The sequence below is a fragment of the Panthera pardus genome, unplaced genomic scaffold (genome assembly GCF_024362965.1).
Source record: "Panthera pardus isolate Hobbes unplaced genomic scaffold, ASM2436296v1 HiC_scaffold_25, whole genome shotgun sequence".
Classification (NCBI taxonomy): Eukaryota; Metazoa; Chordata; class Mammalia; order Carnivora; family Felidae; genus Panthera; species Panthera pardus.
In genome coordinates, this window is record NW_026526821.1 from 8,790,674 (window position 1) to 8,933,507 (window position 142,834).

Genomic DNA, 142,834 nt, shown 5'->3' on the forward strand with positions numbered 1-142,834 from the left:
CAGCCGGGGATTTCAGCTGTCCCTGCCCCGAAGTCCTAGGAGACAAGAACTAAATGCGTTTGGCAATCCTCCTTGCTAATTCAGAGCCAAGAGCCCTCCCACGGAAGTGGCTTTGCTCAAAAATGAAAACACAGTTTCCTTTCTACTCTGCCCACCTTTACCTTCACCAGGCTCCTGGGTCCACAAGGAGAAGTCTGGGTGCTCCCCTTGGGAGCGTGGGGTGGTCCAGCCCCAGGAGGTGCACTTGAAGTGATCTCCAGGCAGCTGGCCGGTTTCAGTTCAAGAGTCTTTCATGGAAAGACAGGGTATTTGGAAAGTGACTTTTCAAAACGGTCTTCCCCACCCCCCCACCCCCCCCCCCCGTTTGTCCCCCCTTTCCAAGTCCCTTTAAGAAAGGATGTGCTGGAGGAAGACTTCAAAGTCGTTCTTTCAAAAGGGAAATCACATCTAGAAAGCTTTTTTCAGAATGAGAAACAAATTATTTGATTTGAAAGAAAAGTAAATCTTCAGAGCAATGAGGGAGGATCAAAGAGTCAGTTCGTGTGAACTTAAGAAGTGACCCTTTCCAGTGGAACGTGACTTTACTCTTTCCATGCACTCAACGCATTTTGGAGATAGTGAGTTTGCTAGAGAATCAAAATAAAGAAGCTAATCTGCGTTCCAGAAAATCACGTGATCTCTCCCTCCCTCCCCCTCTCTCTCTCTCTCTCTCCCTCCCTCCCTCCTCCCCCTCCCTCCAGCCAGGCTGTGCGCCCCAACTTTTACACAGTCACCGTGGCCCCTGCAGCGTGTTGTGAGGTGCAGGTCTTTGCACACTTGGGGGAAATTCGTGGGTGGGGGAGACAGAAAACGGCTGAGAATCAGGCCAACCGAGCGAGCAGCTGAGTCCCCAGAGTCCCCACCCCACCCCCCACCGCCACCCAGCCCACGCCCTCCGCCCCCGTCCTCGCCCTGCGCTGCAGTCCAGCCCTCTCCCCGCCTCCTGCTCTCCCGACCCAACAGGTGAGCCCACCCCACAGCAGATGGTTCAGGAATCTTGGCGTGTTTTCTTTGTATTTTTAATTATTCAAGCCATACCTAAATACTTCCTTCTGGTAAAAAAAAAAAAAAAAAAAAAGTAAAATCTCAAAGCCAACCACCCCCCTTCCCATCCCACCCCTCTGTGAGGGCTGAAATCATCTGCTAAGTGTATTTTCCTTTCCTAAGTTCTGGCTTCCTGGTTTCCCCTCCGTACCCAGTGCGATTCTCAATATACCTTAAGGCGATATAAATGTAGATATTATCTATCAATATAAATGGAAGAAGGAATGAGCACACTTAAAAGCAGAAAATTTTGACATAAATAAGAAACAACCAAAAAAAAAAAAAAAAAAAAACCAAAACCCAGTATCAATTCCTGGTTCTAAAAAGTCCAATAAAATTATGACACATATTTGGCTGGAATGGGTAAGAAAGACGAGAAAGTACTCACGACAACATCAAGAATAGAAAAACAAATGTAATTACACGCCAAGAGCAGACTTTTTACATTTGTAGATATTCCTATGTTCCACTTGGCTTGAAAACCTACCTTTGTCTAAGGGGGGGGGGGGGGGAAATGAATGACCAAATTAGCCCAGTAAGGTGTCCTGTTTACATCTGGAAGCTGTTACTTTTCCTTACCTGCCTGTTGGATGCAGGTACCTGTTAAATGCTCACTGTAGGAAATTGGGGGGCGGGGGGCAGGGGAAGCACTTACTTTTCTCATGAACTTGGACATTAGGAGACAAGATGGGACCAAGAGTCTAGAATTTCATATATAAAAATAATACCAAGCTTTTAGAAGTTTCTGTGGTAGGTAAGTCACGATATGGGTGAGATAAGTTTTCTCAAGAATCACTGGTTTTTAACACATTTTGAGACTCTTACTATTTAATCCGGTTCCAGACTGAAGAAAGTCGGTACGTTAGCTTTCCTGGCAGTTTCTGAACAGATAACCTGAAAGGGAATGGAAACACAATGGTCAGGTTTTATCGAGGGCTTGTTCTGTGCCAGACATCATACCATACGAGAATCCAACGATGTTTTTCCCCCTTATCATATTTTAACTGGAAACCTCATAATTTCACCCCCAGGGTTCTGTACCTGTTTCACATAGATGGCGCTTAGGAAGAGTGGGTGTTTAAGGTAGGAAAAACATCAAATGCCCTCAGGAAAGATGACTACGGGATTTTAGGAAACTCAGGGAGTGTCAGCGAGGGGAGGTTTACCTAACCGGAAGTTTAGGGAATAAGAATAGAAAGCCCTTACTCAGCCCAGAACTGGCACTTGGGAAAGGTCCCTATAAGTCACCCGTCCATTATGGTGATGATTACTCCATCTTCCGTCCGCTCCATTAGAAGAATTTTCTTTTCCTTTTTCTTTCTTTTCTCCCTCCCCTCCTCCCCCAACCAAAACTGGACTGACTACTGGTTAATCCACTCAGAAGACCTGATTGGCTGTGAATGCCACATTTGCATCCCAAAGGAGAAGAATTCTCCTCGCTGCAGCTATTCAGGGTAGGTGTGGAGAAAGGTTCTGGAGGCTCTGGATCCTTCCAAACTCATCCCACCCGCCCCACCCCCCATCCCTCTCCACTCGCCCACCTCAGGAAGCCGTTTGCACTCTCACCACTGCCCTCCTATCCCCATCCAGAGACACCAGGCAGAAGTCTGTGGGGTCCTGGGCCCAGAATCACTGAGATTCACTTGAGCGAATATTCTAGAAGGGCAGAATTCTAGTTCTCCGAGCGTTCTGTGTGGTTGTAAACCACCCCCAAGCTGGAATCCAGGCCTTTCTTTCTTTCTCTCTTTCTTTCTTTCTTTCTCTCTTTTTTTCTCTCTTTCTCTTTCTTAATTCTTCTCTTCTCTTCCTTCTCTTCTGTTTCTTTTCCATTTTGCTCCTGCCTGGTTCTAGGTGTGTGTGTTACCTGTTTCCACACCAACTGCCATTTGCTACAGGGAGACTCATTCTTTGAAAGGCCCCTAATTGCTTTCTGTTAAAGGGCGTGTATGTCCCTTTTGATGTGATAAGAACAACACGAACCATTTTCCTTTCTTGAAACCATAACTCCCTTGCCTTTTTAAAACAAACTTTTCTGTGAGCAGGGAGAAAAAACAACCCACCTGCATTTATTTCCTAAGTTCTGTAAAGCCTGAGAGCCAGCCGTGTTGTCCTAACTCAGATAAGTTTTCTCTTTATTTTGTTGCTTTGAGTGAATTTGGTGCTACTTCAGAAATCCTTCTATGGGTGGTAAGATGCTTCTGGCTGACCTTTCCAAATCCTTTCTAATAATGTGAGCCTTGTTGTAAATGTGAAATCAATCAAGAAGCAGGAATACATTAGCTTACCGCCCGTGTTTTATAGTTTCCCCTTCTCAGGCTTGTTATTTTCAGAGAACACACATTGAGCAACTTGTTTCTGAATTAAAGTATTGCTCAATCTGCTTGCTTTCTTAAGAATTACATTAAACCACTAAACTAGGTACGTATGGGATCCTGGTTTTGAACAAGGCAGCCGTGAACTTTTAAAGTTTAGTCTGCCAAGATGAGTCAGTGTGATGGATTCATTAATTAGTAAAAGCCATCCTCTGAAATTACCTTACATTAATCACAATTCATGAAAAATATATTCAATTAGTTTGAAGATATAGATTTGACAAACTATCCCTTCTTCAGAGACCACAGTCAATTTTATTAACTCTTGCTGGATAAATCATTTATGTTCAGCCCGAAATGACGGGTGGTTGAGGGAATTCCCAAAAGGACAACGGACTCCTTCTGGCAAAGCTAAAAGCCGAGGCAGAGACAGGGAGGCTGGGGGAAGCAGGAAATGAGATCCTGACGGTTCTGGATATGCTGGTATCTGTTGCCACTTGTACCAAAGGCATCCACTTGAATTGGGTTTTTCTGAGTCAAAGGCTGGTGGAAACATAGAAACCCACATAGGCAGGAAAACCCCAGCTGCCAGAACTCAACCTTTTACTTAAGGGTGGCTAATGCCTGTCCAGGGCCAAAATAAACAGATCCACTGGAGAAAAGATGGACTGAGGGGTCACCTGGCGTCCGGGACATCCACCTTTGCGTGATCCACATCCTATGCCTGCAAAATCGTACACGTTATAGATCTTAAAATCTCACCTCCCGGTGGACCCACTTTACAGATGAGGAAACTAAAGGTCCTAGAGGATCAGTGCAAAATTACATGGCGAAGTCAGGACCAGAACCCAAGGACCCTGAGGCAAGCGAAAGAGCTTTCCTCAGCCTAAATTTCCCTTCGTATAATGACAGAGCTGGGATAAACAAAATTGTATGATTTCCAATTCTCAAGGGCTGTGGTTTTAGTACTTTGACTTCAGGTCGACTTTCTCAAGAATGTCACTGAGCCTGAGTATTTATATGCGTATATACATGTATAAATATACATATATATTTATATGTACATACATATATATATACATATATGTATATATATGTATATACACATGAAAATATGATACTTCAATTTAAAGTTCTATAGAAACAAAGCTTAAATGATTTGCATATGACAATTTTTAAAACCTATTTCTCATGCGTCCACTTCCTATTACTACATTTTTTGACCTACTGACTATAGAAGAAAAAAAGGGAAGCCGGATGTTTCTGCAGATTTTTAATTCTCCATTTTTGAGATAGTACGAAAATGATTAGAGAAGTAAGGGAAAAGAGTGAGTCTCCTAAAAACACACCTCATCCTTGTACTGCAAAGATTGAAATATCTAGACCTTCTTAGACAAGAAAATGCTGCCGGATGGATCAGTCCAAGTAGCAGGACAGTGAATTGTATGAATTCATCTCCTAAAGATAGTTCACTGTCAGTGGAGTGTGGTTCCTGAGTTCACTTGTGAGCCGAGAGATTAATCAGAAATGTAGTTAGGAGTAGGATTTGGAGAGATTTTTAAAAAGAGGCAGAAAATGCACATAGATAATGTGATTGGAGGAACTCTTTCCCTTTCTTGACATGCTAGACATTTTGTAAAGTAAAGTGCCAAACCCTCTCGAGTATTAATGCGTTCTCAAGTACTCTGGATTATTAAGAGACGGGAAGAGAGAGAGAGAGAGAGAGAGAGAGAGAGAGAGAGCACCGTGCCACAGACTGGAAAATGGTACATGCAGAGCCACTGAAACACAAAGGAAGCTTCCATATTTAGAAGCAGGAGTAGTTTGGAAAGACCACCGTTGGAAATGAATCTAGTGTTTCCTTAACTCGGAAACTCTGAGCTCTGGATCACTCTCCCCCGTACCAGGCTTCAGTTCTGCACCTGAGGAAGTTAAATCTGAGGCTGAGCCATCCCTGGGCTGAGCCTGTCCTCCGCCCAAACTTCCCCTGCATCAAGGATCCTCACCCCGGTTCAAAAAAGGAAAGTGTGTTTTGCGGTCGTTCAAATGCCGCCTTGTGAGCAAATACGTAGCAAGGAATGGTACCTTTTAGGATGAATTTACAGAGCAACTGAACTTAGCTGAACTTTTTCCTTTTCTTTCTTTCGTTCTGAAGGCCTCTGGGGAAGTTGATAAAGTTATGATTTATCGTTTGGCAAGGGACATTCCAAAACAGCAGTTTGTTTAATTTTACTTTTTTTTTTTTTTTAAAGACAAGCAAAGGTCATAGAGACCAACTCAACTTTTAATCTAACTTCAGGAGGATTGTTTGGAAAAAGAGGGGTATTTAGGGGTGCCTGGCTGGCTCAGCCGGGAGAGCATATGACTCTTGATCTTGGGGTGGCGTGGGGCCTCGAGGTTACTAAAAAAAAAAATAGAAGAAAGAAAGAAAGAAAGAAAGAAAGAAAGAGAGAGAGAGAGAGAGAGAGAAAGAAAGAAAGAAAGAAAGAAAGAAAGAAAGAAAGAAAGAGAAAAGAAAGAAAGGAAGGAAGAAAGAAAGAAAAGAAGGCAGGGTATTTAGAGAAATCTGGAGCCTTTTATTTGTGAAGAATAATTTCAAAAAATAATTTAAACTCTAGGATAATATCTCAATGCATTCTAAATGTTTAAAAAAGTCACTGTGTACACAAGGTCTAAGAAAAAAATGGATTTCATAAAAGACATCCAAAACTAATCAGTGGGCATCATCATCAAACATATTTAAAGGCAGATTGAGGAAACAGGGTGATAAGTTTCCAAGTAGAAACACCGGAATCCTAAAACCAAATTCTCACAGCTTCCTACACGCCTGAGCTACATTTTTTTTTTTTTTTAATTGAATTTTTAGCAACCAGCTGAGGCCCTCTGCTTCCTTCAAGTATGGGACAATCCTAGTTACTTCCTCCTACTCCTTCCCTTCCGTGGGCCCAGAGAGCAAAAAAAATTCCCCCATAAACACTGATACCGTGTGAGAGCCACGGCTGTTTCCCTGAGCTTGGGTAGGCCTTTTCTCAATTTTAATATGTGTCGGTTCCCCCATCCCCCACTGCTACTAAAGCAAGTCTTAGTTCCTAACCATGGCTTTGCAAACCCTTGCTTGGCTGGAAAGATCTACCTTCTGCAAAACAGAAATGGCATTTTAAGAATTTTAGTTTGCAGATAAACACATCTAAAGGCAGCGATAGCTCTTGAGATTCTCATTCCCAGCTTAATCTTAAATTGCAAGTTCCCGAAGTGCAGTAAACCTGAAATGCTCTTAAAAAAAAAAAAAAAAATGAAACCCTAAAAGCTTTAAGGATCCATGTCCAAATTACCCTATAAAGAGTCCTTTCAAAATAAAACAAACAAAACACCACAGTCAGAGATCCATGACAGGGGATCTATTGAGAACTATATCATGTTGGTCTGAAGCGATCCTGACAACAGAAGTGAATTTGCCTCCATTGCAGAACTCACAGTTCAAGGAGCAAACAGGAAAAAAAAGAAAAAAAAAGAAAATCTGCGTGAAAAGTGTTTAAACATCGGCTGCTCTGAAAAGAGGTATAAAAATGGAGGAACTGTTTTCTGCATGCAGTGGGAAAGTTTACCCAAATGACAAGCTGTCATGGGGGATGCTCCAGTGGCACTCTGAGGTCCATTTCCTTAGATCAAAAAGGACAGACAGAAGCCCAACACTTGTATCTATGCTGGTTGGTCATGCTCCCCTTTTCCTAGAGTAATTATATGCTACATCCATGAAGCAACGTGGCTAATACCTTAATGCTCTGAGTACAAAGACGAGTGGGGTCATATGACACTGCTAAATTTAGAAAAGGGCTCTGTTTTCTGTTTTGCTCAACCCTCACAATTTTCTGCTCTGAAGAAAGAGGAGTTTCAAATGCACACTGATCTGTCTCATATCGTGAATGAACCCAACGAGCACCTGTTTTCAACTGCCAAAATACGTTCTTTTTTTACAAAAGGGAAAGAGAAGCCTGTGTACTCTTAATTCATCATAGGAGGTAGAATTTTCCCCCCTGCTTTCTTCAAAAGAACATAACCAGAAAGGTACAGTAATAATATTTACAAAATGTTATAAACGCAAAGGCATAGGTTTAACGAAACAAAACAACAGTGGGGCTGGTGATGATATTCCAAGGCAGTTCAGGTGAAATTCTTCCCCCAAAATACACAGAAAAAACTCATGAATCTTGGGAACGGCTAGCTCATGTCACTATGCAAAGTGACTGTAAAAAAAATCAACGGGGGGAAATAGTTTATTAGTTACAGAAACGGTCGAGTCTCCTTTTTCATAAAATGTCTAGAAATGCTGGTTTCAAAAATGGGCAGTTTTTCTTTTAAATTGAATGTCAAAAACCTCAATCGAGTACAATGAGCCCAATCTCTTTGAAAGGATGCTTCTGACTATGAATATTCTCTCTGTGGGAGTAGTCCAACTATTTTCCTCAAGTCGAAACTTGGACTGATTACATCGGTGGACTGTATCGTGTTTGGTCTGAAAATTAGGTCCAGTCTCCCATATGCACAGAATTCTTTCATTTATTTATTCAACGTTCAGTAACATCCACCTCCTAAAAATGGTAACTGCCAACTTACATATCCAGAATAGAGACAGGACAGGTGCTCAGGATTTAGGTGGATTTTAACATAGAATCATTGTAACAAAATGATGTGGAGTTAAAAAAATAACAATGACACGCCGGTTAACCGTGGCATTGCTAATTTAATTAATAAAATGCCTGTGCCGGTTAACCGTGGCATTGCTAATTTAATTAATAAAATGCCTGTGCAAGTCCCCCTCGTGTTTGTATGATGACAGACTTCCATCTACTTTCTTAGAGCATTTGTTGCTGTTTTATGGAATTTGTTAAAGTTTTCTTTCTTTCCTTTTTTTTTTTTAATTAAGTAATCTCTACACCTCATGTGGGGCTCAAACGCACGATGCCGAGATCAGGAGTCACATGCTCTTCCCGCTGAGCCAGCTATGTGCCCCCATTTTATAGAATTTCTACTGCTGTTTATGAGCGGAGACTCTTTATAATTGTAGCTTTAACGAATTATTTCATTTAGTCATCTTTTGTTCGGTAGTTATTATTAAATGGTACCAGTCTAGATGCCCAGGGATCCTAGAATTTCGATGATATGAACTAGCCACACTTTCCAAAACAAATACTTATTGAAACACCCAATCTTTTGGAAATAGATAATACTTAAGACACGCCTTTCTGCTTCATGGCCATGGAATTGGGGTGACGGTACCACAGTTGATCAATTCTAAGGTTCACGATAATTTTTACATTTTAACATAACCGAAATTGGTGTGTGCGTTTTGCGATCGATGGCGTCTTGCGATGGGAAGCGGAAGCAACTCTTTCTTCCTCAAGAGTTCATACGATAACAGAGCGTCTTACAACGTGATGTTTTCGGTTCGACAAAATGCGGCACCTAGCCCCTTTAGTTTTCTGGACTCTTCTGACGTTATTGCTGAAGTATTTCTTCAAGCGTGACGGGTTTCCATAGGCTTAATAACACTGATGGAAATAATACAATAATCATTACTGCCATTTACTGAGCTCCTCCTGTGTGTCAGCAGATGTGCAAATTCCCTGACATTTAATCCTCACAAAGGCCTAAAAGGGTGATGCTGTCTTCACCCCGCTTTGTAGAGATGGCGACCTAAGAATCTCAACGCTGCCCACGCTTGCCTCGCCTGTGCCCCGGCCCTGGGTCGGGAACCAAAATTCAGATCCAGGTAGTCTGGCATTCAGATCCATTAGTCTGGCAAGGGGACACACCCTGTTGCCTTCGTGGCGTTTGGTGCAATCAATAAAAATGGACTTGTTCCCTCATTGCTCGTTGATGAATGTCAGCCTCTCCCTGGGATGTAAGCCCCAGGAGGGCAGGGAAAACATTTCTCTTGCTCACCACCGTATGGCCACGACCTGGAACAGAACCAGCCCACACTCCCTTTCAGCGGAGAGCCCCGAAGACCCGCTACCTGTCAGATGCTGTTTTGGAGGCTGGTGATACAGCCGTGAGCTGTGGGGTCTGTCTTCGCGGGCTACAGTCTTTGCATAAACAAGTAAAAAACGAAAGAGAGCGAGGCCACCTTGGTGGAATGAGCGCTGCTGAACACTGTTTCTTGGCACTAACTGGAGAAAAAGTGGCTAATGCAAAACTGGCTGGTTCCCAAGTGACTTCACGTTTGGCTTTCAACGTACTTCGTTGGGGCTAAGAGCCTTGGTTTTCTTTGTTTCCTTTTGTCTTACAGCAGTAGTAAAAATAAGCTGTAAAGACCCACCAATGGGCAGCAAGACGGGGCAGCCCACGACCGTACGTGGACTGCACTGGGGACGCCAGCCCGCCATTCCCCGTGTGTTGTGGGGAAGCCTGGAGTGTTGCCTCTGGTTAGGTTCTGCTTGGAGGTTAACATGCCTCCCTTTAAAACAAGATGCGCCCGCTGAGCATACTTAGAAATGCCCGTACTGGATCCTGGTGCGGGACTGCATCCTACTGATCTGCCCCCGGGTTGGTGATCTGATGACACGTGCTCCCATTCTTTTCCTGACGTCTCTCCCGTTCCGTCTCCCCCCTGTCGTCACTGCATCAACCACTGGCCAGTACCCTATTTCTATGTTGTGTCTACTCTAAAAGCTGACTTCCGTGGGGTGGAAGGCACCAAAACACACAATCTGATGGGCGCCTGGGTGGCCCAGCCAGTTAAGCGCCCGACTCCTGGTTTCAGTTCAGGTCACCATCTCACGGTTTGTGAGTTTGAGCCCTGCATCAGGCTCTGCACTGACAGCTCAGAGCCTGCTTGGGATTCTCTCTCTCCCTCTCTCTGCCCCTCCCCCGATTGCGCTCGCTTGAGCTCTCTCTCTCTCTCTCAAAATAAACAAACAACAACAACAAAAGAATGATTTAAAACCCACAATTTGAAGTTTGCAGAATACATTTATGCTTCATCTTATGATCGTTACGACCTGAAAAATAATAAAAGATAGCAAAGTTGGTCCCCTACATCAACCAACCCCCCTCCGTGTGAGTGTAAGACAGCTGAGTGGCATTCCAATGTTACACGATTATTTGCATTCTAACTGAAATTACAGAATACTGAAAAAGTAAACGGGTCATTTCAAGTTAGAAATGTGCCTGAAGTTTTATTATTAACTAGTTTCAGGGGCTTCCGGGTGGCTCAGTTGGTTAAGCGTCCGACTTCGGCTCAGGTCATGATCTCACAGCTCGTGGGTTTGAGCCCCGCGTCGGGCTCTGTGCTGACAGCTCGGAGCCTGGAGCTGCTTCAGATTCTGTGTCTCCCTCTCCCTCTGCCTCTAACCCACTCGCATTCTGTCTCTGTCTCTCTCAAAAATAAATATTAAAAAAAAAAAAATTTAAAAAAACAACTAATTTCATCTGAATGCTGTGCTATAACTATTACATTTCATTATCACTAATTACTCTAACTTTACTTTGTATAATGCACCTAATATGTGTAAGGACTTTGCTGGACCCAGGGAAAGAGTGATAAACGGAACCTGATGTCTGCTCTTGACTTTACATTAAATATAAGTATCAGGTATCTTCCAGGTGCAAAAGACTGTCCCGAATGCTTTAGCTCAGGAGTCAGTGAACTTATTCTTAAAGGCCATATAGCACATGTTTTAGTCTTTGAGAGCCATTCAGTCTGTCTCAGCCACCTTCACCAAGTCATGTGAAAGCAGCCATAGATAATCCACAAATGAATGGGCATGACTGTGTTCCAATAAAACTTTATTTGTAAAAACAGGCACTTGCCCAGATTTGCCTCTGGGGGTGGATGGCCGAGACCTGCCTTAGATGTACTTGGTCATTCAGTGGTCACAGCCCACCCTCGAGGGGGAGCAGCAGCATCCCATTTTATTAATGTATTTATTTAGCAGGATTATTGTATTTTTATTGCATTTATCACATATACTGTAACAAAGCTTTGGACATAATTAATGAATATTCTATGACCTTCATGTAGATGACTTCTTGGCGTCTTTTAATTTATCAATGTTGTCAGATTGTGGCAAGAGGATAGTTTAAAGGGACTCAAAGTTCTTTCACAGGAGACTGATTAAATACAGTCAGATCTTAAAATGAAACATTTTGAAAGCTGTTACCAGGCTGTGATACATCTATGTGAAAAGATCTCCAGTAAGTTTTTTTTAATTTTATTTTTTTAATTTACATCCAAATTAGTTAGCATAGAGTGCAACAATGATTTCAGGAGTAGATTCCTTAACGCCCTTTACCTATTTCGCCCATCCCCCCTCCCACAACCCCTCCAGCAACCCTCAGTTTGTTCTCCATATTTAAGAGTCTCTTAGGTTTTGTCCCCCGCCCTGTTTTTATATTCTTTTTGCTTCCCTTCCCTTATGTTCATCTGTTCTGTGTTTTCATGTCCTCATATGAGTGAAGTCATATGATATTCGTCTTTCTCTGACTAATTTCGCATAATACCCTCTAGTTCCATCCACGTAGTTGCAAATGGCAAGATTTCATTCTTTTTGATTGCCCAGTAATACTCCATTGTGTGTGTGTGTGTGTGTGTGTGTGTGTGTGTGTGTGTGTGTATACACCACATCTTCTTTATCCATTCATCCATCGATGGACATTTGGGCTCTTTCCATACTTTGGCTCTTGTCGACAGAGCGTCATCCCATTTTAGAAGGGGAAGCTTAAACTGGATGGAAGCTAAGTCACTTAGCCAGTGACTACCGACACTGGCGTCTGAATGCCCATTTTCCCTGTTACAGAAACAAGCATCACGCTAACTCTAACATCAGTGGTGCAGACTCTGGAGCCAGAGTGGTGGGGTTCAGGTCCCGACTTCTTCACTCACTACTTGCGAGAGCTTGCGCCAAGGACACGAATCCCCCCGCCTCCTCTCTTCGTCTGTAAGACGGGATCAGCATGGTGTCTCATCTTAGTAAGGCGTAAAGGAGGCAGTGGAGAGGAGCCTGGTGCAAAGTCATTGAACAACTGCTCCCTCTTATGATCACAAGGCAAATGTGGACGAATTATGGGGAGTGGGAGCGGGTGAGAGAAGGGTCGACAGAGAGGCATCCCGCCCAGAGGCAAGTCAGAAGAGAACTGGGAAAGGACGGTGGGGATTGATGCCATAGGCAGGGCAATGCTTCCCCAGCCCTGATGTTTCCTTCCCTGCAGGAGGAGTGCCACTAGCGTGACCCCCTGGCCTCTCGCCACTCTCGCCTCTGACCCCAGGCGGGTTGGTCCGTGGTTTAATCCGATGCTGAGTTTGGATGGAGAACTGGTTGGATTAGCTCCGCCCCCTTTGCTCACGTGGGAGCCAGCCAAGAGCACGTGCTGCCAAAGCTTTTTATTGACAAGCTTCAAGTCAATGTCCTGCCCTTGCGCCGACGTCCTCTGGGGGGCCTGGGCCGCCTGTCTCTCTGGGATGAGCCTGGCCAGCCTGGAGTTCGGTACCAAGAACCTCACCGCTTCATTAGGGCTGGTTTGCTTGGTCTCCATTTGTCTCATCCTTTTTTCCCCCCTCCTTATTTGTCATTTGGGTCAAGCCAGTCCTGCTGAGTCCCTTAGCACTTTGGAGCTCTATGACGATTGTAGGCATTTACCCAACTGAGCCCCCCAGACGCCCCCCCAAAAAGTATCTTTTGCAGCTGGTTTACCCAAACCAAGATGCAATCCAGGCCCCGGGCACGGAATTGGGTTGTTATGTCATTCTGGTCTTTTCTAGGCTAGCTCAGTCCCTTCTTCCTTTCTCCGTGCCTTGTTAAACAGGCCAGGCCAGTTGTCCCATAGGATGCCTTTTTGGGGGGATGTGTATGACTGTTTACGCATTCTCCAGGATTTTAGGTGTTAAAAAAATTAATTCATAAAAAGTGAAACCAGACACATACACATACACACGAGATCACTGTGAGAACCCATGGCACCTCTCAGCGAGCCGTATTTAGCTACCAGTGCCCAACCTGCAATGTTGGGGCTGAGTCCCTGCAGCAGGAATCCGAAGCCACTGAGACATTCCAAGAAGGTGAGTGACAGGAATTGTGTTCTAGAAAAATGGCTTTTGGGGTGCCTGGGTGGCTCGGTTAAACGTCTGACTTCGGCTCAGGTCACGATCTCACAGTTCGTGGGTTCGAGCCCCGCGTCGGGCTCTGTGCTGACAGCTCAGGGCCTGCGGCCTGCTTCGGATTCTGTGTCTCCCTCTCTCTCTGCCCCTCCTCCACTCATGCTCTGTCTCTCTGTCTCTCTGTCTCTCTCTCTCGCTCTCAAAAATAAAATAAAAACATAAAAAAAATTTTATAGAAAAATGACTTTTGTGGCAAGAAGGGAATAGGAGAGATTGATGGGGACCAAGACGCTGGGTAAGTGACGAGTTAGGAGGCCAACATAGTGCCCCAGCATATCCTGAGGCATAGTGACCCCGAACGCCTGGGTTCAAATCTCCCACTCACCGCTTAGCTCTGTGAGCATGAGAAAGGCGCTAGAGCTCTGAGTCTACCTGTGTGAAACGGGAACATAGTAGCACCTGCCTCACAAAGTAGCTCCGGGGACTCAGTGAGCAAATGGCTGTAAAGTACATAGAACAGTGCTCAGCACACAGCAGGGTCTATGGAGGTGTTTGCTGCCATCCTTTTCCCCCAGCTTAACCGAGGTGTAATTGACAAATAAGATGGTAATATATTTAAAATATACAAAGGGATGGTTTGCTGTTGTATACACTGTTAAATGATTACCATAAGCAAGGTGACACCTTCATCACCTCACAGCTACCTTTTATGTGTGTGTGAGAACCCTTAAGATCTGCTCTCTTAGTGAGGCACCTGGGTGGCTCAGTCGGTTAAAGGTCCAACTTCAGCTCAGGTCATGACCTCGAGGTTCACGAGAGTTCAAGAGCCGCAGGGGCTCCACACGGACAGCACGGAGCCTGCTTGGGATTCTCTCTCTCTCTCTCTCTCTCTCTCTCTCTCTCTCTCTCAAAATAAATAAACTTTAAAAAATTTACTCTTTCAGTAAATTTCAAGTATAGACAGTAATATGGTATTATTTTTTTTTAATATTTTTTTTAACGTTTATTTATTATTGAGAGACAGAGAGACACAGAATGTGAGCAGGAGAGGGGCAGAGAGAGGAGGAGACACAGAATGCGATGCAGGCTCCAGGCTCCGAGCTGTCAGTGCAGAGCCCGACGCGGGGCTCGAACTCACAAACTGCGCGATCGTGGCCTGAGCCGAAGTTGGTCACCCAACCGACTGAGCCACCCAGGCGCCCCAGTAATACGGTATTATTAACTATAGTCACCATGCTGGACTTTACTTCTAACTGTAAGATGTACCCTTTGACCTGCATCTCCTCATTCTGCCCCCACCCTAAAGGCACCCCGGCCCCCCGCCAACCCCTGGTAATCATCAGTTTACACTCTGTTTCTATGAGTTCAGTTAGAAAAAAATTCTCCATGCAAGTGATACCGTATAGGAATGAGCTCCCTCTGTCTGGCTTATTTCACTCAGCATAAAACCTTTCAGTTTCATCCATGCTGTTGCAAACGGCAGGATTTCCTGCCTGAATAATATTTCAGAGCATGAACATCCCAGAATATCCCGTTATAATATATAGGGGAAATATAGATATATATTCCATGATATATATTCCAATATAATATTTCCATTATGTATCATATATACTTTCCCTTTATCCATTTGTAACCTGGTGGTTACTTAGGTGTTTGCATATCTTGTCTTTCGTGAATAACACTGCCCTGAACACGGGAGTGCAGATATTTTTTTCCAGACGGTGATCCCATTGCCTTTGGGTGCTGTTGTGATCATGCCAGACGAACAACTTGCCCAGGTCCGTGTGCCTGGTGTGAGAAGCCAGACTTTCTGACTTCCGTTTACTCCTCTTTCCATTCAAGGCTATATATGGAAAATAAAATTACCCAAAGCAAAAAAAAAAAAAAAAAAAAGATAAAGAAACAAGCTGAATATTTGTATCAACTTAACTCAGTTTCAGCTGTAATCTGGAAAATCAAGATTTTGTCAGATGTATTCAAGTTTCGTAGAAGCATTCACTTGTTTTTAAATTTCATCCACCAACTTGAGAAAATGGCAGCATCATGGAAAAAAAAAAAAACACCTCAAGAACTATATTGTTGCCAGATTCATATTTCAGTTATAAATGTAACGGAAATATTTTTGTATTTTTTTCTAATAATAAAAGTAAGGCATGATCATTACAGAAAATGTTTACAGTACGAAGCAGAGCAGTGCAAACCCAGAAAATAAACATCACTCGCACCTTTACTCTTCCTCAGCTAAGGACCTGAATGGTGTGAGTGCATACCCTCTCAGTATTTTACGTACACATGAAACTATTCTTTGTTTTATATTGTTCGCTGTTTTCTATGTTTGTGGCAGATGCTGTTGGCTGTTTACACAACACAGCAACTATTCTGTTCTTTCTTGTTCACAGAACCATGACTGTCTCTGGGTGTTTTTCTTCAGAGTGAAGGCTGGACCCACCCTTGTCCCAGAAGGTAAAATTTGATTCATCTAACACGCAAATCTGGATGTCCCATTATCCTTGCCAGTGATCAGTTTAGAATAACATTTCTCAACCTCAGGACTTTCGACATTTGGGGCTGGATCATTCTGTTGTAGGGCTGCCCTGTGCTTGGAGGATGTTTGGCCTCTACCCTCTAGATGGGGTATGCCACCCCCCGCCCCCATCCCCCCTAGCTGGGACAACAGAAATGTCTCCAGACATTGCAAACGTCCTCTGGAGAGCAAAAACCCACCTGACCGACCACCAGTAGCTTAGAAATAAGTAGGTGATGCAATCCTGGTCAATGAGCCATGTTATGACATATCTATGTTACTCTTCTTAATGACTTCATAGTATTCCATAGTGAAAACAGACCATCATTTATATAACCATTTATGTAACCACTAATGATGGCCATTTCCTTCTTGGCTCTCTGCTGTTCTGGTTAGTCAACGATATGACTTTCTATATTTGCACACTTGTGGAAAGGAATTTATAGAATAAATGCCTGGACGTGGAATTTGTGAGTTGGAGACTGTATGCAAATTGACATTTCAATAGATGTCACCAATATGTCTTCCAAAATGTTCCAAAAAGTCAATGCTGGTTTACCCATTAAGTGAGTATTTCCATAGACCTTCACTAACTCTAGGGAGAAAATCCATTAAAAAAATTTTTTGTGTGAGGGGCACCTGGGTGGCTCAGTCGGTTGAGCGTCTGACTTCGGCTCAGGTCGTGATCTCGCGGTTCGTGGGTTCGAGCCCAGCGTCGGGCTCTGTGCTGACGGCTCGGAGCCTGGAGCCTGCTTCGGATTCTGTGTCTCCTTGTCTCTCTCTGCCCCTCCCCTGCTCACACTCTGTCAACCTGTCTCTCAAAAAATAAATAAACATTTTAAAAAATTAAAAAAAAATTTTTTTGGCATTTCAAATACATTAAAAAATGGTTATTGAAAACTGATTTTCTTAGTGAGGGAATAATATTCCATTGAGGTACCAAAATTTATTTATATTCCCCTAGTATGAGCATTCAGTTGATTTTTATTTTATATTGAAGGTTTTTTTAAAAAATATAAATGTTTTTCATAATTGTGACAATTCACTGACAGACTTTTTAAAAATATATTTTTTTTAAATCTGTCTTCTGTCACTGGTTTTACGATTATTTAATCTATGTTTCTATAAAATGACATTTCTCCGGAGAAGACTTCTCCATTAGACACAGCAGGCCCACAAAATAGTTTGGGGGTCTGTTTTGTTTTGTTTTGTTTTGTTTAAGTAATCTCTCCGCCCACGTTTGGGGCTCACACTCAGGACCCAGAGATCAAGAGTCACAGGTTCCACAAACGGAGCCAGCCAAGGTGTCCTCGTTTTAGTATCTATTAAAATCAGAAGTATCTATTTAAAATTTATTAAAATCATGACCTTTTAGATTGAAGAAAAAATTTTAATGCTTAATATATTTGTTTTTCTACCAATGCAGTTATGCAATATAGTTTATTTTATTTTATTTTTTTATAAAGGAAAGAACTCATGGAAGTCATATTACAGCCCTACCTAATTTTAGCACGTTTGTTCAAAACACATGGATCAAATCAAACACATAGTCACTTCCATGTGGAATAAGAAGAATTAAAGCAGCAACTTGAATCTCAGAGTGTAAAATATTTAGATAATTTTCCATCAACGGTGATCTATTTGCTTAATTTTTTTGTTTATGTTTATTTATTTTTGAGAGAGAGTGGGGGAGGGGCGGAGAGAGGGGGAGACACAGAATCCGAAGCAGACTCCAGGTTCCGAGCCATCAGCACAGAGCCCGACGCGGGGCTCGAACTCACAAACTGCGAGATCGTGACCTGAGCCGAAGTCAGACGCTTAACCGACGGAGCCACCCAGGTGCCCCTATTTATTTTATTTGTTAATAGATGTGTTTCATTTTTACAACTCTGGACTTATTCTGGGCATTTCTGGTTTTATTCATTTATTCACCCAACAAATTTAGGTACAAAATTAGAAGAGAGTAACCTGAGGGGTGCCTGGCTTGCTCAGTCCAAGGAGCATGCACTCTTGATCTCGGGGTTGTGAGTCCCAGCCCCATGTTGGGTGTAGAGATTACTTAAATAAATTAAAAAAAAAAAAAAAAAACCTTAAAAAAAAGTATTAAAAGAAAAGAGAGAGAGAGTAGAGAGTAGCCTGAGAAGGACCTTGGAGGCAGATGAATGGGTGTGGATAATTAACAAATCACAAAGTTGCAGGTTTCTCTTAAAACTTAAAAATAGAGTTCCCAGCATCAGTTTTTTGTTTTTGTTTTTTTAAATATATTTGGAGAAAGGAACCAGAGAACAGGAACAGAGCTGGTGGGAAAAGGCTACACCAGGCGCAGAGCAGTTCTGAGGGCAAAGGCTAAGCTGAGAAGGCTCTGATGCCCCCATAGCTGCTCTGTGCAGGTGACACAGTTAAATGACCTACCTTCTTCCCTGGTATTAGAACACTTTCGGTTACAGTATTGTGGTGAATCATTTCCTTCCAAGGCTCAGGGTGATCTATCACACGGGTGCCTTGTGTAGATTTTAACAATATGAGTAAAAAAGTTTCCTCATTCCAGAAATACAAAACAAATTACATAAGAGATGTGTCCTCTAAAAAAAAAAATCCACATACAAGTGTAATAACTGGGAAGGAAAATTAATGCATAGGAAGACACATCTGTAAAAAGAAAAAGTAATAAAAATGCTTGTCGAAAAAATGAGTTTTCTCTCCCCTTGTCTAATTTATAAGAGTGAAATTCTTTTCTTGCAGGCAGGAACTGGGCTGGGGGCGGGTGGGGGAGGGAGTCTGGGTGGATTTGCCTTTTCTGAGCCGTGCAGGATTTCACTAGGGACCCAGTGAATAAGGAAAGGTGATGGTTTAGAAACACTGGCCCTGGTGTATTACTGCATGAATTTTTGGTGCGAAATCAATACCTTGGTTGTCCTTGAAAACCCTATAGGTCTGTTTTTAATAGCTGGCTACATGGCTGAAATTACACTGATTACTTAGCAAAGCCTCACCTTTGATCCACTGATCTAGTTGGGGACGTGTGACAGAAGAGAGATCATTAACAAATTAAAAGAAGGAAGGGAAAGCTACAAGTTACAGAAATACAGGAAGTCTGAGGTTTGTCCGTTGTTGAAACATTTCATACCGTCTTTTAAGAGTCACAGCTCTCTGTGGGCTTTCTTTGGATGACAAAATACTGAGAACAACAACAACAAAAGCAAACTCGCATACAGTTCAAACTCCAGAACAGTGGATCAATATTCCAAATTAAGGAAAGGCGGCTGACATTGTTTTCCACCTCATCCTCTCAAGAGATAGCTATGCCTTAAAAGGTTTCTATTTCCCATCTGTATGACAGTAACACCAAGGTTTGCTCTCATTAAAAAGTGCGCCCTTTAAAGTTTTATTTGTCATAATTAATAGACCTTACTGTTTAGAGTGGTTGTGGGTATACGGAAAAATAGAGCAGAAAGTCCAGAAGGTTGCCATATGCACCCCACCCCTCCCCTGCGTAATTTCCTCTTTATTAACCTCTTGCATTCGTGTGGCACATTTGATACAACTGATGGACCGATACGGATACCTGATTATTAACTAACATCCATCGATTACATTAAGGTTCACCCTTTATGTTGTAGTTCTATAGATTTTGAAAAATGCATAATGGTATATACCCACCATACACCATCATCCAGAACAGGTTCACTGCCCTTAACAATCCCCCCTTTGTGTTGCTGCTAGCATCCATTCTGAATTCTGTACTTTTTTCTTTTCTTACAAACAGAAGTCTCACATATTTATTACTGAACAAACCTACTAGTGCAGAAGCATAGGAACAGAGAAAAATCATTTCCCTGATAAAATATGTCTATTGTTCAGGTAGGAGTCATGTTTACAGAATGATAGGATACGAGCGTGTGACTTTCATGCAGCATAAATATGTGTCTCATCTCATGTGTGATCTCTTATAGACCCAGCCTGGTACTTCTCCAATGCCTCCTCTTGGAGTTGTACTTTATTTTATTTTATTTTATTTTATTTTATTTTATTTTATTTTATTTTATTTTATTTTATTTTATTTCATTTCATTTCATTTCATTTCATTTCATTTCATTATTTTCTTTAAATATTTTTAATGTTTTATTTATTTTTAAGACAGAGAGAGGCAGAGCATGAGCAGGGGAGGGGCAGAGAGAGAGGGAGACACAGAATCTGAAGCAGGCTCCAGGCTCTGAGCTGTCAGCCCAGAGCCTGACACGGGGCTCGAACTCACGAACTGTGAGATCGTGACCTGGGCTGAATTCGGACGCTCGAGCAACTGAGCCACCCGGACGCCCCTATTTTATTATTTTTTAAAATGTGTGCTCATCTTTGAGAAACACAGACAAGACAGAGTGCAAGCGGGGGAGGGGCGGAGAGAGACGGAGACGAAGAAGCCAAAGCAGGTTCCAAGCTCTGAGCTGCCAGCACAGAGCCCAGTGCGGGGCTCAAACTCACAAACCGGGAGATCATGACCTGAGCCGAAGTCGGGCGCTTAACTGACTGAGCCACCCAGGCGCCTCTGTACTTGTCCTTGATTTTATTACTAGTTTTCATCTGAATCCACTGGGGAATGGGACAATTCTGGTTTTGTTTCCTGGCCAGGAATAGCTTGATCCTAAAAGTCTTGTGAGAAGATCTGGCAAGGGGCACCTGGGTGGCTCAGTGGGTTGAGCGTCTGACTTTTGATTTCGGCTCAGGTCATGATCCCCAGGGTTGGGGGATCGAGCCCCACACTGGGCTCTGCGCGGAGTCTGGAGCCTGCATAAGATTCTCTCTCTCCCTTCCTCTGCCCCTCTCCCCCACTCACATTCTCTCTCTAAAATTAAAAATTAGAAAAAAAAAAGGTAAAGAAAAAGACATAGCGAGTAACAATTAACCACTCCCACCACCATGGCGGAGAAGAGGCTAAATTCTGTACTTTCAACATAATTGCCATTCCCCTCCCCCCTTTTTTCCTTCTCCAAGGGACTTTTATTTTAGGAATAGATGACAGCTGATTCTCCTTTCTGGCAGAGACCCACAGAAAGCCACTTTGTTTGGCTGCAACTCACATATCTCTGGAAGATCTCCTCTCCTGGTGTATTTTTGCCCAGACAGGAAAATACCAAAACTTGCTTTGCCAAATACCCAAGAGGAAGCCCCTTTCCTCCAAATGACAGAGCGAACGAGCCAGAAACTGGAAAGGGTGTGTCCAACGAGCATCTGCCCCTCACCAGGTTTTATAGTTGCACATCCTGATTATATATTTTTTGTAATTTATCATTTTTTTTAAGCAATTTTCTAAGTAACCTCAACACCCCACATGGGGCTTGAACATGTGACCCCGAAATCAGGAGTCACATGCCCCCCTGACGGAGCCAGCCAGGTGCCCCCTGATTATCTTACTAAGCTGCAAGGACACAAAATTGTTTCTTGCTGTCTCTGAAGATGTGACATCTTGCTCACGATCCCCTTCGTTGCCGCATGCCTGTCTAGCGTTGAGCTCCTAAGCCTACAGTTGTGACCAAAGACGTGTCAACGGAGGGTGTAGGTGGTAGAGGGGTTAGATAGTCTTTGGTTAGACAATGCAGGCTATGAAAAGTAGAAAACTAGGGGCGCCTCGGGGGTTCGGTCGGTTAAGCATCTGATTCTTGATTTCGGCTCAGGTCATGATCTCATGGTCCGTGGGATTGAGCCTGTGTTGGGCTCTGCACTAACAGCATGGACCCTGGTTGGGATTCTGTCTCTCCCTCTGCCTCTTCCCTTCCCCCGCTCGCTCTCTCTCAAACATAAATAAACATTAACAACAACAACAAAAAGAATTCCATTAGCTAGGGGCGCCTGGCTGGCTCAGTCAGTGGCGCATGATCTTGGGGTTGTGAGTTCAAGCCCCATGTCGGGTGTAGAGATTACTTGGAAAATTAAAAATCTTAAAAGAAAAAAAGAATCCCACTAGATACATCCCAGCAATTCTACCACTTTCCTGGTTCAACCCCTCATCACGTCTTGCATAGCTTCTGGGAGAGCTCTGCTCTCAGAGCTGGATTCATTGTTTCTATTCTCCCCCACCCCCTTTCAGTCTGTTCTTAAAATAGGGAAATCTGTTAAAAGAAGCCAGACCGGAACACCTCTCACCACACAACCGCGCTGGCTCCCGTCTTGCTCAGGCTCGGACCCCAGTCCCTATGATGGACTGACTGCGTGGGATCTGGTCCCCCGTGCTTTCTGCCCTCGTCCGCTCTGCTCCCATCACCACCAGGTCCTCGTCTTGCCAGGAATACACCGGGCACGGTCCCTCCTCAGGCCTTCGAATGTACTGTGTCACCTGCTCCTATAGTCAGAGTAAACATGTTAGGCATTTGGGCCACGTGGTCGCTGGGGCAACAATTAACCCTTCCATTGCCGTGCCAAAGCAACCGCAGACCGCAAACAACGAGCGGCGCTGTGTGCCAATAAAACTTTATTTGTGGACGCTGAAAGGGGCTGTCCTGTGATTTTCACGTGTCACGAGATTTTTGTCCTCTTTAAAAATGGTTTTATTCCAACAGGCTGGAAATGGAAAAAGCATGCTTAGGCAGTGGGCTGGATTCGAGCCCTGGGTCCCTCGTGCGTCAACCCCTGCTTTAGGGAGAGCTTCCCCGGCCGTCTGCCCAGACGTCGTACGTACACGCGCACATCCACACGTCCGCACACACTCCCCATCTTTCCTGTCCCGTCTTAACAGCGTGTCACAAGTGGACGCCCCACACGAAGCCGGAAGTCGGGTGGCATCTAGTCTCAAGCATGGCCTCCAAGGTGCCTTTTTGGAGCAGACGCTCGGGGCAGGCGTCAGGCTTTATGCTTCGAACGTGCCAGACGTAGACTGCTTTCCAGCTGAGAGCAGGGGTGAGCGGGGGGGAGACGACATGTTTGTGGAGGACGGCGTCGTGTGGTTGGGCAGGGATGCGGTTCGGTTCCCAGACCTGGGTCTGCCTCGGAATAACCTGATGGGATTTTCCAGAAGCTAAGTCTCTCAGGCTGCACACCACGCTGCCCAACATCAGAATCCCTCGAGAGTCAGGCAGTTGGAGAGATTAAATCCGGACCGCACCAAATACTGACTACGTGACCTCGGACAAGGTACTTAATGTTTCTGAGTGTTTACTGCAAAGCAGAGATCCTAATGACCTCATAGAATTGTCACGAGGATTCCATGAGCTAATGTAAGTGAATCGCTGCGCACAGTGCTTGGCACATTGTTTTTGCGGTAAATAGCAGGTATTGCTTACTTTTCATTAGAAAGACGTGCGCACTGTGGAATAAGTAATGGCATAGAGATCAGCAAGAATCAGGCAAAAAATAAGGTCATTCTAGTTCCCCAAAATAACTACTGATAATGTTCTGGTGTACGTCCTTCCAGATTTTGATCTCTCTGTGTGCTTTTTTTTTTTTTTTTTTTTTTCTAACACACTACCTACAATCGGGTTGCCCTGTCATCTTATTCCACCCCAAGGAATCAACTCTGAATTGGATCAAGGTGGTAAAGTCTAACTGCTGGTTTATGGGGAACACAGAAGACAGAGAAGCATGTTAAACCGACCATGAGGGGTTGCCATCAGCAGAGTTTAAATTTTTTTCTGTTGATTTATTTTTGAGAGGGGGGGGGCAGGTGTGAGTGGGGGAGGTGCGGAGAGAGAGGGAGACATGGAATCCGAAGCGGGCTCCAGGGTCCGAGCTGTCAGCACAGAGCCCAACGCAGGGCTCGAACCCACGAGCCAGGAGACCGTGACCTGAGCCGAAGTCAGATGCTTCACGGACTGAGCCACCTCCATCAGCAGAGTTTAAAATGTGTGGCTGTCTACATGACAAACACCCTCAGCTTCTTCAACAAATAAGTTGCAGGGAAAAAAGGGGTCGGGGGTCCTCTAGAGCGGTGCTCTTCCGCTGGAGCGGAACTTCCGGCACCGGTGGAAATATTCTCTGTCTGCACCGTCCCGCGTGGTAGGTGCTATTGCACAGCACGCGCGGCCGTTGAACCCTTCAAATGTGGCTTGTGTGGCTGACTGAATTTCTTATTTAATTAAAATAAGTTTATTTAAATAGCCACATGTGGCCAGTGGCTACGGTGCTGAGCTGTGCAGCCAGATTAAAAGGTACTTAGAGGCATGCCGTCCGACCACACTGGAAACACCTTGTTGGTTCCTCCCATCCAGGTACTAACCAGGCCCAATCCTGCTTAGCTTCCGAGAGCGGGCGAGATCGGGCACCTTCAGGGTGGTATGGCCGTAGACAAGACCTTGATGGTTTCTCAAACAGATGAACTTAAAAAAACAAAAAACAAAAACCTGTGAAACAATGAAGGAATTTTATTTTATTTTATTTTATTTTATTTTATTTTATTTTATTTTATTTTATTTTATTATTATTGTTTTATTTTTATTTTTTTTGAGACAGTAAGGGAAATTCAAACACTGGCAAAAAACCTTCTATCACATTAAAAACTTTTTGATGGGGCACCTGCGTGGCTCGGTCAATGGATAACACAAGGGGTCATGAGTTGATAGTTGCAGAAACTGTAGAATGGGTAGATGGAAAGTCATTACTCCCTCCTCTCTCTTTTGCTTGAAATTGTACATATATAAGAAAACCTTTGTAAAAATTATGCAATCATCTGGCTTTATGCATTTGTCTTTCTTCCTCAGGGAGTTGCATCATTAGCGAACACGGACATTTATAAATGGAGAGCCGTCAATTCTAAAGGTATTATTAGAGTTTGAGGAGGAACATAAAACAGTGCTTTTATAAAAATCACAGCCAGGCCCAATGTGACCGGCTTCCTTTGAGAGGGCTGAGATCATTCCCGTTCTCTGGAGTATCACGTGTCAAACTCAGCTGGCCAGGCCGCCAGGACAGAGACCACAGTGGCCCCAATATCTGTCTCCCCTTCTCTGTCAGTAATAGAATCCCAACTTTTAGCTGGCACATGGCCACCCAGATAGAAGAATGCTTCTATCAAGCAAGCTTCCTTTGCTTGTGACTATATTCTAACCAATGGTCTGTAAGGGGGAGTGGTATAGAGGACTTCCTGGAATTGTCTTTAAGGGAACAAGTCTCTTTCTCTGACCTCCCTGCATTCTTTCTGCTTACTGGAATGTGGTCTGATGGCTGGAGCTTGAGCAGCAAGGGTGGGTCCTGAGGCTGGAGCCACATGAAAGGCTGGCCAAGCAAGAAAATAGAAAGGGACAGGTTCTGACATGATGGAGTGTCACACAATGTTAGACACAAATCTGTGGGGCAAAATAAACTCTTACCTCGTTTTTCTGTTACTTACAACTGATTCTGATCCTAATTAATATCGTTGCTAAATTTTATTTTTATCAATTCCCTAATATTTATTGAATATTTACTCTGTGGGTTGGATCGTGCTAATTGCTTTGAGAGAAGCAAGGTAAAAGTCATCGAATCAGCACATAAAGGATTTTTCCATTTTACTGAAAGATACACGAATATAAGATTAGTAAGATGTGATTAAATAATAAAACTAACTAGCATGTATTGAGTGCTTATTATGTACCAGACATTGTTCTAAGTACTTTACACATATTAACTAAGATAGTCCTCACAGAAAGATCGAGGGTTATTTACAGGTGAGTGTGAGTAAACAGAAGCGGCACAGAGAGGTTGAGCAACTTGTCCAAGGTCACACAGCTCATAAGCTGTGAAGACAGGACAGAGAGACAATATTGATTAGGAAGGTTTCAGAAGGAGAGATAAAGCTAGTGTGGGCTGTCACACCCTTGTGAAAAAGAGACAAGGTCCCGATTCATTCAACACATATTTATTGAATGCTTGTTGTGGGTCAGGCACCTTTCAGGCTGAGAATGGAACAAGCATGGAGCCTAAATTCCAGTGGATATGAAAAATGCTCCTTCCTACCTCAGGACCTTTGCACATTCTGTTCCCTCTCCTTAGAAACCTCTTCTTTTTCTGACCTCCCCTGCTCATTCCTCCCTACACTGCCTGTAGCATAGCTGGTTTCTCTTCTCCCTGAAGATATCAGCTCCATGGTCCCTTCTACCTGGAAGCCTTCTCCACCCCCCGGCACCTCCGGGATCAGATCCCTTGTATATATATTCCCATAGCACCAGGGCTAAACCATAGCAGTTAGGGACCCACAGTATTATTTAGCCTTTGTGAATCCCTTCCTCCAAAAAAAGGATATTAAAAATTCTATTTTGCCATGGCATTGGCCTAAAGATGCATATAACCCCGGCTGGACTATTGTTATATATTCATTATTGTCAGATTCATTTTTCTTCTGGCTTTGGGAGAAATTAAAATAAAAACATGTTTGTGGGCCCTGAAAAGTATCACAGGGCCCAAGTACTGACCCTTATTCCTCGGGGAGAAGCTGGCCGCCCCAGTGCCGTGTAATTTTTCTGATTACTTATTCCGACTGTAGTTAAAGACTTCCTGCAGGGTGCGGCTCAGGACTCCTGCATCTAACTCCCCTGGGGTAACATCAGAATGCGAGTGACCCCTAGTCTCCCAGGGAGGGCCTGGCCACTATGCATCCTTAATCAAGCTGTTCGTAATCCAAATGATTACAAATGGTTGGATTCCACTAGAATTCGCCTGTTTAATGTCTGTCGACCCGGCTAAATAGAACTTTGCCTCTGGCCAGGACCTTTTTGCGCGTGCAAGTTTGCATTTCTGCACCAACCCGGATTCTGGCACACCGCAGGCGCGCGATACATTTTCAGTGAAGAAGAAAAACAAAAACAAAAGGAAGGTGCCGGGCCACAGTTTGCAAGACTTCCATTTTGTCATGGCTGTAAGAAAGTAAGTATGGTTTCAAGGACCTGAGAGTCTTTTTTTTATGTGTAGTTATTTATTATCATCATTATTATTTTTGAGAGAGAGAGAGAGAGAGAGAGCATGCTTGCAAGCCGGGGGGGGGGGGGGGTGTGGTGAGGAGCAGAGAGAGAGGGAGACAGAGGATCCGAAGCGGGCTCTGTGCTGACAACGGTAAGCCCGATGTGGGGCTGGAACTCACGAACCCTTGAGCTCATGACCTGAGCGGAAGTTGGATGTTTAGGTGACTGAGCTGCCCAGGAGCCCCCAAGGACTGTGAGTCTTAAAGGACTCAATAAACCTCCTTCCCCTAAAATACTGCCCAGCAGAGTAGGTCTGCAATCGAAGTATGCTGTTGAATGGCTGTCCGGGGGGGTACGATTTTCATATATTGCACACGGTCATGATTTCACTCAGATTACAGATGAATCGCTTCGTAAATATTTTTATTTATTTGAATCCAAGATCTGGAATGCCAAAGACGTAAGAAGTCCATGGATTTTACACAGATGACTCGTTTGCTGTATTTTCCTTTGGTTAAGGTTTGGGTGAAGAGTAAACATCCTGTGTTCCTGTGTGTGGTGGGGGGGAGGCGACTTCGCTGTGAAGGCACCGGGGCAGCATTTGGCGCTCACGGGGTCTGGCTTATCGGCGTAAATCCATTTTGCTGGATAAGAAGGAAAAACCTCGCTGAGTTCCTTCATTCGGTGAAATCATTTCCACTTTTTCTTGTGGGATGTGCACTGGGTTTACTTTACGGTGAGAGCCTTCAGGTCTTTTCAAACAACACCGAATGGAAAGCTTAATTAAATTATGCTTGTCACAGCATTGCATGTGTCCCTTAGTGGTTAGCAACATGATAATAAAGGCAAGTCTTAATGACCCGTGTGAGTGCTGCATACTTCCCTTATGTTACAGAGACAGTTTTTCTTTCTCTTTTTAAAACTGCACTGTAATATGCATAGTGTGTGTGCTGCATTTAAAAATGTGTGTGTGTGTGTGTGTGTGTGTGTGTGTGTGTGTGTGTGTTTAAAAACCGAGTCCTTTATTTTCGCACTTTCTGTTTAGGAGGAGGAAGAAGAGATAACCATGAGAACAGAACCCATGTTAGGAATTTGGCCCCAGGAAAGAAGTTTCCAGGGAAAGTCGTAGAGTCCACGTAGGTACAATTTGACTTAATGTTCTTTCTATTTCATCACGGATGGTTATTCAGTACAGAATGAGGGCACTGAAAAAGTCTGAGTTATCCAAGAAAAATGACACTTTTTCGACTCGTGGTTTAGTTTATTGGCATCCAAACCTGCTTCCTAAAAGATGACACATTTACCACTTTGCGTGTTTAAAGATTAGGAGGTATTTCTGGGGCACCCGGCCGGCTCCGTTGGTGAAGTGTTTGTCTCTTGATCTTCGGGTCATGAGTTCAAGCCCCATGTTGGGCAAATTGGGTGTAGAGATTACTTAAAAATAAAATCTAAAACTAAATAAATAAATAAATAAAAATATTCCTTGTATATTTAAAAATGTGCAAGAAAGGGCCCCTGAGGTGGCTCAGTCAGTGAAGCTTCTGACTTCGGCTCAGGTCATGATCTCCTGGTTCGTGAGTTCGAGCCCCGTGTCGGGCTCTGTGCTGGCAGCGGGGAGCCTGCTTGGGATTCTCTGTCTCCCTCTCTCTCTCTGTCCTTCCTCTGCTCACACCGTCTGTCTCTCTCAAAATAAATAAATAAACTTAATTTTTTTTTAATTAAAAAAAGATAAAAGCACACAACAGTGCCTGAGACATGGTGAACAGCATGTAAAAGGGCTTTCCATCACAGCCACGTGAGCTGGTGACAGATTGCTCTCACCCAGTGGCTCTTGCTTCGCAAAGAAGGGGCGGGGGGGGGGGGGGCGGTCTCTGCCCACTAGGGGGAAAGTCATTCGCTAAAAGCACAAGATTTTGTTTCACAGATTTTGAAAATGGAGTCTCTTCTGCATGGTAAAAGCACCAGTAAGGGAGAGAGAAAATGCTGACTTCTCCCAGCCTGCAGCAGCCGGGAGGAGGGACTTTTAGAGCCAAAGGGACTTTTAGCTGAGTAATAAAGCAATATCCCTCGCGAACACCACCTTCCGTCCTCCTCTCCGTGATTGTAAAACTGTAACAGAATGTTCAAGGTCTCCTAGGTATTTTACAAAAATCAGTGGAGAAAGACTGCCCCGAATCATCAATTTTTAACCAGTGCTTACTGGGCATATTCTAAATAAGCCAGACCTATGTCAGTGTAATGGTTTGTCATGAAGGTCTGCAATATTTTTCCTTCTGGTGTTAGTGATAACCGCCCATGAACTACCCCATGTGAGCGACACAAAAACAATAAGATAGTTTTTAAAAATACGCTGCTTCCTAAATGACCAGGAAAAAAAAAAAATCTTGGTAAAAAAAAAAAAAGTGTGAAAGAGCCACACACACACACACACACACACACACACACACACACACACACACAGGAAATTTAAAATCCCTGGTGATTGTTAGTAACATCTTAGTGGAGGAGAGTCTTTTGTTTTAAAAAGTCCCTCGTACGCGGTGCGGAGTCTGGGATTTTTTTGTTTTTAGGTGTTGGGATCAAATTAATACCATAATAAATTCAGGGAGAAAAAGAGGAAGTCATTCTACACGAACTCCAGAGCCTGGACCACTTCCTGGTCAAATAGGTACATCCCCCGTTGCGAAAAAGGACCAGAATCTTCAAAGTAGGGGGCAGAAGTAAGATTTTGAATATTCCTGGGAATCCTAGGAATTGGAAACACAGGCTGCGGGGCAAAAGCAACAGACCCGGGGGGCGCCTGGGTGGCGCAGTCGGTTAAGCGTCCGACTTCAGCCAGGTCACGATCTCGCGGTCTGTGAGTTCGAGCCCCGCGTCAGGCTCTGGGCTGATGGCTCAGAGCCTGGAGCCTGTTTCCGATTCTGTGTCTCCCTCTCTCTCTGCCCCTCCCCCGTTCATGCTCTGTCTCTCTCTGTCCCAAAAATAAATTAAAAACGAAAAAAAAAAAAAAAACAAAAAAAACAACAGACCGGGAGCCTACAGAGCCCGGACATACAGCCGGGAACATCACACGGAAGGGAACATTCGGAGCCCGGTTACAAGGGACGGGGCGAGGAGGGGGAGGATCGGGCCTCCTCGTCAGGAGTCCTGGACCGAAGTTCGGGCTCTGCAGTTGACTGAGTTTGTGACCTTAGAAAGGCCACGGCCTCTCTGGGCCTTGGTTTCCTAATCTGTAAAATGGGCAAGTGCGCTTCCCCCTTCTACCTCGCAGAGTCGTCTGAAGATAATGTATCTGTAAAATCCTTTGAATAGTACAAGGCAAACATAGGGCGTTGTGTTAAGGAGGCGCCATTCCAGGCGTTTCCTGTATTGTTTGGACCAAAGCACTGTTTCCTTGTCTACATGATTTATCCACATGGACTTCTGGGTGTTTGTAAAGATGAAAACGGGAGCTTTCCCCTGTGCCTATTCAGAAAGTTTGGTGGTGTCATTCTTAAAGTACTCTGATCTAGAGTCGTGTTTTTATTTACTAATTTTTTTCAATGTTTATTTATTTTTGAGAGAGGGAGAGAGAGAGACAGAGAGAGACAGAGAGAAAATCCCAAGTCGAATCCATGCTGTCAGTGCAGAACCCACCATGGGGCTTGAACTCATGAACCGTGACATCACGACCTGAGCCAAGAGTCAGACGCTCAACCGACGGCGCCACCCCGGCGCCCCTAAAGTCATGCTTTTAAAAATAAGTACCTGCGGGGCACTGGGGTGGCTCCGTCGGTTGAGCGTCTGACTCTAGATTTCTGCCCAGGTCATAGTCCCAGGGTCGTGGGATCGAGCCCTGCAAAGGGCTCTGTGCTGAGCGTGGTGTCTGCTTGGGATTGTTTCTCTGCCCCTCTTCCCCCTTGTGCTCTCTCTCTCTCTCTCCTAAAATAAATGAAATGAAATGAAACAAATGAAATAAATAAGATAAAATAAAATAAAATAAAATAATCAAGCACCTGGAAACCCTCTTCCGCAGCAAGAGAGAGAGGAGGGGGTCAGAACGACCTGACTCACACTTTATTCCTGACCCACACGCGTGTTGACTGTCTTTGGACACTATTTAATGGCCTAAGTGGAGACACCCTCGATAAATGGACCGAGAAGCTGGCATTCCCTCCCCGAACGCATTCTCGGCTGTACCCCAGCTCTGGCCACATGGTGCAGGGCTCTTGGCCGTGAGTGTTCACTGCCTCCTTGGAACACGGGCCTGCCTATCTGGGGGCCCACGCCCATTTGTTGTTCCACACGAAACTTGGAGGCAGGCCAGGGGTATGGCCAAATAACCGCTGTGCCAGAACTGGTTAATCACGGGCTTCCTCGGAGGGAGGCGGGGACAGAGGCCCCTCGGCTCTGGACCCAGGGAGGCTGGCAGGCCCTTTCTGGCCTGCCAATGGGGTGAGACAGGAACCCTCTGGGGCATCGGGAGTCTTTGTTAAATTACTCCATTCTTCGGCTAATTTGGCCGGCTCCCTGGATTTAGGCCACAGTTACTGGTTGGCTTTTCTGAGCCTGCTTTTGGCACAGGTAGGAAAGGAGGAGAAAAAAAAAAAAATGGTGTAAGCAAGTTTCGAAATCTTAGATCATTTCATGAATGACTCAGTGTTTCCTTTTGGAAAAGTGCAATATTGGATTTCATTAATAACTTAGCTTTGAGAAAAAGGTTCTAAATATTGAGAAGCCTTTTGTGCTACCTGAACACAGCCACCTTCCAGCCTCCATTTTTTACAGCTTCCAGAGGGATTTCATTCACTTGACACTGTGTGCTTGTTGAAAAATAAACTGTCACATACTTCCTCCTTCAGGCTTCCTGTTCTCTCTGAGAAAAGCATTGGGGTTGTCTTTCTCTTTCCTTTTTTTTTTTTTTTCCATTAAAAGACATCTGTCAAAATCGAATGTATCCGATCAACAGGTTGTGCACCTTCAACTTCCACAATGTCGTGTGTCCATTATATCGCAGTAGAGCTGGGGGAAAAAAATGTTCAAGGTACTCAGCCCTCACTCTTGTTTGAGAGGCTGGTTATAGCCGGCTCAGGAAGGGTATATAGTCTGCCATTTCTCTCCCCGCAGAGTGAGACATTCTCATTCATACCGCATATTGCTTTAGGGTGTGAAGCATGTACCTAAATATATCTCAAGCATTATCTTTAATGTATTTGAGCACATTTCACTCTTCAAATGAAACAAACAAAAACAAAACGGAAACTCTCTCTCTTTCTGTCTCTCTCTACGCACAAACAATCCCGAGGTTTTTAATACAGAAGACATCCATTCTTCTGGCATTAATGCTACTGAATCCAGCTTCCGAGCTGTAAACGCAGAAGATGCCTCCAATGACTCATTCCTGGAATAAATGTTTCTAATGTTAAAGGTATGCAAATAGCGCATAATGGGTGAAGGCAGGCTCTGCAGCAGGAGAAATAAAGCTGAGAACCAGGACGGTGGTGGTCGCTGTGGACTCTATTTGCATACGGGGCTTATCTTGTTTTTAAAGGTGGGGGGGGGGGTTAAAAAAAAAAAAAAAAAAAGAGGAGGAAGAGAAAAATCCCGACTTTCACCACAGTTCCAAACACAACTTCATGACAAGGCACGACAGTTCAAGCCCAAAGTGCTTAGTGTGAAAGGATCTCAAACCCATTAAAAACGTTTTCTAGAACGTGGAAAGCCAACCTGCTGAGAATATTGCGCAATCAGACTTTTTGTCACTTGAGTCTGGTGTGGCAGGTTGTTGGGCTCACCACTACCTGGGTCCTTGGCTGGTTCTCCAAGCCAGACACACAGTCTGATGAGAAGAGAGAAAGAAAGACAAAAAAGAGAGACGCCCCGCAGTGGATTCTCTCGCTATGTATCAAATTACCAATCTTGCAACGTTTACTACAAGCCAGAGAAGCACCTGTCCTCCCTTTGGGAGGGAAGCTCAAATATTACATGTTTTGTTTTTTGTATGTCTGTCTGTTTGACATCTCTGTAAGTACATACTATCCACGTGTGCTCTGGAAGAAAGCGCGCTCCTGTGTTCACCCATGAAGGTGGACATATTTCAAGGAAATGGGATGAACAAAGTCCATACTGACTCAGAAGGAGAGTGCGTCTAAGTAAATACTTCAGAAAATCTCTGAATTAATCCCACACGGCGGAGTGGGAAGGCGTGGAGGAAGCCCTCAGGTGGAGCTCACCGTAGCATCTCGCTCTGGACTGCGACAAATCGACAAATCGGACATCGGTTTCACTCCCAGGAGCCCGCTCACCATCCTCGAGGTCGGGTGGGTCCCGAGAAAGCTGAAACAGGCTGGAAATAGACAAAGTACAAATGCCCCGAAGAGTCCTTTCATAAATTACCTGTCTCTCTTTTATGTGGCCAGGTAATCCACTTGGGAAGGCACCTTCAAGGCCTCTCTGACAAGGTACTCATGGTCAAAATGGAGCAGGTGTTCTGTTTTTAGTGCCGTTTGATTCTAAAGTGGAAGGTGAGAGGAGGAGGTGAGGAACCTCGGGAGACAGAGGTGGTTACGTTTTTTCTTTAATAAGCTTGATCCCTTAAGACTGCAATTCAGACATACGTACTTAAAAAATCTACGTCTGTATGTTTAAAAGAAGTGAATGCCCTCTTCTGATATCAAATTCAGGAAGCACAAAGGGTACACAGAGAAACTCGGTACCCCTCCCACTGTGGTTCTCCAGCCACCCAGGGCCCTCCCTCCAAGTCACCAAGACCAGAGCTAAGACTTTTTTTTTTTTTTTTTAAGGAGACAATTACCCTCTCAATTTGGTTTACCTTTACAACGTGAATACCCCTTTTGTGGTCTTTATTCCCAGATAATTTGCTCTGAAATATCTTAAGATAAAGGAGGGGGGTGGGGGGAAGAGTTTCCTGGTATGAAAGTCTTTACCTGTTAGGGTTTGAATTCAACTGTGAGTGAAACTTTTTTTTTTTTTTTTTTTTTTTTTCTGTTTCACTTTTCAGAGATATTCTGCACCACCCTCCCTGACCAGAAGGTGTTGTATGTGGAAGGCGGATGGGTGAGCCGGTTGGGGGTCTGTACAGCATTCATATTTTGTAGATTTTAAAAGAGAAAGAAAACAAGACGTGATTGGAGAATCTGACATTATTTAACACCTGAGAAAAACCGTCACTGTGAACCCTCAGATGAGGACAAAGCAGGACCCTACCAAATACTGTGTCTTTTTTAAAAAGGTGCAGGGAAAATAAACAAACAAACAAATGAATAAAGGTGCAGGGAAACACAGCAACGTAGGAACCGTGGCTGTTTCTGAGTGTTTGGTGTCAGCTTTCGGGGTATTTTCTGCGGTTTTCAAATTTTCTACAATGAACAGTAAGGCTTCCAATCATAAAAATAAAGTGGCATTTTTACGGACTTGTCGACTGCATACTGGAGTATACACCCTGTAATTTTTCCTACGAGGTATTGTAAAGTTTGAGAGCGCTTGTATTTAAAATAAGGCAGGTCCGTAGACCTAATGATATTCTTCGAGCTCATTGTGGAGTTATCTTGAATAATTCTGATTCATCTCCCGTGGCTTCTACTATCTTCCGTTTACGTGTGTTCCACACACACTTTATATATAGTTGCATCATAGGCCTCTTTTCAGTGTCTATCCCCACAGTTTGGAAGACGGTATAGTTTGGAAGATGGTATTTTTGACACAAGGCAGGATATTCTGTGTCAGGTCAAAAAGTAGGAATTTGAATATTGGGAAGCTGATCAGTTTTTCTTAAAGGGCTGGTCTTGACCCCTCCGATAAGCCAAAGCGTGGATGATAGACATTCCATCCAGTATATTCCATAAAGACCCCTGACAGTAGCTTCTTGGCTTGATCTGCCTGATGACTCATTCATGCTTGTCATATTATTTTTCAGCTGTACGCCTCTGTGTGCTTAAAGTAAAAAAGGACAAAAATAAGTTTGGGGTGGGGGGGGGGAAGCATTTTAATTGCTTTCAAATGTTCCAATAAGCTCAAACCCATATAGTTTTGCTCAGGAATGTCTTTGCCAGGTTATGATACACTTGCTTGCCAGCTCTCTAGCTCTCTCTTATTTTCCCTAATCTCGAGAACTATAGAAGACAGAGAGTGTTGCTAGCTGCTTGGAAAATGTAAATATTTTCAAAAGACTTCAACATTCAAATGTCATCGGAAAGCTTTAAAAAAAAAAAATCAGATCTCTGTTCTTAAGAAGAGCTAAAAGTTCAAGAATCAGAAAATAACGAAACAATCTTGAGCCCCCGAGAAGAAAGAGGTGTCCCCCCCCCCCCCCACCACCACATTCACGTCTAAATAACCATTCTGTTATCTTCAACCGTAGTTCCTCCTGAGAACATCCCAACGAACGGCCAGGCTCTATGACTAAGGAAATGCTCCAACTAATGATCCACTGATAGGCAAAGAACTATCAAGAAGGCCAGCAGGGTTTGAAGGTCCTATCTAACAGACAGTGGCAGCAGCAGTGGCCCCAGCTCGATGATGACGTAGCAGTGGCTGTACCCAAACCATTACACGTTTGCTAAGATTATTTTCAGTCCATTGAACAGCTCCAGGTGGGTACCATTCATCTGGATTCTATGTAAACAGAATACAATAGACTATGCTGTCAATGGCGGGTGCCCTGGATTCCAAGCAGAAACTTTGAATGATTCCAGGTTGAAATTCCAGTGTTTCTCTGATATTTACAGTGTTTTGCAGCATACTTGGAAAATGAAGAAAGCCATGAAAATCTTTCATAATTTGGAAAAGTGAAGAAGAGGGCAGAAATCATTTGCTAATGTACAGAAATGGAAGGAGACATCACTTTTTAGAGTGAATTCGGATATCATTTTTTCTGAGCAAAATTCTCACTGACATGTGAAGACTATCCCCCAAATATTAATTAAAACAATTGTGTTTCCATCTCAACTTCTTTGAAAAAAGACTCAGCTTCTTGGGTTCAGGGTCAGGTCTTACACTGTATTGCTTGTATAAACTTTATTTTCTCTCTCTCTCTCTCTCTTTTTTTTTAAGATTTTGTTTTTAAGTAATTTCTACACCCAATATGGGTGTATCTCAGACTCACAACCCTGAGATCAAGAGTCATGTGTTTTTCCAACTGAGCCAGCCAAACGCCCCTATAAACTTTATTTTCAAGAAAAAATATATATGACCTCTTTAGGTCTCCAAGAAGACAATATCATAGTCATGGGGCACTTTTTATGCCCCTTACAGTGTCTTGTGATATAAGGAGGGAGTAGGGAGACTGAGTCAGGGATAAAGTCAAACCCAGCTCTTCCATGACCCAAGAACACCAAAAGGCCAAAGACGATTTAATTTGGTTCTGGATTCAACTTGACGTGATTGTTATTTAAAGTACATTGATTTTAAAATACGCTTTTCATCATAATTATCATGTAGTGTTACAAGGAATTCATTACTCTCTGGGGTCAGAAGGAAAGGCTTTTGTTCTTAAAAGATCTAATCAGGGGTTGGTCTGCCCCACTAAATAGCATCAGACGTTCTCAAATACCAGAAGATGTTTTCAGAAGAAATAAAATCCCCAAGTGGAACTTCTTTGCTCTTAGACCCCTGAGAACGTGGGTTTGCCACTGAGGCAAACATTTGCTCTCTCCCGGGGTGTTAGACTATGAGCTTTTCTTATCTACTCTCTTACAGTTAAGGTACTTGATTAAAAAGCAAATATAAATCTATCAACCTGGTGGTCAAAGAGGAGAATTCTTTGAAAAGACATAGATTGAGGAAGGGAAGACTGCAAGGGGAAAATGGAATAATGCATCATAGAATGGATTTTTAGGGTCCCTCAAAGGGCAAAAATAATGTTTTCCAAAGAGTATTTTTTTTTTCCGAGCAGTATTTTTTTTTTCCCAAATAGTATTTTTTTTAAGCATCTGTCAAATCTGTCAGTCACCTGCTTAGGGTTATTGTACATTTCTCCAAAACCTCTGAAGTTCACAGTAAATTATTGTTACAGTGGTTAAATCCAATGAGAATTTGACATTTCAATTAAGGTTGCAATTGTGTTGCCCCTGCCTTTTCAAAGATGATCAAATATATCACATTGGAAAACCGTGTAATCTTGTTTGGAAATCTTCCTCATGCACTTGCGTCCTGCCTGAGTTGTGCCAGAGAACTTTAATACAAATCAGAAACTTAATTTAAGTAATTGGTACTAAAAAAGAAGCTTCTGGTCCAGTAGTACTTTGAATCTTTTTGGCTATTAATAACCAAGAGGACTGTATTTTCAAGTGGGTGAAGTGTTCACGTATTCTGTTCCCAACTGTGATCTCAGTATCTCCAGCGTGTCCGTGAAGTCTGGAGACAAAGGACATACATCATGCTACCACGGACACTTTCAATCTGCAAAAATCAGCATACAAGAGGATGAAGAGTGTGACGAATAAAACAAAGCAGGATAAAGAGGAACAAAGGGAATTATTAAGATAAATTAAAGAACACTGTCTCTGTTTCCAGACTTCATGGCACTCCTCTGTGAGAACCTGTGGGGTGGGTTGAGCCCATGAGTAGCTGGATGAAATGGGAAACTCCAGTGCAGGAAGTGCTACTTTTCTGATGCTGCTAATTAAGGAATGTGGAACCTTCCTTCTGAGTCAGCTTGGTGGCATGTTGAACTCCGTGCTGTTTGATGCTTACATGATTATTGCATGAAACTTTGGAAGTAAAACCAGAGTCTGTTGCCACTTAGCACCGAAGAGGCAAGAAGTGGTGTGTGTGTGTGTGTGTGTGTGTGTGTGTGTGTTTAGATGGTTCCTAACCTTTAAAATGGTCCGTGGCAGCTGGGCTTTTTATCAGCCGATCACATTTACAGCATAGTCTTAGATGGCAGGGTGCTACCCCAGAGAGAGGATTTGGGCCATTTATGAGTTCAGTGAAGGTACACAGGCATACCACAGCATTCTGGGGATTCACTACTATAACACAGCAATAAAAACGTCTCTGTGGGACTGCCAACTCTTCCTGTTTTCATAGAAAAATCATTTAAGAAAAATTGGAGGTAAGAAAAAAAGGTCCTACATATTCTGTTATCAAAAAACAACCCCTTAAATTTTTTTTAAAGACTTTTTTTTTTTAATGCTGACATATTTATTTTGAGAGAGAGAGAGACAGAGTGTGAGGGGAGGAGAGACAGAGACACACAGAATCCGAAGCAGACTCCAGGCTCTGAGCTGTCAGCACAGAGCCTGAGGAAGGGCTCGAACCCACGAACCGTGAGATCATGACCTGAGCTGAAGTCAGATGCTTAACAGACTGAGCTCCCCTCCTTAAAAATTTTTAATGAAAATTTTGCAATGCATGTAAAGGTAGAGAGGATAGTAAAATGAATCCCCCCCCCCCATAGCCCTCACCCCGTTTTGCAATTTTAAGCACATCGCTTCAATTCTCCTGTTTTAAAAATTTGCTTAAGCATTATAAATTCTAACACGTCATTCTCCTCCTGTATGTTTCGGTATATATCTCTAAAAAATATGTGCATTTTTTTCAAATAACCTACTATGTCTTTATCACAATTAGTGAATTAACTGTTAGTTCCTGGTATCACATAATACCCAGTCCATACTAAAACGTCCCTGATAAGAAAACCAATTGAAACAATTTTACATATACCTGTATCTGCCTTTTTTGCTTACTAATAAGAAGACTTCTATTTTATTAAAAATGTGATTCTTGCGTCCTGAGTTTTCCACTTGCTATTATAACTATTTCTCAGTGGCATATTTTCGCAGCTTTTAAATTTTGAAATGGCCGTGGGCAAGAGCGGGGATAACTTGGAAGACGAACCCTTTCTTTATTCGCGTGTTTCCCCACATACGGGGAGGGAGTATGTGTGTATTTTCCTTCCCCTTATAGTAAATCTTGTTGCCATGAACATCTTTGTTCGCAGCCCCCTTGTCCTCTATTAGGACTATTTCCTTAGGACTGATTCCAGGAATGTTCTTGCTGCACCCAAATGTATGAACATTTGTCAGGCCCTTGACTTGCCTCGCGGAGTTGTTTACAAAAGGACTGTACCAATTTACACTTCCACTTACAAAGGATGAGAGCGCCTCTATTAAAATGCTTAAAGGCACTGCTTCCCCGAGCTCTTATAAATCACTGGCTGAGGCTGGCTTCTGTTTGTCATATGGTCGCAGCCATCACAAAATAAATAAATACACATTTTCTATAGCTCTAAAAACACGGCATGCACAGACTGCCAAACAACCACAGACTAACTCTGATTACACGAGGAAACCGGGTCTACTTGTTGAAAATGTGGTAATGAGATAGTTTCCACCCAGACGGGAAGCCCGGTTCTGGCGGGGGAGGGGCGCCCGCATTTCTTCTGGTCTCTGTCTACCCACCCCGAGGAAGGTAGAAATGATCAGGTCAGCGTGCTCTTCTTTTCCTTTACCAGTTTTTTTTCTTTTCCTTTTTTCTTTTTCTTTTTCTTTTTTTTTTAAAGCTGGGTGTCTTACTTGGGTCCATACGGCTGAGCGGGCTGATGCAGAAATACTGGTGAAAACTAGCAGAGACTTGTGATGGCATATGTGTTTCCTGCCAGTGCAGCCTTGCAGCTCGGGGGAACCGGGGATTAGGGGCAGAGCCATTTTATCGTCCAAATTCTACTTTGTTTCCTTGGGGACACGTTGTGCTTATTTGTTGACTTCAAATGAGAACTGCTTCGGGAGCGGTTCGTTTCTGTTCAGAGATTCTTAGTTTCTTACAAATCCTCGTAGAAAATTCGGTTGCGTGGGTTTGGGAGAAATTTATGGGACAGATTTTTTTTTTTTTTTTTGGAGGCAGGGAGAAAGAAGAAACTATCTCATTACTGTCGTGTTTATGGGGGGGGGGGGGAGGGGAGAAAACAAGAAGGAACTTGATAAGAAAATACTTAGCAAGATGGTCCTTAAAAGCCCAGAATCTGAATCTTGAAATTCTTTTTTTTTTTTGTTTTTTGTTTTTCTGGAAAAAGTTCAGGAAAGAGGTTTTATTATCCTCCTTTGCTTTCTTGCTGTTTTTGGCCCACTCAGTGGCTCCGAAGCAGTTCCTCAAAGCGAGTGGGGACAAAATATAATCTCTTAAAATATTTTTAAGAGGACGGGCAGGCTTGGTATTTGTAAAAATACGTCAACAAAATGTGCTAAGCACAAATTTTTTTTTTTTTAAGTTGTCAAAGAAGCCAAAGGGATTCGTTAAGCGGATGGGCTGTTTTAGAACGGAGACGTTCGGAGACAATAATGACTAAGGTCATTTTGGCTGATGTTTACTGAGCTGATGGCCGTGTGCCAGGCACCGTTTTAAGGTTTGGTTGTGATTAGCTCCTGTAACCTTCCAGAGCGGGCCCCGTGCAGCGGGCGGCGATGTTCTTCCCATTGTACAGGTGAGGCAGGCAAGTCGAGTCAGGAGGCTGAGGTTTCCCAGCAGCTGAGCTGGGAGCCAGGGTTTGGGTCTACGCTGGCTCTGAGGACCGTGTTTGATTCAGTTCCGGTTTCTGAGAAAATCTGCATGTTCGTTTTTGGGAGCTGCTGAGCCGAAGAAGAACATTGGCTGGGAGTGAAATAGTGGGGTAGCTGGCTTTGGGTCCACCGCACTACGGAGGACCAAGGCAGACGGCCAATCTTCAGTGTAGACTCCTGATTTCTTGGTCACTCTATACCTACCAGGGGCGTGGCTCTAACCTTAATCTCCTCTCCAGTATTTTCCCCAAACCCCAGCATCCTGTTTGAGGGTGTGGCTGGAGAGCTGTGGTCGGGGGACAGGGGCTCAGCCACCTGGCACGCTTCCCTGGAGCCACTCACCTCTGACCCTCTTCTTTAGGTGCCTCTCCGGTCTCGCTTGACCTCCAGTTTGGAGAAGGTGTCCAAAGAACCCTGAAAGGCAGGTAGGTATCTCCCAGCTTCCTCGAGGATCACTCGGATTGAGGTATCTTTCTTCAAAGACTTCCACTTGCTTTGTCTACACTGAGGAGTCGTTCTGGTGGTCAAGAGCTGCTCAGGTTCTGGAGTGGACAGACCCGGGGCCAGCTCTGACTGTCTGTCTCACGTCATAGAAACACTCTTGCTTCTCTTCTCCCGCCCAGAATAAGGGTACCAGAATAAGTACCCTGGCAGGGCCGTGCAGTGGTTGAGAACAGACCTGGTTCTGAGTGCGGGCGAGCTCCTGTGTGGCCGTGGGCAGTGGTCTTTGTGACACTAGCCTGTCCTAATTGAACGCTCGCTATGTGCCAAATTCCCCCCAAGGCATTTTAGTAGTGAGGACTTATTTATTCCTCCAAATACACCTGTCAGTGATGACTCTTACCTCCGTCTGTAAAAGGCCAGGGGTGGAGGTGGGGAGGGAGCTCCGGTGAGACGGCAAAGGCAATAGTTGGGTAGCCCGGGGTCTTGGTTTGAACCTGGAAACCTGTTTCAAGAGCTCAGCCCTAGAACTCACTACCTGTCTCACCACTCGGAGGTGTGGCTTCTAATCTGGGTGACGAGGGTACCGATTCTGCCTGGGTATCCAGAAATGGTGCAAATAATGTACTTGGCCCATAAGAAGTACTTAATCAATGGTCACTATTATTATTCTCTAGTCTCCTGAGGCCAAAGTCAACCGCTTAGTACAGAACAGAATGGCATGAGTCAGCATGGGCTTTGGAATTTGTTCGGGCTAGAATTCTACTTCATTCTTGTTGTAGAATCTCAAGCAAGTGAAAGAAGTTAGTAAGGCAGAAAGTGAGTTAACCTCGAATGGCTACGGTCTCCTCATCTGCCAGATGAATTTAAGTCTACAGGTTATCAGAAGAACGAGAAAACACTATGATCGGGTAGATCAGGTGTGGAGTTAAGACTCTGGCACATAGCAGGGGCTCAATAAATTGTTTTATTTTTCCCTTTTTGTTACGCTTTGTCTTACCTCTTCTTACTGTTACTATTATCGTTGTTGTTGTTGTGCTGTTGTACTGAAAATATGGACACGCTTAAATATCTGAGTGATTGCAGCAAAGGAGGACTCTTGGTTTATCAGTTTGTTTAATAACACTCTTAATACCTCCGCCAGATCATTCTTCCTCTGTTCATACCATTCACCGGCCCTCAGGTTCATCCAGAGTAACGTCCTGTCCTCACAATGCCCCAAATGGTGTGGATCTCGTCCACCCTCATTTTATGACTTGTGTCCTCTCAGTGCTCCATGCCAGCCACAACATCACGCCGGCTTCCTTGCTGTTCCTTGAACCACGGGGCATTACGCTTCAGGGTCTTTGCATGCTGATCCCTCGGCTGGGAGTACTCTCTCCCCAGAGAGAGCCTCTGCGTGGCTCCCACTGTCACCCCTTCCGATCTTTACTCAAATGTCTCCACCTGAGAAGTCTTCCGGGACTAGCCTGTTGAACATTACCCTCACCGGCTCCCTCGACTCTCTGGCCCCTTTCCCCGCCCCCTGTCTCCATAACATGAATCCTTTAATTCTTTAATTCTTTTCTAAAGATTTTACTAAAAAATTTTTAAAGTTTATGTATTTATTTTGAGGGAGGCGGGTGCAGAGAGAAGTAGAGAGAGAGAGAGAACCCCAAGCAGGCTCTGTACTACCGTTGGTGCAAAGCCCGATGTGGGGCTCGATCCCACAGATCATGAGATCATGACCTGAGCTGAAATCAAGAGTCAGATGCTTAACCGACTGAGCCACCCAGGAGCCCTGAGATTTTATTTTTAAGTAATCTCTATACCCAGTGTGGGGCTTGAAAGCACAACCCCAAAATCAAGAGTCCCGTGTTCCACTGACTGAGCCAGCCAGGTGCCCCATAGCGCCGATCATTTAATTCACTACAACATTAAGTGCTAACTCCGTGAGGATCGGCATTTTGGCGGGTTTGCTTTCCTGCTGTGTTCCCATCACCTAAAACAGTGCCTGGTGCCCAGTTGGTCTTACTATTTGTTGAGTGAGACAGTAAATGAATGAGTGAATGGAAGAACCAGGGAGCATATTTACTTCCATTGAACAGCTGAATATTGGGATACTTTCCTGGGTGCTGTGATTTGGAGGAAACTGGCCTTCCCGTTGAGGAGCCTGTAGTCCATTCAGACAACATCTGGGGCTGGGCATAACCCAGCAAATGTCATAAAGGAGGCACCGAACAAAGAGAGTGACCGAACGAAGAGCATGGTGGCATGTGGAGAGGAGCATGGGGGATGGGTAGGATGACTACAGACTGAGTTTTGGACATATGTGGCATGTGGGTTTGGGGAGATTCAAAACGAAGGTGGGACAGGTAGTGGGCACAGAGCAAGGAGAAGGGTAAGTAGAGAATAGTTCATTAAAAAGCAGTATGTGGGGAAAAAAAGCAGTGTATGAAAATACTAAGTATTTTATTCTCCATTTTTAATTTCTCAGAGTATTTACTGTAGTTTGGAATTGTATGTTAATAGGCAGCTAATTTTTACTTATCTGGGTCAAATATGAGTGTGTTTTGCGTGTTAAAAGATTAAAATATTTAGCTGCCAGTAAAGGGTCCTGGACCGTTGCCCGTATTTGAGAATTAACCAGCTTTTATTCATGCATTTGCATATACATTTCTTTCTTATATTGAGACATGATTGGCATATAACCTCTTAGCTTGAGTTGTACAATATAATGATTCGATATTTGTATGTAACGTGAAATGATCAGCCTATATATTTCTGATCCCTGTGTAGTATAAACACATGTATATATTATATATAATATACAAACGTACACATACATATATGTTATATATATATATATATATATTTGCATTTCCTTTAGAGAATATACTATTGTGTGTGTTTAAACAAAAGAATGGCATACCTTTTGTGGCTTCGTTTATTTATTTACTCCATCACGTCTTGGTGATTTAGCACATGGGCATATGTAGCACTATTTCATTCTTTCTAACTGCTGTCTATATTCTTAAATTTGGATATATCATAGTTTATGTGGTCATTTTTCTCTTGATGAACTTGTAGGTTGTTTCTTACTTGTCACGATTATAAACAAGGCTGCAATGAATATCCTTATGTAGGCTTCTTCGAGCCCCTGAGTGATTATCTCTTCAGGGTAGTTACTATAATTATATGCTAATATATTTTTTTTTGTTTGTTTTAATTTGTTTAATGTCTGTTTCTCCTATGAAAATATAAACTCCATGAGGACAGCAATCCAATTTGTTTTGTACCTCACTCTTTAATTACTACCTAGCCAGTGCCCGGGACAAAGGAGTGGTCAATAAATATTTATGGAATGAATCTGGCTGAAAGGTTGGCTGGGGCCATGGTGTAGTTTTGCATCCTAAGAGAGGGAACTAGGACTTATTTGGGTAAATTGGAGAATTTTGTACAGGGCAGCAGAAGGATGGTTATTTGTGGTATTGAGGAAAAATTTACTAGGCTGAGAAGAAGACAGGTACTCGAGACCCGGTTATGAAATTATTATGCAGATCAGAAGGAAAAGACAGGATGGTAGGAATATGAAAGGAGAGGGTGCACTTGAGAGCTACTTGGATGATAGGATCTATAAAACTGAGTAACTGATTAGCTGTGAGGGGCCATGTAAAGGAAGGCATGGAAAGTTGACATCCATTCTAGGACATTTTCTCTTGTTTTCTTTTCTTTTCTTTTCTTTTCTTTTCTTTTCTTTCTAGGACATTTTCTCTTTTTTCTTTCTTTCTTCTTTCTTTCTTTCTTTCTTTCTTTCTTTCTGGGACATTTTTTCTTTTCCTTCCTTCCTTCCTTCCTTCCTTCCTTCCTTCCTTCCTTCCATTACTTTAGAGAGAGAGACACAGTTCAAGTGGGGAAGAGGGGCAGAGGGAGAGAGACAGAATCTTAACCAGGCTCCTTGCTGAGCTTAGAGCCTGATGTGGGGCTCGATCCCACAACCCAGGGATCACGACCTGAGCCAAAATCAAGAGTCAGACACTCAACCTCAACCTACTGAGCCATCCAGGCGTCCCTAGGACATTTTTCATTTCACAGACGTTTATTGCCTCCCAGCTGTGTGCAAAAGAGCACTCTGCTAATTGCCTTTGGGACGTGAATTTGCATGACCTTTCTTCCCTACCTTCAAAGGAGATCTGGAGTCTACTGGGGACTTTGGAGGACTTGGAGGAAGAGTAAGCAGGTACATCAAGAATGCCAGGGAGGGGACTGAGGTGGGAGGGGCTAGCCCCGGGGCAACCAAGTGAAATATTGTTGTTCCAGGATTGGGGGTGGGGAGGAATGCTGGGTGAGGATGTTTCAACCCTGCCCCAGAGACACTCACTCATGGCTGACTGGTGAACATTCAGGAAATAGGATGTCGAGAAATGTGCATCGGTGTAGATTTTTAGAAGAGAGGAGATTTCGGCTGGTGACAGAGCTGGGGTTTGACATGGGGTTCAAATGGTCCACTGGCCTCACTGTCATCTGGAAGGCTGGGGAACCAACTGTCAGCTGGGTGGCCTCAGACGGGCTACTTACTCATCTTGAGTCTCAGTTTCCTCTTGTTAAAGCAAAGGCAGTGATAACTTCAAGGGGTGGAGATTCGGCTAGTCCAGTGGCCAGTATGCTTATCGGTGACAGCTCTGATTCTCTGAGCGTGCCCTCCACACGGGAGAGAAAGTAAACGGACAGCGGTGTCCCCCCAATTTGCCACGTCTTCTTTGTTGCACCAGGATGCCACCTTTCAGGAGAGAATCAAGGAAGAAACACTTAACTTGAACTTCAGTGGGTCGGTTTTTCTTGCGTTTCTCTCCAGTCACATCCCAGTGTTGGTGGGATAAAGTCCCCCCACCAATCCCGCCTGCCGCATTATCAGGGATTTTGTTTTTATTCTAAGAGACATGGGGAGTTTTAGGCAGGACCCTCATGTAATCAGATGTGACTTCTGAAAAGATCAGTGTGACTTCTGAAAAGATCGACGTGACAGAGAGGTGATGGTCTGCGCTTCTGCCGGAAGGGTAGCTCGGTCCACGTAGAGCTCCCTTCCCTTGTAGTTGCGTCCCAGGCCCGTGGCAAACAATGCTGGCCACATTCTGTGGGTTGAATGCATATCTGACCTCTCTGCATTTAAAGCAAGGCTAAAAGTAGCCGTTGTGTTACTAGGAGGATGTGATGATAGTAGATGTAAAGTGCCTGGCACGCAGTTATTTATTTACTTATTTTTCCGTCCAGTATTTAATGAGCATCTGCTATGTGCTGGGCTTGGTTCAAGGTCCCGGGGAAGCACCAGCAGGGTGTGGGGGTAAGACTTGGCCAGTGTCTACACAGGAAAGGAGGCTGCCATTTTATTGCCTCTGGGCCTTGGGAGAGCTGCTTAATCCCTCTCTGCCTGGGTTCTTTGTCTAATAAATGGAAAAATATAAACCCTACCTCACAGGGTCATTAGAGGGGTTAAATGAGTTACAAAGTGAAAAAGCACACATTAAGAATTCAATAAATGTTAGCGCTTATCAGCTAGCCTCCCAGCCTGCCGGCTGTGCTGTTGGCAGAGGATCTCTTTGAAACTTTGGTGCTCTGGTCCGCACTGTCCATCCATCCCAAGGCAGAGAAATAAATGCAGGAGGCATTGCTGGGTGGGAGTCTGGACAAGTCCCTGCCCTTAGTGGCATTAACAGTCTGATTCAGACCAAAAAACAAAAAACAAAACAAAACAAAAACCACAAAAACAAAACAAAAGAAAATGAAATCTCTAACCACCTACACAGATAGCCCACTAGACCCTTAACTCACCCAGGAGGGAGAGATGGAAGGAAGGGGAGAAAACAGGACAAGGAGCCCGTATGCTCTTCTCAGCAAAGGGTGGAAGCTTGGGTTTCAGGACTCCTGTAAGTGCTGCCAGGGACGCTGAGGCCAGAGTCCCAGGTATACTCAAAGACAGTCCCACGTGGGGCGCCTGGGTGGCTCAGTCGGTTGAGCAACCGACTTCGGCTCAGGTCATGATCTCACGGTTTGTGGGTTCGAGCCCCGCGTCAGGCTCTGTGCTGACAGCTCGGAGCCTGGAGCCTGTTTCAGATTCTGGGTCTCCCTCCCTCTCTCTCTGCCCCTCTCCTGCTCATGCTCTGTCTCAGAAATAAACATTAAAAAAAAAATAGTCCCACGAAAAAGTAGAGCCCTTTGTGGAGGGATACTCAGTGTTGACGAGCAGAGTCGTCATAAAAGCCGCCCTGTGTTGTCAGACATCCAGCTCCCCTGTGGTTTGACCCCGACAAGCCAGCCAACCAATGAGGCAGGCAGGGAAGGGGTTAGAATCCCCATTTGCAGATGAAGAAAGAGAGCCAAGATCCCAGGGACTGGCCTGAAGACCCAAATCTCAATTCCCTCCCCACCGGACCTCTCTGCAGCTAAGCTGCGTGTTTTACTATTCCTTTCGGTATGCGTTTGTTGTGAGCGCTTCTACTGATCACTGCTGTGGGCAGACATCTACGCAGAGATGGAGTGGTAGTTGGAAATACGTTTTCAGAGTTGAGGGGAAGGGCACCTGGGGGGCTGAGTTGGTTAAGCGTCTGACTCTTGGTTTGGGCTCCGGTCCCGAGCTGGCGGTTCACGGGTCCAAGCCCCGCATCGGGTTCCGAGAGAGCTGACCGTGCAGAGCCTGCTTGGGGTTCTCCCTTCCTCTCTCTCTGCCCCTCCCCATCTCATTCTCTCAAAATAAATAACAAATATATGTTTGGGAGCCCTCAACATCTAGATGGTCTTTTGGGCCATTGGGCTGTGGATGGAATCGTCTAGGGAATGAACAGGAAAAGAGACCACAGGGCACCAGCAATGGGCCTTGGGTGCTTCCAAGGCTGGAGGTCAGGGAGAGGCAAAGGAACCAGCAAAGGGTTCTGAGAAGGAGCCTCCAGTGAGGACCAGAGGGGGCGGTGGTGGAAATCGATAGAATGTGGGGTTCCAAAGCAAGGGAAAAAGTGTTTCAAGGGTGAGGAAGGGGTCAGCTCTATCAATATATGAGGCAGACATACTATCTGTTGTCTATGTGTTTGTCTCCCTCTAAAAAGGGGCAAACGCTGGGGAGCCTGGGTGGCTCAGTCGGTTAAGCCTCTGACTTTGGCTCACTCCGGTCACGACCTCCCGGTTCGTGAGTTCCAGCCCCGAGTCAGGCTCTGCGCTGACAGCTCGGAGCCTGGAGCCTGCTTCGGATTCTGTGCCTCCCTCTCTCTCTGCCCCTCCCCCCACGTGTGCTCGGTCTCTTTCTCTCTCTAAAAAATAAATAAGCATTAAAAAAATAAATAAATAAAAAGGGACAAACACTTTGTTTTGCTTCCCGCAAGCTCTGTCTCCTGTGCCTAGAACAATGCCGGGCCTCCCCACTCGCCCCTGCAAAACTCTGGGTTCACAGCTCTGTAGTGTGTCTCATTTGATTCTCCAGAGTCTTCTAGAAAAATAGGTATTTACATAATACCTTCCTTTCCAGTTTTATTGAGATATGATTGACATATAACCTTGTATAAGCCTAAGGCGTACAACATAATGATCTGATGTAGGCATAACGTTGCAAAATGATTAGTTAACATCCATCACTCCATATGGTTACAGTTCTTTTCCTTGTGATGAGAACTTTTAAGGCCTTCCTCCTGCTCTTCCACCTCTTCATCATCACCACATTTGGTGGAGAAGAAAACTGCAGCCCAGAGAGACTAAATCATATTCTAAGGCTAATGCGGCTCTCAGAAGGTGTGATGGAATAGTTGAGACAGGACCCGTGGGGAGAAGAGGTCCTGAAACCTTGTCGGAGGGAAGCCACCCCCTCCCCACTCCCAGGCACAGAAGCCACCATCTTGAAAGAAAGGGTAGGGGGCGCCAGGCAAAGGGAGCCACAGGTCTGAAGGCTCCGGGTCAGAGGGAAGGCCCCAGGGCTGAAGCTTAGAATCCCAGGCAAGGGCTTCCCAAAACTTGAAGCTGCAGGTTAGGCAGGGGCCAGATGTACAGAGTTGGGGAGGCCAGCTCTTGGAGTTTGTTCTTTAACCCCCCTTTCCCCTCCCCAGGCCATAGGAAGCCATTAAGCAGGGCGGTGGCAGGATCTGATTTACCCTGTAAAAGATCTCCTGGACTTAGGGTGGAGCTTGTATTGAGGCAAGCTTAGAAAGGAAGAAGCTGGCAGATGCCTTATGTGCTCCATGTATTTGGAGGAGAGGGTGAGAGGTGATGGTGCTGTGTTAGAGACGGAGGTAGATGGACAACGCTGAGCTATATTCACATAGAAATTAGTGGACTAAAGGTGCATGTAGGGTGATGGAGATGGAATAGAGTTGGACTTCTGGGTTTTGGCTTGAGTAAGTGGGCGGATCCACGTATGGAGATGAGAATGGGCATCAAATTTCAATAAACTTTGTTAGTCACCTTCCTCCTCCAACCCCTCCCCTTGTGCCAGAGCTCCCATCTGGAATATCAGGTGAGTGCAGAAAGGTTTCAAGGGGTGCTCTGAAAGCCATGTGACACATGTAATTAATATATATGTGTATATTTTATGTTTATTTATTTTTAGGTTTACTTTTGAGAGAGAGAGAGAGAGAAAGCACAAGTGGGGGAGGGGCAGAAAGAGAGGGGGTCAGAGGATCCATAGCGGGCTCGCTGCTGAGAGCCCGATGTGGGGCTCGAGGTCGCGAACCCATGAGATCATGACCTGAGCTCAAGTTGGGCACTTAACCTACTGAGCCACCCAGGTGCCCCGACCCATGTCATTTTTTAAAGAAAGTTTATACATTTACATTGTGAGTGAAGTCAGCCTTGAAAAGCATCCAGGGTATTGGCAGAAAACAAAAGTCGAGCCCGAAGAGTGGAGGGGGAATGGGACAGATACAGTTAAAAATCAACTGTGCTCTTTGCACATCATCAAGGTCGATTAATTTAATCAAGTCATGATTGCATCAAAACCTCAATTTGAATTGAGCCTTCTACTTGGCCCCTCCCTTTTCGGTTTGCTTGGAAAAACCAGTAATCTCATCTCTTGCAGTATTGTTCAGAGCCAGGTGGGCTGGCAAACTCCGAGAGAAGTCTCCAGGCTCCAGACGCTGCCTCCACTTCTGAAAGGTGATTTCTGCGATTTATTTTTATCATCTATTATTGCGATGTTTTATAGAGGGCTTAAAATTTCGAGAGGACTTGAGTGGGATCAAGAAACTTACTGGAAGGAGACTTGTGTGGCTTTCCTGGAGTTGTTGGGTGATCCGTCCTTAATTTAGTGCATTCAGTCGTGTTAAAAGGGCTGCCCTGGTTTCCTTCTCAAATGTCCTTTGTAGTTAGCAGGAGCTGGCAAGGTTCGCCTTAACTTTTTCATTTTCTTTTCCTGCTGACTCCTCACTGCAGTTTTTCAGGTTTTCCTGCTCTGAACACTGCATTCTTTTAAGTCGAGTGTCTATGTTGGCTCCATTTCAGCTCCAAGGATTTACGTACAGTTTCCAAAACTGTTTTTCTGTAATAGTTCCACAGTAAAATAAATACTTGTGAAATGGGAAGATCGTATTGCATTGTTCTTCTAATGAAGGCGAAGTCTCCCAGGATGATTCCAATAAATGTTAAATGTAGCAAATTAGAAGGGTTTTTGGTTTTGTTATTAGATCTGAGAAGGCTGTGTCGCAGGCAGCATCTGGAGAGAAAACCAGAAGTTAGGGAAATGAAGAGGTCTCCTATCACGAGGATTAAATCAGAGATAATGGTGCAATTTTCTAAGCGTACACTGGGAAATATATCTTGAGGAGGGCCGGGCTGTTTGGATAATTGTGAAAAACGAGGTGTAGCTGATGTTTGTCGCGTTAAGGAGAGGTGAAGTGGGGCTTTTTCGACCTTTCTCCAAGTAACATGTGCAGAGCATCAGCTTCTATGGGAAGGGACATTTCTGGTCCTATTCTTTGTTTGTGTTGCTTGCCTCTCCGCAGCACCTGACTCCTTTAGAGATAGTCTAGCTAGGAGTGATGGCAAAACAGGATTACTCGTGGGTGGAGCTAAGTTTATGCAGACCAACGCTTGGTTTTCCATTTTCATTTCATAGGATAATAATGAGTTCTTCCGCTTTTACTACAAAACCAAATGCTCCTAGTGTTCTCCTTTACTTTTGGAGTTTCCACTTTTAATTGTTTTGACTATGCATGCTTTCCAAGTAAATCTTAAGCGCGAGTCTTCCTGTTTGAAAGGGGGAGACTGTGTCTCACAGATGCCCTTACAGCAAATGCAGATCGTTCCATGTCCATTGAAAAACACAGTACGTGTTTGCAACCCAGCCCTCAGTCACTGGCAGAATTTTTGCAACGATTTCCCAGTTTTATTGGCACATCTCCAGGAACAGGGTTCTTTGTAATTCTTTGCTCAAACATAAGGATGGCATACAAAACTCTGAGCCGATAGATCAGTGAAGACAATTCTCTTTTAATTTTAAAAGCTACAACATATACAAGGTTTTGGGGGGTGGGGTGGGGGGAGGAGGAGAGAAACAGTAACTAACAAACCATAGGATGCTATTATGCTAACAAAGTGGTAGCTTTGTAAGGGCACAGAGAAAAAGCACAACCGTTTTTTTTTTTTTTTTTTTGCTCAGAAAATGATTCAGGAGCAACAAGGTCTGAGAGCCAGAAGCCTCATTGTTCTTAGTAGAACCATTATTTGTCAAAACATTTGATTGTTTCCCTATCCCTTCTGAAAAGTTTGGACTTCTCTTTTTGCTCAGTTTTGACACTAGAATTTTAACTATCAGTGCTATTGTGTTTACAGCATTCAAGGTTTCAGAGTTCAAAGGTTATCCATTAACATGTAGAGTAAGGCTACACTTAATGTGGAGACTCAACCTGGTTCCACTTGCTCATAGTTTGTTTTTGTAGCAATGCTCCAAGCCCGCTGTTTGGAGAAGTTAAACGAAGTTTCTTGTTTATGAAGAGTGCCCTTGGATTGCGTTTTAGGATGTGACTACTTATAAGGGTTTAAAAACTATTTGAAAAGAAGGTATTTGTCCTCTCCGAGAAAAGGAACCTTAGTACTAGAAATGATCAACATCAGTGTACTTGGGTGGAAAAAAAAAAAAAAAAAAAAGGAGGTCTGGCCGAAGAATTTACTTCTGGCACTGCTAATTGTGAGTAAGTAATTGGTTCACTTCCTTTTTAAAAAAGACTAACCAGACCATATGTGGGGTTAGTAGTTATATATAAAATGACAGCGAAACATCACACTTGGCAAATTCTTCCCCTCTGCTAAGAAGCTGTCTCTCAAAATTCCATTTTCTATTAAGAACTCCATTGCTCACCAGCAGAGCATTTATATAGCCCCCCCCCTCCCCCCATTTATTAAATATATCCTTTAAGTGCCTTTCTTGATAGGTTTTAAGTTTTTCCATTTTGGATACACCCATATCCCATTAAAAAAAAATACTTTGCTGTTTTGTTTTCGGTGAGTTGCCTAGCTCTGTTTACATTTGAATTCGTTTGCATTTTGGGGCAGAAAACTTAGTGGTTGTGATTGTTGCTTCTGTGGTTCCTCCTGGGGCGAACCTAAAATGAGGGAACACAGACAGGCCTTCGGAATCGTAACCTTTTTTCTCCTTTTGTGAGCAGGGAAGGGTAGGAAACGCTCTAAATACGTTGTTTCTGGGAAGGAGGGGGCAAGGCTAGTTTTGTCCCCCCCTCCCCCCCCCCGCAGTTTAAACTCGGTTTCCTCCACGTGGGTTTCTATCAAAGCCAAGTGGATTCTTGGAACCCAGGCCAAGTTTAGAAATCTCAAGTTATAATAGCGGCGCAAGTCGAGCCCTTTTGGAAAAACAACAATTACAGGATAGCTTTATGAAGATACCCATTAAACCATTTTAATCATGTCACCCTCCGCGACCTTGCTCACACTTGACGAAAATCTGAAGATATGCTTGTGCACTTCACTTTCTGACCTGCTCAAATGGGCGCAGAGGCTTCTGCTGGTAATTCGGGATGACCCGGAGTGCTGCTACCCGCCCCTCCCTCGCCTGGGCACACCTTGCGAGGGAGGGGGAGGCGGCGAGGCTGAGGCCTGGATCTGCGCCTGCGCGCTGCCCCCGGGGGGGGGGGGGTGCCCTCCCCGCGTACCTGTCACTGGAACCGCCGGAGCGCGCGCGGGCCACGTTTAGCCGGATGGCGGGAGGCGGTGTGTGTGGAGGGGCGGGGGGGGGGGGGGGGGGGGGGGGGGCGGGGGGAACTGTGTGTGGGGGTGGTGAAAGGCGCGCGCGTGCGCGGGAATCTCAGGCGAGAACGGGAGTGCGCGCGCTCGTCGGCTCGCTCGCGTCCCGGAGGCGGAGTCCGCGGCGGTGGGCGGGGCAGGGGCGCGCCTGCGCGGACCACGTGGCTCGGGGGCGGGGCTCAGGGGCGGGGCCGCCGCGGCCGGTGAAGGCAGGAGGCGGGGCATCTCCGAGCGGCCGGGCCGAGGGAGGGCGCAACAGCTGCTCCCAGAGCACTTTCTGACCCAACAGTCCCCCAGCGCCGGACGCGCCGCGCCCCGGCGGCTCTAGGGACCCCCCGCGCCTGCACTGTCCCCGCGCGGACGAGTAGGGGGCGCCCGCGCCTTTGCCCCCCGTGCGCACCCCCGCCCCGCTCACCTTAGCCCCGCGCCCGAGGTGAGCCCGGCCCCCAAATCCCCCGGCGGGGGAGGGGTGGGGGCGGGGGGGCTCTCCCTTGTTGGGGGGGGTGGGTCTTCCAGGCGCGGTTTCTCGAGGCGCCCGGGGAGATGGTTTCGCCCCGCGTCCAGTGGCCCCCCGTCTCTTTTGGGGGGCCGGTGCGGGCGCGGAAGCCGGGAGGTGTCCGCACAAAAGGCCGAGAGAAACTCCCCGTCGCCTCCCCTCCCTCCTGCCTTCCCCGCCCCCTCCCCTCCTCGCCTGCTCCCTCCTCATTCAAACCTCGGCTCGCTCGTGTGGTGTCAGTTCAGTCCCGGCCGCCGCCGAGCGAGGAAATGGCCGAGGAGCCGGAGCCGCAGGTAAAGGGGGTGCGCCCCCCGCCCGCGCCGGGCCCAGGGGCGCCGCGCGCCCCCTCCGGAGTCCCCCCGAGGCGCCCTCGAGTCTCCCGTGCTCGTTAGCTCGCCCCCCTCCCCGGATGACCCCCGCCCCGCCCGGCCCGGCCCCCGCTCCGGCTCTCTGTTCCGCTCCTCTAGGGCGCCCCCTCCCCACCCGGCTACGGAGCGATCCCGGCAGTGAGGAGGTGCCGGGCGAGCCCCCGGTGTGTACAGTGTTTTACCATCACACTCACTCTCGGGGACTGACGGGAGGGCTTGGGGGCGGGGGAGTCCCCCCTTCTCCGGCCCGGGCCGGGGGGCCGGCCGGAGAGAGCCGGGGGCTGCGTGCGTGCGTGGGTGGGTGGGGGGCTGTTCCGGAAAAGTTGGGTGGCTCCGCCGGGCGGCTCTCCGGGTTTGCCGGCTTGGCCGTGGGGGGCGGGCGGAGGTGAGGGGGCCGGCGCAGAGCCCCCCGCGATGGCCCCGAGGGGGGGCCGGGGCAACTTGGGAACAGCCAAAACAATGCGTCCTAACAGGCGTCCCCCGCAAACAATGGCCGGGACCGTCCACACGGGCCGGGCGGAGGGCGCGTCTACAGGGGCCGAGGGAGGGGCTTGGCGTCGCCGCAGACCCCGACGCACACCCCAACGAGCCCCCGGGCGCCCCCAAATCCGTCCCCGGGATTCCCGGTCTCCTGCCCATCTCTGAGTAGGCGGTGCACGGGCTGCGATTCCTGGATGTGTGTGATAAGGTGTTGTTGTTGTTGTTTTTTTTCTCTTTAATTTTAAAGATTTTTTGAAACTTTTTAAATAGCCATTAAACGCTTAAAGAATATCTTTATAACTTAATTCTACTTGGAGTCCCAAAGCCAGCTGGAAGCAGAACTAGTAACTCTAAAGGGCAGGAAGGATTGAAATGTTCGCCTATAAGTGTTTCTTTCTTTCTTTCTTTTTTTTTTAAAAGGGAAGTTTCTGCCAGGAGGCGCTGAGTGGCGAAACCGCGCAGTTTCAGATGTAGAGCCCTCTTCTCTCTAGCTTTGGCCCCAAAATGCGAGCTGCACGGGATGGGGAGGGGAGACGAGGGCGCTGCTGGGGGCCCCTGGAGGCCGGATTTGGGGCGGCCTGAGCGGTCCTGCCCGGATGGGGGCCAGACCTGCAGGCCGGTACCTGCGCCCCGGGGATCGGGACAGACGTCCAGGTCCCGGGTTGGAACCCGCATTTTGGGATTCAGGGAAGGGCCACCGAGGACGGGAAGTAGCATTCTTGGGCGGGTGGGATGGGGGTGGGGTGGGGTGGGCAGGCGGGGACTTTTCCTAAAGGTTTAGTTACAGGAACAGGAAAGAGCCACCAGTGGCCACTTCTGGGACCCCAGTGGCCTGCTTACACAGGGAGTAGCAGAAACTTTATTTTTTCTCTTTTTTGTTTCCCCAAGAAAAGAATAGTCGCTTTGGAGTTTAAGGCTTTGCTGTGTTCCTCTTTGAAATTCCTTGAGCCTCAGTTTATCTTTCTGAATCAGCCTATAGGGCTTGAAGCGCTGGCTTGAGCATTCCTAAACGTGTATTAAATGCAGGGCTGTTGTTGCAGTGGTCCTTGGGCCAGTTTGGGGTCCTGTGGTATTGACTACTACGTGCTACATACTAGCTGGTTTCCTCGCTTTCTAGATCATTTGGAACCATTAAGCTGTATGTTTTAAGAAGCCTAGGTCTGATTTAGTTCAGGTTGATTCAATTATGTCTTCATCGCTTTTGAGTTGGTTGAATGAGTTGACATGAGATTAAGCCCAACAAAAGAAAAGGCAGGGTAGCAACAGCTGCCGGCCAGGCCTGGCGACTAGGTAGGGGTCTTGGGAGGCCTTGCACCTTCTCTTTTGTATATGTTAAGAAGTACATTTAGAAATGTTCTGTTACTGTACGCCCCCCCTCCCCTCCCCCCCCCCCCCCCATGGATGGATGCCCTGGTGGATATCAGCTAAGACTTAAAATACTAAATTTTATAACACTTTGAGTGAATAATCTAGCGTTTCTAAAGAGGCCTGTCGTGTCTGGAGGGGCAAGTGCGGAGTAATAACCTAATTGCTTTTTGTCTGAAAAATATAGCAGTCAAACCACTGGTTTGTGCTTGCTTAGTTAATGTGTCTAAGAACTTTTAAGGTGTGTCCTTTAATGGTAGATGACTTTTTCTGAGAAGTCCTGTTTATTTTAGATACTGTTTTGTTCAGTATCCCAAAGACTCGTAGTAGTGTGTGCGCGTTTGATCCTGGTGTTCTAGTGAAAAACCCCTCCCACCGCCCCAAATTGCTTCCATTTTTAATCAGTTCTAGAAGGTCTTAAATTCAAGAGGCAGTGTGACTTACTTAAAAATCCTCTTGTCAGTAGCCACAAGGCACACCATTTATTTGGCTTGTTTGTTCGAATAGGGTTAATAATCTGATTGCTTGGAATGTTAATTATTTAGCGTGAAGAAGAGGAAGCCTCCTCCTCGGGGCTCCACATTGGTTTGCGTGCTGGGGGAGGAAGTGGGGGAGGATTATGACTTCTCCAGGCGAAGGACACACTTTTCCTTAGTGTCCAACTTGGTTCCAACCTTTTATCTTCACGGCGCCTTCCAACGCTTGGCAGTGTGACCTTTGCTGTTTTTTAATAACTTGTTAAGATCGAAGTTTAGCAGTGGTCTGGGTTCCTATCCTTCCCTTTCACTTCCTAATCAAAAAAAGGAACTAATACACCACGTTGATAAAGTTTGTAGAAAATATTTTCCCCCTTCACCCTGAAGAATCTATTTAGATAACAGCTTGATATCCCCCCCCCCCCCCCCCCCCCCCCCCAGGTAGTAGAGGGGAAGAGGACGGAGGAGTGCTAGGGTTTGCCTTTACTCTTAAGGTGGAGGTTGATTTGCATTCTCTTTGTAAGCCTCCATTTTTTGGCAGTGGAACTTCTGGGAGGAGTAGCCGCCTGTCTCCCTTCCAGTGGACCTTTAAAGAGGAAATCAGAAAATAAGACTTCATCATCCAGTCGCTTACAAACTGATGAAATCATTAAGGAATATAATGGCCTGGCAACGACAGAGTCCCTCTCTCCTCATTTCAGATAATCACTTTACTCTCTTTTAACAACATTTATGATGAAATGGCATGTTTTTGCCACAGCAGGGTTGCCTTTTCCCAACCCTGGAGCACTCTTAATTCCGAGACGCTTGATTAGAGCCTCAGGGGTCCCCAAAGATGTGTTTTCCCACTTTATAAAATTACATTCTTTTCTCCCTGTTGTCACAAAAATGATATTGGTTGATAAGAACTTTTGAGTAGTTTTAATGACTCTTGACTGCCTACTATCTACTACTTGATTAAAAAAAAAAAAAAGATACTTTGATCTGACTCTTTTAGGACTGTGCATGATCTGGACCTTTTTTTATGTTTCACGTGAAGCTGTGTTCCCATTTGCTCAAAGACCATTTCAGTTCACATGGTCCCATCCCACACATGCCAGGATGGCCTGTGTGTTAGTTTTTTTGAGGTTGCTGGGGATGACTTATTTTAAATGGCTCATTGCTAATTTCCTATTCAGTGTAACCCCCTGGCAGTTTGTTTAGTAAATGAATTGGGAAGTTGAAGCCAAGGTCCCGAACAATGGCTATATATTTTCAAGGTTTAGAATTGTACAGTAGGAACGAGAAACCTGAGACCGTTGTATAAGCTGATGAGTATTCCACTAGAATAAAGTAAGTGCAAGGAGATTTTAATTTAAACGACTACATCTGGAATACACCTAATAGTTTTCAAAGAGTTACTGAGGTGTTACAAGTAAAAACCTGGAAGGTGTTTACAGAATAGCTACTGAGCTGAAATGAAAGAAATCCTAATCATATTAAATGCTCCAAGTAGGGAAAGGTTTAGTTACAGCCTGTAAACTAAAGGAGGCTGGAAGAGTCTCGATTTGTACACCTCACCTCCAGATTTGGGAGGGGGAGGGGTGTTAACCAGATTAAAATGCACGTGGAAGAAAGAATGAATTACACAAAGACAGCAGGAAATTTCTGAAATTCGGGAGAGGGAAAGCTTGATCGTCCTAACCGAACGGCCTGCTTTTGGGGGCAGCAGAAAGTTCTTGAAGTGTTGGCTGTTAGGAAGGGAGGCGATCTGGACGATTCCTCTCCGACCGATCACACAGTGAGGCAAATTGGTAGTGGTGTGTGGGGCAGAGGATTTTGAATGGAGACCACGAGGGCAGCTGGAAGTCTGACTTTGAGGAAGTGCGACCACCGTCCTTCTCTAAAATCTGCCGTTCAGGACGAGGAAGCTCAACTCTTGTTTAGAGCTAGCTTCCAAATAAATGCTGGGGCTCCCCCCCACCCCCCCCAGCAGCCAGCTGCCGCCACAGACCGCCCCTTTATGCTTAACATTGGAATGTTCATTAAACGACTACACATTTGAACATTTGTTGACTGACTGTTCTTAACATCCCATTACTTCCTGCCCAGGCTAACTACATAACTGAGTTACTGGAAATCAGGGGCCAGTTTGGTAATTTTATGATCACGTTGAGAAATAAAATTACTAAACCTGAAAAGACAGCCGGGGAAGTTAAATGAGAGAATTAGTTTGAATTCCTGGGCTTTTGTTCCGAAGCTTTACCTAAGTTGTTTTTGACCTCCGCATTCCTTCAATTCGGGCTGAAGAGCTTCTGTTACCCGGAGTCAGATGCCAGTTTTTTAATGGATTCGTTTGTGTTTTGTGTATCGTTGTTCATCAGTTGCCAGCGTGTCAGGAAACGTTTTGAATTTAAACTATGGTTCTGTGGACCGGAGCTAGAGTCCACATCTGTTTTGTTCTCGAATCCCATTAGGAGAACTGCTTGCTTGCTTGTTTGTTTGTTTGTTTGTTTGTTTTTTCTCCTACCTGTGTCCATCGGGGTGACTTCAACACAGTTCATTTACACCAGAAGACGTGTGTTTTGGGTTTTTTGAAATCGGTGGCTAATTTTTTTTTTTTTTTTCAGTCCAGCATACAAATCTAAGGAACAGTGATTCTATACGTATTAATTGAAAGGAGAGCTTTTCCCTGAATTTTGAAAGCAAACAGGTGACTTAAAAGAGCCAGACCTACAACCTTAGTATTTACTCAACAGAGATAGGGAGGGGAATCTTTAAATGTTGGCTAAAGAAAGAGCGCCTGCCTTAAAAGGCCGTGCCCGTGTTTATATTTAATCTGGTTGGTTAAATTGGGTATAATCAAGAACACTCACCATTTGGCCTTGTGGAAAAAGTGGTGTAGGTGTGTGGGGTAATGGTTCTAGTTCCTTCTATACCTATATATGCAGTTATCTGTGTGTGCAGATACACAAGCGTTTCCTTTGTGGGGAGCGAGAGAATATAGGTAAAGATAGGTTGGCTTTTTTTTATTGAAATCTCTCTTTTTGGTGCAGTTCTGTCTAACATCTTTCCAAAAGTAGTTAAGGTGTACTACTGGTGAAGTAGCAGGGATGGAATCTCCCAGATCGCAAGGCTTCATCTGATGGCTGCATTAAAAGTCTTGTTTTATTCATTTCCCTTATAGTTCTCTTTTTCCGATCAGGATGGGATTTGTCAAAGCCAGTTTACAGACCACAGGATCTGTTAATATTGATAATACCGAAACTAAAACTAGTTATGTGGCTTCAAGTTCACGTTGAGATCCTTTAACTGACCTTAATTGATTTGGAATGAATCAGGCAGAGTTTTTAATCCTGACACTCAAATGTACGAATATGACTGTATATTTTTATAGTACTCTGGTCTCTAATTGTATTTAGAACTGAGCCCTTATTACAGTTTCAGGAAAATGAGATGGCCGTAGGATCTTCCCAGGCCTTGCCTTTGAACCGGCCAATGGCTTTTTTATTTTTAAACCATTTGCTTTTGACTAGTTTTAGATTGTGATGCTGAATATAACCTTTTGAATATTTTAATCTTTTCACTGAACTTTTAAACATCTTTTCACAGCTATATTAGGAAAGTTGGGTTGACCATTCAGCTCATGGGTGTGACCTTGGTGATTTCCTTGAAATAGTGTTGAAGGATTTAAAGTTACAGGTTTGGATTGTCGCTGTGGCGTAACTATGTACAGTTCTCCTCACTTGTCGGATTAAGGAAAAAACTCATATGTGTAACGTACAGAAGGAACATTTATAGAAAAACTGTTAAGTTTCCTGGCCAGATCTTGGAGATAATTTCGCCCTTTACAGGATACAAATGAAACAGGCCAGAGACTAGCAGTTTGTTTGGGTGAAATATTTTAATGATCATATATTTGGACACTTGAGTGACTCGGAGGGGAAGAGTAGAATTGCAGGAATACTGCATATTACTTAGTTATAAACAGAATTGGGTGTCTTTGACAGTTTTTGAGGACTTTGAATTCCTCTTGCTCCATCATAGGGTAATAAATATTCCATATCAAAAAATGTAAGATAACCTGTTTAGCTAAAGTGGAGGCATGCTGTCTGTAAAGGTTAACAGTGTGAGTACGTTTGTACATGAAGGACTATTCCCAAGTCACAGCAATTGTCAGCAAGGTGGCGTTTCCTTCTAATTTGCTGTGCTTAAGCACAAATTATTGCATTTTTTTCATTAAGCATTGTATAATGTGTAATATTTGCTAATTTCAAAATCTGTAGATAGTGGCAGAATCTCCTGAGCTTTACTCCCCACGGAGCATCTGCTTTAAAACAAAACAAACAAACAAACAAACAAAAAACAGAAATGGCCTAAAGAGCATTAGACTTCTATTTTAGGCACTTCTGAGCAATATGGTTCCTACTGTTTTTCAAAGATGATGTTGTTGTACATTTTTTTTAAAGTATCTAATCACAGTATAAAGTAATCACCAGTACTCTTGCGGAATACGAGGTTATGCCGGATAACCTCTTGCCTCGGGTGCCTTGGGGGTGTATAGCTGAAGGTTAAGTGTATCGTCTCCCTGACTAAAGGTTTAAGAACGTTTTTTTAAACACTGACAAACAATTTTGCAAACCGCCTTTCGGGAAGCCTAGTATGTTCTGAACGCTCAACTTCTCTGCAAACTAAAAGCATTTAGATTCTAGGGGTCGGATTAAGATCCTCCCCCTCCTTCCTCCTCCAGTTCTTTGTGAAGACAGACAACTTCCTGGGCCGGCAGTGCCTTGGTGTGCCTGCCGTGGCTTCTGTGTTGCTCCACCTGGAGAGCGAGGCTCTAGGAAGGCTGTGTGTGGGTGTGCACTTCACTCGACTGGAATGGTTGTTATTAACAGTAATTAGATTAGAATGTGTCTTTTTTGGTAAGTTTTGTTATTATTCAAGTATTATCGCAGTCACTGTTAAAGATTGGGGGTTTTGTTTAGCAGATTGGTTTTAAGTGATACAGGTAATTGGTTTATAGTTTAAGGAAGTGTTTAGTCTGCAAACGGTTTCTTAAGTCAAGAGTCCGAGGCGTTTGTTGTCAGATTTTCCTAGCTTGTCCTGCACGTCTGTCTTGGTGGGTCAGTAAGGAGCGTAGTTTTAAATCTAAATGAGAAGGTTTTGCCCATGCTGGTCAACTTCATGGTAGGATTAATTAGGATCTTGTTTTCTATTATTACACCCTTGAAACTGCAGAGAATGGTAAATTAGATGGCAGCCATGGAGAGCCGTGTAGAAAGAAGTTCTCATGAACATTCGGGTTAATTTTAATATCAGATCAGTTCAGACTGGTGACTGTGGCCAGAGATGTGCATTACTGATCGTATACCTGTACTGATGACGTTAGTGTTTGTTAATTTATTCACCAGGGGTTTATTGAGGGCCCGACCCCATGCCAGGGACCCCTTCTAGGCATGGGGATATCATGGTGAACAAGGTCGACAGGGTCTCTGCTCCTGGGATCTTCAAACAGGTGGCCCAGGGTTTGCAGATCTTGGGTGAGTAGTAAGGATTGCCATGACTCACCGGGAGTCTAGTGCTTAGGACAGTTGGGCACAGTCGATGGCCATCACAATCTGTGCCAGAAGCTTCCCTTGAGGAGGAAGTGCTTCGGGTTTTGCCGGGGAGGTTCTCCTTCCCCATCTGACCCTCGTAGGAGACTCCTTGTAGGAGACTCTTGCAGCTGGGGGGCCTAGGACGTCCTTCCCCTCATCTCCAGGCCTCTGTTCCGCTCCTAATTTTTTTTTTTTTTTTTTTTTTTTTGCATTGTGCCTCCTTTACTAATCCTCTAGGTCCTGTGTTAGAAGCTGATGATGACTTCTTTAACCCAGATATTTGAACATTTCAGAGACAAAAATTGAAACTAAACTGAGGCATTTCCTTCTGGTCACGCCATTACCCTGGATTGGAAATAATAGGGATGTATGTACCCACACCATGTTTCTAATTCAGAGGTTGAGTTTAGGAGTGGTGTCTTTTGGGGAAAGATTATTTGTAGGAAACTGGAGTTCCCCCAAACTTAAAATATCAGAGAGTAGTAAAATTTCTTACATACGTACACACACACACACACACACACACACACACACACACACACACAGGTCCAACATAGAGGACTAACTTTGATTTTGGCAAATTAGGACATTAAAAAAAGTACTGATTGCTATTGCCACTCTTTCATTTTAAAAAAGCTAGTTTGCAACCCCCAAATAGAAAGGACCTCAAATAGAGGACAGCTTCTATTCAAATTGAAATTAATCTGTGTCGTTTGTGTAGGACTCACTGAGTTGTCTCTCTGTTTTTCATCTAGATGTTGCCAGTGAAGACAGTGTTGTCAGTTTGATAACTGCTTGTCTAGAGTATATACTGTTATTTCTTCAGTTAAAATATTACCTGGTACACCGGCATTCAGTAAATACAGACTACATAGAACCCTAAATTATCAGTTACGTTTTTCAGATATCACTTAATATCTTGATTGGGAAAGCATCAAATATTCTTTGGTGTCTGTCTATCCATACGTGTAGATCTGCCCCTGGAACCATAGAAATTTGGAACTCTTGAGGGTGATCCTGTAATTTAACCGCCTGCAGTAGGTAGATGAAGGTGAGGTAGGTAGGTGGTGGTGACAACTTTACGGTTGTGACTTAGCCAGAACTAGAACACGGGTCTTTGGAGTGTTCTGTTAAAGCCCACCAAGCTGGTAGCCAGCCCAAGAGTTTTATCCTCCATTGTGATGACAACAAAGGACTCAGAAATTAAGATAAAACACTTCAGTACCTTCTTTCTTTTCCCTAATCTTTGATCTGCAGCCTTATTTAGAAAAGCTTAATGTTAAAGATCTAGTGTATTCAAAACTAAAGATAGCAAAGAGCATGAGAATTTTCTTCTATTATGAGTATAAAGAAGGGGAAGAAATGTTTCCTTGTCTTCTCTGAGCCTAGAGGCCCTTGCTCTTTGAGGAAGTGGAGAGAAGGAAAGTCAAGTCAAGGTGGTGGGAGTAGTTTGCAAGTCTTTTTGTTCTGTTGGGTGGAATTAACAGACTTCAGGTTAAGTAGCTGAGTCTATTTAGAAACAATTCTGTGCTTGCCAGAAAGGTGGAGGGGAGGGTGTTGGGTTTGGAGGTTAATTCTTCTCCAAGAATGAAAATTGGCTTCTAAATCTGAGCCTGCAGAGCCACATAAAGTAATCATCCATTTTTCACCTGGCCAGTGCATAATGGGAAGGGTGGGTTAAAAGTGGGAGGACCCGTTTTCTGATGAAAGACTGAGCCATGTTGACCCTGCCGTGTGGAGGATTTTCAAGTGTACCCTCACCGAGTAGCCTGGTGCGTGTGTTTCCTTATTTGTTGTGTGCACAAGGGAGCCCTACCCTGACTTTTGTTGAAGGCAGTTTCTGCCTTCTGAAAAAGCAGCTGGGATCTGGGCGGTGGGTCGAGGGCTAGAATATCCTGTGAACCAAAATGATTCAGGTTCCCCTTGGCCACGATGAGCCTCATTCTGAGGTGTTCTGTAGCTTCTGAATGTGGATTTTAGGAAAGGTTCCTGTTCTCGTGGGTGTTGTTGGCCTGTGCGTGTGTGATCTTCGAGGGTGCTGTTCGGCATTTGTGTCTCTGGGCTGTATAGAAGACAGTTTGAAGTTCGGGCTTTAAACGTTTTATTTAGAGAGGGCCTTACTTGGCATTCTTCACAGTGGGTATCGTCTCTAGATTTGCAGGGGCTCTTTGTAAGGACACACATTGCATTGCAGTGGCATTTAAACTGCATTCAGCTGAATTTAACCGTTTCTGTCCTGAATCTTAAAGTTTAGACTTCAATCATTAGAGCACCACGTTTTCAGTTTCTTCCCTGGATGAAAATCCAGCGAGTTGGTGAGTGTCCTCATTGGGTAAAATGCTAACGATTTAATTAACGGGCATGTTTAACAGGATGCGCGATGTTAGTCGAAAGTGGAGTGGACGAACGAGGCACCTCTTCTGCCACGAGCGGACCAGCTGTGCGTCGTCCACACCGGGCTTCTCTTCCCTCTGGCCGCAGCCAAGTAACCATTTCTGTGGTTTTTGGTTTTTGTTTTTCCCCCTCTAGGTTTTGGAAATCCCTGGTCTCCAGGTTGCTGGGATTGACTTCTTGCTCAGTTGAATCACTCACTCAATGGAGACAAAGAGAATGAACGCTCCGTGCTGACTCATATTTGAATCAAAGCGCTGGGGAGTCTGTCTGCCTTGTTTGTGCAAAGAACCAGTGGTTGGCTCTGCCACCGAGCTTCCTAAGACTTCTGAAGATAAGAAGCTACAGGAATATATACTTTGCTTTTGAACTTTTGTAACAAATACTTGTTCTCGTTTTAAGTCCAGGGCTGCTGGGGGCGTGAGTGACAAGTCTTACAAGTGGCCTTATTCCAGTTCCAGAAATCCCTCCACCGGATTCTTATTTTGTATACAATCCTAAAGTGCCAGGAAACATGCCAACTCAGTCCCTGCTGGTGTATATGGACGGACCAGAAGTTATTGGCAATTCTCTTGGTACCCAGATGGAGATAGATGATGCCGTGTCCATAAAAGGGACCACCACCGTTCCTTTCCGAGCTACGCAAGAGAAAAATATAATCCAGATCGAAGGATATATGCCCTTGGACTGCATGTTCTGCAATCAGACCTTCACGCATTCAGAAGACCTTAATAAACATGTCCTGATGCAACATCGGCCTATCCTTTGCGAGCCGGCCGTTTTGCGGGTGGAAGCGGAGTACCTGAGTCCTCTGGACAAGACTCAGGTGAGAACGGAGCCTCCGAAGGACAAGAACTGCAAAGAAAACGAAGAGTTCAGCTGTGAAGTGTGTGGGCAGACGTTCAGAGTCGCTTTCGACGTCGAGATCCACATGAAGAAGCATAAGGACTCCTTCACTTACGGCTGTCATGTGTGCGGACGGAGGTTCAAGGAGCCCTGGTTCCTTAAGAACCACATGCGGACACACACCGGCAAAGCGGGGGCCAAGAGCAAACTGCAGCCGGGCGCCGAGAGCCCCGCCACCATCAACGAGGTGGTTCAGGAGCACGTGGCCGAGAGCATCTCCTCTCCTTACAAAATCTGCATGGTTTGTGGCTTCCTGTTTCCAAATAAGGAAAGTCTGATCGATCACAGGAAGATGCACGCCAAAGACACTGCTTCCGGCAGCGGAGGCACACAGACAGACTCTCCGCAGGGGGGGATGCCAGCTCCGGGGGAAGAGTTCCTGCAGTTCTTGAACTTGAGGCCCAGATCGCACCCCGAGACCGGGAAGAAGCCCACCAAATGGATACCTCAGCTCGATCCGTTCACCACCTATCAGGCCTGGCAGCTGGCCACCAAAGGAAAAGTCGCCGTGTGCCGAGAAGTGAAGGAGCAGCCAGGGCAGGAGGGCAGCACCGACAACGATGATTCGTGTTCCGAAAAAGAAGAGCTCGGAGAAATTTGGAACGCCGGAAAAAGCCATTCCGAAGGTTCTGGAAAGCCCAAGCCAAGCAAAAGCGGCTGCACGGGCCTCTCCCAGGACAAGGAGAAGCCCAGACCCTCCGGCGGTGAAGTGCCTTCCGTGGAAGCCGACCCAAAGCTGTCTGGGAACAAAGAGAAGCCGACGCACTGCTCTGAGTGTGGCAAAGCCTTCCGGACCTACCACCAGCTGGTCTTGCACTCGAGGGTCCACAAGAAGGATCGGAGGGCCGACGCCGAATCGCCAACCATGTCCGTGGACGGAAGGCAGCCTAGGACGTGTTCTCCGGACCTAACCACCGCCCTGGACGAGAATGGAGCCGTCGATCGAGAAGGCGGTTCTGAAGATGGGTCTGAGGACGGACTTCCGGAAGGGCTCCATTTGGGTAAGTGAGGCGCTCCGTCGCGTGCTGTCCTTCCTCCGCCTCCAGCCCTGGACAGCGCTGGCAGGTCGGGGTCGGAGAGCCGGGTTTGAGTCCAGGCTCTTCTGGTACCCTCCTCGTTGTAAGTTCACCTAACCTCTCAGGGCTTTGATTTTTCTCAAGGTTTCTTCCTCTTCTGAAAACTTGTGTGATTTTTTTTTTTTTTCTTTTTTTTAAACATCTGGCTAACAAGCGACACACATTATCTTAACTGGGGCAGTTTTGCCCCCAGCCGAACCTGGTAGTGTCTAGAGGTCTTTTTGGGTGTCACAACTGTGTTTGTGTTGTGCTGCTGACGTCCGGTGGGTAGAGGCCAGGGATGCCGCTGAGTGTCCTCCAGTGCACAGCACGGCCCCCCCAGCAAGTCATTGTGTGGTCCCAGTGTCCCGTGAGGTCAGGGTTGAGAGACCCTGGGCTTCGCTCCGTTCTTCCGGCCAACCTGATCTCATCTACAAAAACAAGTTATCCTTCGATGCAACAGACTTCCCCTTCCTTCAGGACCCAGCCCTCATGCATTTATTCCAGATGGTTTTCTAGGGTCACGAAAGGCACTGGGAATGATGATCAGCCAGAGCAAGGGTACTGAGAGAGTTTGGTGAGTACTGAGAGTTTGGGGCTACCTGGTACCCTCTCCTCTCATGTCTGGGGGGACTAGTGTTCGTTAACAGTTAGCTCAGGAACTAAGTCCATTTGTGTTCAAAATAGAGGGAACGCGAACGCACCAAAGATGTTTTAAAGGAATCTCGCTGCTCAGGTTTTCAGTGTCCTAATGGCTTTTATAGGAGACAGAAGCTGTCACTGACACATTGTGTCTTGAGGCCCAGTGGACATGATATCTAAGGCAGAGAGATCCCACCTGTGTGCTTCAAGCCTTGCCCATCTGCGCTTAAACCAGAGACTTGGCATATCCATTTAGTAAGATTTGGTTTGAATAAAGGACTCTCCTGCTGGAAGACAGTTAAAAGAACCCCTGCGTCGTCTTCAGCAGCCGAGTGATGGGAACGTAAATTAGTCTTAGAGAAACATGATCATTCACAAGAGTGGTCTTTGGTTTCAGCCGCTGCCTTCTTTCACTGTAACTTGATGGCTGGCTAGTCAGAACTCGAGTGTGAGACCCAAGATGAGTTTGACCAGATGATCCTCCCCAAACCAGTGCCCTGGTTCCTTTTCTGATCACATGATGGATGTGAGAACAAGCTCTTAGTTCCTCTGGAGTATTTAGAATGGTTGGACTTTGATGGGACACAAGGAAACCTAGCACTTAGCATACTACAGCCTTCAGGAATCTCGAAAGCACATTATGGTGTCTTAATGACATCATAAAGAAGGCCTTGAACACAGACCTCTATCTTTATAGTGGTCCCTGTTAGCGTGGGTCCCATTCTCAGGGGCATGTAGTAGTAAATGGGGAGATAATTAGGTCCGCCAGCTGCCCTGAAAGAAATGAAATGGCCAGTCACATTCTGCCAGCGGGTGGTGTGGGTGGTGTGGGCCGGAGAACCGGGTGGAAATCTTGGGTGGAAATCTTGGTGGTTGGGCAGATAGAATGCCCCATGATAATCGCTGGGAGCGCCGCGACTTGCCTGGAGGCGGGTTCTCCCACTGCATTGTTTTGTGGCGGATTACAGGTTGCTTAACATTTCTTTGCCCTGATTTCTGTTTGCAAAATTTGGTTCGTCAACCCTTGTCTTCCACCTCCCAAGGATCATTTCAACAGCCTATTGGTAAAAAAAGTTTGCAGTTCTTTAAAACTCAGAGGTGATGCCCAAGGAGCAGGAACCAGGTATATGTGGGTGTTTCGTGTCCTTTCTGTTAAAAGAGAGGCATTTCATAACTTTTTGGGTGTGATGCAACATAACAAATTCTGATGCATACTCGGGAGTAGGAAATTGCAGTAAAGTTCAGACTTGGCTAGGTGGGTGTGATTGGAAGACAAAGCTAGGCATTCTGTGTCGAGAGAATTGATTCTCCTCAATTTGTATCATGACGGGGGTGGTTTCCATTTGGCTTACTGTTTTTTACCATCAACCCGGCTCTCTTTTAGATTTACTTTAAAGAAGATCAAAAGACAAAGTAAACATTTTGTTTTTATATTTGTTCTACTTGAAAATAGGTTTAACAGTGGTTATTCGTGTAATTCTTTTTTTTTTTAAGTCTTCATGACATCTTTTTCCATCAGTGCTTGTTCCTGCTGTTTGAGAATGTTTAGAGCTGGATACATTTTCCTCGGGGAGTTGAGGGGGAATCATGCAGTCTGGTCTCTGTCGTACTGGAGGCTGCCCAAGGTTTGCTTATACACTGCTTTTTAAATCTGTAAACCAAATATATACAGTCCAAAATGCAGAGTGAGGAAGGAGCAGGGAAAGGAGGCCTTTCAAAGGTTGGAGTTCAGTTTTCAAGGCAAAATGGCCAGTTTAGTGATGCTCAATTTTAAGAGATGACTGCTTCCCTTCTCTTGTCCTCATTGTGTAGTGTGTGTAGTAAGAGGAGGTTGATCTCGAACTTTGACAATCAGTTTTGTGGGAGTGGGCATCTTAACTGGAGCAAACGGAATGGTCTTTTGGAGGGCTGGAGTTTAAATACAATCACCCTTTAAATTAGCGTCCCCGGCAGACCTTTACTCTCTTGTAGCAGAGATCTATTCTCCTGGTCAGTGCAGAGTTTGAAATTTCAAGTTTAACCCATCGTCACTTGAAGACAGATTCTGATTGGTCTCAGGTATATCTTGTCCACATGCGTGCTGGCGAATGATACGGTTTGCTTTCCAAAACATGCTAAATTTTGACAAACAAGGCGTTTGACCCAATGCCAAACCTTTTAGTTTCTGTGAAGATTAGGTTGTGCTTGCTACCCTCTAGTGGTAGCTGGCCTGATCTTAGGATCGCCGCCTTCTGTCTGGTTGGGGAAACTGGCAATTTATATTGGCTCAGTTTTCTAAATCAGTTGCTCTGAAGAAGCTGGATATTGCAGCCAGCGAGTGTAGGTCCAGCAGGCATGTCGCAGACGTGTTGGGAGAACAGAAAGTTGCCCATGCATGTCAGTCTGTTAAGTGATCTTTCCTGTGATTGAGGCAAATGAGGAACGGACTCTTTTAACGATCCACTAAGTTGGCTGTACTCAGGAAACAAAAACAAAACAAAACAAAACAAAAAACAAGGCACGCATGCTAAAAAGCTTGCAAGACTTCAGATGACCTCCAAACAGTGTTTGGTATGTTCCTACCCTTTCTGGTTTACCCCAGCACTAATATATAAAAGCTATTTTATGCTTTTCCAAAAATGCTTCCATCAAAAATACTTAAAGCCCACTTGTCTTACTCGTGTACTCGAGCTGTCTTCTTACATAAATATTTTTGTTTCTGCTTCAAGATAAAAATGATGATGGAGGAAAAATAAAGCATCTTACGTCCTCAAGAGAATGTAGTTACTGTGGGAAGTTTTTCCGTTCAAATTATTACCTCAATATTCATCTCAGAACGCACACAGGTAAGGAGCTTCCTAGATCTTTAATTCTTACTGGCTTAAACAATGATGATGCGGTTCTTTGTGTTTCTTTGTTTAATACTGTTGTTCGACTATTCTGTTAGACCCTTGGAGAATAGTTTGGGTCAATGTGTAGTGTGCTAATGGCAGTCTGTTAGTGTCATTTTGTAACTCGAGCTGTTCCTGATTTTGAACTTAGTTTATTTACTTTCTGACGGTTGTAGCCACTCATCTTATTACAACTTGCTCTTTATCTTTAGTATGTTTTAATGCCACAGCTTTTTTGGGTATTGGTTTTTATGACTTGGGATGAAACGAGAATATGTTTAGAATTTCCTTGAGATTGTAGAAGCAGCTGTACCATAATGGTTTACGAGGCTTAAGATGAAGTAAGTTTAAGGCGCACTATTTAAGACGCTATTCACATTTTCAAATACTCAGTGGAGTGAGGGTGATGAAGCGAGCAGCCGGGGAAAAACCCCGGGTATGAAGGTCAGCAGGGAGAAGGGAAAAGGAAAGACCCTCTATTCTCTCTTAGATGATTCTAGTTTCCAAAGATCTGGTTTGACGCTTTTGTCACTTGGGGACAGATTCTTCATTTATTCCAGATAAACTCGTGTAATACGGTGACATTTGTTGTTTTAGGTGAAAAACCGTACAAATGTGAATTCTGTGACTATGCTGCAGCCCAGAAGACCTCTCTGCGGTATCACCTGGAGAGACATCACAAGGACAAACAGATCGATATTGCGGCGGAAGTCAAGAACGACGGGAAGAACCAGGAGCCCGAAGATGCACTACTTACCCCCGACAGTGCGCAAACCAAAAATTTGAAAAGATTTTTCGATGGTGCCAAAGATGTTAAAGGCAGCCCACCTGCAAAGCAACTTAAGGGGATGGCCTCTGCCTTTCCGAATGTTCTGGGCAGCACTGTCCTCTCACCAGTTCACAAAGATACTCAGGATTTCAATAAAAATGCAACGGAGGACAGTACTGATAGAGTCTGCAAAACTCCTGCCCCCGCCTATTTGGATGCGTTACCCAAGAGAGCGGCGGGTGACCCTCAGGCGCAGGAACCCACGTGTAGAACAGAGGTGGGGGTCCCCGGAGGTGCGGCCCGTGCGGCCGAGGTCGGTCACCGGGAGAAGCACGCGGGGACGGCGACGGCGGCCGAGGGCAAGCACAAGGCCGGCGCGGACTGCCAGGAGAAGCCTCTGAACCTGTCCCTCGGGGCGCTTCACGGCTGCCCGGCCATTTCTCTGAGCAAAAGTTTAATCCCAGGGATCACCTGCCCATTTTGTACCTTCAAGACCTTTTATCCCGAGGTTTTGATGATGCACCAGCGACTGGAGCATAAGTACAACCCCGACATCCACAAAAACTGCAGGAGCAAGTCTCTGCTGCGAAGCCGGCGCACCGGCTGCCCGCCCGCGCTGCTGGGGAAGGACGTGGCCCCGCTGGCGCACTTCCCCAAGCCCAAGGCCAGGCCCGCGCCCGCGCCGCCCGCCAAGGCCGCGCCGGCCGACCGGGACCGCGACCGCGACCGGGGGAAGCCGGGCCCCGCCGCGCCCGCCAGGCCCCCGCCGCCCCCGGGGCTCGACCCCAGCACTTTAGCGCCCAGCAACCTGAAGGCGCCGCGGCCGCCGCACCAGCCGCAGCCGCAGCCGCAGCCCGGCGGGGCGCAGGGGGTCGCCCGGCCGCCGGCCGACGCCGCCAACCCAGAGAGGGGCCGGAGGCCCGAGGCCAAGGCCAGGGCGCCCGCCGGCCCCGCCCCGCCCGGTCCTGCCGCCGCCGCCAACGGCTGTGCGGAGCGTCCCTGGGCGCCGCGGGGCCGCGACCCCCCGAGCGGCCGCCCCGCCGAGCCCGGAGAGCCGCTGCCCAAGCGGCCGCGGCCCGACGCCGAGCCGCCCGCGCCCACCTTCCGCCGGGCCTTCGAGCTGCCCAAGTACCACGTGGTGCGCGGCCTGCAGTCGCTGCTGCCCGCCGAGTGCGTGTGCCCGCCGCCCGCCGCGCTGCCGCCCAAGCCCCGCGCCGCGCCCGCGCCGCTCTTCGCCTGCGGGCCCGCCGCCGAAGGTGAGGCTGGGGGAGGGGTGCGCGGATGCTCTGGGTCACCCCCCCGGAAGGTGAGGCTGCGGCTGCGGTTCGGGGGCTGCGGACAGGCCCTGGGCCCGCCGCCGAAGGGGAGGCTGGGGGGGGCGGGGGAATAGGCCCTGCCCTCCCCCTCCCCCCCAAGGGGAGGCCAGGGGAGGGGTGGATAATAGGCCCTGGGCTCGCTGGCGAAGGTGGAGGGGGTACGGGCCTAGGGACCCTAGGCCGCGGGAGTGGAGGAGGGGCTGGGCCCTGGGCCTGGGGGCTGCTGAGGGTCAGGGGTGGGGAGATGGACAGACCCGGGGGCCCACGCCCTCCGGGCTGAAGGCCACACTCCCCGCCCGCAGCCAGCTCACAATGCTAGTGAGGTCCGGGGGGCCCTGGGCAGTGCTGGCTCCCCACCCTTCATGCTGAAGCCCTTTGGAGCCCAGCCCAGTCTGTCCCTTCGCCGGTATGAGTGGTCTGTGGGTGGGCAGTGTCCCCACTAGCCGGTGACAGGTGCACTGTGAGCCCTCTAGGAGCATGCGTCTTCCACCAGGAGCAGAAAGTATGAGAACCTCAGTGGACATTCTTTTGATGCTAGGACTCTAGAATCAGACCGTTTTTTGTTAAATATTCAGCGCATTTTAAAAGCCTCACCCTTTTCCCATATGGACAATTTTTTTCTTAAATGATGAAGTGTTTTATTTAGATTTGGTCTTTCTTCATCTTTTGGAAACTCTGAATGCCGCAAGGTTAGCAAGTCATTATATACATCTTGTAATCCCTTTCTTCACATACTAGGCACACAACATACAGGGTCATGCATCAATGTAATATTATCAACACAGCATAAACATTTAAGCAGTAGATAACGTTTCACATAAAAGAGGCTCTGTGCATCATATGGCCTGACCCCACGGAAAGCAAACATTAGAATGCCATTTCAGCAGTTACAGTGTTGGTAGAATCAATAGAGTTAATTTGTCTCATACCCATCATATATTTCCATAAGACATCCATAAGGAAGAAGGAAGGGACAAAACCCGTTTTTCCCATGTGGGTAAATTGTTAAAAGTCGAAGATTACTTTGGAGTTCTCCCCAGGGAAGTGTTTTCAAAACCCCTGCTTCCTTCCGGCCTCTTTCCCTTAGAGGCCTGTGGCGCTTTACCTGTGCAGGTGAAGAGGTCGATCAGAGTGTCCTGGGGAGCTGTCCCACGAGGCCGACTTAATTAAACCACTTCCTTTGTCCGATATAAGCCCCGCTGGTCTGTGCAGCCCCAAAGAGAAATCCATTTTCAAACCTCTCAGTTTGTATTAATTTCAAATTAAGGGTTCTGTGTGGCGACGATACTCCTATCAAGGATAGCTTGATGCCAATTGATACGGTAGGGATAGCAAATTGTAAAACAATTGCTTTTACACACTCCAGTGAATTTTCTAAATCCTGTGATGAAATACTAATCTTTACAGCCTTTTGATTAGAAGTGTCTATTTTTCTCCCTATCGGTTGTTAAAACGGACGTGAGTCAAAACTTTGCCTTTACTTGAAGAGTAGGGCTCTATGTTGCAAGTGAAAGCCTCTTTTCAAACATCAGTATTTTTTCTCCTCTTCCCCACGGTTATGGTTCATGATGCATGTAGGTTTAAGATAACGTCTACCACCATTGTTTGGGGCTTTATTCCCCCCCACTCTGGTGCCGAAACCCGAGATTGTAGCTTACTTACAGTTACTAATGTCATTCTTACTAATGACCACATGGCACTCAGATAATTCTGGCTTCAGTGATTTAAAATTTTGTGCTAGCAAATGTCCTCGAGGCACTTAAAACCATTTCAGTTGTAACATGTTTTTATGCGTTTTTTTTTTTTTCTCCAATCAGGAAAAAGGCCTGTGTCCTATCAACACTTATCTAGCAGCATGCTACAAAAGAGAAACTATGAGAATTTTATTGGGAATGCACATTATCGACCAAATGATAAAAAAACTTGATTTCCTGTTTCGGGTAAGAAAGGTAAGCATATATGATCTGTTGATTTTAGTTAATTGAAAATAAACCATCTAGTTCATTCAGTAGAATATAAAGTAAAATTATTTTTGATTTTTAAAGTGTTCTTAAGACCTCCAGTACTCAGGGTCTCCGGATATCCATGATGATGGTAACTAATAACAATAGTACCGACTGGAATTTACTAAGCATTTATTTTGTGCTCAGCCTGGAAGTGTTTTTATAATCATGACCTCATTTAATCCTTCCCACATGCGGGGTGGGGGGTGGGGTGGGCATTAGGCCAGGGATTAGCAAACCTCCACCTGTTTTTGTCTGCAAAGTTTTACTGGCACACAGTCGTGTCCATGCCTTTCCATATAGCCGATGGCTTCTGAGCCACATGAGCAGAGTGGTAGCTGTGACAGAGAGCGCGTGGCCTGCAAAGCTGAGAATATTTACATTTACATTCTGGCTCTTTACAGAAAATGGTTGCTGGGTTGGGAGGTCCCGTGCACCCTTTACGGATGAGGGTACCGAGACTTGGGTCGCATCCCACTCTTCTTAGTTCTGTCCTAGCATGACCCAAAGCCTGGGCCCCAACCCTCATGCTTAAAGAGCTTGTTCAAAACCTCGGTGCATCCTTATCTGTTGAGGGAGGGGAGCGGGACAAGAGCGCGGAGGTGCATTTTGACAGTGTGGTTCACGTGGCGAATGTATCTAACTCTAGATACGCAGAAGACTCCAGCAGGACCCTCAGAGTTGTGTTAATTCCGTTGAGTTAATTCCGAGTTTGGCTACAGGGCCTGATGTCCGCACAAGTTACTAGACCTCATTTACCAATAAATTGAATGACAAGAGCTGGGTTTATGGACAGGTTTGAGTTCTCTCCCAGAACCGCTTTTCTTGTCTAACGCCCACCATGTACTCCCAGTCTCCCTCTTGTTTGCAGTGAGACACATGTGGGGCCCATCGGGCTGATGCAGATCTATGCTCCTTTCTCCCCTCACTTAGTGAAAGGAGAAGGAGAGGGAAGTGTTGTCGCAGGAGCGGGATTCAGCCCCCTCTCCATGAAAACAAAACAAATCGTTGATGGATTATAAGGCACAGCTAATTTGTACCAGGTTACTTGCACTGTAGGGGCACAGTCTGTCAGTCACAGAGGATGCCACTGTCCTGTTGGTCCCGCCCCGGCCTCTTTCTGTAACCTCTGAGCATCTCTGCTTGCATTTCCTCTGCCTGGAACGTCCTTCTGCATTCTGGGTGCCAGATCACCTCTCTCTGATACGCGGGACCGGTTAACATCATTTCCTGAGGACGTCTGCCGGGAACCAGGGACTTCCCTGGCCGCTGCCCCTTGCTCGTGCAGTTCACCCCCACGTCTGCCCCTCTTACCTGTGTGCCCCAGTTCACTGCTAGCTCCGCTTGAGAGGAGATTGCTTTGTTCACTGCCTCCTCACCCGCTGCCGGCACCATCACTGATCAAACCCATTAGATGTTGGCTGAACAGATGATGTTACAACCTTTCGGTTTCTTGTGGTGGTCTTTGCCAGGCTTCGTGTAACTGATGCAAATTCTGATTCTTGGTGAAATCCTCTTCGCTAAATCACTGTTCAGAACGTAGTAGTATCCTCTGGGGTGGCGCAGCGTTGTGCAGAGTCCTGGTCCTTTCATTGCAACAGTTTTTTTTTAAGCTTTAATTTGTTAACCTCCACCCCCATCGTGAGGCTCGAACTCACAACCGGGAGATCGAGTCACATGCTCCACCCACTGAGCCAGCCAGGCGCCCCTTCGTTGCGACATTTGAGCTTAAGGGGAACTCGGTGCATTTCTAGATCCCTTTGGTTCTGTTTATTACACTTCTTTATTAAAAGAAAAAAGATTTTCCCAAGCTGTTTTCAGTTTTATCTTGAGCCGCTCTCTTGAACCTTTTTCCCCCGTAGGTCCCGATGGATGTGTGTTCTGTCCATGAAATTGAGTGAGTCCATCCTTTGAGAAGGCAGATGGCGGAAGCTCGTGAAATAAGCTGTGACCGTGCCGTGCATGTAACATACCAGGAACACTACGGTTTTGTAAAGTTGTCCTGTTAACTTTTGTACCAAATAGCAATAAAAACCATAGTTGGAACAGTTGGGTTGTACACAAATGGAGACTGCAAATCTCTATTTTGTCCCTGAATAATATTTTTTTTAGAGTTGACCAAATAAGGAGTCTTTTGCATACTTGAGCGCTGCTGAACACAAACCATCCGGGTGGGGGGGCGGGGGGGGGAGAGTCTATAACGAACGCTTGCACCTCAGGTAACTCTGTACATACGTAAGTTCGAAACCTGCTTGTTCAGATACTGTGCGTCCCCTTTCTCTCTCCTGTAGCTCATCCCCATGAGCAGCTCCTGCTGTTTGTGTGTTCTTTCATGGAAAATGTATGTTTAAAAAAAAAAAAGTTCCCGATGATTTGTATTATGTTAAATCCTCAGTGCGTCGTCTTAACAAAATTGTGAACGGAAGTATCGACCCTCTGTGACTATGTGGTGCAAATACTGAGGTCAGCCATTCTGAATTCGGTGCCCTTTCATTGCAAGTTTCAGTCCGTCAACTGAGGAAGAGTCCCGATCTGCGACCCTTGTCTGAGAGCAGCCTGTGCCCCGTAGGGTTTTTAAGCGGGCGTGTCTACGGAGAAGTGCGTCTGTCCTCTTCAGGACAGCCCCGTATCCAGTAAACACACCAAATTCTATGTGGAGTTACTTACTTTCTGTCAAGTTCATCACTTTTGTTGGAAAATTCAGGGTTTTTTTTGGCTTTCGCTTAAATTGGTATGTAAAAAACCTGAAATGCTGAATTTACACACGTGAATTTCATATATTGGGAGCGGTTTTAAAGGACGTGAAAGCGTCTGGGTAAATTTTAGGTTCGTATCTGGAAGTCCTGGTGTGCCTGGCCTTTGGGTTAACCGTGGACGTACACGAGTTAATTGTAGACACGGTGATTCTGAATAAGGAACTGCCTGCCGAGCCTTCTGGTAATGGGGAGGGTGCGATCTGGTTCTTGACCTCAGTTGTCTTCCCATTTTTGGTTGTGTTGAGCAACCAGATGTAGTTTGGGTTTTAAAGCGAGGATGGCCACCAGCTGGCTTGCTACTAGATGTTTTAGACTTTTGTTCCCTTCCACATGCTGTCCGTGGCTGAGTTTATTCAGCAGTACGTGGGTTTAGCAACCACAAGATATTTTATTAAGAAAACTGTTTCAAAAATAAATTTGCACTGTTAAGTTTTCTTGCCCTGCCCTTCTGCGTTAGAGCGAGAGTAAAGTCCTACAAGAATCCTGATTTTTTTTGTTTTCATTATGCAACACGAAGCGTACTTGACCGAGAAGTCTTAACTCCCGTGGGAAAGGGAGACCTGATTGGTCTGTTGGCCTTGTAGTGAAGTGCTTTGTATCAGGAGAGAGTAGTACACTATCCACCATTTTTCCTGTTCACAAGCTGAGCCATATGTACATAATCTAGATTTTTGTTTTCATAGTTTTGCACTTTTATAGCCTATTTTTGAAGATTTAACACATCTGCAAGATGATTGACTTGATCTTTGCCTAATCCAATGAGTGTTACAGAAAGCTCGCTGTGACTATAAATGTAAATCTTTAAAAGGGGATACGAGATAATAGAGGGCTGAAATTTAAACAAAAAAAAATCACCAAATCTATTTGAAAACAAGTCAATTCATGTCATGCTGAAATTTGGGGGGGCTTTCAGATTTCTCTTTTCTAACCACATTTCTCAATTTCTGAATACATAAAAATGTCCTTTGTTCCACAGCCCTTGTCCTCCAATTTTTTTTTTTTTTTTTTTTTTTTTGTCCATCAGTATTAACTATTGGGATACTACTGGTTTTGTATGTTTTTTTTTTTTTTTTCCTTTGAGACAACAGTACATATAATAGAGGTACAATCCGTTGGATTTTTGTTTATGTATTTATTTCATTCCAGTTTGATTTATTTTAATTGTTGATACTTGTCAAACAGTAGACATTACTTGTTTTATTTATGATATATTTCAGCTTAAAGTTATGTTATTATATGTGGATGTAAATATAGATTTGGTGTTTTGCAGTCTTGGTTTGGGTCTTTATTGCGTCCCTCGTTTCTGCTTTTAACTTTTTAGAACTACAACTTTAAGCCTACAGTTTAGTAGAGGGGTTCGTGTAATGAGTCCTCACCCTCGCCAGCAGCATTTTTTTCTCCCCCGAGTATTTTAAAGCGAGTCTCAGACACGATTTAGTTTCATCCCTACGACCCTTCACTGTGAGTCCCTAACGGATAAGGGCTTTCATGGTCACACGTAACCAACCACGATGCCCACACAGCCTTGCAAAAGTGTCGTCTTAGATTTGGTCAGTTGAGTTGTGATCAAGACCCAAACAAGATCCACTTAGTTTAGAAGATCGTTTTTTATTTATTTATTTATTTATTTTTATTTATTTTATTTTAAAAAGAAATTTTTTTTTAATGTTTGTTTATTTTTGAGACAGAGAGAGACCGAGCGTGAACGGGGGAGGGTCAGAGAGGGAGACACAGAATTGGAAACAAGCTCCAGGCTCTGAGCTGTCAGCACAGAGCCCGATGCGGGGCTCGAACTCACAGACCGTGAGATCATGACCTGAGCTGAAGTCGGACCCTTAACCGGCTGAGCCACCCAGGCGCCCCTAGAATATCGTTTTTTTTTTTTTTTTTAAAGCCTGTTTTAATTCACATCTCCCTCCACACACACCTTAGAGGACATTTTACTTAGTGAAGAGGCTGCGTCATTCGTCCTGTAGAAGTTGGCACCTTGTTAGGGTTTATTGCATATTTGTGGTTTCATCTGACCTGTTTTTCCAGTCTATCTCCTATAAACTGGTGAATTAAATCTAGGGGTTTAAAGTAGATTTGAGCTCAGTTTTGGGGAGCAGGGGTCTGTGTGCTCCCAATCGCATCACCTCTGGACATGTACAATATTTGGTTTTCCAACCTGTAGTGACGTTTGATCAGTGGGTTCAGGTGTCAGACTAACCAGCCGTAATAAAGTTCCCCATCAACCTTTCTCCTTTGGGTTTTAGCAGCCACTGACGAACATTAGGGATGTTGCAAAAGGTGGTTTTTTTTTTTTTTTTTAAGTTCTGTCATTTCCTCTGCATTTATTATTGGACAGAAGACCTCATGTGATTATCTGATGACCTTGAAATACAGCTTAAACATGACAGGATAAATAAAACTTGATTCTCCCCCTTGATTAGCCAGCCTTTAGAATAATGTCTGGTCCCAGACAAGACTGGTGAATGAACTTTCGAATTTTTTGTTAAGAACTCATGGTACATTTGACAAGGTGTCAGCAAATTGTAGGCATCATTTTGACGCTCAGAATCTTCGGGGTCTCTGGCCGACAGGGTCTCCTTCAAGTTGGCTATGTTTTGGACAACACTCTGGAGGCTTCTTGGTTTTAAGGCAGGCGTTCTGAGCTCTCCTTGACCATTTCCTGACCCGGACCTGGAGAGTTACTTACCTGAGGACCTTGGGTTCCTTTCCTGGGAAATGGTAATTAGAAATGGTGATTTGGGGGTAGGCTGCTTCAACCCCAGGGCCTTCATAACAGAGAAAGGATATATATGCTCTTAAAGAGTAAAACAAAACAACACTTGAGTGAATTATATTGCTGTTTTCTGCCCTGCCCTCCCCTCCCCTCTTCCCTCTTTCTTTCCTTCCCTCTTTCCCTTTCTTCCTCTTTTCTTTCTTATTTTATTTTTAAGCAATTTCTAAGCCAAAGAGGGGACTCCAAACTACAACCTTGAGATGAAGAGTCACATGCTCTACCAACATAGCCAACTAGGTGCCTCTATATGGCTGTTTCTGTCTCAGAATTAAAATAGTGCTTTTGTTTCTTTGATTTTTATATTGGATTCTCTGAAAAGTTGGGTTCCCGATACCCACATGGCTTGCTTTACCCTACTGCATATAGCAAGGAAGTCACGATGCCAATATTATTACCAACATTCTAAGGGAAGATTTCAAACTTGTTCGATTTCACTTGTTTGTAAGTGGGTTCTCTCAACTGGTGGTCCCAGATTAGCAAAATCATCATCGCTGGGAAGTTGCCAGAAATGCCAACCATCAGGCTCACACACCCGCTGAATCAGAAACTTTGGGGGTGGGGTCCGGCAGTCAAGTCTTCCGTGGTCCCTGCTCTCTACTGCGTAAATTCCACTCCAGAAACGCAAGCATGGTTGAGGGAGCCCAAGCTTCTTTATGTGGGCTTGCCAACATACGCTCTTGGGTTCAGTGTTTTCCATCTTTAGATTCTACTTTCTTTTTTTCCTTTTAAATACAGTTTCGTTATGTAAAACAGTTTCTTAAAACCATAAGACCAGGTATATAGCCAGAGAAGCTCACTAGTTTTTCGTTCGTTCCAGCCTGCTCCCTCCCTTCTATAAAGTAACCATTTCATAAAATTAGTTTTTGATTGATCCTTCCATTGTTTCTTTCGGCAAAGATCGAGGTGCATTTCTGTTCAGATGCCCTCAGATGAAAAGGAGCACGTAATACACGGCAGTGCAGGCTGACTTCAGTGGTTTTATTTAATTTTTTCTTAAGAAAGCACGCTTTTCTCCTGAAAACCTAATGGCTCCAAGGGGATAAAAAAAAATTACATCTGGAGAGGTGAAGAAAGTTGGTGGCCTCTCTGCCTGTTTTTAATTTTTTTTAATGTTTATTTTTGAGAGAGCGCAAGTGGGGGAGGGGCAGAGAGAGGGGGAGACCCAGAATCCGAAGCCGCTCCAGGCTCCGAGCCGTCCGCACAGAGCCCCACGCGGGGCTTGAACCCACGAACTAGAAGATCATGACCTGAGCCGAAGTCGGACGCTTAACTGACGGAGCCACCCAGGCGCCCCTCTGCCTGTTTCTATTCATTCCGCGTGTGTTTGTTTGCCAAGTGCTTCGCGCTGGTGCTGGGCGCGGGGGGAATCTGTGTCCCATGAACCAAAGTTGGTCTTCTACCTTCCTAGAGCTAACGTCCTCCAGGCGGGTGCCGAAGACGGGCTGAAAACCCGTAAACGCAATTGTGACCAGTTGCAATAATGGAAGGAAACCAGCAGGAGACAGAAGAATGTGGAGCACAGAGCTGAGGGGTGAGGCCAGCTTCTGAACAGATAACTAAAGGATAAAGGCTGCTGGCCTTTTACTCTTTGTTGCGGCTCTTCTGTGCCACCCACGGAGGGTGCTTGGCCATCGCTCCGGCCCCCACCCACCGGGGGGCCAGTAGCACCCCTCCCCGCTGTGGTTTTGTAACCACCCAAAGTGTCTTCAGGCAATCCAAAATGTCCCTGGGGTGCCCCACTGGAGCACCGTGGCTCCTGGGACGTGATTTGGAGTTCGGGCAAGAGTCCGAGGTATTGAATCTCGAGGATTTGGGGCCATGACGGAAGTGCAGGGAAGGCCTTTGAAGGTACCCGGGCAGATGATGGCATCAGATTTACGTTTTAGGATAACTCTGGAAAAAACCAGACAAGCAGGATGACGAGATGTCCACTCTTCGCGTTTGTACAAAGTCTTACCGAAGAAGAAAAAAAAAAAAGTCAAAACTTTTTTCCTGCCCTTTTTACCCTTAGTCACCCGGGGAGATTTCATCATCACTTTGGCCCGCACATCAGACTCCCGAATTCCTGTGGCTGTTCCGGCCTCCCCCTCAGAATCCCACTCCCAAGCCCTGACCTCCCCCGGATCCTGACCGACCCACCAGGGATTCTTTACTGTAGAGTGAGAAGTTACCTAAGCTTCCTAGATTTTCCGGCATCTGTAATCTCATTAGAACGATAATTAAAATGTCCTCGAGCTAAGTGCCTGACAGGCATCATCTTTGTTGGTCTAGGGACTGATTGCCACCCTCAACCCCTGGGGGATTTTCCCTTTAACCCCCAGCAGCCCTGGGCTGGGATTTTAGGAACAGATGAATCCTTTACAGTCCCCACCTCTGACGACACAGGACCCTGGGGTTCAGAGGTCTGAGTGCATCTGTCTGCGTCGGGACCGCCTCCAGCCCTGCCCCTGAGGCCGGCTGTGTCCCTCGCGGCCGCTGCCTCCACGCAGCCACCCAGGCCTCACTGGCATCTGAACTCGACATGCGGACGATTAAAGCACCAGCCACAGCTTTCCCCCGGCTCCACGGAAGGCTCCAGACCCTTCAGCCGCCTGGGAGAACTCATTTCCTCATCCAAGCGGAGAGCAAGCCTGCTGCCTCTTTTCCTGCAAAACCTCTGGGCACACAGATTGCCTCCTGTCTCCTCCGTTGCTATCCCCTTGGCCAAGCCACTCTTCCCCCGGAGGGCAGCCATCGCCTCCCGTCCCCCTTCCTCCCTGTTCAACCTCCTCTCCCCCGGCCGAATCTCTACGTGGGTGTTGGAACTCTTTTTTAACATATAGATAATCTTACCCAGGTCCCTGTTCAAACCCTCCACGGACTTTCAGTAGTAGGATAAAACCCCAAATCCTTGGCCTGACCCCTGGCCTCGCTTAGCCTTCTTCCCTCATTTATTACGGCAGCCACAGAGGCCTTGGTTCTCCTTCTGGAAACTTCTGGGCACCTTCCTCTTTCAGCAGTGGTATCCTTGCTATTTCGAGGCCTGGCAACACTTTTACCTCGGGTATCCTGCCCCGCTCCCTGACTTCACCCGATTGTGCTCGTACGTCACCTGCCCCGAAGCCTTTCCAGCCTCCTTACGTCTGTATCTGGTGTTATTTTTCCTCGTAGCATTGACTTGACCACCACCCGCCGTTAGGGTGTGCACTTGAAGGTGGGCTCCCCAGGGGAAGGAATGTATTGATGTTTCCCCTGGGCATAGCACAAAGCTCCTCTCTCCTTCAATATGTGCGGGGAGGATGGAGGGATGGATGGATGATGCATGGATGAATACGATTTATTCCAGCCCAGCAATCCTTTAATGGCAGAGAGGTGGTCTCCTAGAGTTATCTCCGAATAACCTCCTACCTGTGAGATTATCCGCTGAGTCACTGCAGGTAAGCATTTCCATCTACCTGTGGCAAAAACGTAAAGCACACTCAAGGCTTGTTAGTTTCTTATCCCTTATACATCGTCGTACCAAGTGGAAGGAGTTTCACAGGCTATGCATGGGTGGGGAGGTACTTAAGAAGACTAAAAGGTAATTAGGATCAGGAGAGTTTTGGTCTGGAGTATTTGAAAGGCTTTTTTTGAGGGCGTGGGTGGGTAGAGCGAGCGGTGAAGACGGCTGGTGGGCAGAATTTGATAATCGCATCAGGGGACATTGGAGACACTGCCCGGAGACAAGTGTTCCTCACATCTGAGACGTTTACACTTTGACAGGTAATCTAAACAGAGAAAAGCTTCTCGTGGTCCACGCCAGTGCAAGCACCGTTCATCATAAGAAAGGTTAACATCGTGTGACCATTCTTTTTTTTTTTTTTTAATGTTTATTTATTTTTGAGAGAGAGACAGAGACAGAGTGTGAGCGGGGGAGGGGCAGACAGAGAGGGAGACACAGAATCGGAAGCAGGCTCCAGGCTCCGAGCTGTCAGCCCAGAGCCCTGATGCAGGGTTTGAACTCACAGACCGTGAGATCACGACCTGAGCGGAAGTTGGACCCTGAACCTACTAAGCTACCCAGGCGCCCCTCTTTTAGTTTTTAAAATGCTTGTTTCTTTATTTTGAGAGAGCTTGAGCAAGCATGAGTAGGAGAGAGAGAGGGAGAGAGAGAATCTTGCACAGTCAATGCAGAGTCTGACACGAGGCTCCATCCCACGAACTGTGAGATCATGACCTGAGCTGAAATCAACAGTCAGACGCTTAACTGACTGAGCCACCCAGGTGCCCCAATGTGGCCATTCTTAGAACTTCTGGCTTCAGAATCATTTGCAAAACGATACAAAATATTCAGGGTCCTCAAAAGTTTTTGTTTACGTGGGTTATGCCTATTGATATTTGCCATAGTAGAGTTTAAAACAATTAAGACATCTATTAATTCAAGATGAAAAACAATTAACCCCCTACATGTTAATATGAATAACATATTTTTTTTCATGGTAAATAAAATTCCCAAAGCGAAAGAAATTTTCCAAGAAGTGTGGCAATGTTTCACTTCTTTGTTAACTCTTTAGCGCCTTAGTAAAAGAGTGGGATGGTCATCTGCCACTCATCCTGTCTTTCTTGACGTCCCACTTCACGTGGCCCATGGAAAGCAAGTAACTTCATAATACGTCTTTCTGACCTGTGGACCCCCTGAGGGGCTTGGGACCCGGTGCTTCTGGAATAGGACCGTGATCAAGGGCTTTGCACGGGACAGAGATAGTGCTTTAACCTCTATTTTCTCCATTAAGAACCCACATTTTGGGTGCCTGGGTGGCTCAGTCGGTTAAGCCTCTGACTTTTGGCTCAGGTCATAATCTCCCGGTTCAAGAGTTCAAGCCCCACGTTGGGCTGCCTGCTGTCAGCACGGAGTCCGCTGCTTCAGATCCTCTGTTCCCCTCTCTCTCTGCTCCTCCCCTGCTTACGTGAGCTCTCTCTCTCTCAAAAATAAATAAACATTAAAAAAAACCAAACAGATTTTGGGGGTGCCCAGGTGGCTTAGTGGGTTAAACATCCGACTTCGGCTCAGGTCATGGTCTCGTGGTTCGTGAGTTTGAGCCCTGCGTCGGGCTCTGTGCTGACAGCTCAGAGCCTGGGGCCTGTTTCAGATTCTGTGTCCCCCTCTCTCTCTGACCCTCCCCTGCTCACGCTCTGTCTCTCGGTCTCTCTCAAAAAGTAAACATTATAAAATAAACGCATGAAAAAATCTCCCACATTTTGCACAAAAGCACAGGTAGCATATGATTCCACTTATGTGAGGTTCCCAGAATAGTCCAATCTACAGAGACAGAAATTGGAATGGCTGTTGCCTGGAGTGGGGGTGGGGGTAGGGAGGAGGATGGAGAGTTTGATGGGGACAGAGTTTCAGTTTGGGAAGATAAAAACATTCTGGTGATGGCTTCATAGCAAAGTGAATGTATTTAACGCCACTGAGGTGCACACTTAAAAATGGTTAAAATGGGAAATTTTATGTTATGCGTATCTTACCAGAATATAAAAAAACCTCCTGATTTTAAAATTACAAGCACAATACGTCTTTACAAAAAGGCAAGCCTTGTGTAAATCTAGAGTAAAGAGAGTGAAACTCCATCCTCTAAAGGGAAACACCTTTAATAATTCAGAATCTGTGTCTTCTGATTTTCCTCTATGCCCATACTGTTACTTATTACTATTATCAGAAATGGGATTATTCTAGGGGCGCCTGGGTGGCGCAGTCGGTTAAGCGTCCGACTTCAGCCAGGTCACGATCTCGCGGTCCGTGAGTTCGAGCCCCGCGTCAGGCTCTGGGCTGATGGCTCGGAGCCTGGAGCCTGTTTCCGATTCTGTGTCTCCCTCTCTCTCTGACCCTCCCCCGTTCATGCTCTGTCTCTCTCTGTCCCAAAAATAAATAAAAAACGTTGAAAAAAAAAAAATTAAAAAAAAAAAAAAAAAGAAATGGGATTATTCTATAGCTTTCCTTTTGTTTTTTTTAAAGTTCACTTATTTATTTTGAGAGAGAGAGAGAGAGAGAGCATGAGGAGGGGAGGGGCAGAGGGATAGAGAGAGAGAGAGAGGGAGAGAGAGAGGGAGAGAGAGAGAATTCCAAGCAGGCTCTGTGCTGTCAGCACAGAGCCCGGTGCTGGGCTTGATCCCACAAACTGAGATCGTGATCCAGGCCAAAATCAAGAGTCACTTAACCGACTGAGCCCCCCAGATCCCTCCCTGTAGCCTTCTGAATATTGTTCCTTTCCCCCCTCAACTTAATATATAAATACTGAGCATTTACTATGTGCCAAAGACAGCACTAAGGGACTTCACGAGAATTATCTTAGGTGGCCAGTTTATCCTCCCCATTTGACAGATAAGGAAACTGAGGCCCGAAGAAGTTGAGTAAGTTGCCTGTGGCTGGTAAAGGGGTTGAACTATGTCTGTGCTTTTAATGGATAAGTAGCTGGCTACAGTTTATACACGAGTTTTGAAATAATTTTTATTTTATTTTGTTTTATTTTATGTATGTATGTATTTATGTATTTATTTATTTTTGAGAGAGAGAGAGAGAGAGAGAGTAAGCGGGGGAGGGGTAGAGAGGAGGGAGAGAGAATCCCAAGCAGGCTTCGTGCCATAAGCACAGAGTCCAATGTGGGGCTTGAACTCACAAACCAGGAGATCATGACCTGAGCCGAAGTGAAGAGTCAGATGCTCAGCCGACTGAACCACCCAGGCGCCCCACATGAGTTTTGTACTAGGTGGATATTTCTGTGAATTTAGCTGAAGCCATCACTGGGGTTTGATTGCATTTGGATTACATTTGATTACATTTGGAACCAGGTACATTTGGAACCTGGTCTCCAATTATGATGAAGGTGATGAGCACAATATCCTCCTGCCAAGTTGTATGTGAGAAGTGCGTTCTTAAAGACGATCAATACTGGAAAAGTTTGAATAATTCAAGACTATTTTTCCGTAGAACTAACTAAAGGGAGGACCCCAGGCATTTTAGCTCACGCTGGAACGTGTTCAATAAGCTGCACCACCAGGTGGCGCTGTTGCAAACAAACTTCCTCTCCCGGTCCCACCGGCTTTGACATTCAACTATTTGGGACAATTTTTCAAAGACAGAATATCTGTGATATTTTATTATTTTATTTTATTTTATTTTATTTTATTTTATTTTATTTTATTTTATCTCATCTTATTTTATTTTATTTTATCTGTGTTATTTTAAATGTTGCAGGGCGGGGGGTGGGTGGAACCTGGATGGCTCAGTCAGCTAAGGCAACTCTCAGTTTCAGCTCAGGTCATGTTCCCAGGGTTGCGGGATCGAGCCCCACATCAGACCCTGCTGAGTGTGGAGCCTGCTTGGGATTGTCTTTCTCTCTCCTTCTGCCTCTCTCCCCTCCTCGCTTTCTCTCTCTGAAATAAAAAAAAAAAATTAAAATTAAATGCTGCAGGAAATATGAGACTCTATCGTGGTTTTATTGAAATATTTATAATTTTTATAGTTCAACATTCCATGAGCTAGCCTTTACCTTCATTAACCAGTTTATTCCTCGTACATAGTGATTGTAACCCTGAAGCAGAACGACAACATTCCTGTTTGGGTATTCGATTTCCAGTAATGTCCAAAATTCAGTTTAATTATTTTATTTTATTTTTTTAAAGAAAGAAACTCTGGGGGCGCCTGGGTGGCTCAGTCGGTTAAGCACCTGACTTCGGCCCAGGTCATGATCTCATAGCTTGCGGGTTCGAGCCCCACGTTGGGCTCTGTGCTGACAGCTCAGAGCCTGGAGCCTGCTTAGGATTCTGTGTCTCCCTCTTTCTCTGCCCCCTCCCTGCTTGGACTGACTCTCTCTCTCTCTCTCTCTCTCTCTCTCAAAAATAAATAAAACATTAAAAAAAATTAAAAAACAAAAGACTATGAGGTCCATGGGGGCAGGTCAGGCTCAGCCATGCACTCATTATTTATTTATTGAGGGCCTATCATGTGACAAGACAAAACTCTTTGGCGTTATGGAGTAATCAATAAGTATATTATATAGTATGTCAGAGCTTCTAAGAACTAGTAGAAAATTAATTGGTAAAGAGGGGTCAGAACTCAGGTTGGGGTTGGGGATTTAATTTCAAATAGGATAGCAGAAAAGTCCTCACCCAGGAAATGAGACTTAGACAAAGACTTGAAGGAGGTGAGGGTGTGAGCCACGTGGTTATGTGGAGAGAAACACTGCAGGCAAAGGAAACAGCAGGTGCAAAGGCCCTGCATTAGTCAAGGACAGTGAGAAGGTGCAGGTGGCTGGCTCACCCAGTGGCTGAGGAGAGGGGAGGGGAGGGGAGGGGAGGAGAGGAGAGGGGAGGGGAGGGGAGGAGAGGAGAGGAGAAGGGAGGGGAGGATAGGGGAGGGGAGGAGAGGAGAAGGGAGGGGAGGATAGGGGAGGGGAGGAGAGGAGAAGGGAGGGGAGGATAGGGGAGGGGAGGGAGCAGTGGAGAAGGAGGGGAGGATAGGGGAGGGGAGGGGAAGGGAGGAGAGGAGAAGGGAGGGGAGGGGAGGATAGGGGAGGGGAGGGGAGGATAGGGGAGGGGATGGGAGGATAAGGGAGGGGATGGGAGGATAAGGGAGGGGAGGGGAGGAGAAGGGAGGGGAGGATCTGGGAGGGGAGGGGAGGAGAGGAGAAGGGAGGGGAGGGAAGGAGAAGGGAGGAGAGGATAGGGGAGGGGAGGGGAGGGGAGGAGAGGAGAAGGGAGGGGAGGGAAGGAGAAGGGAGGAGAGGATAGGGGAGGGGAGGGGAGGGGAGGGGAGGAGAGGAGAAGGGAGGGGAGGGAAGGAGAAGGGAGGAGAGGATAGGGGAGGGGAGGGGAGGGGAGGGGAGGAGAGGAGAAGGGAGGGGAGGATAGGGGAGGGGAGGAGAGGAGAAGGGAGGGGAGGATAGGGGAAGGGAGGGGAGGAGAGGAGAAGGGAGGGGAGGATAGGGGAAGGGAGGGGAGGAGAGGAGAAGGGAGGGGAGGATAGGGGAGGGGAGGGGAGCAGTGGAGGAGGAGGGGAGGATAGGGGAGGGGAGGGGAGGAGAGGAGAAGGGAGGGGAGGGGAGGATAAGGGAGGGGAGGGGGAGGATAGGGGAGGGGATGGGAGGATAAGGGAGAGGAGGGGAGGGGAGGAGAAAGGAGGGGAGGATAGGGGAGGGGAGGGGAGGATAAGGGAGGGGAGGGGAGGATAGGGGAGGGGAGGGGAGGATAAGGGAGGGGAGGGGAGGATAAGGGAGGGGAGGGGAGGATAAGGGAGGGGAGGGGAGGATAGGGGAGGGGAGGGGAGGAGAGGGGAGGGGAGGGGAGGAGAGGGGAGGGGAGGGGAGGAGAGGAGAAGGGAGGGGAGGAGAGGAGAAGGGAGGGGAGGGGGAGGAGAAGGGAGGAGAGGATAGGAGAGGGGAGGAGAAGGGAGGAGAGGATAGGGGAGGGGAGGGGAGGGGAGGAGAAGGGAGGGGAGGATCGGGGAGGATAGGGGAGGAGAGGAGAAGGGAGGGGAGGGGAGGAGAAGGGAGGAGAGGATAGGGGAGGGGAGGGGAGGGGAGGAGAAGGGAGGGGAGGATCGGGGAGGATAGGGGAGGAGAGGAGAAGGGAGGGGAGGGGAGGAGAAGGGAGGAGAGGATAGGGGAGGGGAGGGGAGGGGAGGAGAGGAGAAGGGAGGGAAGGATAGGGGAGGTGAAGGGAGGAGAGGAGAAGGGAGGGGAGGATAGGGGAGGGGAGGGGAGGGCCGGGGAGGGGAGGGGAAGGGAGGGGAGGAGAGGGAGTCTTGCTGACCGGATGGAAGAATTTTGGCTCTTACTCCCAGCCACTAGGGGGCTTGCGCAGAGGATTAACATGATTAATCACATTAGTGTGACTTAGTCGCAGCTGCATCCCCAGCAACTAGCCCAGGGTCTCCCCATGATGGGACACGGTCACTGAATCATTGATCCAATGAGCCCACCTTCGAATGGGGTTGGACGTCTGTGCCGCAGAGACAGGTGACAGGCTGCTCACGTCGTACTTGATTTCCATTTCTGGAAGACCCCATCTGTTGGTGAACCTGACCCCCACGGGGAGGGTCTGGAGGGCTTCCTGGCAGAAGTGGCATCTAATCTGAGACCCGCACGAGGAGCGGTTTGCACCTGCTGGTCCCTCTGAACCTCCCCCCTGGGAGCCTGTCATCTTGTGGCCAATGGGAGGGACCACGCGGGGCTGCAACACTGCAGAACAAGATCCATGGTTTTATCGACCAGAAGCGGAAAGGCGATGTCAAAGAATCAACGGCAGTACTTGAACTTTTGGTTGAACTTGTATTAACTCTCCCTCATTATTATCGATTCGGTTTTGAAGGTGAGCAGGCAAGTGTAGCGAATTGGAAAATGGAATCCTCTAATGACTCCTTTTACTGCTTTTTGTTGATCCTTAATATAAAACAAATAACCATAGATCACAGCCAGGCCGACGGCCCCCTTTCATCTACAATACAAATGACACCTGGAGGTAAGGAGCTTAAGGACTTTCAGAAGTAACCTCAGCCTGACTGGACCCCGGCTGGCTGGGCAAGGTCCTATTTTACGCAGGTTTGAATTATGCATTTTCTAAAATTGTGGATTAGACACGTGGGGAATGGAGTTCCGCCTGGGTACCGAACGTGCGTGACCCCCAGAAGATTATTTCTTCCCCAGGAACCTTATTTCACGCAGTGGGAGCCCAAGATGGCGGAGACGTCCTTGCCACTTGGTGGCGTCTCCTCGTCACGTAAGCAGAAATTTGGGCAACCCGTTGTCGGGATTAGGCTGGAATTTTGGGGCGTCAGAGCATGTCACGGCTTTGGGTTTTCTCTCCTTGAGAAGCACGCAGCTCCTCTGTAGTCCCAGACTGGATAGACCTTTGGAACCAAAGAAAACATTGATTTTTATTTTTTAAATATCTTTTTAATGTTTATTTATGATTTTGAGAGAGAGAGAGAGCGCACGAGAGAGAGCAGGAGCGGGGGAAGGGCAGAGAGAGGGAGACACAGCATCCGAAGCAGGCTCCAGGCTCCGAGCTGTCCGCACAGAGCCCGACGCGGGGCTCTAACTCATGAACCGGGAGATCATGACCTGAGCCGAAGTCGGACGCTCCACCAACAGAGCCACCCAGGAGGCCCTCATCTTTCTTTTTTGACTTTAATAGAAATTAAAGTGAAAACGTCCTCACGGGCCCCCAGAGCTCACAGACCTAGGCATGGCGCCTTCTGGAGCTAAGGGAGGGATGGGCCCCCAGCGGGATGGAACAGGAAGTTACAGGGGGAGGCCTTTCTTCCTCCACAGAAACCTGGCCTCACCAGGCCTCACGCTTCCCACCAAATCTCTGTCCTTCAGGGGGAAAGGGCTGAGCGGCCAGCACTGCTGGGCAGGCCACCTTGGCTTTTCCAGGCCCTCTGTGACCTCTGGCCCCCTGTCTGGGTTCCCTTTCGCCTCAGAGACGTCCCCCAAGAGGCCCACTTCCTGTATCGCTTTCATTTGTTTCCAGCACCCACAGCCTGGGGTGCCCACCCTTCCCTGCCTGGCTCTTACCCTGCGGGGCTGAGATCACCAGCTTCTTCTCCCACTGTCCCCAGCAAACCATAAGCTCCTGGGGGAGGGGGGCAAGAATGGAGTTTGTGATCCATCTGTAAATTAAACTTTAATAAAAAAATGTTAGTCAGGGGACGCCTGGGTGGCTCAGTCGGTTAAGCGGCCGACTTCGGCTCAGGTCATGATCTCGCGGTTCGTGGGTTCGAGCCCCGTGTCAGGCTCTGTGCTGACAGCTCAGAGCCTGGAGCCTGCTTCCGATTCTGTGTCTCCCTTTCTCTCTGCCCCTCCCCGGCTCATGCTCTCTCTCTCTCTCTCTCTCAAAATAAATAAACATTTTTTTTAAATGTCCATTTTTAGAAAAATAAGGCTGATAGGCTATTGGTGAAATCGATAAGCGAGAACCACACTTTGCATCATGAAAAAAAGTCCTACTAACTGTCCAATAGAACGTGAAAGACCGTGGATCTCCCGAGCAGGTCTATCATGTGGAGAATGCTGGGATTTTGTTTGAAAAGATGAATACTTCCAAGGAAATCTGCTCATTTGTGTAGATTTCAATTTCACCAACTTTATTACATTCTCAGGATTCTTCCAGCAGCTTCTCGGAGAGCATCTCAAGCTTCGGTTAGTTAATATTCAGACAATTACATTTCATAATCAGTCACAAAATGGTACTTTGCTGTTAAAGCTGTTGAGAGATGCCTGTTTTTGAAAAGCTGTTAAAGGTGTTCAGAACACAGGTGGTAAATTCGGCAAGATGATCATTTGGTAACTTGATTTTCTCAGTGAACTCGGCTTTGTTTCTTGGAAAGTGGGAGGGGTGGGCGACAGACTAGGACTTGGAGTATGGACAGGATCAGGAAGGCCCCTTCTTCTAGCGCCCACGGCTCACAGCGGGTTTTCACACACACGCATACGTACAGACACATATCTGCACACACGTACGTATGTTTGTTATGGACTGAATTTTGTCCCCCCGCCTCCCAGATCCCTATGTTGAACCCCTAGACCCCAAAGTGGTGGTGTTAGGAGGTGGGGCTTTTGGGAGGTTATTAGGTCTTAAGAACCAAGCCCTTACGATAGATGAGTGCCCTTATAAGAAGAGGCATGAGCTCTCTCTCTCTCTCTCTCTCTCTCCGGCCACATGAGGACACAGCGAGAAGATGGCCATGGGCGAGCCCACAAGAGCATCCTCACCAGGAACCAGAATGGTCAGCCCCCAGATCGTGGGACCTCCCAGCCTCCGGGACCACCCAGTCCATGGAATTGTGTTACAGCAGCCTGAGCAGACTGTTTTTCTTCTTTAAATACATTTTTGATTCGGGAATCATTTTATACTTAGAGAAAAGTCGTAAAGATAGTACAGACAGCCCCTGTACACCCTTCACCCAGGTCCCCTGATGCTGACGTCTTATGGACCCATGTTGGTCTGTCAACACTAGGAGGTTACACCGGCCGATTTCTTTGCTCTGAACGTACTCGTTCTCTTACTGTTGTCCTTCCTTCTGTTCCCAGATCCAGTCCAGGCACGACTCTACGTTTAGTTGGCCACGTCTCAGACCCAGTCTCTTCTGGTCGGTGACCGTTCCTGATTGTCATTTTTTTTTTGGTGACTCTCACAGTGGTAAGAAGTGTGGTCAAGGGACGTCTGGGTGGCTCAGTCGGTTGGACGTCTGACTCTTGATTTCAGCTCCGGTCATGATCTCAGTCTGTGAGATCGAGGCCTGCGTCGAGTTGTGCACTGATAGCATGAAGCCTTCTTGAGACTCTCTCTCTCTCTCTCTCTGACCCCACCCCCCCTCAAAATAAATAAATAAACTTTAAAAAAAGAAAAAAGTACAGGGCAATATATTGTGGAATGTCCCCCAATCTGGGCTTGTGTGCTGTTTTCTCCTGCTTCGCCTAGGGCTATGGGTTTTGGGGACACACACGACAGAGGTGAAGGGCCGCCCCATCACATCATTATCGGGTGTATAACGACATTCACAGGCAGACATCAGCCTTTTTAAGCGACCAAGGTTACACGTGTATTTTTACGTTGTTACACGTTTGATTGTCACGAGCCATGGAATAAACCCAGGGAAGCTAGGATGCCAAACAATGTTTCAAGCCAAAGTATTGCGGGTTTAACAAGGAGGGCCAGGCCTGGCCCCGTCTTCAGGGAATGGGGAAACTGAGGATTCCAGAATCTATGTACCTTTGCCCACGTGACCCAGCCTGTGGGCGGCAGACCCAAGATTTCAATGTGGGTCTAACTCCAAAGTCCCCGTTTTGTGTTTTGTGTTTTGTTTTGTTTTTCTTTTTTGCAGCAGTGACTCCAAATGACGTAACTAATAACAAAACGCAATGGCCAAAACACGAACAAAAAGTGTTTGCTAAAACTTCTTCAGACCTGGCTGTGAGCCCGGCACGGTGTCAGTTGTGATGCGACCATTATCTTGTTTAATCTTGACTATTGACTCACGACAAATAAACCGTAGATTCCTCTATTTGTCAGATGAAGAAACTGAGGCTCTGAGAGGCTAAGGAATGTGTTCAAGGTTATAAAGCGGGCACACTGTTGAGCTGGCACTGGAAGTAGGGTGTTCGACTCTAGGGCCCAAGTTCTCTGCATCCCTGTATCACACACACTGGAAATGCTTTTAAAATATCCATCCGGGGCGCCTGGGTGGCTCAGTCAGTTGAGTGTTGACTCTTGGTTTTGGCTCAGGTCGTGATCTTGAGGTTCGTGGGTCTGAGCCCCATGTTGGGCGCTGCATCGGCAGCTGGGAGCCTGCTTGAGATTCCCTCTCTCTCTCTCTCTCTCTCTCTCTCTCTTTCTGCCCCTCCCCCCACTCATGCTGTCTCTCTCTCTCTCTCAAAATAAATAAACTTAAAAAAAATCTATCCATATTGATACATGGCAGGACACGGATGGACCCTGAAAATGTGATGGTAAATAAAAGAAGCCAGACGCAAGAGGCCACATATTGGAGGATTCCGTTTTTATGAAATATCCCAAAGAGGGTCAATCTGTACAAAGAAAAAGCAGCCCCGTGGCTGCCAGGGGCTTCAGGGAGGGGAGAACGGGGGAGTGAGGGCCAAGTGGATACGGGCACCTTTTTCCGATGATGAAGATGTTTCGAAACTTGATAGAGGTAGGAAGTCACTAGAAGCTATTATATCGTACGCTGCATTTATTTATTTATTTATTTTTAAATACGAAATTTATTGTCAAATTGGTTTCCATACAACACCCGGTGCTCATCCCAACAGGTGCCCTCCTCAATGCCCATCGCCCACCCTCCTAGTTTATTTATTTATTTTGCGAGGTTGGGGGGGGGGGCGGAGGGAGCAGAGAGAGAAAGAGCGGGAATCCCAAGCAGGCCCCACACTGTGAGTGCAGAGCCCCGTGCGGAGCTTGATCTCACACACTGAGATCATGATCTGAGCCAAAACCAAGAGTTGGACGCGTAATCAGCTGAACCACCCAGGCCCTCCTCCCCGATTTTTAATCTAAATGATCCTAATTGCACTTTGTGACTATTCAGTCTCTAATGCTTGGAACAGTGACCGACACACAGGTCCCTAAATAAGGGTATTGGTGACCCTTAGTGACGAAAGCCACCAAAACTTCTTTTGTGCCAGTTGATGAATTTGTACCTTATTAATGACCACATTTGAAAAATTGTTTTAGGTATAACACATTCTGGGCATATAATTGAGGCTGCATAAGAATTGAATAGTAGGGGTGCCTGGGTGGCTCGGTCGGTTAAGCATCTGACTTCCGCTCAGGTCATGATCTCGCAGTCTGAGTTCGAGCCCCGCGTCGGGCTCTGTGTTGACAGCTCAGAGCCTGGAGCCTGCTTCAGATTCTGTGTCTCCCTCTCTCTGACCCTCCCCCATTCATGCTCTGTCTCTCTCTATCTCAAAAATAAATAAACATTAAAAAAAATTAAAAAAAAAATTGAATAGTAATGAATGCTTTTTGAGCTCTTATTCATGCCAAGGAACACAGCCTGTATTTTGTTTTCAATCTGTCTGTCTTGATTTCACAAATCACGTGTGGGGCCCAACGTTCCATTTTATTGATTAGGAAACTGAGGCCTGAGGGAGCGTTCTTTCCGAAGTACAGCCTGGATTCACACTCCCATCCTAAAGCAGTCTCTATTTAATTGGGTTACGTTCTCCCTCTGGAAGACTCTAGAACCCTCAGAACCCAGACTCACGCAGATACCCAACTGTAGTTTTATTCAAATCGCCTGTCATCACCTCCTTAAACCGGGGGCCGAAGGAAAGGTTTTCCCCCAGGCCATGGTAACGCAGCCTCTGCCCACACGGGGGCAGTCTTAGCTAAGAATAGCAATTATTGTGCTTTGGGAACAAAGGCCGGCCGCCCCAACGGAGAAGCTGGCTGCCGCATTTCTAGGCCAACTTTAGGAAATTAATCAGCAACTGTAGAACTCTGGGTAAACAAATATAAAACAGATCAGGCACCAGCTCAGAAAATCACGGCAAGGATTCGCACCTATTTAAGGGGAGGGAAAGGTCTTCCGATCTTGCCCGGAGGTGACCCGGGGTTTACTCCCCCTGGGCTTATGTTGTCACAGACGGATGGTGACCCCCCCAGGAAAGGGCATCACTTAGCCGAGGAAGAACGTTCTCAGTCTTCCTTCCTGAGAGGGCAGGCAATTGCCTGGCACGCTTATTCCAAAAGCAGATAAAAGCAAGTGTCCAGGATGACCTTTAATTTTGGTGGGGGCAGAGGTTCTCAGATTTTCGGAATTCATTAACCAGTAACAGTGAAAAAAAAAACCCTGGTGTCATCAGAGGGATGGATATCAAGGCTCGATCTTGACAGTTAAGGGTATTAAGAAAAATACGGTTGGCATTTCCTATTGCCATCATTTTTATAGGCAAGACAGTTGGAAAAATGGAACCGAACATCTAAAGGAGGACAGTCCTTTAAATTGACCAAAAAAAAAAAAAAAAAATCCTCTTGAAAAACAAATGAAGATTGGAACAAAGATGGGGCGCCCAGGTGGCTCAGTCGGTTAAGCGTCTGACTTCGGCTCGGGTCATGATATCACGGTTTGTGGGTTCGAGGCCAGCATCAGGCAGGCTCTGTGCTGATGGTTCGGAGCCTGTTTCAGATTCTAGGTCTCCCTCTTCTCCCTGTCCCTCCTCGGTGCGTGTTCTCTCTCTCTCTCTCTCTGAAAACTAAATAAACATTAAAAAAAAAAAAGACTGAAACACAGATCCACCTTGGGAGGCATTATTCTAGAGGTGAGAATTCTTTTGGTTGGAGAGAAATTTCAAGAAAACACAGGACGAGGAAGGCGTGACAATTTCCCTAAAGGCATTGGGCACTCCCACCAGACAGAAGAGCTCACCTTTCCTGGGCATATTCAATGGGCCCTGTTCCCCACCCTTCCTTCCCCCCATTGTCTCATTTGATTCTTAGAGCTCCCCTCTGAGATAGGAACTTTGCAAACTTCCCATTTGGAAACCAGTCCTGCAAGAGTTGATGTAACCTGTAGGCAGCTAGGGAAGCTTTGGCCCTGAGATTTGAATCCAGACTTTGGCAATATACCTTTCTGGGCACTCCCCACCCCCAACCATTGGGCTACACTGCTTTGCTCTTTGGTTGTTCAAGTTGCTTTAGAAAGAAAAGCTGTGGGTTTCCTGATCATTAAAACACAGCCACCCCCAGCTGGCCGTCAACAAACAGAATCACTCATCATCTTTCAGTTCCAAGGTAGCTAATGTGTGAGCATGTTCTTACTGTTATTAAAAACAAAAATGGGGGGAGGGCACCTGGGTGGCTCAGTCAGTTGAGCGTCTGACTTCGGCTCAGGTCATGATCGCACGGCTTGTGGGTTCGAGCCCCGCGTCGGGCTCTGTGCGGCCAGCTCGGAGCCTGGAGCCTGCTTCGGATTCTGGGTCTCCCTCTCTCTGCCCCTCCCCCACTCACGTTCTGTCTCTCTCTCTCTCTCAAAAATAAATAAACATTAAAAAAATTATAATAAAACAACAAAATGGGGGAGGATTTGAGGTTGAACTCTGTAAGTAAACTTGCGTCTTCCTTAGCTGGCTTAATAGAATGCGATAAAGCATTTTTCCCAGCTACTAATATCCTCCATAGCCATCATTTAAAAAAAAGGGTTTTTTTCATTTCTGAGAGAGAGAAAGAGAGAAAAAGTGCATGAGCGGGGGAAGGGCAGAGAGAGAGGGGGACAGAGGCTCTGAAGCGGGCTCTGTGCCAGCAGCAGAGAGCCCCATGTGGGGGTCAAACCCGTGAACGGTGCGATCATGACCTGAGCCAAAGTGAGATGCTCAACTGACTGAGCCATCCGGGTGGACGCCCGGTAGACATGATTTTTGAAAGTTGTAACATCTTCCACTGATGAATGAAACATGTAGTTTGACCCTGCGATCCTCTGCTTCGTTTTCTTAGTCTGTAACCAAATGCCACAGACGCAGTGGCTTATAAACAAAAGAAAGTTATTCCTCACAGTTCTGGAAGCTGGAGGTCGGAGATCAGGCAGTGTTAGCATGGTAGGGTGGTCTTCCCTTTCCTGGGCAACAGACCTCATGTGGTGGCAGGGCAGGGGAGGGCTGAGGGCTTATGAGGCCCGTTCCTATGCAGAAAGGTACCCCCTCCTCCCCTAATCACCCCCCAGAGGCCCCACCTCCTAACGCGATCACACTGGGCATTAGGTTCCAACCCAGGAATTTGGGGAACACACACACACACACACACACGCACACACAGACCACAGCGCTTACCTTACGTTTCCAAGAGTTCGTCGTTTCTAGAAAATACTGCGTTGGGCACCTTATCCTTGTGCATTTAGTGTTTCTCACATTTCAAATTTCTTTATGGTTAGATTTTTCAGGGGTGGGGCTAATGGGTCAAAGGCTAGAATATTTAGCGACCCCTCAGAAAATATGCACAACGGACGCACGTTTTGATTTCACGGTGGCCCAGCAGAGACAGCCGTACTCGTTGGATGTATCACACCGTGGCCAAAGCACCAAATTTGTCCAAATCCGGTTAAAAGATCGCGTTTACCGTTTCCGCCAAAAAATGCGGCTCACATTCTGCTAGACTCTAGAGCGCCAGTTCTCAGATGTGGGCAGTTTTGTCCCCCCAGGAGACATCTGGTAATGTCTGGAGACTTTGGGTAGTCGCAGGTGAGGGGAAGGAGTGCTGTCCCCAGCGAGTGGATGGAGGCCGTCAGGCTGTTACGCACCCCACATTGCACAGGCCAGCTGCCGGCAAGGAAGTATCTGGACCCCAGGCTCAAGCCCGCACCGGAATCCAGAGTTATAGTTCTACACGGGGTAGCTCGGCTGCTTTTGCGTTATAACAGCAGAGCGTTTCTGCTGGTGATGTGGATGGTATAACCCACAGAGCCTAAAATGTTTACTGTCTGGCCCTTCACAGAAAAGGTTTGCTGATCCCTGATCTAGCATCGTTTTATTTTATTATTATTTTTTCATGTTTATTTATTTATTTTTTCTTTTTTTTTTTAATTTTTTAAACGTTTTACTTATTTTTGAGACAGGGAGAGACAGAGCATGAACAGGGGAGGGTCAGAGAGAGGGAGACACAGAATCTGAAACAGGCTCCAGGCTCTGAGCTGTCAGCACAGAGCCCGACGTGGGGCTCGAACTCACGGACCGCGAGATCGTGACCTGAGCCGAAGTCGGCCGCTTAACCGACTGAGCCACCCAGGCGCCCCTATTTATTTTTGAAAAAGAGAGAGAGCATGACCGGGGGAGGGGCAGAGAGAGAGAGGGAGACACAGAATCCGAAGCAGGCTCCAGGCTCCGAGCTGTCGGCACAGAGCCCGACGCGGGGCCCGAACCCACAAACCGTGAGATCATGACCTGAGCCGAAATCAAGAGTTGGACGCTTAACCGACTGAGTCCCCCAGGCACCGCAATCTAGCGTCTCTTTAGAATGTCTGTTTGTTCCCCTGAAAATATAATTCTTGAAGAAACTCCTGGAATACTACGGTAACCAAGCATAGTCTCAGTTAAAATAGTCATTTCCATAAAATACGTTCAAATTTCTGTTTTAAGTCCTTTGTGAAATGAGGCAGGACATATATTTTAAAATGTCAAAATAAAAGGCCATATGACTTAATCTAATATATACGGAAATATCTATAGATTTTCTTATGGGAAAAGAAAAGTATCTCGTTCTATTTGGTCATTTCTGGGACCGGTCTAATCAAGACATCTTGAAAAAATTACATTTTACTTTTGGGGAAAATAATCTGAACGTAGAGAGAAGGGGGCATATTCCTCAAGGTCCTGCCATTCCAAGACCGGGATTAATTTAGTCAGCTCTGGCTGCTGTAAGAAATATACTGGGGACAGGAACTCAAACCACAAATGGATTTCTCACAGTTCCAGAGGCTGGAGGTCCAAGATCAAGGTGCTGGCCGGTTGCGCATCTGCTGAGAACGGGCTTTCTGGCTCGCGTATGGCCATTTCCTTGCTGTGTCCTCGCAGGGTAGAGAACCGAGGGAGGAAACAAGTCCTCGTCTCTCTCTCTCTCTGTCTTTTAATATTTATTTATTTTTGAGAGAGCACGAGTGGGGGAGGGACAGAGAGAGGGGGACAGAGGAGCTGAAGCGGGCTCTGGGCTGACAGCAGAGAGCCCGACGTGGGGCTTGAACTCAGAAACCTGGAGATCATGACCTGGGCTGAAGTCAGATGCTCAACCGACCGAGCCGCCCAGGCGCCCCTCGTGTCTCTTCTCACAAGGGAACTGGTTGCATTATGAAGGCTTCACTCTCGTGACCTAGTTACCTCCCTCCGAAAATCCTGTTGGGGAGCAGGGTTTCAACCTAAGAATCTTAGGGGGCCATATACACACATGCAGTCCATAATGGATTATTGCCATTGTCTTCCAGATGGTCATTATTAGTATTTTTTTTAATGAGCATCCTTTTAACACAATCCAGATCATTCCGAATATACAGTGCTGGGTCTTCTGTCTTCGTTTCCCACCCGTTGCCATCGGAAGCATTTTTGTCATGGGTTCTCCCAGTGGGGCTGAGCAAGGCTGAGAGTGCAGTGATAGGGCAAAGGAAAGAGGGAAATGGGACACTGGATAGGGGTAGGGGTGGGGGCGAGGGTTCAGGAGAGAGCAGGAAGGGAGGACGCGCGGAGGTTCCTGATGTTAACAAGCTTGCTTAACTCTCAGAGCCAACCGAGCCCATGGTCCTTTTCCCCCCCTCTTTAACCTCCTTTATCATTTTTTCCGGCTTAATTGAGATATAACTGACACACAACACTGTGTGAAGTTCCAGGTGTGTAACCGTGTTGAGTTGATACACTTAGGTATTGCAAACTGATCACCCTAGCCTCAGCTAATGCCTCCACCGTGTCACCTAGTAACCATTTCCTTTTTGGTGAGAACAGTGAAGATCTACTCTCTTGGCAACTTTCAGGCACATAATACAGTATTGTTGATGGTAACCATCATGGTGGACATCAGGTCTCCAGACCTTACTTGTCTTCGAGCCTCTGCTCTTGACCTCGACCCTTTCTCTGTTCCTCCACCCTAGACACACCTCGAGATCGGCAATTCACTTGATGTGGGTTCACTCTCACCCTGCCTCTCTGCCTGCAGCCTGGACGTGCCGGGCACCGATCTTCGTTGAATAGAATGAAGGAACACCTCTAGGCTTTCCTTTCTCGCCGACGCTCCAGTGATGTGTGGTTTCTTCTAGTGGCTTCTTGCCGGTAATTAGGGTGTGTGGGACGTCCCTGCTTGCCACAGCCCCCTGGGGAGTTCCCTGGGGTGGTTCTCAGTGGGGCTCAGGAGCAAAGCTGGTTGTAGCATCTGATGCCTGCCCACTGCAACGGTGCCCTTGAAGATGTCACTCTCTGCGGCAGGTTCTGCCTCTCGAAGTTCCAATGGTTGCCCATCCTGAGGGGCCAGGGCGGTGCAGCTTCCCTGAAGAAGCTTCCAGAAGGTTTCTCTCCCCAGCTCATTTATCCATGTTGTGTCTCAGCTTCTGATCCTGTCCTTAATTCAAAATGTTGGCATTATCTTCACCATGGCTTTATTTTGGGCCATGAATTTAAAAAAAAAATTTTTTTTTTTTACTTAAAAGTTTTTTTCTTCAAAATCTGAAGTGTCTGATTTATTTATTTTTATTTTTAATTTAGAGACAGAGAGAGAGAGAGAGAGGAAGCACCGGTGGAAGAGAGGGACAGAGGAAAAGAGAGAGAATCTCAAACAGGTTCTATGCTCGGTGCAGGGCCCATCATGGGGCTCGATCCCACGACCCTGAGATCATGACCTGAGCCCAAATCAAGAGGAGGATGCTTAACCGACTGAGTCACCCCGGCCATCCCTAATTTTGATTTTTTAAAATGTCTTATTTTATTTTTGAAAGCGAATGCAAACAGGGGAGGGGCAGAGAGAGAGGGAGAGAGAGAGAGAATCCCAAGCAAGTTCTGTGCCGTCAGCACAGAGACTGATGCTGGATTCGGACTCACAAACGGGGAGACCATGACCTGCGCTGAACTTGGATGCTTAACTGGCCGAGCCACCCAGGTGCCCCCTTGATTCTGATCTTTTAAAAAATGCCTTAGAGGGGCGCCTGGGTGGCTCAGTTGGTTAAGCGTCCGACTTCAGCTCAGGTCACGATCTCGAGGTCCGTGAGTTCAAGCCCCGCGTCGGGCTCTGGGCTGACAGCTCAGCCTGGAGCCTGCTTCAGATTCTGTGTCTCCCTCTCTCTCTGCCCCTCCCCCATTCATGCTCTGTCTCTCTATGTCTCAAAAATAAATAAACGTTAAAAAAAATGTAAAAACATGCATTAGAATATCATTCCCCCTGATTACTGAGGTTTTAGGTGACCTTTTACATTTCATCCTCAACATGGATGCCTAACATTTCTTTCCAGCCTCAGCTCTGCCCAAGCAGTGATGCTTACGCTTAGAGTCTCGTAGAAGCTTCTCATGAATCAGGTCCTCTGGCTGGTGTCCCCTCTCTTGAAGCTGGTCCCAAAGATGACCGCTATACCACCCTCCTCGATTGCCCTCTTCCCTCCAACTCACGCCCAGGGGTGATGTTCCACCGAAGCCAATGCCTCAAACACACGTCCGCGTGCGGACACGCAAACAGAGCCCCGCTGATGAAATGCTGCAATCTCCTCCTTCATCCAAATCAAAGGCTCGCGCCATTAACACGTGCAAGGGGACTTCTCCTGGAGGCCACCGGACTGCTAGTTAGCTCGGCAAACAGCTGAGCTCTGATTCAGTTTGGGCTTGCCGGGCTCTCCCTGCTGAAGAGGGTCGATTTTTCTTCCTTAAAGAGAAGACAGCTCAACTTCGCAATATCTCCGCACTCCAAAGCGAGAACGTGAATCTCCGGAAGACTGTTAGCACCCTTACCGAAACACTCATTTACACCGAGGTGTTAGCCACCGATGACAATTCAAGGCGTCCCCAAAATGTGCTGGCAGAGATCGAAATGTTAACGCTAAGGAGAAGAATGATCGGGATGGGATTTTAGGCATCTGAATAGTATTGGGTTTCACTCCTTTAGGCCCTGAGACCCAAATATTAGGTTGTTGAAAGAGCAAAGAAGAGGGGTTTTAGAAGAGGGCTCAACCAAGTCTATGCCGCTCTACCTTGACCTCTGTCCTCAGCGTTTCACTGTGGTGTGGGGACTGTGGGCTCTGCTTTCAACTTCCAACCCCGTGCTTTGAGTACATGGTCTGAGCCACGGTCTCCTCATCGGTGAGATTTTCGTTTTCTGCAAAAAGCTTTCTTGTTTCTGTTTGTTCCGTGGCTCGGGAGAGGGCGAAGGGGTGGTTGAAAAGCTGTCTACTGGCTGCGGGAGACACTCGGGCACCAGGGGGATGCCAGAGGGCCACCGGGGAGGCTGCTGGGCTCTAGAGGCTCCTGGCTGTGCTCAAGGGTGAGCCTTTCAAAGAGATCCTGGCCCAGCCCCGCCTGGAGGCGGCCAGACCGCGGAAGTAAGTCAGGCGGTTGCCCATCTTCTTGATGAGTTGCACCTGCTCACCTAGGACGTGGTCCCCCAGGAGAGATGGGGTATCGATGGTACCAATTTCACACCATTGGAAGGATTTCATGAGTGCATTAATTCCAGTTGAAGGGGGCCTGGCACATAGTAAACTCTCAGTTAAGGCACGCTCTTCTGAGGTAATTTTGTTTTGGTTATTCGTGGAGGTGGAAAAACATGAGAGATTGACTCTTGCTTTTCCAGAAGGTACTTCCGGTTTTTAAAAAATTTTTAAAAAATATATTTTGAGAGAGAGAGAGTGAGGGAGAGAGCGAGTGAGCCGGGGAGGAGCAGAGAGAGAGAGGGAGACAGAGAATGCCGAGTGGGCTCTGAGCTGTCAGCACGGAGCCCGACGTGGGGCATGATGTACATGACATCATGACATCGTGACATCATGACCTGAGCTGCAATCAAGAGGCAGAGGCTTAACCAACTGAGCCACCCAGGTGTCCCTCCCTTATGATTTTCTTGATAACATTTTCTCTTCTGTAGCTTACTCGGCTTTTCGACCGCCCGGGGGGTCGGCACCCCGACGTCTGCATTGTACAAGATGCACCGTGTGTCCTGTCTGGGGCTTGGGGGGAAGGTGCATTGCTTCTCTCCTCCTGTCATCTGAGGTCAGCTTCTGCCCCTTGATGAGGGAGCATCACAAGTCTGCAGACATGCTATCAACACGGGGCGGTGCCCCTCTGTGCATGGCTCGCCGGACCTCAGCCCTCCGTTACAGGTGCCATCACCTCCCAGCCCTTCCTCTGGGAGGGGTTCTCAGCCTGGGCGTTGCAGGGATAGAATTTAGCAGATCTGAGAACTTGCAAAGGAAAAGGTCTCACACATTTACATTCACCAAGCTGACTTCTTTTTAAAAATTTTTTTGGGGCGCCTGGGTGGCTCAGTCGGTTAAGCGTCTGACTTCGGCTCAGGTCATGATCCCACCGTTGGTGGGTTCGAGTCCCGCATCGGGCTCTGTGCTGACAGCTCAGAGCCTGGAGCCTGCTTTGGGTTCTGTGTCTCTCTCTCTGTCCCTCCTCCACTCAAGCTGTCTGTCACTCTCTCAAAAGAAATAAATAAACATGGAAAAAATTAAAAAAATTTTTTTTTAATGTATATTATTTAGTTTTGAGAGGGGGAGAGAGAGAGAGAGAGAGCACGAGCGGGGAGGGGCAGAGAGAGAGAGAGAGAGAGGGAGACACAGAATCTGAAGCGGGCTCCAGGCTCTGAGCTGTCCGCACAGAGCCCGACACGGAGCTCGAACCGACGAACCGTGAGATCATGACCTGAGCCGAAGTCGGACGCTTCACCGACTGAGCCACCCGGGCAACCCCCAAATTTACTTCTAATGTAGCAATTTCTTGATTACCACATAGTAGTAGCAATACCCAAAGTTTTGCCAGCCGTGGAAGCCACAGATACTTTGCTATCACATCCCGGCAGTTGTGGATATCCGGAAATATTATTTGCTCATCATTGATGTTGGGATTACGGCAGGTATTAAACTCTGCTCTCACTCTTGTTACTCAGTGCGTTCATCCAGAAGCACCTGTGTTCCGGCATCTCAAATTTGTTTTTTATAGACGTTTCAGTGATTTTATTTTAAAAGCAATTGACTTTGCTTGTAATCCTATGGATTTTATTTTATGTGGTTTTCGATGTTCTTCTGAGCAGGGTTTTGCGGGATTCACCAGACTGCCCCGGGGGGTCTCTGCCACACACAAACAATTCCAGAACCCCTCCTTTGGACCAACTTCCATCATTTGGAAACAGCCAGCCTGAGCGTGAGACCAGAAGAGAAGGCTGCCACATTCTCTTCCATTTCTGTCATCCGACAGCGACGAGCGGGGCCATCCCACATTTACAAATATCTCAGTGGCAACAAGGAAGTTGGCAGCCAGGAGGCCGGGGCTCCAGTTCCAATGTGGCGTGCTGGGTGGCCCCGGCTATGCCACACAACCCATCTGGCATCAGCTGCCTCCGGGGAGGTGAGGGGACGGCAAGCTCCAATGCTGTCAGGGCTGGGGGGCCACAGGGTGGCTCAGGAGCGTGAGAGGATGTGTGTACCTGTGAACCCGGGAGGGGGGCCTGGGGCCCTCGACACATTTAAAGAGAACAGTGGCTACTTTCCCACAGCCAACGGGTGCCAGGTGGGGATGCGACCCCGAAGTTGCCAAGTCTCCGGAGTTTTTTTTTTTAGAAAAGCCCGAAATCTTGGGGCACCCGGGGGGCTCAGTCGGTGAAGTGTCCGACTTCGGCTCAGGTCACAATCTCGTGGTTCGTGGGTTCGAGCCCCGCATTGGGCTCTGTGCCGACAGCGGGGAGCCTGCTTGGGATTCTGTCTTCCTCTCTCTCTGCCCCTCCCGGCTCCCTCACTCTCTCTCTCTCTCTCTCAAAATAAATAAATAAACATGAAAACAATTTTAAAAAATTGTCACAAAAAAGCTTGAAATCGGGATTTTTATGGGAACTCTCCCTTATGAGAATATTGGTTCAAAATTTAAAAGAGACCTCGGATAAAAGCAATACCTTTGCAAGCTTCCGGCGGATGCGCCCTGGCCCCCGTGGCTCCGATGATAACGAGGATGAGGACAATGATACACGCAGGCACGGAGCACCTGTTCTGTGCCAGGCACTCGGGGCTCATGAAAATTCTGGGAGGCAGCGCTGTTATTTCTGTATCTTAGACGAGGAAACTGGGTGCAGAGAGGTTAAGTACGTACCCAAAGTTGCCCAGCTAGGAAGTGCGCAAGTGGGGTCTTGAATCTAAGGGACCTGCCCGCCGACGCAGCCCTGAAGGACCCCTGACCACGGAGGATGATGCCCCTGAAGGCGTATGACGTGCTGTTCCATTAAGCACGTCCCTCTGCGGCATAGTGATGGTGGAGGCCCCGTACAGACAAGGGCCTTTTTCTGGGTTGACTGGTGGCTGAGGACCGATGCTCTACCCTCACCCCACACCTGTGCCGAAGGCCCCAGGCCGTTTGAGCCTTGAGATGGGCAGGAGCCCCAGGAGGGCCGAGGTGACCTCTTCCAGGGGCCCAGGGGCCTTCAGGATCAAGGTCTGATATTTGAGGACGTGTGGCTTGCATTGTATCCTCCCAAAAGACTTGTCCATCTGGAACCCCAGAATGCGACCTTTTTTTTGGAATAAGAGTCTTTGCAGATGTAGTTAAGGTGAGGACCCCAAGATGAGATCATCCTGGCTCAGGGTGGGCCCCGAGGCCAGTGAGACAGAAAGAGGAACCCAGCAGACACAGGGTGATGGCCAAGTGCACCCAGAGGCCAAGATTGCAAGGACAAGGTCATGAGCCAAGGGGCACGGAGCAGCCAGAAGCTGGGAGAGGCAGGAAGAATCCTTCCCTGAGGCCCCAGGAGGGAGCTCGGCCCTGCTGTCACCCCCCGTTGGGACTCACAGCCTCCGGGCCCGGGGGAGGAGGAGTCTGCCGTTTTAAGCCGCTTAGTTTGTGGTAATTCGTAGTCACAGCCCTCCGAAGCTCAAACAAACAAATAAGTAAAAATAAAAAGAGGGAAAAACAAAGCTCCTCTTCATTCAGTCTCCGGACGGAGACCAGAGCTGCTGGGGTGTTTGTGGGAGGGACACGCAGGTGCCTCACCTGCTCGGGAATGTGGCTCTGAATTCTAAGCATCTTTCATGCAGGCGCGCTCGTGCATGCGAGCGCAAACACACGCACACACACACACACACACACACACACACGCCTGTGACACGCAGACTTGTCTCCTGGCCGTGATCCGTGGCTTTGCTCTCGCCCTTCTCTGCACGCATCAGGGGCCGAGCAGGCTGGAACCCTGGCCTCCACGCTGACAAGGGCGGTTTGAGCGGCCTCCGTTTGCCCGAGTGCAGGGCGAGGGCCGCGCTTTTCCATCGAAGAAGGAGTTTCAGGCTTTGATAAATGACCGTTTAATGCTGGCAGCACAGCTGGCTAATCACTGGGCAACACCAATCATCATAATTAGTGATGGACTAGAAGGGCGAGGTCCCAGCCTGGCCGTCCTTCTCGGCCTGACTCCTTGCACTAACCCCTCCTGGGCCCCGGGGACGGCAGGAAGCAAAGGGGATCGTCAGAAAGAGGGATGTTCTCTGGAAGGCTGGACGGAGCCTTCTGAGGAGCCCCAAACCTGAGTGGGCTCAGGGGGGGCGGGCCTGGAGGAGAACCACAGACTCGCCAGATCATCCAACTTTTCAAGAGAATCCAAAACTCCAGGTTATTTTGTTGTTTACTGTGATTAAACAGACACAGTGTAAAACTGACTGTCTTTGCCATTTCAACTCTGTGACATTAAGTCCATTCCCACCATTCTGCCCCCGTCACCACCCTCCGAGTCTAGAACGTCTTGTCTTCCCAAACTGAAACCCCGTCCTCACTAAATCTACTCTCCCCTCCCTGTCCCCCCAGCCCCGGGCAACCACTGGTTTACTTTCTGTTTCTATGAATTCGAGCAGGTTATTTTTTAAAGAGTGAAATCTCTTCCTTCGAGAAAGTGGACTCCTTCGCCACGGGCCACCAGAATGCACCCGGGATTTCCGGCGTTCCAAATTATCACAGCCCAAACCCAACCCTTGACTTTGCCATAGGATCGTGCTCCCTGTTCGACCTCTGTCCTCTCTTACCCCAAATGCAGCCATCAGCCAACCCCGTCAGGATGACTGTCCACAGCCGTCTTGAACCTGATCGCTCCTTACGATCTTTTCCACTTCGGTCCTAGGTGTTTCAGGCAAAACACCTTGGCCTGGACCTGAGTGGTCAGCATTGCCCCGAGGGTATCTCGTTTCTCCTTGGGGGCCCCACAGTCTGTTCTTCTCCCTAACATCTCTGGTGGCTTCGGAACCAGACAGTTTGGGTTCAAATTCTGACTGTGACTTCTTGTTCACATGATTTTGGATGCATCTCGCAGTGTCTGTGTGCTTCAAGTGGTTCATCAGATGAGTAGAAATAGGAGTGGAACCCATCTCAGGGGATGGAATGAGTTTATCCATATAAAGCCAATTAATGCAAAGGATTTTATTATTACCATCATACAACAACCATGGTTTCTATATCTATGATTTCAAAAGATAATTATTTGTGTGTCTATCCATCTCCTACTTGGAATCCCTGGAGAATAGGGACCTTAGCTAACTGATCTGTGTTTCCCGAGTCTGGACCATGATTTGAACCATTTTAGGAAGTGTTCAATTAAAATTTGGGGAAAGAGGGAAGGAAGGAAGAAGGAAGGAAGGAAGAGGGAAAGAAGGGAGGGAGGGAGGGATGGAGGGAGGGAGAAAGGAAGGAAGAAGGAAGGAAGGAGGAAGAAGGAAGGAAGGAAGGAAGAAGGAAGGAAGGAAGGAAGAACAAGGAAAAGAAGGAAGAGGGAAGGAAGGGAGAGAGGGAGGAAGGAAGGAAGGAAGGAAGGAAGGAAGGAAGGAAGGAAGGAAGAAGAAGGAAGGAAGGAAGAAGGAAGGAAGGAAGAAGAAGGAAAAGAAGGAAGGAAGGAAGAGGGAAGGAAGGGAGGGAGGGAGGGAAGGAGGGAGGAAGGAAGGAAGGAAGGAAGGAAGGAAGGGTGGAAGTTTCTACAATGAAAGGTTAGGACACACCTAATGTACCACGTCTGAAGAGAGAACCTCTTCCAGGGTCCTGGGATGGGTGGGATCCCCACCTTCACCCCAGATCACAGGAGCACATTCCCTTCTTGTTCTAATTATTGACAAGTAACAAACTATCCCCAAGCTCAGTAGCTTAAAGCCACGACCAGTATATATCTGTTGATTTTGTGGGTCAGGAGTTTAGCCAGTGGGTCACCATTGCTCTTCATGGTGTCAACCAAGATCACCCGAAGGCTGGTGGATGGGCTGGTCTTCAAGGTACAACGTGGTTTCACTCAATGTCTGGTGCCTTGGCAAGGATGGCTGTGCCGCTGGGCTCAACTGGGATTGTCTACGACACATGGCCTCTGCGGTATGGTGATGTCAGGGAGTCAGAGTCCTTCCGTGGAGGCTGGATTCCCCTGGAGGAGGGTCTCAAGGGACTCGGGTAGAGCTGCAGGCGGGGCCTCTTATGACTAGCCCCCAAAGTCCCAGAGCACCCCTTCTGTTGCATTCTACTGGCCAAGCAAATCACTAAGGCCGGCTCAGATTCCGGGGGAGTGGGTTCAGATCCTACCTCGCCGTGGGAGGAGTGGCCAAGGACTTGTGGCACCGTTGATCTACCACACTCCATCTCTCCTTTGCAAGTGTTTTAAGCCAGGGGTCACTAGGTCTCGCGGACAGTTTCTAGTGACTCTGTGGGTGCCCTGAATGTGGTTTTGTACAGATGTGCAAAATGCGCATTTTTTTCAGGGAGACGGGCTGTCAGGAAGACCATGAATCATCCCTGCACGGTGGTCTTTCTTTTTACTGAGCCGTATGTCATCTCATGGCTTACACAATTTTTCCAAGAAAACATCAACAGGGTCATGGAAGCTATTCAAATCATGCAGATTGGCAGGCCACCCTTTCATCCCCTGCCCTCCTCCTCTCTCCTCGGAGAGAATCTTTAACGTATCTTTCAAGATGTTTCCCATGCTTTACATAGAGGTGCAAAGTTTTTGCAGATGTAAACAGCCTCATTCCCTGCATCTATATATTTGCATATTTTTTTAACGTTTATTTATTTTTGAGACAGAGAGAGACAGAGCATGAACAGGGGAGGGGCAGAGAGAGAGGGAGACACAGAATCGGAAGCAGGCTCCAGGCTCTGAGCTGTCTGCACAGAGCCCGACGCCGGGCTCGAACTCACGGACCGCGAGATCATGACCTGAGCTGAAGTCGGACGCTCAACGGACTGAGCCACGCAGGCGCCCCAATATTTGCATATTTTTAACTTCAACATGCTTACAGGAGTTTGGCTCATGTCAGTACCCTTAGACTTATCCCATGTTTGAAAACTGCCTCTTTGAACCCGGCCCATCGGTGTATCCATTACACGTATCTCCGTAACACCGACGTACCTGGGGTTGCCTCCGGTTTCCCACTCTTGCACGTAAGCAGCTTTGCCTGCCCTCTTGCGCGCCAGTGAGGGTATTTCTCGGAGGCAGGTGCAGAGCGGTGAAACAGGCGGGTTACTCGGGGTGTGCATACCCCATCTGAGTTTTTATCCCTAAATTCGCGTCCAACATACACGCGCACGGTTATATGCCCAGTAACGGGGTCTCACCACGCCACGCTCTCCGCACTCTTGCCTCAGTTGAATATTCTCACTCTTCAGAACTTTCCAATCTGGTAGCTGAGCATCTCACCATTTTATACAGCACTGCTATCCTGCTGACCGTTAAGAACATGGCCTTTGGGGTGGGGGTGGGAGGCGCCTGGGTAGCTCAGTTGTTAAGCAGCCGACTTCCATTCAGGTCATGATTTCATGGTTCCCGAGCTGGAGCCCTGTTTCTCTCTCTTTCTCTCTCTCTCTCTCTCTCCCCCTCTGCCCCCTTGGGATTCTCTTTCTCTCTGCCTCTCGATCACTTGTGCTCTCTCTCTCTCTCTCTCTCTGTCTCAAAAAAAAAAAAAAAAAAAAAGGACATGTCCTTTGGGCTCAGGGAGAACTGACATCCTGGTTCTGTCATTACCTTTAAAGAAGTGATTAAATCATGTGACTTGAATGAGCTCAGTTGCCTTCTCTTTAAATGGGCACCATAATGACCCCCCCCCCCCCCCACCGCCGACTTAACACTGTAACGGTGCTTCTATGAGATTGCATGGAAGGTTCTCTTAGCAGCATCCTGACCACACTAACGTTCCAAATTATTGGCAACAATTTCTATTATTATTATTATTATTATTATCCTCGAAGTGTTTCCAGTGTAGCAGTTGTAAGGGGACGGCTGCTGAATAAATCAGTCTTGCCAATCCAAGCTACTCCCCCATCCTTTAGACCCTTCCTGTAGAGGCTCAAATATCTAAGGTTAAGTCTTACTCTTCAGTGGAATAATCTTTTTTTTTTTTTAATGTTTATTTATTTTTGAGACAGAGAGAGACAGAGCGTGAATGGGAGAGGGTCAGAGAAAGGGAGACACAGAATCCGAAGCAGGCTCCAGGCTCCGAGCTGTCCGCACAGAGCCCGACGCGGGGCTCGAACTCACGGACAGCGAGATCATGACCCGAGCCGAAGTCGGACGCTCAACCGACGGAGCCACCCAGGTGCCCCTTCAGTGGAATAATCTTAAAAGGCTCACAGCCATGACTCATTTCACTGCGTCTGCCAACTGGCCGATGCCCCCATTTTAGCCTCCCAACCCTATGAGAAAGGGCCTCCGATCTGACCCATTTGACAGAGAAGGAAGCTGAGGCACTGAGAGGTCGAGAAACTGTCCTGAGGTCCCATCTGTAGTCATGTGGAAGAGCTGGCACCTGAATCTGTCGGGCCCAGGGCTCATGCTGTTCCCCATTAGTTTACAGAATTCTCTAGACTCAAGCGGGGGTGATTTGCCAAGGACGAGGGAGAGATGCAGACACGGGTTCCTTAAAGAGGCGCCTGCTGAATGCTCTACCTTTCAGTGAGACCGGCACCTGTTGGCGTTCATTCTGTAAGGAATGAGCCGTGAAAACAGAGGCTACCCCGGTGTCTGGCATTGGGAGCCCAGGATAGCGAGAGGGGGGCAGCAGGGGAGGGGGGAGGGTGAAATCACATCTCATGCAGGGGTGGTCACAAGCTTGGAGCCACTCTCTCTGGGTGGTGTCCTCGCCTGCCGCTTCCTACACATGTGATTTCAAGAGGATTACTCCACTTCTCCTGCCTTGGTTTTCTTTTCTGTTACTTGAAAATGAAATTGTTTACCTTGCGTGTCAAGGGACACCTGGTGATAATGTATGTGGCAGTGATGCGGACAGCGTATAATGTATGTGGTTACACGTGATGCCTGGCACACTGTAGGTTCTCAAGAAAATCTAGTTCCCCTCTAGGGTCTCGCTGTTCCTGGCCAAGAAGGAGGAGTTGTACATTAGGAGGTGTATTTTGATGGTCAGGCTATCATTTCTCTTTTTGGGAATAATCCCTTGATTTTTTTCCTTCTGAGGGCTTCCCCCCGTCTACCTCCGTGGGCTCCGGGTGGAATTCACTCTACCCCTGAATCTGGGAATGAGCCTGGAACTCAGGGCTTCGCCACTGGTACCCTCTATCCCTCTGGCCATCTGGTTTGGGGATAAGCATGTGACACAGTGGGCGCATTGGCCAGGGTGATGTCATGCACTGAAAGCTGGTCTTCCCTGGTCACCTAGGCCATGCAGGAGAGAGATGAACACAGAAACAAAGTCTGTTAAGTGGGGAAGAAAGGGACACGGTGCCGGGTAAGGACCCAGCAGTGCCCAACACAACCGTTTTCTCATTTTTAGAGCTGAAGGAGCCGAGAGATACAGAAACTTGCCTGAGAACAGCCACCTGATTCCAGACTCCATGTTCTTAATCATAACTCCATAATTTGCATTTTTGCTTGCACCAGGGCACGTTGGTTTTCTGTATGACTTTGAACAGATGGTAATTTCCTTGAGGGCATGGGCCATATAGGGACCCCCCCTCCAGTGTATCCTCAGGACCCAGCCTGGTGCTCGGCAGAGTTGGGGGTTAACAAACGTTTGGTGAATGAATGATTGAAGAGGAAGGCCATGGAGCGGGGCTGGGGGTGGGGGGTGGTCCTAGATCTTTCGGTCTCCAAGAACTACCCGAGCCACCTTTTAGACTCGGATGGGTGTAGAAATCACCTGGGATCTACCAAGCTTTGGGAAACAAAGTCTGGATGACCATGTTTCCCCGTGGCAGTGACTAGCCGCGTAAAGCTCTCAAGCATTTGAAACACGGCTCATCTGCGCCGAGATGTGCTGTATGCGTCAGGCACACAGCGGATTTGGACGATTTATTAAAAAAAAAAAAAGACTCTGTGGAATGTATTTTATAATGTTTCTATTATAGGTTAAAATCATTTTTTTGGATACATTGAATTAAACAAAGTATATTATTAAAACCTGGCTCTTGTTTCTTTCAGTGCGGCTACTAGAAATTTCAAAGTACATGTGTGGCTCACGTTATATTTCTCTTGGACAATGCTGGTCCCATGAGTGAGAAAATGTGTCTTCAATTGCTGAGTGTCTATCCCTACCCGACCCTGAGTCAACAGGGCCGAACACCACAGAGAAATCAAGAGGGAGGAAGACTGAGGAGAGCTGTGGATGCCAGATTTTTCTAGAAAGAGCAGGGTGTCAATGGTGCCAAGAAAGGGGTGACATTCTTGACTGCGGGAGAGGATGGGGAGACTGCGGGGATTAGGCGTCTCTGGTCAAAAATTTGATGACATTTTGTTCCGTGTATGAAAAAAACCCGTCGGGTAAAGGGGGTTTTCATGGGCACGCTCCATGACTCTGCTGTTCTTTCCCCAGGCGGATCCCTAGAAAAACTTACACCCATGGACCAGGAGTCAACTTCAAGAGTATCTCTTTGCCAAACACTGTAACAAACAGAAGGTCTGAATCAATGGATGAGGAGCAGAGTGAATCAATCGATCAGGAGAACTTTTGCCCCAAACGGAGGAAGCTGGGATTGTGCTTTGCAGCACGGACACAGCTCAAAAACTAACATCGAGTGAAAAGCGAGTTGCAGAGAGATAAGTACAGAATGATACCGTTGGTATGAAGTTTAAGGAACACGGAAAACAACACTATATATCATACAGGGATAAAAAATATAAAGATATTCACAGGCACACATCACATTCGGGATAGTGGTTATCTTGGGAAAGAAGGAGCAAAATATGATCAGAGAGGGGAGGGCTCACAGGGGTCTCCTGTAAAAGCACTTTGGATGTAATTATTTCTTCATTAAAGAAAAACAGCTGCTCAAAGCCATAGTTCGTTATGAGCACAGAAGATATAGCCACTGTAATCTAACTGTTAAAATTCCTTCTATGGCTCGGTCTGCAATTAGTTTTAGTTTTTAATCCCTGCTTTCATTTTTTTTTGTGTGTGTGTTTATCACAGACATGCATACCCATGGTTAAAAGACCCAAATCACTCTACAAGTATTGTTAACTAAGTAAAGTCCCCCCCCCCTCTTTTTTTTAAACCGGGTGGTAAGAACACAGGTGTTTGCTTTGCTATTCTCCAATACCTTTTTATAGATCTGAAGGATTTCATCAAAAATGCTCAGACATTCGTAAAATCATTATAAAAATGAATAAGCTTCCTTCAGAGTAGCTCTCTGTGTACAAATGTAGTGATCTTAAGCTTTTCTAAAACTGGGGTTCGTCCACCTCTCATCCCCTTAGCTTCTTTGTTTTCTTGGAGTCGATGATCGCTCTCACTGTCTCTTCCGTTTCCCACTTGCCATTGGAAGTTTGGAAGTTTGGTGGGGGGGGGGGGGTTCATAATTCAGGTGAGTTTTTCTAAACTCTGTTGGGTGTGGTCTGGATACAGTTTAAAAAGTATGATCAGCTAGAGAACCTCTTGCCCTTTGATATCTAGGCGAAGAATGCCTTGAAATCCTCATTCCTTGAACCAGAGCAGTTCCAAAGCTTTCCCAAAGATTTCCTCTAATTCCTGTGGGGATTTAGGGAATTTAGGGGATACTTTCTCTTGGTCTCTTGTTTCTGTCTCTTGTACTGTCTCTTTCTCCTCCTTGCCTCCCTGAAACTCTGCCCTGCCTTCATTTTCCACTACAGAAACCCAGGGCGCTTGGGTGGCTCAGCTGATTAAGCTTCCGACTTCTGCTCAGGTCATGATCTCGTGGTGCGTGGGCTTGAGCCCTGCATTGGACTCTGTGCTGACAGCTTGGAACCTGGAGCCTGCTTTGGATTCTGTCTCTCTCTCTCTGCCCCTGCCCTGCTCATGCTCTGTCTCTCTCTCAAAAATAAATAAACATTAAAAATAATTTAAACGACAGAAATCCACTCACACCAATCATTTAATAGGTATTGAGGACCTTATCGACCATTTCTTGGAACAGAGAAGGGTTTTACATATCAACATCTGAACATATTTTCTGGGGATCGGTTGGCATTGGTCTTCCTAAAAGGTCTGTAGGGGCCTTTTTGGTTTTGCGTGTCTAGTCTCCTTCCTCTTTCTGCTGGTACCACAATTTGTATTTTCTTTGGGAAACCAACCTACCTAGCTTTCGGGTTTCTGGGTGAACCAAAGCTCCGTGGGGGTAAGACTAGGTAATTGTTATTATCCCCATTGTAAAAAGAAAAAAAAAGTGGGACCTCATGAGGTTTGTACGTGATAATGAAGATCAAAGGGCTAGTGAGTGTATGACTTGGAATTTGAATTCACATTTGATACTAAAGCTTGTGTTCATACCCACTACGGCATAAGAATATCATAATGCCGTTGATGGCCATATGGTATCCACTCCTGGGCTCTATCTCCCTTGCAGATTCTCCATTGAGTCCAAATCTGTATATTCAACTAATATGTAATAACTCCAATGGAATGTCTGATAGGCATGTGGAGGGTTTAAAAAAAAGGTTCACAAGCTCTTTGACACAACATCCGTCAAGGAGTGAAGCTTACTTTCCCTCTCCTTGAGTGTGGGTTGAATTAATGACTTGCTTCTAATAGAATATTATGGGAACGACAGTGTTTGAGTTCCATGACTAGGTCATAAAAGGCATTGTGACTTCTGCCTGCCTCTTTCAGGTCACTCACTGTGGGGAAAGCTGGCTGCCGTGATGTGAGAACACTCATCAAGTCCTATGGGGAGACCCACATGGTGAGGAACTGAGGCCACCTGCCAATGGCAGTGTGAGGGCGTCATCTTGAAAGTGGACCCTCCAGCCCCAGGCAAGCCTTCACATAAGACTGCAGCCCCAGCTGATATCTTGACTGCCACCTCGTGAAAGACCATGAACCACAGCCATCCAGCTATGCTCTCCAAGTTCCTGACTCACAGAAACTGTAAGATAATAAATATTTGTTGTTTTAAGATACAAAGTTTTGGGGAAATTGATTATGCAGCATTGGACCGTTGACATATGCAGCATATGCACCATTGACATGTCCAGAGCTGAGCTCCGAATCTTCATTCTGCGAATGTAATTCTCCCCCCGTCTTCTCTATTCAGAAAATGATAACGTCATGATTCTTGTCCCTCATGATAAAACCTTGAAGTCATCCTTAAAGCCTGTCTTAATTTCATAATCCAAATCAAATGGAAGAGCAATCTTATTGTCCTAACTTTAAAATGTATTAAAAAATCCAATCATCTCGTCCTACATCCTCAGTTACTACCCTGGTCCACCCCCATCACCTCTCACTAGGTTCGCTGCAATTACTATCTACCTAATATCCCCCTTTCCCTGGTACACCCAGCGTCAATTCTAAATACAGCCAGAAGGATCCTTTAAAAATATGAGACAGATGGTCAATTCCTCTGCTCCAAACCCCTCCTGGTTATTTTTTCTCCAGATCTATGAGCTACTCCCTTCTTTCACTTCCTTCAGATATTTGCCCCACTATCACCTTCGTGAGGACTTTTCTGACTCCTGAGCATTCTTCATAGTGTATATTTTGCTTGTTTATTTTCTCTCTCCCTTCCAAGATGCCATCTACTCAAAGAGAGGGACCTTATTGTCTAGTTTTCTTACTGCCGTGTCCCCAGAACCCAGAATGATTCTTGCACATAGTAGGTACCCTATAAATATTTACTGAATAAATGCATGTTGTTTCCTAAGAGCTCTTGTCTTTGGTGTATATCAGACCTACCTGGGAAGCCAGTTACAAATAAGAATGCCCAAACACAATCTTAGGTACCCAGTTAGAGTCTGATGAAAAGTAGGGGATTGTAGGATGCATCCCTGGGAATCTTTATTGCATTAGTCCTTCTGCTCTTTCAGCAGAATTTGTTATTTCTGCTTTAACAGAGGCAAGGAAAATAGTAAAATATATTGAAATTGGTTTGTATTAAAAGAACTCTTTTGTAGTTAGGGCAGTAAATTATAGACATAGGATTCAATATAGGCCATAAATTGAATATTTCAGTGTGAGTAGAGTTGTATCGACTGTTCCTTTGGGGATTAGAGTTTATTTCCTAAGCTTTTGTTCACTACATCATGAGTCTTTTCAATAAAACGATCTCATTGCCTGACAGCCAGACAAGACTTTCAGTGATGCAAGGGGATTTTATCGGGTGTGGTTAACTCAGAAAATTGTTCTCTGAAGATACTTTATGACCAAATATTTACTAGTGTCCCTTAGCAGGCCTGGTTAATTTTCAGAATACCTAAGAAAGCCAATAAATGTGAACGAAGACACACATGCGCATGTGCGTGCACGCACACACACACACACACACTTTCACAAATACACATCCACTATTTTTGCTATTCTGCTTTAAGTAAAGAAAAACCAAGAAGTGTTACTGAAAAAGAAAGCTTAATGATATCATGACCTTGATATCAAGAGTTCTTGGGCAGATGAAAAAGATTAGGATGGGTGGGCGTGTCACACAGAAAGTTAAATCCATCCATCCACCCATCCATTGAGCAGGTGGGCATTTGCTTTATAATACTTGGGTTCAAGGGTTATAATTTATTACTTTTCTAACAAAGAAAATTTGTCCTACCCTTTATCAGAGTTTGATGGAAGCAAGAAACAAAATCGACTCTTCAGTTTTGAAATACACAGGGTAATTGACAAACCACCAGGGGAAGCACTGGGCTGGGGGAGGACAGGAAATGGGTCAGCTCTGGGGACGTAGGGGTGAATCAAGTCTCTCTTGGATGAGAAAGAGTGTGAGCAGCCCTCACCCCTGCCTACCCCTTGGCGAAGTCTGAAATGGTGTGGCAGGCAGCCTCTGAGATGGCCCCTTTTTCCCAGTGTTCATGTCTTTGTGTGATCCCTTCCCCCTGAGTGTGGCTGGACCTAATGGCTCATTTCTGATGAAGAGAATGAGGCAAACGTGAGGGGAAATCACTTTCGTATTTGTTGTAGAAGACTGGCTTCCGTCTTGTGGCACTCTCTTGTTTTCTTGTCTGCTGGCTGCATCGGAACAACGATCGTGTGTGAGCTACCCCAAAGAGAATCACACGTGGTGATGAACTGACAGAGGCCTCCAGCCAATAGCCAATGAGGAACTGAGGCCCTCAGTGCCACAGACCATGAGGAACCGATCCTGCCCCCACCACTGATTTCACTTAGAAGTGGATCCTGCCCCGTTGGAACCTTGAGATGAGCCCACAGCTGTGGCCGACACCTTGGTTGCAGTCTGTGAGAGGCCGTCAGCCAGAGGACCCGGCTCAGCCACGCCTGGATTCCTGCCCCACTGAAACTGTGAGATCATACATGTTTGCTGTTTCAAGTTGCTAAATTTTGGGACCATTTGTTATGTGGGATGTTAGTTTTGTAGGGCGGCCATAACAAAGTCCTACAGACTGGGTGGTTCAGAGTGTCAGGAAGTTATTTTCTCAGGGCGCCAGAGGCCAGAAGTCCAAAATCAAGATGTCAGCACATCCATGCTTGCCCTGAAGCCTCTAGGGAAAGATCTGGTCCTGGCCCATCTCTCAGCTTCTGGTAGCCTCAGGCATTCCTTGCCTTATAGATGGCCATCTCCCCCGTGTCTCTTTTTTTTTTTTTTTTTTTAAATTTTTTTCAACGTTTTTTATTTATTTTTGGGACAGAGAGAGACAGAGCATGAACGGGGGAGGGGCAGAGAGAGAGGGAGACACAGAATCGGAAACAGGCTCCAGGCTCCGAGCCATCAGCCCAGAGCCATCAGCCCAGAGCCTGACGCGGGGCTCGAACTCACGGACCGTGAGATCGTGACCTGGTTGAAGTCGGACGCTTAACCGACTGCGCCACCCAGGCGCCCCTCCCCCGTGTCTCTTTACATCATCTTTCCTTTGTGCCTCCATGTCTGTGTCTGTGTCCAAATTACCCTTTTTAAAAAATAAGGGTATAAGTCACGTTGGATTAGGGCCCACCCTCATCTTAAATTGATTACATCTGCAAAGACCCGATTTCCAAGTAAGATTGCATTCAGAAGTACTGGGGCTTAGGGCTCCAACAAATCTTTTTTGGGGGGTTGGGGGACACAATTCGACCTAACAACCAGCAATAGATAACTAATTTGAAGAGTTAGCCACCTCCCCCCCGAAATTTGGGCGCAATTACTAGTAGAAAAGGGAAAATGGATGCTACCTCATATGAAACAAAGACCCCAAGGTATATTACAAATTCCCATCCAATAGAACTGAGCTGTCAGATTCAGGAGTCACCAGCCACAGGTGGTTGCTGAGCACTTGAAGCGTAGCTCGTCCAAACCGAGATGTGCTGGGAGTACACAACACTTATTGGACTTTGTAGACCTAGAATGAGGAGAAAAGAATGGAAAATACTTTTCAATGCATTTTTAATACTGATTCCATGTTGAAATGGTATTTTGGATATATTGGGTTAAGTGGAATATATTATTCAATTTAATTTCACCTGTTTACTTGTTAAACGTGGCTACTAGAAAATTTAACCTTATGCGTATGTGGCTTGCATTATATTTCTGTTGGATGTTGTTGCTTTCTCACTTGGGATGTTTCTACTCTGTCTTACTTGGAGGGGATTTTTTTCCCCCACCTTCGACTTAAGCAAAGCTTCAAGGTTCTAGAAACCATGGAAATGGGCCTCTGGTCTTGATTGCATTGTGATCAAAACTGAGATACTTGCTGGCCAAAGGCTCTTTATTCCCTCAAAGCCAGGTGGCTCGCCTTTTCCAAGTTTGAACATAGGATCTTTTTGCTAAAGTGGCCAAGCCACAGCACCCTTCATCCAGCTGTAGAAAACTAGAAGTTTCCACATCAGCGCTTTCACTAGATGAAAAGCCCCTTCGGGAAGGTTGGGGGAGATGCCAGATTGATGCAGTTCTCCATCGGCTTTCCATCCCTTGGTTCCTAGGACTGGGCCATTGGTACCTTGCTTTCCTCCCCCACCCCTTGAAGGTTCTCTCTCTGGACAATCAAGATCCTTCTAGCATCTTCTATTTGAAAACAAGGGCTTATTCATTCTTCTCTGGGGAAAAGAGACACTGAGGCCCAGGCTGCTTTCAGAGGATGTGGGCAGGGAAGATATCTTCTCCTATTTCTATATCTCGAGCTGAACAAATTAATATTTTAATGACTAATCCACAAATTCATTTGTAGAATGGATATATTTATTGCCATATTTCAAAGCTCTTTTCCCTAAATTATCTTCATTTATTCAATAAACGTAGGGAGTGGTTACTCTGCCAGGCACTTTGGGGATTAATTGGTGACCAGGCAGACACAGCTCTCTTACTGAATTTATAGTTGAGTGAAGGAGGCAGCATGGGGCAGACAACCAAACAAATAGTTATCACCTTCTGGATCAATGCTGCTAAGGAAAGAAGAAGAGCTGTCAGAGGCGTGTCCAGGAGAAGCTCACTGTGGTGCATGCGTGTGTGTGTGTGTGTGTGTGTGTGTGTGTGTGCGTGTGCATGGGAGTGAATCAAAGAAGGCTCATAAAAACTGAGATCTGAAGGATGGATAGAAGTTGGAGGTGAGGAGGTGAGGGATGAGTTATTACTTTTTTGAGCTCTTAGACTGAGCTGCTGTTCATTTATCCATTCATCCGTCCATCCATCCATCCATCCCATCCATCCATCCATCCATCCATCCATCCATCCATCCATCCATCCCATCCACTCACCCACTCACTCATCCATACAACAAATACGTCCTGAGCATCTACTGCGTGGCAAGCACTGTCTTGAACAACATGTAGACAGTCAACATGTAAACTGTGGTCCTTAGCCTCAGCACTGTTGACATTTGAGGCTGGGTCATTCTCTGTTGTAGGGCCGTCCTGTGCACTGTGGGACATTTAGCAACATCCCTGGCCTCTACTCATCAGATGCCAGTAGGGACCCCCCCCAGTCCTGACGATAACAACATCTCACGGTGTCTCCTGGGGGTCAAAATTGCCCAGTTACAGACCACTGATGTAAACAAATAACTATATAAAATCATAGCAGGTGGTGATGTGTCCTGTGAAGGAAAATTTAAGGGGGGTTAGGAGAATAGAGGGGGAGGAGTTAAGCAGGACGCTACTGGGTGGCTCAGTCGGTTAAGTGTCTGACTTCAGCTCAGGTCATGATATCTCTCAGTTAGTGGGTTCAAGCCCTGCGTCAGGCTCTGGGCTGACAGCTCGGAGCCTGGAACCTGCTTTGGATTCTGTGTCTTCCTCTGCCCCTCCGCTGCTTGCTCTCTGTCACTCTCTCTCTGTCTCTCTCTCGAAAATAATAAACATTAAAAATAAAAAAAAAGCAGAGACATAAATAAAGTGTGGAAACAAGTCACACCTGGGGAAAGAGTGTTCTGGGCAGAAGGAATCATCAGTGCAAAGGCCCCATGGTGGGATGACTTGGGTGTGAGGAAAGAGGGGCAAGGAGCCAGGAGTGGTTAGAGAACAGAGGTGGGAGGTGATGTATATACTGAGCGTGGGCTCGAGTAGCCTGTGGTGAGATCTTGGGATTTTACTTTCAGTGAAGAGGGAGCCACTGGAGGGTTTTGAGCACAGACGACGTGATCTGATCCTTTGTTTTCAAAGGATCCCCCTGGCTGCTTGGTCACCGGAAGGTGATAAGAGGAGAAATGATGCAACCATTCGGGAGTCAAAGTGAGAGAAGGAGGTGGCAGTCATGATGGAGAAAGCAGAGGGACACACGAGGCTCCTCATTGCCCCTGCTCTCGACTGGCACACCCCACGTACCTCGGCTTAGTACTTAAAGCACATTATGTGATGATGATATCGAAATGGCCTATTTATATGTAGATGAAATCCTCAAGGGCAGAGATCAAGCCTCAATGATCTTTGTGCCCCTAAAAATTGTCACAGGACCGAGGGTTTAGTAGGAGCAGCAGTGAGAGCCTCAGAGCCCCGACTGACTGGACCTTCATCTTGGGAGGTCCCTTGTGTGGAACCCCTGTATGTGGAGACCCCAGGCTGATAGGGTCGCGGGGAAGGGCTCCGACAACCCAGTCAGACATACGCTGCAAGACTGACGCAGCCACCGGCCAGTCTGGTGACTGCGGGCTGCTTTCTTCCTCAGTCTGGACCTCAGCTTTCTCATCTGTAAAATGGGAGAATGATTCCAACCGTGTAGGTTGTTGTAAAGATTAAATGAAGGGGTTTAAGCAAAGTGATTGAGTCTCCCTGGGAACATTCAGCTGTGGCTTCCAATGGTTTCCAGTGAGGGGTGGGCAAGAGCTTAATGGCGGTGTGGAAATGCGAGCTGTGCAGCCGCTCTGGAAAACAGTATGGAGGTTCCTCAAAGATTAAAAATAGAACTACCCTAAACCCAGGAACTGCACTACTAGGCATTTATCCACGGGTTACAGGGGTGCTGTTTCGAAGGGACACACGCATCCCCATGTTTATAGCAGCACTATCCACAATAGCCAAAGTATGGAAAGAGCCCAAATGTCCATCGATGGATGAATGGATAAAGAAGGTGTGGTATATATATACGATGGAGTGTTAATCGGCAATCAAAAAACATGACATTTTGCCATTTTCAACTACGTGGATGGAACTGGAGGGTATTATGCTAAGTGAAATTAGTCAGAGAAAGACAAAAATCACATGACTTCATCATATGGGGACTTTAAGAGAAAAAACAGATGAACATAAGGGAAGGGAAACAAAAATAATCTAAAAACAGGGAGGGAGACGAAACAGAAGAGACTCATAAATACGGAGAACAAACTGAGGGTTACGGGAAGGATTGTGGGAGGGGGGATGGGCTAAATGGGTCAGGGGCACTAAGGAATCTACTCCCGAAATCATTGTTGCACTAGATGCTAACTAATTTGGATGTGAATTAAAAAAAATAAAAAATTAAATTAAAAAAAAGAAAAAAAAAGAGCTTTATGGCGGTGGGTAGAAACATACTGATATTACATATAAGTAAATATATAGGTATATATGTGTATGTATATATATGTATGTGTGTATATGTATATATAAAATGCTTTAAGTGTTTTGTGATGCTTTGTAATGTCACAATGAATTAGCATAATAAGATGTGTATTGTTTCTACGTAGCTGAATGATGGCATTGGGTTGATAGGTACGTGTTGCATCACCCCAATAGTTTAGTGAGTGCTGGTTAGACCAGTCGTGCTGACTTCCTGAGCTTTCTCTTGAGTCCCTCCTTAAAAATACTATTTCCTTGGGGCGCCTGGTTGGCTCAGTCTGACTTCGGCTTCGGTCACGATCTCGCGATTTGTGGGTTCGAGCCCCGCATCGGGCCCTCTGCTGTCAGCCTGGAGCCTGCTTTGGATCCTCTGTCCCCCTCTCTCTCTGCCCCTCCCCTCCCCTGCTCTCTCTCTCAAAAAATAAATAAGCTTAAAAAAACCATTCTTTCCGGGGTGCCTGGGTGGCTCAGTCGGTTAAGCGTCCGACTTCAGCTCAGGTCACGATCTCGCGATCTCGCGGTCCGTGAGTTCGAGCCCCACGTCGGGCTCTGGGCTGATGGCTCAGAGCCTGGAGCCTGCTTCCGATTCTGTGTCTCTCTCTCTCTCTGCCCCTCCCCCGTTCATGCTCTGTCTCTCTCTGTCTCAAAAATAAATAAACGTTAAAAAAATTAAAAACAAAAACCAAAAAACATTATTTCCTTGCTCATACCCCTCAAGTATTCCGATTCTTTAGGCCCAGAGCTGGCCCCAAGAATCTGCATTTAATGGCTGCTCCAGAGGATTCTGATGTATAATTGGGTCGAGACCAGTGTCTCCCACAGTGAAAGTGCGTCGTTACTCACCACGGATCTTGCTGAAACGTGGATTCTGTTCAGTGGCTGGGGTTCCACGGTTCTGCATTTTGAGCAAGCTTCTGGGTGATGCCAGAGCTGCTGGCACAAGGCTCACACAAAAGGTAGCAGAAGCTCAGACTCGGTTCTCCGAGTGCGGGCCTGAGAACAGCCGTACCCCCCCAGCAGTTGGGAGGATGCTCTGGGTCGGGCCCCGCTGAACCCCGGAAACCGCTGGACCCCAGGGCAGGGCCAGCCGCCTGTGGTTCGACAAGCCCTTGCAGGTGGTTCTGATGCGCGCTCGGGTTTTTGAAACGCGGTCGATGAGGGAGCTCTGGTCCCCTGGGCCCTGAAGGCCTCTCTCCCACCTTCTGTCTGCAACCTCACCGAACGGACAGCCTCGAGCTGTCCTGTTCCCCAAAGGTGGGTCCCGTGCGACCCTGGAGCCCCTCCTTCCACGGGCCTGCCTTCAGAACTCTCGCTCTCCCTGCGTCCCCAGCATTGCAGGCGTGCATCGTTGAGCCGACGTGACAGGTAGCGTCTGTTGAGAAGGGCTGACGGGCCCTCTCGTCCGGGCGTGATTGACGGCGCCCTGATCAGCGGGCAGAGAATGGAACGCCTCCAGAAGGATGTGTGCTCTGTAAATAGTTGACATCATCTACCCCGAAAACCTGAAAGAGAACTTCATTTTTCTTTCTTTTTCAGGGAACCCAGCAAGTCACGGGACACCCTGAAGTGTAATTAGTCTGGCAAGGGAGTTTCTGACTGGGCCCCGGGGACCCGCGATGAGGGACAATTGTAGGTGCCTTTGTCTCCTTGCGATTCGAGGTAGGTGAGGGTCATTCACCAGTGACCACGGGAATCCCAGCTCCTTTAACACGGGAGCATGCAGACTGTCGCCTGGGCACGTGGCGGGTCCTCACGCAGCCGACCTGGGGAAGGGCCTGAGATTCTGGATTTCTGGCAAGCCCCCACGTGCCGCTGTGGCCAGCAGTCGGAGGACCACACTCCCCGCAACCTTCCTGCCGCCACCGCGGACCTAGTGTCGGGAGATGGCTTTCAAAGGTCAATCGGGGGGCTTGGCTTTCGGCGTTAGACTTGGGTTTGCATTTTTGCTCCACAAATTGCTAGCTGTGTGACTTTGGGGGAGTGGGCTCACCTCTCTGGGGCTGCACTCGGAGGGGGGGTTAACGTGGACATTTACAGTTTAGGGCGGTGTTTTTTTTTTAAATTGCCCCCTTGAAGAAGTTTCTTTGGACTTTTTCCTCCCGAATCATCTCCCTCCCCGTGAAATTCTAATGCCACAGATGCGCAGGGTATCTCTTTATTACATACTGTGGTGCTTTGGAGGAGCACAGGCGTTGTAACAGCTAAGATTTTTCACTCCCCGCGAATCCATGTTGGCTCGCTCAGGAGCGGTATCACCCTGTGGAGAATGCTGACTTTAGGGCAACGGTAAAGATTAAGAAAGGTGATTTCTGTCAGCTACCTGATACGGAGTAAGTGCTCAGAAATGGTTAAGTATTAATGTGTGTTGTAGAGACCACACGTTAGAGGTAATATAGGATTATTAATACAGCATATGCTATATATTATCACATATCATATATCAATATACTATTATGCATATCATATATCATATCATACGTCTTCTCTCTCCACCTAAGGCCTGCAGGTTGGGTGTGGACGGAAGAACAAAGGTGCAGAAGGAGGCGGGAAAAGACACAGACGCAAGCTGAGGCGGCCGTGTGAAATACCACAGGAGTTCAGGGTATGAAATCAGGCTAGGGTCTCAGGTTCCCTTCACCCCGCCATGTGGCCTCGAAGATGGTGTTCAGCCCTGCTGGGTCCCTGTGTCTCCGTCTCTACCCTAGGCACGGCACACTTTTCCTCCCTATCGTGCAGCGAAGAGTAAATCCAAAAGCACATGGAAGGAGACCACGACAGGGCCTTTGTTATTTGTGCCAAACGCCTTCACCGGGTGCCCCCCGCGCCATGGCCACGGGCCATGGCGCTGGGCACGAGCCCTACCCTCCGGCGTGGTGGCAGGCCAGCAGGCAGTATACGTTGTCACAGGTGCACACATCGTAGGTGCAACCAGAGAGCAGGACTTTTCCTAGACTGGAGGTCAGAGAAGAAGGTAGGGTGAGAGCATGTGCAGAGATGCTGAGGCCAGACAGTGCCTGGAGGGTGCTGAAATTGAAGGGCCCCCCGTTTGAACGTGCCAGAGGAAGCGAGTGTCCCGGGATGGCAGGAGCCAGCCTAGGCAGGCAGGGTCTCAGGCCAGCTGAGGCCAATGGACTGATACCAGGGCCATAGGGAGTCATTAAAGGCAATCAATCAAGGGATGGGGGCGGGCAGGCGTAGCTGAGGGCGCAAGAAACATCTTAGAACATCTTGTGTTTTCTCAAATTCTTTCCATTTCCTTCGGGGCAGGAGGAGCTTAGTTCTGGAAACTGGGAAGCAGACCAAAGGGGGGACTGGATAACTCAGGGGCAGATGAGACATCAGTTCATATTTCAAAGATTTTTGCCTGTCACACTTGCTTTGGTGGAGAAGTGTCTCTTCTCTGTTACTCATCCCACAGCTCTCCAGACTTCACTGCTGGCTCTTGGAAGTCCTGGGACACTTTCTGCTCACATCACAGAACTTAGGCCCAGTGATTACTTTATGGTAACGAACCATCATTTTATAGGGCCTGCCATTTGCCAAAGCTCATGCTAGGAGCTTACAAGAGTGTGGCCTTCCCATATCACAAACTTGGATGTGAATTCCAGGTCCACCTTGTCAAGGGGTCTGTGCTTGGGGCAACTTGGGTCTTCTCAGCTGTAAAATGGGGTATGAGTCGGTACCTCCTGGGATTGTTGGAGGATTGGGACGCTTCTCAGCGTTACCTTTTACTCACTAGGTCAGCATCAATACATAGTATATGTTAGGGTATTAGCTAGGACTCATTCATGCATTCATTGATTCTCTCCGCAAATATCATCCCGGACAGCTGTGATGTGTAAGCCATGACAGGCTGTCTTAGAAGTTGGGGATACAATGGTGAATCTGCCCTCAGGAATCTACAATCTAGTGACAGTGTAATGAGGGTCAACAAATGCTTTTTGGGAAAGGCCAGATAGTAAATATTTTTGCTTTTGGGGGCTCAAGAGACAAAATGGAGTGAAACCCATGTCGCCAACTTGAAAGGGTGCCTGTAGCCTTTTCAAATTAGCTTCTTTCACTTAGTAATATGCATTTAAGATTCTTCCATACCCTTTCATGGCTTGCTAGCTTGTTTCTTTCTCGTGCTGAGTAATATTCAATTGTCCGGATGGACCACAGTTTCCACTTGCCTACTGAAGGACATCTTGGTTGCTTTCATGTTTTGGTAACCATGAATAAAGCTGTTGTAAACATCCATGTAGAGGTTTTTGTGTGGACAAAAGTGTTCAACTCTTTTGGGTAAATACCAAGAAGCATGACTGCTCGATTGTATGGTGTGGAGTATGTTTAGTTTTGTAAGAAACTGTCACACTGTCTTCCAAGATGGCTCTACGGTTTTGCATTCCCACCGGCAAAGTAGGAGAGTTTCTGTTGCCCCACACCCTCGCCAGCATCGTTGTTGTCAATGTTCCAGAACATTCTATAGTGTTGTCAATGTTCTGGCTATTCTAATAGTGTGTAGCGATGTCTCATTGTTGTTTAAATTTGCAATTCCCTGATAACTTGCCATCGGTATACCGTCTTTGGTTAAGTGTATGTTAAGGTCTTTGGCCCATTTTTAAAAATTGGGTTATTTGCTTTCTTATTGCTGAATTTTAAGAGTTCTTGTATATTTTGGGGCGCCTGGGTGGCGCAGTCGGTTAAGCGTCCGACTTCAGCCAGGTCACGATCTCGCGGTCCGTGAGTTCGAGCCCCGCGTCAGGCTCTGGGCTGATGGCTCGGAGCCTGGAGCCTGTTTTCGACTCTGTGTTTCCCTCTCTCTCTGCCCCTCCCCCGTTCATGCTCTGTCTCTCTCTGTCCCAAAAATAAATAAAAAACGTTGGAAAAAAAAATTAAAAAAAAAAAGAGTTCTTGTATATTTTGAGCAACAATCCTTTGCAAATACTTTCTCCCAGATTGTGACTCATCTTCTAGTTCTCTTGATATTGTCTTCTGTAGAGTAGTTTTTAATTTTAGTGAAGTCCAGTTTGTAACTGTAGCCAAGTCCAGCTTATCAATTATTTCTATCATGGATCATGTCTTTGATGTTGTCTCTGAAAAGTCACCACCATATCCAAGGTCATTTAGATTTTTCCCCTACAATGCTTTCTAGGAATTTTATAATTTTGCATTTTACATGTAGGCATATGATCCATGTTGGTTAGCTTTTAGGAAGCATGTACCTTCTGTCTAGATTCACTTTTTTGCATGTGGACTTTTGGTGATTCTCTTATTGAAGAGACTGTCTTTGTTCATTGCATTGCCTTTTCTTCATTGTCAAAGATCAGTTCACTATATGTACAGGGCTGTATTTCTGGGCTCTCTCTTCTGTTCTATTAATATACTTGTCTGTTCTTTCACACCGTCTTGATTACTGTGGCTTTAGAGCAAGTCTTGAAATTACATAGCCTCAGTCCTCCAACTTTGTTCTCCCTTAGTATTGTGTTGACTGTTCTGGGTCTTTTGCCCTCGACAGAAACTTTAGAATCGGTTTGTCAGTATCTATAAACTAACTTGGTGGGATTTTGACTGGGATTGCCTTGATTCTACAGACCAAGTTGGAAAGAAGTGACATCTTAAAATATTGAGTTTTCCCATCCATAAATATGGAACATCTCTCCGTTTATTTAGTTTTTCTTTGATTTCATTTTATTTATTTATTTGTGTATTTATTTATTTAATTTAAATTTTAGTTAACCTACAGTGAAATATTTGTTTCAGGATAATGAGCATTTCATAGATTTCCTCAAGTCGATCTTGTACGTATTTTGTTTTATGCACCTAGGTATTTCATTTTTGGGGGGTGCTAATGTAGGTGGTATTGTGTTTCTAATTTCAAATTCCCCTTGTTTGGTGTTGGTGCATGGGAAAGTCATTAACTTTTGCTTGTTAACCTTGGATGCTCCAACCTTGCTACAGTCACTTCGTCCAGGAGTTTTTTTTTTGTCAGTTCTTTCAGGTTTTCTACATAGACAATCACGTCATCTGTAAACAATTATAGTTTGATGTCTTCCTTCACAATCTGTATACATTTTTTATTTCCGTTTCTTGTCTTATTGTATTAGCAAGGACTTTCAGAATGACGTTGACAAGAGGTCATGAGAGGGGACATCCTTGCTTTGTACCTGCTCTTAGAGGGAAAGCTTCAAGTTTGTCACCACTAAGTCTGATGTCAGCTGCAAGTTTTTGTAGATAGTCTTTATCAAATTGAGAAAATTCCCTTCTGTTCCTAGTTTACTGAGAGTATTTATCATGAATGGGTGTTAGATTTTGTCAAGAGCTTTCTCTGCATCCGTTGGTATGAACATGTGATTTTTCTTTTTTAGCTTGTTGACATTAATTAATTTTTGAATGTTGAACCAGCCTCCCATACCCAGGATAAATCCCATTTGGTCATGGTGTCCAATTCATTTTACGTATTTTTGAACTTGATTTGCTAATATTTTACTGAGGATTTTTACATATATGTTTGTGAGAGATATTGATCTATAGTTTTCTTTTCTTGTAATGTCTCTGTCTAGTATCAGTGTTAGGGTAATGTGGCCTCATAGAATGATAATGTTGGATTTTCTCTGCTTCTATTCTTTGAAAGAGATTGTAGAGAATTGGTATGATTTCTTCCTTAAATATTTGGTAGAATTCACCAGTCAATCCATCCGGGCCTCATACTTTCTGTTTTGGCAGGTTATTAATTATTGATTCAATTTCTGTAATAAATAGAGGTCTATTTAGATAATCTATTCTTGTGTGAGTCTTGGCAGATTGTGTCTTTCAAAAAATTGGTCCATTTCACTTAGGTTATCAAATTTGTGGGCATATAGTTGTTCATTGTATTACTTTATTATCCTTTTTATGTCCATGGGATCTGTAGTGATGTTTTCCCTTTTATTATGATATAAGTAATTTGTGTCTTTTTTTTTCCTTGGTAAGCTAGAGGCTTATCAATTTTATTGATCTTTTCAGCTTTTGGTTTCATTGATTTTCTCTGTTGATTTTCTGCTTTTAATTTCACTCATTTCTGCTTTAATTCTTATTACTTCTTCTGCTTACTTCATATTTAATTTATTTTTTTCCAGTTTTCTAAATTGGTAACTTAGGTTATTGATTTTAGATTTTTCTTCTTTTCTAAATTATTCATTCAATGCTATAAATTCCCTCTAAGCACTGCTTTCACTGCATCCCACAAATTTTGATAAGTTGTGTTTTCATTTTTATTTAGTCCAAAGTGTTTTAAAATTTCTCCTGAGATTTGTTTTTTGACCTATGTGTTATTTAGAAGTGTGTTGTTTAATCTGCGCATATTTTGGGATTTTCTAGCAGTCTTTCTGTTACTGATTTCTTGCTTAATTCTATTTAATTTCTAGAGCAGGCATTGCATGATTTCTATGCTTTTAAATTTGGTAAAATATGTTTTGTCTCCCAGAATGTGTCTATCTTGGCTAATGTTCCGTGTGAGTTTGAGAAAAATATATATTCTGCTATTGTTGGATGAAGTAGTCTATAAAGGTCAACTGTGCTCAGTTGATTGATGGTGTTGTTGAGTTTGCTTATAGCAAATTCTTACTAATTTTCTGTCTGCTTGATCTTTCCATTTCTAAGAGAGAGAGAGAGTTGAAGTTTCCAGCTATAAAGGTGGATTCATCTATTAATCTATTTCTCCTTGCATTTCTATCAGTTTTATCTCATGAAGTTTGATGCTCTGTTGTGTGGTGCATATATGTTAAGAATTGTTGTGTTTTTAGAGATTTTAATCCTTTTATCATTATCCCTTCTTTATCCTTTATAACTTTCTTTACTTTACAGTCTGTTCTGTTTGAAATTATTACAGCTACTCTCGATTTCTTTTGATTAATGTTAGCATGGTATATTTTTCTCCATCCACTTCTTTTTCTTTTTTAATTTTTATTTTTGAGAGAGAGAGAGAGAGACAACAGAGGGAGAGACAGAAAGAATCTTAAGCAGACTCCATGCTCAGCACAGAGTCTGACTTGAGCTGAAATCAAGAGTCAGACGCTCGATGGACTGAGCCACCCAGGAGCCCCTCCATCCACTTCTTTTTAATCTATAGATGTCTTTATATTTAAAGTGGGTTTCTTACAAACAACATAGAGCTGGGTCATGTTTTTTAATTCACTCTGACAATGTCTTTTAATTGGTGTGTTTAGACCATTGTCATGCAAAATGATTGTTGATAATGTTGGATTAATAGTCACCATATTTGTTACTGTTTTCTATTGGTTTTATTTTCCCAATTTTCATATTTTACTCTTTTCTGTCTTTTGTGGGCTTAACTGAGTATTTCATATGACTTCATTTTCTCCACTTTCTCAGCACATCAGTCATTATTCTTTACTTTTCAAAATGATTGCCCTAGAGTTTGCAATATATATTTGCAAATAATCCAAATCGACTTTCAAGTAACACTATCCCACTTCATGAGTGGTGTGAATATCTTATAATAATGAGATAGCTATGATTCCTCCCTTTCATCCCTTGATCATTGCTATCATTCATTTTTCTCATATACAAACACACACGTGTGTGTGTGTGTGTGTGTGTGTGTGTGATATGCACATAAGCATACAGAACCAAATATATTTTGAGTATTATCATTTTGAGTAAACTTATCTGCTAAATCATTAAGAATAGGAAAAATAAATTTTTAATTTTACCTTCACTTATTCTCTCTTTGATATTCTTCCCTTCTTTATGTGGGTCTGAGTTTCTGACCTAGATTATTTTCCTTTTCTCTAAAGAACTTCTTTCAACATTTCTTGCAAAGAATTCCTTCAAGTTTTGTTTGTCCAAGGAAATCTTTATTCCTCCTTCACTCTGAAGGATAATTTATCATGGTACAGAATTCTAAGTTGGTGGTGTTTTGTTTTTTGTCTTTTTCTCTCAACACTTTAAATATTCCACTCTTCTCGACTGCATGGTTTTTGAAGGGAAGTTGGAAGCAATTCTTTGCTCACTTTGAGGTAAAGTGTTTTTTTTCCTCCAGCTTCTTTCATTATTATTTTTTTTAATATTTGCTTTCTGTAGTTTGAAGATAATCTACCTAGTTTTTGTTTGTTCTGTTTTTGTTTTTTGGCATTTATCCTGTTTCGTAGACTTCCTGGATCTGTAATTTGGTGGCTGACATTAATTAGAGGAAATTCTCGGTCATGACAGTTTCAAATATTTTCTCTCTTCTTCTTCTTGTATTCCCATTACATGTGTGTTGTGCCTTTTGTGGTTGTCTCACAGACCATAGATACTCTGTTTTGTTTTCCTTTTTTCAGTCCTTGTCTCTTTGCTTTTCAGTTTTTGAGGATTCTATTGGTATGTTCTCCAGCTCAGAGATTCTGTCCTCAGCCATGTTGAGTCTACTAATATACCCATCAAAGACACTATTCATTTCCATTACAGTGTTTTGCCTTTTTTTAAAATCTGTAACATAGTTCTTTCTTAGAATTCCCATCTCTCTCCTCATATCGCCCATGTATTCCTGCACGGTGTCTAGGTGTCTATATCCCTTAGCATATTAATCATGGTCTGGTAATTTTGATATCCTTGCTATATCTGGTTCTGATGGTCTATTCAAACTGCATTTTTTTTTTTTTTTTTGCCTTTTGAGATGCTTATCATTTTTCCTTAATAGCCAGACATGATGTACTGGGTGAAAGGACCTACTGTAAATAGGGCATTAGTAATGTGGTGGCGAGGTGTGGGGAGAGGGGACTGGTCTACAGTCCTACGATTAGGTGTCAGTGTTTTGGTGAGCCTGTGCCTCTGGGCTGTGAACTTCACAAGAATTTCTCAGTCTTCCCCCATTCCCCCACCTCAGGTGGGGTAGGAAGGCTTGGGCAGCTTGGGGTTGGGTGTTTCTCTTCCTCAGGTCAGTTAGGTTCTGAGAATACCCCAGCAGGTTAGACTCTGGTTAACTAGTCTGTCTTAAGGGCAGGAGTTGTTAAGAAGAACAGAGTGCTCTGGTGTATTTTTATTTTTTATTATTTTAATTATTTTTGTAAATGTTTATTTATTTTTCAGAGAGAGAGAGCACAAGTGGGGGTGGGTCTGAGAGAGGGGGACAGAGGATCTGAAGCGGGCTCTGCACTGACAGCTGCAGGGCTGACGTGGGGCTTGAATTCACCAACCCTGAGATCATGACCTGAGCCGAAGTCTGACACTCAACCAACTGAGCCACCCAGGCGTCACGTGGTGTATTTTTAAATGGTTCTTTTTGTTCCTTTCCTCTGCAGAAAGCTCAAGACTTTTCTCTGATACTTACTGTGGGAATCTGGTCGAGCTCCTGGAGGTAAATCTCACAACATTTTGAGGGCCCCTCCATGCATGGCTGGGTCCTCCTAGGGTTTTTAAGTGTCAGAGTTGTCTGCACGGAGCCTCCAGAAACTTCTTATTACAGTTTAGTTGTCCTGTCCCCACAGTGGTTCCCATGGTGGTTTCTGACCCGAGTCTCCTCTCTGTTAGACATCTACTCCCTGTATTTGTGTCTGTTCCTTCAATCTTGGGGGTAGAGGTTTGCCCTGTGTCTTCTATTCTCTTATGGATCCAAGCTGAATTGTTGATGTTTTCAGTCTATTTAGCTTTTTGCTTGTTGGTAGGACAGAGTGTTGACTTCCAAGCTTTACATCCTGAACCAGCCTGTGGCTGCTTTTTTAAAACAAATTTTTGTGATTGTGTATTTTTCTACCACATAGGTATACCATAATTCATTTAATTCCACCTAAGAACACTTAGGTTCTTTCCAATTCTTCACAATTATAACCAGTGTTATGATTGGACATTTTTATTAAATAAATCTCTGTATATCTGCACTTATTTTCAGAGGAAAACTCTCTAGAAGAGTAATTAACCCAAGGGCATGCACATTTTTAGAGAAATTGACAAATACTGCTGAATCATTTTCCAGAAAGTTCTTATTCATTTTGCTCCCAGCAGCAATATGCGTGGATGTCTTTTCCTTGAGCTCTCTCCAATAATGGAGACATTATGTTTTATTTTTGTCAGCTGACTAAGTGCAAATGATTTCTCCTTGTTTTAATATATGTCTCTTTGGTTATTACTGTTACTTGATATTGTATTAAGTGTTCATTGAAAATTTATATTTCTTTATTTGCATCCTATTGGCTCATGAATTTTGCCAAAATTTTTCTATATGGATATTTATTTATTTTCTTAGAGACATATAAACACTCTTTACATCACTAATTATGCTAAAACAATTAACCATGTATTAATTCAAATAATTCCCCCCCATTTGTGACTTTTCATTGTATATATGGTGTTTTTTTTTCTTGCTCCTAGAATTTTAGTTTCTATAATTTCTAAATTTTTTTTCTTTCATGTTTATTTCTTTTTGAGAGACAGAGACAGAGCGCGAGCAGGGGAGGGGCAGAGAGAGAGGGAGACACAGAATCTGAAGAAAGCTCCAGGCTCTGAGCTGTCAGCACAGAGCCTGACACGGGGCTCGAACTCACGAACTGTGAGATCATGACCTGAGCTGAACTCGGATGCTCATCCGACTGAGCCACCCAGGCACCCTTATAATTTCTTATTTGGCATTTGTACCTGGAAATAACTTCCCTGCCTGATATCAGGTAAGTATTGACCTATATTTTCCTCTGGTTTTGGGATTTCACTTCTAGATTTAATTCTTTAATTCATCGGAAATATAATTTAATAAATATGAGATATTTAACTTAGTTGTTTTCCTGAGAAATTTGCCAATTGTACAACATTTTATTTGTTGTTAATGCACTTTTTAAAAATATTTATTTGTTTTTGAGAGAGAGAGAGAGGGAGAGCATGAGCAGGGGAGGGGCAGAGAGAGGGGCGAGACACAGAATCCAAAGCAGGCTCCAGGCCCTGAGCTGTCAGCACAGAGCCTGATGTGGGGCTCGAACCTATGAATCAGAGATCATGACCTGAGCCAAAGTTGGGTGCCCAATCGACTGAACCACCCACGCGCCCCTAATGCACTTTTTTTCTTTACAAATTAAAAATTCTACTCTTATAATATGCTGAATTCTTATTTAAATGCTTAATATATTCCTGGGAATTATTTTGTTTTTCACTGAGTTGTTTGTTCACCGTTGTGCCAGTAGGCATTTAAAAATTATTACAGCTTTACAGTATATTTTCATGCCTAACAGGTACATTCCTTCATCTTTTAGTTTTCCTACTCTATTATCTTCATTTGTTCTTTAATTTTGAAAAGGCAATACACGCACTTAATAAAATCAATGGGGCTATATTGTTTTCATTTTGTCAAAATTTTCATTATTTTATTTTATTATTTAAGATTTTATTTTTAAGTAATCTCTACACCCAACATGGGGTTTGACCTCACAACCCCTAGGTCAAGAATCACATGCTCTACTGACTGAGCCAGCCAGGCACCCCGGGACCGTGGTGGTTTCAAATGGCCAGTTTGTTGAATATGCATTCAGATATGCACTGAGCAAGATGTATGACACATTGGATACATTTGGGACTGTCGAAGGACCTCAGTTCGTCCAGCCTGACCCCTCTTAGCTTGGGAGCTGTGTCTTGCCTTCTTCAGGACTTGCCTGTGTCTGGCTTCTGCACTTGGACTAGTGAGGTTCTGCCTTGAGTCCACTGGCTTTAGAGCAAGCACACTCACTTGCACTCCTGACTTCCTCCTTTCCTTGCTCCTCATGGAGACCATTCCAGATAAGTCAGGTGAAACTCATTGAGGCCCCTGGCACTCCAGCAGGGTGGGAGAGCTCAATAGCATGTTCCAAGATCTAGCAGATGACAGTCTTTGAGGCCAAAAAGTCCTTAAGAAATGCTTCGCTGCCCTGGGGGTAGAATGAAAGGGGTAGATCTTGGAAGGTTCAGGCAATGAGCGGACAGGGGCAAGGGAGGCAGCATTTCAGAGATAGTGGCTGGGGCGTCCCCAGATCTCCAGGAAAACAGCATTTATTTATTTAAGAAATGTTTTTTGGACACCCACTGTGTGTGGGACTGGGCCACACCCGGGACTGGGAATATGTGAACAAGACACACGCTGATTTCTGCCCTCACGTGTGTGGCCTGTGGGGGAAACTGACATCATGCAAATGAACACAACAGGAGTACGGGATTGGGGCTCCGGAGTAAAAAGAGAGTGTTCCCGATGGGGGCTCAGGGAGCACCTTTCAGAGGATTCAGTATCAATCCTGATACACTGGGGATGTAAGGACACAGCGTGGTGTCTTTTAGGCACCGTTGGAAGGTAGTGTAGCGGGAGCTGGGCGCACAAGGGGGAAGATGGGGTCGGGGAGCCGGCAGGAGACGGATTGGGCGGGTCTGGGGAGGAGTTTAGATTTTATTCTGAGTGAGATGGGCTGTGACAGGAGCCTGCCCGTGTCCCTGGGCATCGGTCCTTCCCTGCCTGCCATTCATCTCTATTTCCAACTCCACCCACGTGACTCTGTGCCTTGGGGTGGTCTTTGGCCGCTGAAGCCTACCTTTTCCAACCTTTGGGCTGGTTGGAAGTTCTGGGGAGTTGAGGCCCCCTGCCCCCTCCCCTTACCCAGCAGCGGCCCTGCACTAATAACTGAGCTAAGGTGGTGCATAAATACCCCAGTTCCCATCTCTGTAGGCAGAGTCACTGAGGAGATGTTCTGCCTTGGCTCCCAGAGTTCCCAGCGGGATTCGCACCATTGCTCGGGGCGGGGGGGGGTCATTGTTTTTAAGGCCCCTTTATCTTATTGACATCTTTTCATCTCCCGTTTCCCTTCCCCACTCCCCTCTTGGCGTCTCTTGGATTCATCTCCCATGTAAACTCTCCTCGCGTTTCGTCTTGAGGCCTGTTTCCGTAGGAAATCCTGGGTGTTGAAGGGTCTTGGGCGGGGGTCAGCAAACTGTAGCCCATGAGCCAAATCCAGCCTGTTGCCTGTTTTTGTAAATAAAGTTTTATGGGAACACAGCTATGCCCATTTGGCTATTGTCTATGGCTGCGTTTCACCACGGTAACTGAGTTGGGTTGTCGGGTCAGGGGCCACAGGGCTCACCAAGCCAAACCTATTCACTATCTGACCCTGCAAAGAAAAGGCGTGCCCGTCTTTGGTCTTGAGGAGCAGAATGGCAGGGTCCGTTTTACTTTATTAAGAGATCACTCCAGCTGCAGGGTAGAGTCCAGATTTGAGGACAGAGGGCTTAAGGACCAGTTAGAAGGCCAACACAGAAATCTAGGATGATTGCAAAGTGAACAAGACTTGAGTTGTATTTTGAAGTTAGAAACAGTAGGACCTGTGCATGGATTGGAAGGAGGAAGGGAGAAGTTCAGGGATGTATCCTTGTGTACTTCTGGTTCTTCTAATGCTCCTTGAGAAATTACCTTTATGTTCAGTGTCACTTCTTCAGGAACCCTCCATGACTTCTCAGCTTGGTTGGGGGCCACCCCTGAGCCCCTGGCGTCCCCACCCGCATCCTGTCATAATGTTCTGTTCTTCTGTTGATCCGGCCTTAGATCATAGAGATAACACATAGATAACAGAGCCCGGATTCCTAACACCATTTGACTCTAGACTCTGCTCTTGTGACCATCATCACGACTATCGGTGTAACCCTCGGATGTAGCACCTAATAGGTGCCCAGTAAACAGTCACTTAGTGAAGGAAGACCAAGAACCCTTTGGTTTGCTCCAGACTGCTTATCCTGACACCCTGCCTTCGCTGCTTCCCCTCTCCCCACCTGTCTTGCTTCTCTCGCTGGGCTCTCATAGTTTACGGCTCAGACATGGGGCCATGGCAATGAGGTGGAGCTAACAGGTGATAGGATAGTCATCATAATTTAATGAGCACCCGTCTCATGTAGCCACACGATACGGAGGCCGCGAGCTGGCTGTGCACAGGCAGCAAATCATTTCTGGTGGGGCATCAGCATCTGCTTGGGCAGCTCGTGTGTGAAACATGTTCCAATTCTCCCAGGACATTAAAAGAAATGGAGGGAGGACATAGGGAAACTGAGTGTTAAGCAGGGCCATCGCTCTGAGGTAGAGAAGGCCGGGCCATCTCAATCATGTCTGCCTTCTGCCTTCATCCTTGAATTTGTGAGACAGCCACCCACTGCCTCCGTTGAGATTACATCATAAATTACACAGGCACAAGCTGACCGGATTTGAGAGCATGCGAAGGCAGCCGAGAAACCAAGCAAGGGTGCTGGCATTTGTGAAAAACAAAAAAAAAAAATCTGTTGGGGATGAGGGTAGATACTGGAAGCAGGTCAGTAGGTGTAAGCAAGAGGGGGGCCCAATAATTTCCTCGCTTGGCCTCCCCGGGGGTCAGTGCCGTTCCTCCACTGCCTCCTTTCCCTCTCCCTTGCCTCTCTCCTCTCTTGCCATCTTTAAAAAACACACATAGGCAGAAATCAATCCATCAAATGTCATTACAGATTTATTAAGCCTGATGTAGAAAGACATTTAACAGTAACATCTTCACAAAGCATAAAAAGAGCACTTCTATTCAGTCTTGTGCTTTGAAAATCTAAATATATTTTTATCATATAAATAATTCTTTTCATGTTTTAAGTGCATCTGTGTGGTTTTTTTTTTTTTTTCTTTCTTTCTCTTCTCTCTTTTACTTTTCATGTCTCACTTGGCCAAAGCGGAAGTCGGCATTGATGGAAATGGAGCCATTTGCCAAAAGCTAATGGTGGTGAGAGGGATGTCTGTGTGTTCTACCGTATCAGCTGGGTGTCACAAAGGTGGTTCAATATCTGCAGCATTAGAATGAGGGACAGCCTCCAGCAAAATCATAATGGAACACACCCAAGTACTCAATGTTGGCCATTGGGTTTCCTGATGCAAATTACGGTAAGGTTTCAGATGGGAAACAGTCTATTTTCCACTGCTGAGTGGGAAAAAAAAAAAAAAAAAAAAAAAGACATCCTTTTTCTCCCAAAGGAAAGAGTTATCATGTGTAAAAATGTAAATAATACGCTTATAGAAACCTTTCTGATGGAAATGAGGGGCTCCATATAGCCTTGGCGAGGGCGTCATTATTTTTTTCAGAATAGCTAAAAGAAGTAGCATCTATTATTTAGGGCTTTAATTACAGTTCTCAAAGTCGAATGATTTTCTTAAAAAAAAAACCCCAACTCTTGAGATGTAAAAAATAATGGCTTTTGCGACATAATTTAAGGGTTTTCTTCATCTCCACCATCAGAATTTATTTCTAGTGGTAAAACTGTATTAAAAAAATCTCTCCTCGTAGAGATAATTTCAATGCCGCAGCATCGTACACAGACATACATCTTAAGTGCACCCGAACGAAGTCATTTTTATTCAGCGAGGGGCTGATCTGAATGTTCCTTTTGACCTGGTTTAAGTTATATGTGATATCAAGACCAGATTGTTTATAATTAGGAGAGATGACAGGAGGGTGGCACCAAGGGACAAAGGCAGGAGCACCTTTTCTGAAAATCCCTGCATTGTTTTTTTTTTGTTTTTTTTTTTTCCCAAGCTGGAAAGCCATCATTTCCAGCTGGGTTGTTTGTCTTTGGGCAGTGACAACTTGGCCAAGCCTTTGGAAATTTGCAAATAGTGACTGCATTGAGTCCTAGCATTCAGGATGATGGGGAGTAGTCAGCCAAGGGCCAGCCAAGGGAAGCATTTTCGAGATCCTGGACAAGTGGGCACGGATTCCTGCCTATCTGTGATGAATCTGTTTGGCCACAGGGTGGTATAATTTTCCTAGCAGAAAACTTTTTTTTTTTTTTTCATTGCAAAGACAATTTATAATCATCAAAAACAAGTGAAACATGGTTTTGATTAAAACAGCCTGTTGGCTCAATAATCTCTGTAATTTTAAAAACATCCTTAATGCAGAAGAAGAACACGCCGATGTCAGGAACGGCCTGGGGCCCCGTTACAACAACAACCGGGTAAGTAAGGAGAAAAATTGCGAGGTCATAAAAACAAAATTAAGCTAATGTTTCAGATTTCGACAATTATGAATTCTTCCTCTAAGAAGACATTAAAAAATTTTTCAGGCACTATTAGATCAGATACAAAGAGGATAATTCTACATGGATGAGTTTGCAGTTTTCCCAAGGGGTAAAGCATGCCTTTAAAGGAAAACTCTGAGTTAGGACGCGAGTTCCTCCCTAGATCCAGCAGTTGGACGGGACTCATGCAGACAGACAAACCTGGGTCTTAGAATTTCTTTGTAAAGTCAAATCTCATTCTTTCATTAGCTATCGAAAGAGAATGACCAGGAAAAAAATTACAAGCATATTTTTTTTTTTTTTCTGTACAAAAGAATCCCCATTGTGGGCCAGTTTGGTAGGAAACAGAAACAGGCAAATATAACAAAATCTGTGTTCATACATGGAGATATAGTTAGTATATACAAATATGTACAGTATAAAAAATGTACGGAAGGCTTATGTTCCCAGCCATCCAAGCTGCATTGTACATGGGGAAAACAGCCTGGCTTTTCCTCCTAATATACAGGCAAATGTATTATATACAGCATGCAGGCGTTAGAAAATTAGTGCATTTGCACAGAAACATTCTACAGGTATGGTTGTAGTCATTTTTCTTTGAAAATGACTAGTCTGCTTTCCTAATATAAAAACGTGTTTGCCTTTCCTCGCTGGCAAATAAACACTTTCCTTCAGAGCAAGGATGAATGTGATTCTCCCAACTCACTCTGCCTTAGAGTCCCACTGCCTTTTCTAAAAACAAAACAAAACAAAACAAAACAAAAACAACAAAACCCCCCAAGCCCCCCAAAAAAACCCCAAAACAAAAACACAAAAACAAAACAAAACAAAACAAAAACAAAAACAACCTAGAATTCACACAACAGGACAAATGTGTTGGAATCATGGTTGATACCAAATTCCTTAAAAAGCGATCTGGGTTCCCCAGTGTAAGAGCTGGTTGACCATTAAAAAGACCGTACAGATCCACTGCCTTCTGGAGCTTTAAGGGGGTTGGAAGTTTACGATTCATGCTTTTAGGAATCAAAGTCAGGAGCCATCAGGCGGATATGAGTATATTAGAGACCAAAAAGGATAGCAGGTCTTGAGATATCGTGACATTTGAGAACCCTGAGCCAAATGAGAATTGTTTCGTGTGTCAGCTTTTCTGGACTTACACTGCGTTCTGATTCTGCTGTGCTCGAAGCCAAAATATTGTATTGCAAAACCGGAATGTTCCTGTCATATTTAGCCCCAGTACAGGACGGGAACAATTTTTCCTTCTTCTCCGCAATCCGGTTGAACTTTGTGTATTTAAAAAATATACGAACACATTTATAATTCCTGAATGTTATATGGGTCATTTAGAAAGTGAAAATGTCACTGTACAAAGTCTCCACGTTTGCGACATAATCGTATGATTGTGCAAGTTCTGTAACTATAAGCCTCTGCCTGGGGACGGATACCCAAACACAGGTTTCAGGTTCAAGATAATTCAGCAAACACACTGAAATTCATTTTCTGGAGGGGTTGAAGGGAGTGGTAGGTTTTTTTCTTTTTTTAAGTAATGCATTTGTTCGAGTTTTTCAACTTCTCTTGGGGGTTTTCACAAAAGAGTTATTATTTGTACTTCCAGAAGCGCTTTTAAGCAAATAAACATTGTAGAAAGGGCTGTGAGGATTTAATCTGTCTTTTTCAAACAGATCGTTTGTTAAAAGGCCTTCATGATTATCATATGGCTATTGGTAAACTCATTTGTGTGCTGAAAGGTTGCAGATCAAGGTGCCTTTCCTTGGAAGGGCCATTTTACTTGGAATATATTTTTCCAAAGGAAATGGACAGAGCCCTGTTGCAGAAATAGCATTCCACCTGGTACTAGCATTTTAAAACAGTCCTATTCTAATCCATAAAACATTTCTAGTTTTCCCTGAAGCCTTGGGCTGCCTTGCGCATGAATAATTTTTGGAGAAACACCCACGCCCGTTAGCCCATTGTTCGTAACTATTGGAAGAAGATTAACCAGAGCCTGGAAATTGTATATCTGCGTATGCCTCTGAATCTGTCACAGGAAACCAAAGGAGATAAGTGGCTTTTACTTTGGATGAAGAGGTAAAATTCCCCTGTAGAAATTCTAAAGATGATTCACAAGTTTCAAAATGTTTAATCCTTCCCTACAATGGAAACATGTATCTCTGTCTGGGGGGATGGAAATTTGTATCTCGTTCTCCTGCTCAATCTTTGTCTAAAAGCATTTCATGGATATTTTGAGAAAGTGCCACATATAGGAAGGGAGAAAATGAAATTAGCATTTTAACATCTCACCGGGGAAAAAAATAAACCGAAAGTTCAGTTGTGATTTTTTTTTTTTCTTCCTGGCCTAATGCTTGTTCCAAATAGATATCATTTTATTACTCTTTAGAATGGCATATGTGTATGTGTGTGTTTAAAGCCTTCGAGATTTCTTATTTATTTATTTATTTATTTTATATTTATTTAAAAAATTTTTTTTAATGTTTATTTTTTTTTGAGAGAGAGAAAGACAGAGCCCGAACAGGGAAGGGGCAGAGAGAGAGGGAGACACAGAATCCGAAGCAGGCTCCAGGCTCCCAGCTGTCGGCACAGAGCCCGACACGAGGCTCGAACTTATGAACCGTGACATCATGACCTGAGCCGAAGTCGGACGCTTAACCGACTGAGCCACCCGGGCGCCCCTATTTATTTATTTTTTTAATTGAAATTCAAGTTAACATATAGTGTGGTATTGGTTTCGGGAGTAGAATTTAGTGATTTCATCACGATTATTATCACTATAGCATTCATCCACATACTTTTATGCCTGTCGAGAGTAGAGGATAATGTGAAAATGACACTTTTCATTTTTTTTTTAGACAAAAACATTTAACAAGGTTAAAAAATGAAACCCAGTGAAAAAGATTGGAACGCAGTCAGATAACCGGTGAGGTGACAGATGGAGAAAACAACAGAATGCATGCCCCTTTGAAGGCCTTGTAATCTTTGGATTTAGTGTGAAAAGTTTCAGAAAATCATAGACTTTTACTGTGTCACTGTCTGTAGACCCTGGAAAAATAACAGTAAATTCAT

The 142,834-nt window shown here is 45.9% G+C and overlaps 2 protein-coding genes and 3 long non-coding RNA genes across 10 annotated transcripts in view; 3 read left to right on the forward strand and 2 right to left on the reverse strand.

Annotated features, from left to right (window-relative positions):
- The first annotated feature begins 23,322 nt into the window (after window positions 1-23,322).
- LOC109272248 (uncharacterized) lies at window positions 23,323-28,221 on the forward strand. Its single transcript, XR_002082349.2, has 4 exons — window positions 23,323-23,540; window positions 24,703-24,760; window positions 26,685-26,842; window positions 27,923-28,221. It is a non-coding gene; the product is annotated as an uncharacterized LOC109272248 (long non-coding RNA).
- Window positions 28,222-39,212: 10,991 nt separating this feature from the next.
- On the forward strand, window positions 39,213-77,762 carry ZNF217 (zinc finger protein 217). Of its 5 annotated transcripts, XM_053890122.1 has the most exons (9): window positions 39,213-39,302; window positions 40,085-40,297; window positions 40,735-40,798; window positions 49,846-49,922; window positions 64,315-66,083; window positions 69,488-69,604; window positions 70,247-71,674; window positions 73,552-73,683; window positions 75,600-77,762. In XM_053890122.1, exons 5-8 carry the CDS (start codon window positions 64,691-64,693, stop codon window positions 73,659-73,661), a joined length of 3,048 nt encoding a protein of 1,015 aa, XP_053746097.1. In that variant the 5' UTR covers window positions 39,213-39,302; window positions 40,085-40,297; window positions 40,735-40,798; window positions 49,846-49,922; window positions 64,315-64,690; the 3' UTR covers window positions 73,662-73,683; window positions 75,600-77,762. The 5 variants fall into 5 exon arrangements, with proteins under 5 accessions (XP_053746097.1, XP_053746098.1, XP_053746096.1 ...); XM_053890123.1 differs by lacking the exons at window positions 39,213-39,302; window positions 40,085-40,297; window positions 40,735-40,798 and adding an exon at window positions 44,701-45,033; XM_053890121.1 differs by lacking the exons at window positions 39,213-39,302; window positions 40,085-40,297; window positions 40,735-40,798; window positions 49,846-49,922 and adding an exon at window positions 53,242-53,454.
- On the reverse strand, window positions 49,352-53,031 carry LOC128773445 (uncharacterized). Its single transcript, XR_008417684.1, has 2 exons — window positions 52,931-53,031; window positions 49,352-50,478 (listed from the first exon to the last, which is right to left on the reverse strand). It is a non-coding gene; the product is annotated as an uncharacterized LOC128773445 (long non-coding RNA).
- A 37,740-nt stretch (window positions 77,763-115,502) lies between the features above and the next one.
- On the forward strand, window positions 115,503-126,002 carry LOC109272250 (uncharacterized). Its single transcript, XR_002082351.2, has 4 exons — window positions 115,503-115,750; window positions 117,427-117,479; window positions 117,785-118,123; window positions 125,283-126,002. It is a non-coding gene; the product is annotated as an uncharacterized LOC109272250 (long non-coding RNA).
- A 16,590-nt stretch (window positions 126,003-142,592) lies between these two features.
- TSHZ2 (teashirt zinc finger homeobox 2) overlaps window positions 142,593-142,834 on the reverse strand; it is a 454,178-nt gene continuing 453,936 nt past the window's right edge. For both annotated transcript variants that reach the window (XM_019458124.2, XM_019458120.2), the window contains exon 3: window positions 142,593-142,834. This exon is cut by the window's right edge and continues 3,782 nt beyond it. The gene's annotated coding sequence lies outside the window, so the exon portion shown is untranslated.

Bases quoted from the DNA above. Each gene is read 5' to 3' on its own strand.
- ZNF217 (XM_053890122.1), top strand. From the start codon at position 64,691: ATGCCAACTCAGTCCCTGCTGGTGTATATGGACGGACCAGAAGTTATT. The intron at 66,084-69,487 runs GTAAGTGAGGCG...TTCTGCTTCAAG, and splicing joins TCCGGAAGGGCTCCATTTGG to ATAAAAATGATGATGGAGGA. The intron at 71,675-73,551 runs GTGAGGCTGGGG...TTCTCCAATCAG, and splicing joins CTGCGGGCCCGCCGCCGAAG to GAAAAAGGCCTGTGTCCTAT.